Below are 144,179 nucleotides of genomic sequence, written 5' to 3' on the forward strand. Positions count from 1 at the left end.
GATCATATTGGCCGATGCAATCATGAATTATAGAAATTTTTCGCGCTTCGCGCGTTTAGGGACGCTACTACCAAATGGGCACCCAATTTACATGATAAGTACCAGAAGAAGCCTAGAGCCGTAGGGGGATCTGGGGGGCGAAGCCAGTAGTTAGTTTTATCACCCTATTGGAGGGTGGTTGCGCACTGTTGTCCGAGGGCCTGCGCAGTGAGTTGGCGTGTTTGCGCAGACTCTTGAAAAATTAGAGGGAACATTGCCTACGGGTTATATATCGAAAATTGCAACAAAAGAAACAAGACAATAAAAACACACAGGTTTGTATTGAACACAGGTTTGTATATTAGCGGCTTTTAGCGTGTGATTGGTAGTTACAACCAGAGGTGGTCAGTAACGAAGTACTTCTACTTTTTCGAAGTACTCAAGTAGTTTTCCTCTACTTCTGGTACTTACTCAAGTAGATCTGATTTTCGCTACTTCCACTTCTACTTCGTAATATTTTGTGATCTACTTACTTACTTTTCGCTATTTTCAGTTTGTCAAGTAGAAGTAGTTTAATCCTCCAGTCCGGAAGATAGCTTGAGGAATTTCGGGGCTGTTTCCACGGAGTGTCATCATTTAATTTTCATGAAAGTTGAGTAAATTCCAGAATTTTCGTCGCACTTCGCGCTCAGTGGATACGGAGTAACCAGTATAATTTCACGAAAGTATCGGTGAATATAATGTACGTAGCGGGTTGCGTGGTTCCGTTCACACCGCTACGTCGCCCTTCGCCCATATGAAATATTTTATCACAATGGCTCATGATAACGTTTGAAACTGATGTTTCGCCATCTAGCGGTTACTTATCAGATCGTAATCTAGCAGTTCATTGCGTGTCCTAAATAACCTGAAAAAGTGGACTTTGAATATTTTAGTTTTACAGATGTTTTAGCATACCGCCTTTGAAACTTTCTGGACAAAAGATATGAACTACATTTTCCGCTTTTAGAAGTAGTATTTATATTTCACTTTTCAATTCCCAGTATCATATACTTTGAGAGTTCTAATTAATATCAGTTCTTTTGTCTGGATAACATACATATTGAAGTATAAAAACAAGTGTAGTAATGCCTTTAATTTCCCGAAATAAAGCTACACAATATGGCATTTTTACGATCCACCATATTTTTTATTAACCTTTACTAATCGCGCAAACTGTTTACACCGTATCCTATACAACCTATCCGTATTGCTCTTCGACTAATATGGAGGAGTGCGATATACCATGATATTTTCTAAAACGTGCTGTTCGAGTATACAGAGGATAAGTATCGCATTTCGATATCAATACTATTATTTTCATCCCATGATGCGGACGAATGCTTATGCTGTCGAAAATTGAATACCTCCTGGTATGCATCAATATGACCTTTCGCATAGCTCAATTTGCACCTTTTGACAATTTATGCGAACAAATTACGATCGTTTTCACAACTACTTACTTACTTGAGTAGATTTAAAGTCAGTCAATTTTACTTCTACTTCAAGTAGTTTTAGGTTGCTCATGGAACAAGTACTTCTACTCGTACTTGAGTAGATTTTTTCTTCACTACTTCTACTTCTACTTGAGTACCTTTCTTGACTACTTTGACAACCTCTTGTTACAACTGCCATGCTAAATTGCTCATCAATAGCGATTATGACCGTATCAAATCCGGCTCCGATCCGACTCTTGCCATGTCAGAAAAAATATGACGAAGAGTTGTTTTAGTCCTATGTGCTCCTACAATAACTCACCATCAGATCAGAAGGCAGATGTGCAGTACCACCGTAACGGTAGCGTGCATCCGAGCCTCGGAGAGTGGTGATGAAATGAACGTGTATATATGTTGCAAGTTGCAATGAGAGTCCATGCTGTTGCATCATGTGGAAGCAAAGTGAGTGAATCGTCATGGTTTCCATTACACGTAATACCCGAAGACAGGACCGATGAGCACTTGATCAGACATTTCGAAACACTGGTTTTGGCCCCCATAGGGTTTTCCAGCAGGCCTCTGAGGCAGGCTAGGGAAACTAGATTATTTTAATAATAGAAAAAATTTAAAAAATAGTAAAATGCGCCTCTGCAAAAATTAGTGTAGAAAGTGTGATTGCAGGAAATTTAGGGCTCGATAAGAAAATACAATCAAGGGCCAAAAATCTTAAATGGCAATTACAGGATAGTCCGGATTCGGTGGTGTATGGGCAATTGGGCATGGTCAAAGTAGCCAAGAAGGCTACTCAGGCAGAAGTAAAAGTTCTACTCAAGTACAAAAAGTTCTCTTCGAACCAGCCCGAAACTATTGCTACAAGAAGTAGAATTTGATGTATTGAAGACTATACTCAGCAGGGTAAGCAGTCATAAACACGTTCTCATTGACAGTTGAAACTGGGTAATTGACATGTGCGCGAACAGTGCAGATGGCCGCGGGTTTGTGTTGCAATACATCCTATGAATGATATATATATTTTCAGCAGCATAAAGAATCGAAATCATCATGTGATACACATGATACCGTTGCTATGAAAGAGTGGTTCTAATCCACCTTTTCACCCAAGTACCCATTTCAGAAAAGGTGTCAGTATGGCGCTCATACTGCACGTTTTTCGGAAGTATTTGAACAATTTACGGTATAATTAGACACTTGAAAAAACGCAATAAAAAGGCATTTGTTTAAAACATTGATTAAAACATATATTTTAATATATTTTATTTTAAACAAAGTGTTTTAAAACACCGTTTGTTTTAAATGCAACCTTATAGTCGCAAGACAAAAATAAACATCCAATTCGGCACATTTCGCACTGAGGAATCGACGATGGCACACATATTTGGGGCAACCGCGGTAAAATATTTATTAGCTAGTGATGGGAGTGATGTGCTCCGTTTTAGATTATACAGTGTGTCGATACATTTCGCAAAGTCCCACATCATTAAAACAGTGATCAATAACGTACCATCAGTGATCAGTGAACCTAAATATCTTATTCATGGGATGACATTCTGTTCCGATTCCCAACCGAGCTCAACAGAGTTGCGGCTCATTTGTTCAAGATGGGTTGCGGTGATTTCCAACGCTATGGCTATACGTTTCACTAGAAATAATGTCGTAACTTTTTTCTCAATTACAATTAGTTACCAGAAGTTGCGAAAAGTAATCAAATAAGTAGCCTGTAAAATAGGACAAGGCATCGCGGATTTTCAAAGTTAATCGTGGGTGACAATCTTCAACATTGTTATATGTATGTCTCCCCGGACTAACACAGAATGTTTCCGTAGACGCGAATCCAAAACTTTATTCTGTTACAGTGATATAGCTTCCTTTTTCTTTGACGATTTTATTGATGAAAAATTACTGCCCATTTGAAAAAATGTTTGATTGAAAACAGGATGCAGCTTTACTCCAACAACTTTTTATATGTAAATATAGTGAAAGTGGAAAAACATATTTGAGTAGCAAAATAAAATCAGTTATGGTCTGATTTTGTTCACTCCACACGGCGGTGGGTGCCGTTTCCCGAAATAGGTGAACGTATATTATGATTTCCAATGGTATTTCCATAACGGACGTATATAAATCTATCGTAATGTTCTACAGACACCGATTTTATCCCCTGCAGCAGCCATATATGCAGGTTGAAAACATGGTTTTCCAAATATTTCTTGTAACCAAAATCTATATTCAAGAACCTGAATATTGGATACGCTATATTATATTGATCCTTAATAAATAGCATCATCTCCGTGGGGCACAATGCAGAAACCGGCGACAGTCACAACTCCCGATTTGTCATTGTAGTAACGACGTAGATACATGCCGATGCAGAGTTTTCCTGTAGCATGTCACGGCGAGCATGGAATATTTTACGAAACTTTTACTGAGATGCACTATGAGCTCGAATAACAAACAATTAATATGCCACCGCTTGAATCTTGCGCTTCACTGTAGTGTGTAGTGTAGTTCCCCGTGTCTGCGCAGGTTTGGGTGTATTGATTCGCCGATTTATCGCTGGATACGGAAATCTAGATCATAAAATACTTCCGGAACATGCGAAGCAATAATGTCTCACTTGAGATCAGCGTTATAAATCATAGTTTAGAATTTTGCAAATAAGTCGAACGAATATCATTGCTAGCTATGCTATGGAGATTTCTTCGTAGTATACGGCCACACTGTCGATGAATAGGATAGCAGATTATAACCACTGGTTAGTTTTACAAACACTGGTAAAGGCTCAGTTACGAGGAATATAGGCATACTTCCAGGTTCGTATATTTAGAGTTTAAACTTTCGAGACTTTTAGAATGCTGGCAGACTGGAAGATATATGGGAATCAGGCATGCTAATAGTATGTAATTACGATTGCTCTTTCTGATCAACAAATAAGCGCATACGCCAATCCGTTGAAATATATTTATTGATAACCACAACCTGTGATAACTAGTGTCCCACTTGAAGCCGCGAATGACATGAAACCTGTGAAAAGTACCAATTTTTATATTGAACGTTCATTCACCTCCATGGCACCAGATCGTAATTATTTTCTGGAAGGTCCATCGCCAGTCAGCTATGGGAGATCAAAGCTACAGCGAAAATGGATTGCAACGGTCATACACTGACAAAACAATTCTGGTAACTTATCTCGTTATTTTATCATTTCTAGTTCACCGTCTTTTGTATATTTATCACATTTATCTACGGGAGAAGAATGGGAGTCGTGCATATATATTGCCTTGCAGTGTTATTCTGCGTCAGCTCAACGTTGGCTGCTCAAGGTATGTTGGAAACCGGCGTAACCAGTGCGATATTCCTGTCCGTTACATCAACGTCTATACCGAAATTATACAATAGGTATTTGCAGTATTTTGTTGTCACAGATGGAAGGCACCTATGTGATCGGGAGTGTGAGTGGCCTGCCCAACCTCGCACGTGCGAATACGATTTCTACATTGAATGGTACGGACTGTGAATGACCTATGCCGTAACTGAGACGCGCAGTTGTCTGCAATTCAGGTATTACACAATGTCGAAAGCTTGTTACGACTGTCCCTACAATCGCTCCGATTGCTTTCTTCCGGACTGCGTGCCAGCAGATGGAGTCCAAAGACCTTTAATCACAGTCAACAGGAAATTCCCGATGGACACGATGCGGGTACGATTATCGTTACGCTGCTGATTACTGTGATTTCTGTATAGAGCATCAGTGGATCTAACCTGTTTGATCTCGCGGACCGGTAAAACTTCAAAACAAATGTTGCGATCCGGTGAACCTTCAAAATTTAAAATTGACCCCAAATTTCATTGCGACAAATGTATGCAGCTCAAATGTACCATTGGACACTTCATTTAATGATGATATTTTATACTATATATCTATACGGGGCTCTATTGCAGTTTATGCAAAGCGAAGCTCGCGAAGACCTGTAAAAGACTACTAAATCGATTGTGATTGTCCCGTATCTTTTGAAAGAAATTCGATTTTGCTTTTTGCTATAGCCTCTGTTGTACTGCCTGCCCTATAGTGTTACTTAATTGCAATGTCTGCTACTTTAAAGTTAAACAGTTTCGTGCGCCATTGTGACGTATGCCTAAAGCAGACCATGAACTCTCTATTACGACACGGAGATGGAAAATGATAATGCATTTGGCGGACCTGCAGGAAACTTGCCACGGACCGGCGGTTGAGAACGACTAGTACAGAGAGCATAATAAAATATGCTGATTGATGCATACAAGAAAGAACTTTCAAATCAACTGTTGTTGTTTTTGTTTGCGGTATTCATGGTGTTTTTCGACTGCGATGGTCATTTACACCGTACTGATATTTTTTATGTTGATTCCGTAGCTGCCGACTTGTAGCACTGCCCACTTCTAGGCCTTTTTAAGACACCGCTTCTATAGGCCTTTTAAATTTTAACATTAAACGCGTATTTATCCAAGGATTAAATAAGTTTAAAGTATAAGATACCAAAAACAGTATTTAATGAATCTAGTAACCTGAAGTTCTTTGAACTCTGGTTGCATGTCGGATAGAAAACCTCAGAAAAGGCAGCGCGTGAACATCAGTTAGATTGGAAACGCAGTCTTGTCTTGGTAATGTTCATGGTCGAAAATATTTGCTCGCTAATGTAGCCTATATGTAAGAACCGAACACAACAAGTACTATCATGATCATTTCTCTCATGTTGGCAAAGTTGAATTCATTCTGTGACGCATAAAATTTGTCAATACTTCACATTAGAATTTCACTTTCAGGGTAGAAACTTTGTGCGGGTGGGATCCGGCCAGTGTGCGGGTGGGATCCGGCCCGTGAGCCGTATGTTGCCCGCCCCTGGCCTAGATGAACAAGCGACACTTGGGAAGGAATTCTGGAGTCGACATCGGTCGGACTCGAATCCGCAACCTATTGGTGTTGCAGCTGTGCATCATACCACTATACGCGATCTCACCACAAATCCACTGTTCTAAGAATATCTGAATGCTTGCTTCAACAAACATACTCGTGACATAACGATGTTTAAGTGGGTCATTGTCTAGGCTTGGACTCTTGAACGATTACTATGGCAGTAGATTGTTCAAATATGCATCATTAGAATTATCGTGACATTGGCCAATTCAAATATTTGCGATCTTATTGAAGTCTTTTGGCACAGGGGTGTATTACATCGTGTTGATGCATCAGGCATTGTACGCCAATTTCAACAAGAGACATAAATGTGCCATAAATGCCAAAACTGCCGAAAATAAAAAAATTAAAATGTCAAAAAGAAGGCCTTTTGAAAATATAGATTTTTATGAAAGCTTTTAATAGAAATGTCAGCAAGTATTGAAATGGGTTTGCATAAAGCGACAAAAAAAGTGTGTAACGCTAAATTCCTAAATTGAGCTCCGTGAACCCTCGGAAGGCCGCGGTCTACCGTCCAAGGGGATCTATGTCAGAGGTCTCAAACACGCGGCCCGCGGGCCGCATGCGGCCCGCCAGAGCATTTTGTGCGGCCCGCGACGACATTTTAGATTTTTAATAATTTGACAACAAATAAGTGTCACATATCTTTTGAGGTTATAAAGTGAAAATTCCCTCTTAAATTGCTCCGAAAGTCTGAAGGTATTCACTATTCCGCAAACTTCACTATTGCATCAATTGCAAACGCTACCATATGCAGTGAAAGATTCACTATTTCGCCATATTTCCCATTCATGATGACAAACTGACCCTTAGACGATTCGTGACTGAAAATTGTGAGTTGGACTTGGACGCGACCTTTCTTAGAATTACTCAGACTCGGAGTGACTCGGAATGCCGTGAATTTGTTAGAACCATGGGCGCAACAAACTAATCGCGTATCAGGGGAGTAATAATAGGTCACAAGGTGGCAGATTGGTATTTCGCTAACTAAACAAGTGGTTATGGCAACCATTGGCATTCTGTTAGTTACATTTTTGGTCGCTAAACCATGTTTTTAAGGTCACTTAAAGGTACCGAGTACCGTATGTGGTACGCTCCAACGATGTAACAACAATGGGTCGTTCGGCGTTCCGACATCTCAATAAATAGGACACATTCATTATTATATTTATATTTTTTCTGTTCCTATATTTGAAGATATTTGACCATGAGATTAATAGCCCACTTATCAGAAGTATGCCCGAATCTTGGATTGGAATCACAGCTCAACCGAAAAATGTTTTGATATCAGATCAGTCTCTATTATCAATCTGTTAGTCAAAATATTCAATAGTAGCTGCAAAATTATGACCCGATAGCTTTTATGATGGCATCATACATTTGTCCGCCCATATGGTGTCTATATATCTTATAATTAATACATATCAAGTGCAACAACGATTCTATTGAAATAGTTATAAATGTGATGATTCTTTTCATGCCAGGCCTGAATTAATACAATAGTAAATCACATTTTGACGATGTGTGTTTACTGTCAGTCTGCTGGATCGGCTCACTTTCAATAGGACTATTCATTCCCGCCAAATAAGGCCTACTTGGAAAGACATAGAATACCCTATAAATGCTGCGGCCCGCGGCGTCGTCAAAACTGGAAAACTGGCCCGCGAGCACATTTGAGTTTGAGACCTCTGATCTATGTAATGCGAATGAAAATCTTAGGATCGAGATCAAAAAGTTGAGTTCTGAAATTTGGATTTACGATTTACTGTCGATTGATCAACGCACTGGTAGGATATATGATATCCAGCAATTTGGGAATGTAGTTCAATGACTAGGAATTGTCCTGTTGTCACCGCTCGTGCATTTCGTTACCTCTCGTTGCAGACACGCGCGAACCATGCTGCATTTAGGCCAACGCGTATATATAATCCCATTTACTTTCAACTTGTTAATGAAAATGTCTTTGGTGAGATGCGCACGATCCCAATTTGCATTTATTCATGGGGCGCAATATTTATTGCCTCTGCTCTCTGCATTCGTACCGCGGGACTCAAATTGCAAGGACTTGGCCATCCCGCGCGATCTTCGGCCAAGGTTCTAACGCCGGCGATATTTCCGGGGTCGCACTTAGTGTTGGCTAAAATATATCTGCCTTGGTGTGTCTTTTTGGCGCCGAAAAGCTGATGTCTAATAGTTCCGCAGCCGCTGGCAGCACACACGAATCCAGTTCGATTCGACTCTTTACATCATGCGTATTTTTATTTAGGCCTAATTTTTGATTTTCATTTATCAAGAGGCGGGCACTCAACAACTAAAATACGACTGAAGCTGTATATCGCGCGAAGTACGAACAAAACCTTCAAGTTGAATACATATTCTCAAAAATACTAAATCTTATATTAATTAACGAAAAATTTCTAAAAAAATGATTTCTGGGTGGCCATGGCCCAGTTCGTCCCATCATGGCTACGTCAGTGAGTGTCTGTAGCCTATTATCGTTTATAAACTTAATGACGGTATTCGGCGGATTGGCGATGTTTTCCGTAAAATTATTGACTAGAAATCTCGAGAACTATTTACATCACCAACAAATATCAATTGTATCGACCGAAATGATGTTGTTTACATCAGTTTCGATTAATAATTTTGATATCGACCATGTCGATGGAGGCCATCTTCATAAAATCTTTCCAAAACTTTCCAGGTTTGCCAGAACGATAATATCAAAGTTAACGTTCATAACAACTTGGACAATGCAGAAGGACTGGCTATCCACTGGCATGGATTGTATATGAAGGAAACTCCTTATATGGACGGTGTGCCGATGATGACGCAATGTCCAATTCCTGTATTTACCACATTTACATACAATTTCACAGCAGACCCACCAGGTGAAACCTGACATTGAATAGGACTACGTTGGTATTTTACCAATCATGTTAACATCTACTTCAATTCAATCATGTTAACATCTACTTCACAATCTTGTCATTTTCTAGAGGACCTCTGCGCGTTATTATATGTGTCGTGAGTCGTGACAATGGATGGGCAACACTCAATCACAGCTATTTCAAATCAGATACTAAAATTCCACGAAAAAAAATTCAAGTAAAGGCAATCTGCCGTGAAATACGGATAACGGATTTACGAAATTGTGGGGGATTGCCCCTTTTGTCACCCCTGGCTACGCGAATGCGTCGAAACTGTCATTTCTTTTTTACTCATTCATGATAAGAATATAACTAATTTCAATAATTACTGCGCCGGCCACTCGAGACCTTCTCTCGGACCGCGGGCTGGCCACCTCGGCTATGAACATAGGCCCTACAGAGTCTAGCACGATATATCATGCCAATGGAATGTTTCGGTGATACTACGGTAGGATGAAAGTGTATAGAAACGACAATTCCTGTCACTAGGGGCGTATAGTTTTGGTAATCGATTCATGAGACTCTTATCACCAGACTCGAATAGTTGCAATCAATAAACGACTCGGATTGGAATACTCGAATCGTTGTTCCCAGTCCTAAATTGATACAGCATAACAAATGATTCGATTCGAATCAGTGAATCGGTTTGCTCATCCCTATAGTCATGACTGCGTGTATATTGATAAAAATGTCAAATAGTAACAAAATTTCAAAATTGCACCTATCTCTTTGTATAGCACCATCAACACAATTATATGAATTACGTGTGTATTTCATCTATTCAATTCCTGATTTTCGAAATCTACCGCGTATTGTAGACAAATTAAAAATCGAGATTACGAGTTATTAATTACCAGTCCGTAAGGATAGCATTGTTAAAGATTCGGTGTCCTAAACATAAAAGATATGCGGAAACTAGAAATTGCCAAGTTTATATATCACTTCCACTGCGGCCACTGCCACGATAACTTCAATAACTTCTTTACCTCGGTATCAAAGTGCATAAGTACGACACGCGCGCGTCCACGTCGTTCAACTATCATATGGTAGACAAAAAAGATAATAATCGCTCTATCAAATATGCCGAACCTGATTTGTGGAACAGCATCTCGCCGGCTACCCGACAGTCATCGAGCATGTCCACATTCAAGTCGAAATACAAACAATTTCTACTGAAAAAATACCAGTTAGCCCTCTAGTTTACCGGACCACAACCCGACATATCGATTTCGCCTTCCGGCACATGCCACCTTTTTTGTTAGCTGTTCTTTTCTATTATCTTATTTTAGTTTTCATTCAATGTGCATGCCTCCTTTTTTACATCACCTAGGCCAGGTGGGTGTCTGGTTTCAAAGACTACTCCAAGTCGTTTCGACACCTTCCTTTCATTGTATCGTAGTCTTGTGGTGTATTGAAATAATGAAATGTTTAGCAATAAATTGAATTGAATTATCATCAGTAGCAATAACATTTTTGTACAGGAACTCATTGGTGGCACGGGCATTCGGGTCTGCAAAGATCGGACGGTTTAGCGGGGCCACTCATTATTAAACGCGCTGCATCGAGAGAGCCTCACTTCGATCTGTACGACGAAGGCAAGTGATATGAACTATATAAAACGCACTTGAATTTCATGATTATTCAAATTTGCGGCACAGATGAGTTGGAGCATACAATATTTATATTTGACTGGCTTCATCAACCCACCCTCACCAAATTTCTCGCTCATCACCATTCCTCTGGAAACAACAAAGGGGAGAACATACTGATCAACGGAAAAGGAGTATTCAAAGTAACCTACATCCTTGTTTCGATATTTAATTAAGGGTCAAAATTGCGATAAGTACAACAACACGAGTGGAAGTAACCCTGTAAATTTCTACTCAATTACAATTAGAAGTAACGATTTTAAAGTCATGTCAAAACTACTTCAATTGGAAGTAAAAAATGAAAATGGATTCGAAAAGTAGACAACTAAATAATTTCAAAAAGTATAGATCGAGTCGAGACTTTATACCTTTCGTAGCCAATCGAAGGTTATACTTTCGAAACCACAGGGTATATCTGCGCAAAAATACCAGTGACACACAAGGTCGGTGCAATTTCCGAAACTGTGCTGAGTTACCATGATACAGGGTCTATATCATCCAGTCGTCATGACAATTTCACTATGAAGCGTGATGTAAATATGTTCCGAAATTATTTTCTACTTTACAAAATCGAAAGATTAAAAATAAGCAGCTTGCCAAAAACTGCAGTACCTAGTAATGGAAGTAGTAAAAAAACATAAGCACCTGAGTAAGCAGTGCAAGAAGACAAAACCTACTGGAATACTTTGAAAAAGTAGAAGTAATTCGTTACTGACCATATCTACACATATCTGTAATTTCCTCAATCCCAATAAACGGTGTACACAAAAGACGTAGAACGAAAGTGGGTCGTGCAGGTCGGGAATAATAAAATAGTTATCCACCTGATGTCAAATAACCGTTGATTATGAAACACTATTACCAAAACAACACCCCTATGCGATCTTGCGATTATACATACGTTCAACGCAGTGTCACTACAAAATATTCGCAGCGCTCCTAGACGTGAATGACGAGCGATCTTTGCTGTACCTTTGCTGCAGCTTTATACGCTCTGAATTCGTCGAGAATATGTATTGACTCTGAAACACGGACATGCATGTGTATTTGTTGCTGTTCGTTCCTGCTATGTAGCTAATCCACACAGTTTACATTCTCAACACCATTTCATTTTCCGTACGCATTGTTTTTAAAACCAAGATGAATTTGTTTTCAGGAGTTTTTCGACCCGCAAAACAATACAAGTTACAGCACCCCACGCGAAGTCTTCACTGTCGTAAAGGACAAGCGATATCGATTTAGAACTATTAGCAACGCAGCTTTGTTGTGTCCAATGGAGGTTGATTTTGTTGTTGTTCTTGTTTATTCATCAAAAAGATTTGGCGCTTATCGCCTGACGGCCTTTTGCTGCATGGTCATGTTCATTGTACCTTGTATGCAGGGCCGTAACAGCACTTCGTCAGGCCCCCCCAAAACGTTGGTCTCGGGCCCCCCCATATGGTGGTAAAGCGAACTTCTGGGGGGCTTCGCCCCCCAGACCCCCCTCCGACTATACGCGGTTTATTTGTTTACATTGGCTATACGTTGTTTCTTCATTGGGTGTCCGTTTAGTGAATCTGCTTTGCTTGCCTAATCGCGCGAAGCGCGAGAAATTTCTATAATTCATGAATGAATCGGTCAATATGATCGGTATTGCTTATATATTGCTATCAATTTTTATCGTCTCTCTGCTCCCGTAATCTGATTTACCGGTAAAGCTGAGTAAGGTGTGCTTGAAAAGGTATATGACCCCTCAATAGTAATTGAACATCTCTGGGTGTATACCCGTTGGCAGGACCGAAAGAGCACTTCGTCAGGCTCCTCGAAAAACTTGAGTCTTGGGCTTCCATAGGGTGATCAACCGACTCCCCCCCCCCCCAATCACGTTGTTCGCTTTTGCCACGAACTTACAGTTGTATTGTTCAGTTAGTCAGCGCCAAGCGCGAAAATTTTTGATAATTCATGATAAAATCGGCCAAAAAGATCTGGATTTGCATATATATTGCAATCAATTTCTTGTCCTCTCTACTCACGTAATCGGATTTACCGGTAGAGCTGAGTGAGGTGTCTTTGAAACTGTAGAGCCCACAAATAATAATTAAACATCTTCTGACGGGCGGACTCGTTGGTATGACTTCGTTACATTATGTTATTTCGTGATCTCCTGTCTGCTATATCAAAAAAATATAGAATCGCCAAACGTACTAAACTAAAAGATCACACGATTTCAAATTGGTATTTCTTCACTGGCATCTAATTTTTTCCTGTGGGATGGTATTTGTCTTGTAAGGTTCAGATTACCAAGACAGGTACATTCAGCGCCAATCATTTAGGCGCCTATGGACAAATAAACCCATATGTATTTCGTATATCTAACGAAGTGTTCGGTCACCATAAGGGCAGTCCTTTCCGGCCAAGGGTTCTCGCTGCCGATCGTTCTGGCACACTTCTTGGAGTCACGTGTTACATGGCCTAAAACTGTATATGTCTTGGTGCGTCGTGGCGTGGTAATGGCTAGTGCCGATATGCCTATATCTATAAATCTTGCGTATTTTTCCTTGGAGGAAGAGTAGCCTGCCCAATAATCATAACACTTGGCAAGTTAAAATCGCGCGCAGCGCGAAAAATTTTTGAAAAAGTTGCATGAAGTTTAAAAAAATACTCTATAATTTATGCTAATTCACGAAAACATTTGGGGCCCCCTTCGAGCTCGGGCCCCCCCCAATTGGGGGGTTTGGGGTGCGGCAGTTACGGCCCTGCTTGTATGCAATGCAAAGAAAGGAGGTAGTACGATGTTGTTGATTTCATTGCTAAGTGCGCTGACTGCTGCTTCATGCAGACGTGATCACAATCAAAGTTCAAAAATTTTTAGTTGACGATACAAGACCACACGATGACGATTATAGCGTCCGACGGCGCAGATATTGAACCGATAATAGCGACTTCGCTGGTTGTGAATGGAGGTGAAAGATTCGATTTCGTTCTGGAAGCAAATAAAAACGTTTCCAATTACTGGATGCACGTTCAAGGGATAGCCGACTGCAGGAACCAGTCGCAGCGTGCAATTTTGAAGTGAGTTTAAATTGAAATTGCGTGAAGACTGAAGTCATTTCACCACGAAATGTAGGTATCATGGCGCACCAGAAGACGAACCAAGAGTCTCCAAGATTGTGCAGGAAGAAAACTTTCTTCAGTTAAATCCGTGGAATGTTCCGAGTAATGACAGTTACGTATCCGTCAGCGCGTTGTCAGCAGTCCATTCCGATGAATATTCGGCGGATGAAAGATACGCAGGTGAAAATAGGGCGACAGGGGATAACGTATGGTTGTGATATCGTCTTCACGGATAGTATTCATCCTAATAGCATTGCCATCAGAGTCTTCAAACGAATATTCGGCGGATGTATTAAGGGCCAGGACTAACTAAATAACCACAAGTATCAGAATGTCAATTTGCTAATTGAAGTATTACTCGTATTAGACTTTCTATTCACAAAAGTATCAAAGCACTCTTTATGCTCGTCTACAGTACAAACAGTTCCATATCCGTAAACGCAACAAATACTAAAACAGAAACAGCTATCGAAATTGAAACTGCATAAAGTCAGAGAAGCGAATTAAATCCCATACGAACACAATTCGAATACCACAAATGTGCTCTAAGCCTAACGCTGTAATACGACGCACGCATAATATGAAGCAAGCCTTCAACTTGCCAGTCAACCGTCGCAGTCATTGCTCTTTGCTCATTGCTCAACTATCCAATACAAGTGGCACGATGGTAGGCTGGCCTACTATACTCAGTACCAGTGCTCCTGTACCAGGCCATCTTTAGCCAAAGCCCATGCAGCTTGGTCACAGAGTGCCTTACCTGAAATCGAATTGCAGCAGAAAGTTCAATCAACAATAACGAACATTCTCGTGAATTGAAAGCTCAGATTTCGCTTATGCAACAGACAATATCAATGAAATTAGTATCATGATATGGTATTTAAAATCAATAATAGGCCTATATCTAAAATCATTTTCTCGCTTCAGCGGTACCGGACTCCACGCACTTCATCGGGTTTGACTTCATGGTGAGAGATAATCCCTTGTTCAACCACCCGGACTATTACTCAATCGAATCAGTAACAAGGAATAATCATCTGTATTCACCGCAATTGAACAACATCTCTTTCTCATTCCCTCCATCTCCCATCTTAACACAAGCCGATGACGTGCCAGAAGAGAATCTATGCGATCCCGAAGCTTCCACGTGGAACAGGACGAAATTCTGCGAGTATGATTTTTGCCACTGTCCCTACGTCATCGATATAGAACCCGGAAGCCTGGTGGAACTGGTCGTCTATGACGAGGGTCGTACGTTCGAGTCTGGGCATCCGATGCATCTACATGGACAACATTTTATGGTGGTGGCCATGGATAAGTGAGTTTTATTACGACCATAACATTGGAAAATAAAAAGAGCAGAAAAATACACAATGAATCGATTTGTTCAGGTTTCTTCCAAATCCGGAATGGATTAAGATATTGAAAGCATAAGATGGATCGTAAGATGAAATATTAAAACATATTAAAGGCATCCATGGTCCATCCATAAGATGCAACCGCTAGCACTATGATTGTATATTTGGTGGCAGGATATCGGTGAAGTGGCATTCAGTATAGAAGACCTAGTTTAGCTTACTTGGAATTCGTAGCATAGCAAACATGGAAATGATGCCAACTTTAACGGCCTGTATACTTGATAAGTTTTGCCCAAATGGTAACGATACCAAAATGCTATCCTTTTCCACCCGAATGACCCATCAAATGACGTATAGTTAGCAGAGATCAGCCCTACATATCCTGAATATATTTGTAAGCAAAGCAATCTTAGTGTAGATCCGTAAGCGTGAGAGTATAGTAGGCTATTTGGCTAATGTGTAACACAATCTTCACCTTTGCAGGCTTGGAAGTGAAATTTCAACCGAAGAAATGAAAGAAATGCACTCGAACGGAAGTATCCGCCGGAGTTTCAATGGTATTCTCAAAGATACAGTCTTCGTGCCAGATGGTGGTTATACAGTTGTCAGATTTTTAGCAGACAATTCGGGTGTCTGGTTTTTTCACTGTCATCTGATCTTTCATTCGCAAATTGGTAAGTTCAAAAAGCACAATCGTATTGGAAGGTGGGTCTACACTCAGTGGCTCCCAAAATTTTAAAAAATAATCGCGCGACAGTCTCCTACCAGTTTTTAATGGCTTTGTCCCCTTAAAAATCAAGACAAAGCAGCACGTTGGTTTTAAAGGTATCGATGTGGTGAATGCACCTATACTTCTTTGCAACCACATCTCGGCTGTGCTCAGTGCCGTAACTGTCGCATCCCAAACCCCCTAATTGGGGGCGGGGCGATCTCGAATGGGGGCCGAAAATTATTTCGTAAGTAAAAATGGATTTTAGAGTAATTTTGATGGAACTATTAAACTTGCAAATTTTCTTCACGCTACGCGTGATTTTATTCCGCTACATCTCTTGGCTTTAATATAAATACCTCCAAAGAATTTTAATTTAATTTATATAAATAGGCATTTCGGGCTGGCAATAACCGCGTCACGTTACTCCAAGACATATAAAGTTTCGACCAGCATGAGAATCCGCAAAGTGTGCTGCCAAAACATCGGCGGCGAGAAATTCTTGACCGAAATGACCGCCGCTGTTGGTCGAGTTATAGATATGGCCAATTGTCAATTGTTCATATAAGCACCTGTAAATGGCAATCTGAGAAAATGATGACCCAAGAAATGTCAACCTGTGCGTCTCGAGAAAGAGGTTTCTCTGACTTTACCATATTTTCTGACTATAGCAGGTGGGAGGTCACAAAATAACAAAATTCAACAGAGTAATTACTAACAACGTTCCCAGCTTAATGATCGTATATCATGAACGTGTCCTAAGTTGTCGAAGACACCACCTCCTTCAATTCTACCGGTTAATTTGATCACGTGTGCTGACAAAGGATCCAAAATTTGTGCAACTTGTGTGTGACAAAATTCAATCCTGAATTTCCAATTTCTTCGTGCTGCAGCGCCAACGTTTTGGATGGCTGATGAAGTGGAGTTTTCCACCTGGCTGTGTTTAGTACTGTTTTGGACAACGCAACCCTAACATTACGAATCTCATACAACCGGTTCAAATTCAAATTCAACCCCCGAAAACCCTGGTGTTGTAACCCAATAGGGTGATCAACCTAAGATATGGAGACTTCCCCCATTCCCTCTTTCCCATACGGGTAATTTAGATGCCAATATTTATGAATCTGATTAACAAACACGAACACCCTTACCATTGCAAATTCGATTCGCCAATGAGCCGGAGTAGCTAACGGCGAACGCAAGAATCATCTCTTGTTTCTAATGGATTACTGCGCACCGAAATCACGAGTGCTAATGTTTTGAAAAGTCAGGTGTGGCTCTCTTCTTGTCGTGCGAAGCGGCATTGTTCTAAGGTTAATGAATCAATTTCGTCAATAATATTGGTACTTGAAGACATGACTATAAATTTTTGATACTCTCTCAGACTACGTAATCAGATTTACCGGTTGGGCTGAAACATGCCATGCCCATTGTCCAAGCCACGAGGATAGACTTTTCATGAAGTTTTTATTTCACAGGAATGGAATTAGTATTTAGAGTTGGAAAGCCGCACGAGTGGGTCAACGCGCCTACCAATTTTCCCAAGTGCGGGTCTTGGCATTCAGAGAGATCGGGCAGCACTGCTGGGACACATTTACCATTCATCCAAGCGAATCTGTTGCTATATCTGGCGCTCTCGTGGAGTTTATTCGCTATCACCTTCAATGCTTACCTGTCCTAATCGGTCAATGCCGTATGGTTGTCGCGACGAGAGGTGGTCAGCCACGAAGTACTTCTGCTTTCTATTCTAAGTAGATTTTGCCTGTTTGCACTTCTGACTCAAGTGGTTGAGATTTTAGACTACTGCTTCTAGTTACGAGTTTACAGTTTTTAGGCAAAGCTAGGCCTAGAATATTTACTTTTTACACACTAGTAAATCGTACATTCTACCTTTACTTGAGTAGAAATTTACTACTATACTTCTACCTCTAGTTGAGTACCGAAAATGATTACTTTGAGCACCTATGATCGTTACGCATCGCGACACCTTATTGTTGGTGTTGTTGTTGTTTTGTGATTCACGGTGTTCTTCAACGACAATGTTCATTTATACCTCAGGGTCGTACTTTGACGTCTATATTTGCAATGCATGGTTTCCATCGAATTAAAACACGGACAATGTAGAACGCGGGCTCGTGCAATCGCGAGGTCATCCGTATGGCTATTGCGTGTGGCAGTAGTTTTAGAGGTAGTAATATTGAAGCCGACTACAATGATGTAATTTAGCAATTGTATTTTTAGATGTGTTTACAATACGCGTGGCATTTGACGTATTGTGTCATTGAATCGCAATTACATTTGCAAATTGCATATCGATTTAATACAAACAAGTTTCGAATCACTTCCCGTATTTGATGTGAAATTAAGTGATTCGCAATATTACTTATTCAAATATACCGGGATTATACTCGCTGTACTGTAACTGTGATAGGTTTTGTACGGGATATACATATATTGCTGCTGCTAAAGTTCGAAAATAGAGGTGTATGCGGGATATACTAGTTTCTAACTTAAGTTATATACATGAATGTAAATGGAGGGTCGGAATTATACTGTGAGAGTCATGAGGAGGTTTGGTACATATAGTTGTGTCAACGAACCAGTGCACGCAAAATGACCGCAAAGCGCCGTTATATGAAGACTATACAATGCATAAAGGCGTAGAACTCACCATACGGACATGGATGTGTCCAGTACTCCGACTTGCACTTTTAATAATAGAGTGTGAGTAAAATATGTTCTTCCCAGCAGGATATGATGTACCTATAGGATGTGATGTAGACTAGTACTTGTAAGGTTCGTGGTCTCAATGGAAACTTTATTGCCAGTTTCCTATTTTAAACCTAATTAAAACCACAAAACAATCAAACATATCTAGGACAACACTCCTTGCATTTTGTCTCCGCCTTGGTCAACTATACGGAAAGATATCCACTTTAACGCACTCAAACCTAACTTGTCAAATGAAAACATAACACATATTTATTTCAGAAGTATCGATAGGAATTGCTATCACGGCGTACAAACTTCTATAAGTTATCGCTATCGCCGAGCTGGATATTTCCCAGAAGATATTCATTACTCGCTTATCCCACAACCGATCGGATGTATTTGTATGGATTGTATTATACTCGGTAATGTAAGTCATATAGACCAGGGGTGGTCAAGCTACGGCCCGTGGCCCGATACGCCGTTTTGTGTGGCCCGGGAATTTGTGTGGCTCAAGAAATGTATTAAAATATTGATAAAATGCGTACTAAAAATCTAATTATTGCAGAGACTCGATTAAACTTTTTTTTATTATATTTCATCAAGATATGTTATATTCTCACTATAGTAGGCTATATTTTTATTTCATTGCTGCTGGCGCGATAGACCGACCTCAAGGCCCACGCATTTTAAAAGGTTTCAACTGCTAAACATCCCAGAAAGCCAAAACGGGAATGACTTTCGGTCGCGAGTGAAATTTTACATTGGCCACTCCAGCAAGTTTATTACTTTTAGTGATGTAATTGGAAAAACCGATTCGCGCGTGTGTTGGCTATGTGTAGAAATATTTATATTTATAAAAAAATCTATATATTTTAGTGGAAGCATATTTGAAGCTATCATGGTTATGTAGGCTTACCATATTTTGGAAATCTAAAAAGAGGACACTTTTCCAGAAATTTGAGACTTGCAAAACCGGAGAAGAATTCTCAAAAATAGTTGAATTTTTCCCACTTTGTGATCGGTTGACTAAAAAAAAGGTAAACTTTCCGCTCAGAGCTCAAATCACCGTTTTTCACTCCGAAATACCCGCGTCACTTCTGTGCTAAAAAAGAGGACAAAATCCCAAAAAAGAGGACAAAAGGGCGTCCTCCGAGGACACTTTCAAAAAAGTCAAAAAAGAGGACAAATCCTCTTAAAAGAGGACGTATGGTAACCCTATGGTTATGACGCTGTCAGCATTGTGTGCCCCGGAGTTGAACCAAAAGTAGAATAAACAAATCTACAAACAGATCACTGCTCACAGTTTCAAATCTCCATCCTGATCTAAGAATCGGGACAACCGACTTTCATCCCTAGTTTTAAAATTGGTTACTGAGGTTGATCAGCTCATGATGTTTCTTACGCGTGTACCATATCATCAAATCCACGGTTGGTTGGTTTTAATTAAACATATATTATTTTCATATCGTCACTACATTATCACATAACAATATTGCGTTTTGGTTTATAATCCCAATTTTAGTGCGAACCGCGAGCTAAAAAGTTTGCTCAACTCTGATATGGACAGACTACTTCGCGAAAGTCCGCGATTAGACCATAGACAACCATTTAGTTATACAGTGAAAATTTATTGCTTTAGAAGTTTTTTGTTACTGTTTACTGTAGCTCATGGTGTATACAGGTTTAAACAAACCCATTCACCGTAGTGCGGCGCGGATTGACAAATTCTCTTGTCCTGCTCCTGTTTTTTAAAGCTATAGTCCGACTCCGGTCCGACTCCTAGGCCGGATTCTAGAACTGACCGTGATCCTGTCCGATAAACTCCGATAATAATTATCTACTCACAGGATGGCATTGCATATTGATTGAAACAATGCAAACAGGAATTTAAAAAGTCAAAGATCAAACCCAACCCTTATCTGAAGTAATTATGCCAACTTGGACTTTGCATGTGGTTTATTTCCATGAACTTTACACTTTAACTATTGATTCGCGGGTGGAAGAGGGTAAGGCTGTTATATTCTTAGTGAAAAGTACTGATCCGGCTCCGATCCGACTCCGGCAGTATCAGAAAAGGTACTCATCCGGCTCCGAACTGGCTCCGGCCAAAATGAGAAAATCCGGCTGAATATCCAATTCGGAACCGGTTCATGCTCCGCCCTAATTCACCGACATCAGAGAGCTCTGTTATTTCGCAATCATGGCGCTTTTCAGAATCGTTGGCATCCGTTACGCGTAGGGCTAAACTTGCGTTTGTTTGATCTGCACTCTGCTAACATGATCAGTAGCGACACTGCGAGGACCACGTACAACACACATTCGGAACTATATGCTATTTCGCGTTGGGCAAAATCGACTACCAGTGATTCCCAATCGAGTATTATAGGTTGCGAGTCGAGTTGGGTATTCGAGTGCCTCTCATTTTGACGTCATGTCAATATGAATGACAACTTTCATGCGACCGCAAGTAAATAGCGCCAGTTGCGGTATACATTAAAGATAATTTGGTATTTTAACCTTGCCAATTGCATGGCGCTTTGTGACACATGGCGTCATCGGATTTAACCCACACCCCAACAATACATGATGGTATCTGGAATCGAATATGTCATACTGGTGATTGAGTACTGTTCGTGCTGGCGATAAAAGTTATAAAACCTCGAGTTCTACTATATTGTAATATTTCATTGGTCCGCATAATATCATCTCTTACCCACGAGCCAGTAGTTGTTGCGTGTGTCATGACAAAGGTGTAACCTGGTAAGTTATGCTAACGTATTCGATAATATGTCAGATAATTCAAATATATAGATACGTTATTGTAGACAATATCCTGCTAAAGGACCAATTGTCAATTCTATGCGCCAAGCACACCCAAACGAAGTAAATACCGAGCATGATTCAGCATTAATTACATGCATTCGCCTTAAAATCACGACCAAGCCGGGCGAGATTGGAAATATATATGTTGACAAAATGACGCAAATTGTTAGCAAACACAATGGCAAGGGCATATACGTCACCGTATGGTTGCAATGCCAAACCATTCAGAAAATTGCATCATGGAATATCAAGGTAGAGTGGTAATCTACTTCTGAAGAATAATGTAATAGGGGACATGTTATTAATTTTGGCATAATAGAGAAGAATTATTGACTTCTAAGTTAGTGAGCCTGTATAGGAATGTTATATTGTGGTGAGAGTGCACTGGCAACCACTTAGTTGATAATATAGTCGATTTAATGCGTTTGTATACATCTGAGGTCTTGTTGAAGCCATTTTAGTCCACTTCTGCGACTTGTAGTCTATACCGTGCTGAGAACAACACACACGAGGGCTGCATAAAAATAAACCATAGGAACATTTTTTAATGTATGATATTCAATGTTAATGTATGATATTCAATGTCACGCGAAGCAACCTGCTGATCAATGCGGTACAGTCAACACGTTGTCATTAACTTTCACTTACTTCTTTCGCAAATCTCGAATGTGGTTTTAACAGTAACGCCCCTAATACCTGTGTGCCTACAGTAGTAGTCGTAACATTTTATTATAGAACGATGTAGTTTTCAGTATAAACTACCGAATCAGTTCAATTCAACATCCATTAATCCAAAGCTGCCTCACTGTTGTCACGGTCATCCTGAACATTTCCATGCTTACTTTAACACTTCTCCCACAAAGGTGTCAACAGTCTCTTATGACAATTGCGGTTACGTTTAACGATCGTAATATACCGCTTGTATGCCTGGCGCGACACATAAATCCATAGTGACTCCCTTTCTTATTTATAGCACAGCCTTGTTTAAGAGTTGACTGATTAGTCAATGAACGAGGCTAATTGATCTGGGTAGCGCAAAATGTCCATTCGCGCTAAAGCACTAATGTAATGACACTATAATGCAGTGATTCCCAACCGCGGCCCTGAGGGCCGCATGCGGCCCCCAGCTAGCCTTCTTGCGGCCCCCACAAAAATATTGAGAAATCGACTTTTGCTTGGCTTAGAGTCTGGAGTTTTCAATTAGGATTGCAGGAAAGTTGTGAGTAGACTGCTAAGATTACGTCACTGCTGTTTCAATGTAATGTGCGCTAACTTTCCTGTTGAACGAGCAGTACCTATAGGTATAGATATAGGTATTGACAGGACCGTAACTGCCGCACCCCAAGCCCCCAATTGGGGGGAGCGAGCTCGAAGGGAGCACAAAATTATTTAGTGAATTAGCATAAATTATAGAGTATTTTATGAAATTTTATGCAACTTTTTCAAAAAAATTTCGCGCTTTGCGCGATTTCATAGCTTAAAATACCTTAATTATTGGGTACTCTTCTAGCAAGATAAAATACGCAAGATCTATAGAAGTGGGCATATCTGCGTTGGCCATTACCGCGCCACGACGCACGAAGACATATGAAGTTTTAGGCCATGTAACATGCGACTCCAAGAAGTGTGCCAGAACGATCGGCAGCGAGAAAACCTTGGCCGAAAAGGACTGCCCTCACACTGACCGAAAACTTCGTTATGTATATACAAAATACATATAGGTAGCCTATAATTGACCATAGGCGCCTAAATGACTGGCGCCGAATGTTATCCTGTCCTGGCAATCTGAACCTCACGAGACAAATAGGCTACCATCCCGCAGGGAAGAATTATATGCCAGCGAAGAACTACCAATATGAAATCGTGTGCATCAGTTTAGTACGTTTGGGCGATTCTATATTTTTTGATATATCAGGCTGGAGGTTACGAGATAACATCATGTAACGAAGTCGTACCGTCCGAATATGTTTAATTAATATTTACGGGCCCTACAGTTTCCAAGAAACCTCACTCAGCTCTACCGGTAAATCTGATTACGTAAGCAGAGAGGACAATAAGTAATTGATAGCAATATATATGCAATTCCCGATCTTATTGACCTATTTTATTTAGAATTATCGAAAATTTTCGCACTCCACGCTGGCTCACTAAACGGTGATCCTGATTTCGTGGCAGAAGCGAACAACGGAACGCGGGGTCGGTTTGTCACCCTATGAGAGCTCAAGACCTAAGTGTTTTGGGGGGCCTGACGAAGTACTGTTTCGTTCCTGCCAACGGGTATACGCCTGAAGATGTTTAATTATTATTGAGTGGTCTTACCTTTTCAAACACAACTCACTCGGCTCAACCGGTCAATCTGATTACGTGAGCAGAGAGAGGATAAAAATTGATACCAATATATATGCCATTGCCGAATATATTGACCGATTCAAACATGAATTATAAAAATTTTTCGCGCTTCGCGCGATCAGTCGGGAGTAGCTGCCTAAATCGGACACCCGATTTAGATGATAAATAGCGGTAAACACCCATCTAGCCTGAGGAGGTCTGGGGGGCTTCGAAGTTCGGTTTATCGCCCTATGGGGGGGACCAAGAGCAACGTTGGGGGGGCTGACGAAGTGCTGTTACGGCCCTGGGTATTGATAACTAATTTACGGATAGATGTGCAACAAGTGACTCACGATTGAATACGCCGAGATGCGTACTGCTTTTCCGGCAAAAAGCAGCATAATTGGTAGTCCTATAGCTCGCGACCCAGGCGTCCGAATAATGTGATATGTCGGTGTTTGTCGAAAGCAAGTGTCGCACTGATTCCAAAAATACGAATTGAAATCTCGCCAGGGCATTAAAACTACTCGGAAATAGCCAGCAAAGGTTGATTGTTCTGAACAACGGGAGCGCGGCAACACAATGGCCAATGGCGTCAAGCGAATGATCGGAACAATGCCAATTTTCATATTTTGGTGACTATTTTGGTTTCCTTTCATTGCCCTGGTATTCGTGTGGCCCCGACCGCACTCTGAAATTCTTAATTTGGCCCTGCCACCGAAAAAGGTTGGGAACCACTGCTATAATGAAAGGGATGGTGTGAACGTGAGGTTCGCTTTCGCGTTCTGTGTGAATCTCCGAAATTTAGAGGTTCACGCTCACAAACGAACCTTGGCAGGCTCTGCACTGTGAACTGTTTTCATATATTACAATTTTCCAGGTCATTATAAAATCTTTGTATTTCAGCTTCGAACCACTTTTTGCATGGCGCTGGCAGCATAAAAAAATCAACACTATTAATGACATTGCTGCCAATCTCAAAATTTCACTTGCTTTGCTACAAAAGTTTGCTCGTAATATTCAGCTTTCAGTTTGTGAATATTTAGTGACTCTCTGCTTTAAGCTTGACCAGCAATCACATAACATCAAAAACGAAATACACTACATGCAGGTAGTCAGCGATTGATGCTTATTCAACCGATCAATGAATTTGATATAACGAATACATCGTTGTCTAATTAAAAAATATAGCAGGCATACGTGATCCATCTTGGTTTAATATGTTTATTGTATCATAAAAACCAAATTGCCTATAGACCGTTAAGGCATAAGCTTAGATTCTCTTGCAAGTCCTCGTCGAAATGGTTGGCAAAGTGACGAAAAATATTGATTTTATGGGATTATTATAGCATTTGATTTTTTCAGTTAATACATTTGGTGACGTTTAAAGAGTCAGCATGTGCTTCAGCATTGTAACATAATGTGGCTAGCTACCGTCGCTAGCTACCGTGGACATCACTTCACTGAAATGTAGGATGGAAATTGGGAAAATGACATCACGTGACGTCATGAGGTTCACGTTCGCGTTCACACAGAACATTTCAAAAAGGTTCGCGTTCACACGAACCTGAAGCTTTCAGGGGTTCACACCATCCCTAGAACTGTCAAATTAAGCCCACTCGTTCAACGTGTCCGCTTTTGGGAGAGAGCTGGCAAGGAGTCGCTATTTTTCGAATACGAAGTTTACGCTCATTTTATGCCATCATAGACGATTGATTTGAGAATGTATTCTGACAGAGAAACGGTTGGTCGCCTATAGATCGATGATAGTTACAAGGTGTTTCACAAAATGTTCATGGGGTTTTGAGGCATACATATTTCAATTATGATGGTATGATGTTTTTAATTAAGGTGGCGGTGAAGATGATGTTAAGCTGTCTGTAATGTCGACTCCTAGTTCCGTTACGTCATTGCCAGCTGTCCAGGAAGAGGCCGAGGACGGAAAGCGAAAAAAGTTAATCATAGGTAAGTCGAAAATTTGTACACGTAGTAGGCTATACATTTGAACCGTACGGTAACCGTAGACTCAAGATATCCGCATCTACCTACATTTTCATAATCAATATGTTTTCAGGCTTTTTCACTGTCGCATTACTGGCAATATCATGGGTAGGAACGCAACAGTATGCACAGAATGCAGTGCAACTAGCCAGTTTCGATGCACCGTACTTCACCGTGTGGCTGGGAACTTGCTGGATGACGCTATGCTTTCCACTATATGGAATATTTGTAGTGTTGAAGTATCGAAATCGAATTGAAATCAGTGAAAGTTTAAGGTATGAGTTCGTTATGCTAATCGTATATCATTATTCACTGGTACGCCGCCAACAGCCAAGTAAATCGTTCAAATCTAGATTAGAATATCATAAATGAGCATTTCAAACATCTTCAATCTTAATTGTCTGTTTATGGTCAAGAAATTCATTGCTTCGACTTTTACTGGAACATATAATTCTATAAGGCCTTAACTACAATGGCTCATTTTTAGAAAGGCTATCCCTAAACCCGTTCCAGTGACGCAGCTAAATGGTATAGCAATCTATACATTAGTAGGAATGCGCCAAGGGAATGTCGTAACCGGTTCCTTGCGTTGACAATTGAAGTGTCTTGTTTGTTCAGAGATTCCGCAAGAATGTTCCAGACACCAAGACTGACCACGAGACAATTCTTTCTTAAAATTGTCCCCATGAATATTATATGGGTAGTAACAAACTACTTGTATATATTTGGGTTGAAATTCATCGCCGCCACCGACGCGTCAGCGATATTTGCTTCTAACGTGGCGTTCGTGTACATGTTAGCCATATGTATCATACACGAACCCTTATACTTCATCAGAGTAAGTACCCGGTACTTACTTGAAATCACTTTCGCGAAAGATAATTTCATCGGCGTTGAATACATCATTTACCTCAAATGCATTGGAAGTAGGCCTATATATACAGTGTCTTTCGTCGTACTTGTGTCGTAGTCGCTCTATGGAATCACATGTACTCGTACCGAGTTGACACCCTCGGCACTGCAATAAATGAAATTAATCGCACTGTTAGCAACTTGAGTGCTTATATTACCCCCCAAAAGTGGTACGCACCTAAACTAATTCTTCGCCTCTATTACTGGAGTATATCCCCATGTATTGGTGATTTGACTCTTTTCTGCCAATTGGAACGGATGGGAAAGCGGAATGTTGTACTAGAACCCGTCGTTTACCTGAGTTGCGAGTTGCCCCCTATACGTTGTGATGGAAATGGGTGAAATACACGGCATTAGTTATAATTTACAGGCTATATATTCTGACTTTTGACCGATATAGATAGTCGATTGTTTGTCAGACTTGAATTGTGTGGTCCTGGTATGCTTGGCGAAGGTTTGTCGAGAACACGCGTGTCTGTTTTGTCGTTTCCAAGTCGCAGGAAGGTCGACAAACACAAAACATTTAGTATACCCATATCCTACTTTAGTATTGTTATGCAAATGACAATTGAAGATTTGAAGATTCATATGAAACGAACAAATTTCAGATTCTTGCTTGTATCCTCTGTATATCTGGCGTCGTTCTCTTCGCATACGTTGAGGGTTTTGGTGGAGGCACAGGCCTGATAGCCGGAATTATGATGGCCGTGGCGTCAGCATTCGGTGCGGCTTTTTACAAGGTGAGCATTGCGAGCAACATACAGGAGTGTACCTGCACAGTTAAAATGTACAGTGTACACATTATAGGTAGTTTTCAAATTAATGATGGGCAATGCTAATCTCGGCCAAGTGTCCTTGTTCCTGTCCCTTCTCGGCGTCAGCAACGTCGTGTTCATGTGGATAATATTTGTGATTCTGTACGCAACCGGCGTGGAATATTTCCTTGCGGAGGATATACCATGGAGGGATCTAAATGCTTCCAATCTCTTAGGATTGGGTAAGTATCGTAACGGAGCAGTTTACATTACTAACGTATATGCGTCAAGAATGTCACAGACGCTGAAATGTTTTCAGTGTTCAACTTCACTATCAATTTCGGCGTCGCATACACATATCCACTCTTCATATCCGTTGCAATGTTGCTCGGGATCCCATTGAATGCAGGTAGATAGTAAATTTGTGTTCGGCATTTTGTTACGATAACGAATTTGAAGGCCAATTCTGGCAACTATAAACGACTGACTGCCAAGCACTATTTTTCAGTTGTCGACATTTTCATCAAGGATGTGACTTTCAGCCCGGTACGGCTAGCAGCGGCATTTTTAGTTATTTTCGGATTCGGAGTCATGCTTCTTCCGGATCGCTGGAACGAGCCTATTCACAAAGCGTTTGTCTGTAAGAATCTGGAAGAGAAATACGAAGAAGACCCAGAAGCAGTGGATGCCAAAGGGGCTGTTACTGAAAATCCTAATGCCACCGGATTTTAATCAATAATAATGTGTGTGAATATAAAATATACATTTAGGCTACCTGAATTCGCTATTCTTTTTGTTGAATTCAAAACATGAATGCAGGAAAAAAATTCGCTTTGCATCAATCGACCTACCAGGTTCTGTTTCAAAAACAAATTCATTAATGCATGGCTACCACCTGTCATGACGTACGACTTTAAATTAATTTGGTATTTTTGGACCACAACTTTTTCGTGGCGCATTGAGACTATATATTGTGAGTAGAGTTGCATTTAAAACAAATGGTTGTTTAAAACACTACAAAAGCCTATAAAAAAATTGTGTTTTTTCCAAGTTGTATCATTATGCCATCATGATTGTGTGAATACTTCCCAAAAACATGTTGTATGAGCCTACGGACGACGATTACCATACGATATGGGATGGTTGGAACCTTCGAAGCATCACGTTTAACAGCTATGGAACGTAGATATAGATCATTGGGACGGAAATAATGTTCTGATGATGACGAACGCCGACCGTAAAAATGCTGCATATGACGATGCAGTCTTGGTTAAAGATATTTTACGTCCGTATATGACTAGGGTTGGTAGCCTATATTTCGTCAAAGGAGCAATAATTACCCTATTATTTTCAATTGTGGATGTCAATCAACTATGACGTCACAGTGGAATATGCATGACGTCATGACCTGAAAAAAAACATGTTTTAAAGAAGGGCCTTGTTTCAAACATGCTTTTTTTTTTTTTAGAACTATGGTTACCATATTTTGGAAATCTGAAATGAGGACACTTTTTCAAAATTTTCAGACTTGCAAAACCGGAGGAAAATCCTGAAAAAATGGTAAATTTTCACCATTTTGTGATCTGTTGACTAAAAAAGGTCAACTTTCCGGCTCAGCTCTAAAAATACAGTTTTTTTCACATTATCAGGTGGTTGACTAAAAAAAGAGGTCATTTTGCCGGTCCAGCTTCCAAAATACCCGCCGGAGCGTTACTTCAGTGCTGATTTATCTAAGTCTATTTTGCCATACATTTAACCGAAATTCTCGAAAAAGAGGACTAAATTTTAAAAAAGAGGACATTTGGGCGTCCTCCGAGGACACTTTCAAAAAAGTCAAAAATGAGGACAAAATTCTCTTAAAAGAGGACGTATGGTAACCCTATTTTTAACACGACCCTAATTGTGAGGTAGGCCTACCATGCATATTTGCATCCTTGCGCAACATGTTTTCGATGCTGATATACGACTATCCGAGGTTTTGAGGCACCAAAACGCGATGGAAAGAAAGTTGAAATTGGGAACTTGTTATTGCAACTTCTTATCACCACCTACATAGCGGTTAAAGCAAGAAGTTAATTTGACTACAATCTTATAAGACAATGGTTCTCAACCAGGGGAGAATTCCCCACTGGTGGGGAATTCAATGGTTTCTGGTGGCGAATAGACGCATTTGTTTAAAATTATATACAGGACAGCAGAGTTGGATCAATTGTAATTTGTAATTGAGCTGAATGTAATTAATTACATTTTTTCATGTAATTGTAATTGTAATTGAAGCATTTCTATTTTGTCTAATTATAATTTTAATTGTAATTGGATGAAAATTTTGCTCAATTACAATTTCAGTTGCTGTGTTATGGAAACCTGACAATCACAACATAAAATAATCAATCAATCAATCAATCATTTATTCGTCTCACCAGTGAAAATCCGGTACGGACCAGGATGACGACGAGGGGCGGCAAGGCCTTAAGGCCTTAGTACACAGTCGCCACCTGTGATAATTAGCCTATTTACATCGGTGTTCTATGCGTGCCGCGTTATAAGTACACAATTCAGCCATGCTAAACTGTTTCCCATACTTCAGTAGCAACAGAAAACTTTGTGAATTATATTAAAGGCTAAGCCAGTGGTTCTCAAACTTAGGGGCGTGCCCCCCTTGGGCGGCGTGAAAGCATCTGAAGGGGCGCGAAGCTCCAGTAAACTGAAATTTTTTCCGCTCTTGGCGCGATTCACCTATAGCAATTGCTCTGTGTGTAGTTCGAATTTCATATTGGAGAATTCTCTCATCAACAGTCATAACCTTCCATACCATCAAACTATCTGTCAGGATTGCTAACATTCTGGTTTCATTGTGTGATATGACGATAAGTAGGGCAGGAAATATTGCACTGTCATAAAGAGGGGTGTGTCTAAAAAAGTTAAAGAATCAGTGGGCTAAACTAAATCTAAATATTTAAAAAATTTATGAACAAAGAATAAACTCTTCTGAAACATGTCCTGAACCATTTCCTACACCACGGTCAGAGTTTTATATTTAAATCTCTGACCAGTACCGACACTTGCTGCAAGAATTCAGTGTTGGGATGACTCGAGTCACCTTTTTCGTATGACTTGACTTGACTCGAGTCACTCTGCTAAAATGACTTGACTTGACTTGACTCGGCGCATCAGAAATGTGGATTGACTCGTGACTCGGAGCAAAATTCACGAGTCAATTTCGAGTCATCAAGTATAATCGGTTTCGATAAAAATCACTGTATCTTGCATTTGTTCGGATTGTTCGCGAAACGCTGATGAGCGACCAATCATTCAATGATCGTGCGTTTTACTGAGCCTCCATTGTTCTCTCACAAATATATTTACCGCAAGCGAAGTGATCGAAGCTTACAGCTTACGTTGTCGTAGACTAGTATAGTAAGAATTTTATAGCAAAATGTTTATTTCTGTTCTCCGTTCTTACCTTAACCAAACTTCTTGTTTTATTGAAATTGAATTCGAATATTATATCGTCCTCAACCATTGGCGCAGATTCGAATTGTATCATATCAATTTGTAAATGGGTACTGTATTGCATCTAATCAATTCGTTTCTCTCACTCTATTTTGGCCGTTGAGTATAAACTGAGGCTATGCAATTATATACATACGTAGTTGAGCAGTTCTACTCATATGTGAACGATACAGCGCTTTCTTGTGTTTATATTTAAATCTATATTCTTCCATCGGTTCAAAATCAATGACCACTCAGTCTGTATTTCAGACAGCTAGCAAAATGCCATAACGTAGCATACCTCATACTTCGAAAAGGCAACTTGACTTGAAATGTGACTTGACTCGTGACTTGACTTGACTTGACTCGACTTGACTCGAGTCACCTCCAAAAATCGAGTGACTTGACTTGACTCGAGTCACCTTCGAAAATCGATTGACTTGACTTGACTCGAGTCAAAATGTGCAATGACTCGAAATGACTCGTGACTCGAAGGTAATGACTTGATCCCAACACTGCAAGAATTGCAAAAAGAAATTCAAGTTTCCAACCAAGGCTTCATCAAACTTGATCACGCATTTGTTGCGATGTTATTCCAATCCTCTTTGCGTAGGTTAGTTATCTATAGGTAGCCAGCTGTTGATTGCTGACCAGCAAATTTGTCCGGGTCAAGCAAACGTGGCGACGGGAGCTGCGTATCTATCCGTAGATTAGTTATCTATAATAGTACAGTACCATATGAAGCGGTAGAATCAAAGTAGCTTACGTCCATTTTTTCACATTTGAGATCCATTTTTCCATCAGGTCAGTTTAGTTTAGTTTATTATTAAAATTTCATCATTTCGAAGCACCACAAGACTGCAATACGATGAAAAATTAGGAAGGTGATAGAAAATCAAGTTTTTGTTAATTTCATCTTTATTCTTTGCCATATTTCAAAGTTGACCATGGCCAAGATATGGTCCAAGGAAAATGAAAACTTTATATTAATAATGTGTGACCAGGACATAAGTTACTTTGATTCCACAGCGGCGAAATATACGAAGTATTCACTGAAGATCAAGCGAAGCAATAAATCCAGAGAATATTGCATTCATTAAACGATCGTTCTGGTGCGGCTGTGACCCAAATTTATACTCTTCCCGACCCATGTTTTACCATAGTGTTCGAAGGTTTTACCCAGATGGTTTACCAATATGGATATGCGATAGTCGCGATCGTTGCTATACTTGGCAATGTTTATGCGCCTGAACGATCTACTGAATGCTGAAGCAGGCATGAGAATTTTTCGATGCGAAGGGCAAGACCATCTTCTGAATACCCTCGGGATTTCGGTTGGTGAGTGGTGACACTCTTTGATTAGGCCTATGTCAGTGGCAGTGTTGCCAACCTCGCGGTTTTCCCGCGAATTTGGGCTTGTCGTTTTCGCGATTCGCGTTTTATTTTCAGGAGTCGCGGGTTGCTTGTTTTTGGGCTTGTTTGATTTTTTAATTTGCTTGTTTTGGGCTTGTTTTTTTTAAATAATTATTAAAATTATTACGATATTTTCAAATGTTTTTCCACTTTCCAGTCGTAGTGTGTGTGTGTGACATGCAGCTCTACCCTTGAGCCATGACCATGGCCTGTTAACAAGTTGTATTTGCAGTTTTTGACACCAATCTTGCAACAATTCAACAAAATCAACAAGTTTTTTCAGTCCGAATCTCGAGATCATCTAAAAATACAGGATGATCTGTTACTATTCTTTCGCTCGTTGGCGTCAAGGTTTGTGATACCCTCGTAACATACCGCCATCTGATGAGGGCATTGTTTCCTTGAATCTAAATGATACATCACTTTTCCTACCATTGGCAGCAGTTGATTTTGGTGCATTGTTCACCTCCTCTATTCAAGACTTAATGCTGAATGACACAGTAATTCACGAGGTAAAAAATCGTTGCTTGGGATTTTTGGTTGAGGGTGCGAAACAAAGAGGCTACTTCTCAGGCTGCCTGAAAATATACGACTTTGGAGATCACTGTCATCTTTCAGCCCTGTTGCTGTGTTGTCCCAAGTAAAGCAACCCGTTTCTAGCTCGGCACTTGTTAAGCTCTACAAGGGTGATCTAGGGCTGCTAGGCACCCAATACAGAATGATGAATTTGATACAGTGGAATATTGATGGCCATACTACAGCAGAACAGCTATGGCAAAAAGCTTATCAGTACAAAGATGCAAGTGGTGAGCGTGCTTTTGAAGAGCTGTCATTATTTGCTTTGGCAATCTTATCATTGCCTTTGAGCAATACAGATGTTGAGCGAGCTTTCTCCCAAGTCAACATCATCAAATCAAAGCTCCAAAATCGCATGACCAACAAAACACTTGCTGGAATATTGCATGTGCGATATGGCATGAGAAGGCAAAATGTTTGCTGTACCGATTTCAAACCTACGGAATGCATGCTGGGCGGTTTAATGAAAGCATCATCATCATCATCATCATTGGTTTATTAGCAATTTTATCAGTTCAATACACCACAAAAATGCGATACAATGAAAAGACAGGAAGATGTCGAAGCGACAAGGAGTAGTCTATGGAATCTGACACCCACCTTGGCCTAGGCGATGTAAAGAGGAGGCATGCACACTGAATGAAAGTAAAGAAGATAGTATAGAAGAAGAATGCGACAAGAAATAGGGCGGCATGTCATGGGAAGCGAGATCGATAGGTCAGTCGTGGTCCGGTAATCTTGAGGATGGACTGTATTTATTTAGTAGTAATTGCTTGTATTTCGACTTGAATGTGGACATGCTCGTCGACTGTCGGATGGCCGGCGGGATACTGTTCCACACATCAGGTCCGGCATATTTGATGGAGCGATGATCTTTTCGGTCGATCATATGATATTTGGACGACGTGGACGCGCGTGTGTTGTACTTGTGCGTTTTTGATTTAGAGGTAAAGAAGTCATTGAAATATTCGGGGCAACGACCGCAGTGAAACTGATACATGAACTTGGCGATTTCTAGTTTCCGCATATCTTCTATGTTTAGGACGCCGAATCTCTTCAGCAGCGACTTATTGGATGGGCAGCCAGGCCCCTTTGGGGCCCTAGCTATGATTCGGAGCACTTTATGCTGTAGTTTCTGCAGTGGCTTGAGTGCAGTTTTACTGGCAGCCCCCCAACAGAGGATGCCATAATGTAACTTCGATTGGATTAAGGATTTGAAGAGTATCAGAAGAACCCATGCTGGCATGAAGCGCCCAAGGACACTGTGGAAGATGGACAGGAAAATGACATCGTCTCACATGTTAGGCCTGTATCTGAGTGAATTGTATTGTAAATAGCCTACAATGTTTTGCATTATGAAAATTGTTGCTTGTTTTTGGGCTTGTCTCGGCCAAAAATTCGCTTGTTTTGGGCTTGTTTTTCAGATATTTTTGCTTGTTGTTGTAAAATAACCTGGCAACACTGGTCAGTGGATATGTGACAATTTTCGCATCCAAATTCAGTTAAATCCTCGGTAATATTTTTCCGATTGTTTAATTTGCAAATTATCACGCTACAAGATTAGTTGGCACTTGGCATTGGCAGTAGTGGAGGACTTATGACCTATATTCTGGGCTGATCATTTGGAGTTATATGAGATGAGTGAGTATAGCAATCTGCAGATTAATTAACGAAGACAGGTATACCACCTTGATTAGAAATTACGGGAAAGATTTATGCACTCGTCAATCGATACTGGTGCTGGTGGTCCAGACTGGAAACAGTTGCTGTTTTCGGCAATGAGTTGCGCGTGACAGAAGGGTTTCCCACATAGAATAACTAAGTAATTAAAGAAAAAGTTGCGTGTTACGTTGCCACCAATTCCATTCTGGCTGGTGGTATGGACACTGGTAAATGCCATAGGGTTAGTGAGATTTTTCATGAGGTCACACTAAAGTAAGTCGAGTTAGTGAGAGATGACAAATCCAAATCGTCCTCCTCATGGATTCAAATAGTATTTGACAAAAATCCTTCGGTTCTCAAATCTGCCTGTATTGTCATTTTGGTGTGATGTTGGAAGTTAATTCTATAAATAGAATCTCACAGGGACTTCATCTAAACACAAGTAACTAATGATTTACGCTGTGAAAATTTAACAGTGTAGTTTCCCAATCGCTTTTTAATAATACTTTTCAATTCGTCAAGTGGTACGCTAAGTTGATGACCAATCAAAATCACCAAGAAACATGACATGAACTAGTACAGTGGCCTACCATACCTAACTGTCTTATTTGCACAGGTTTAGGCAATACTATCCTGTTCCTAGTGTTCTGTTTATTATCTTACCGGATACAATGCTGCGTATTCTCGCTGGTCGACTGGTCAATGCCAGGCCTAATATTTGTCTCCCTAAATACCAATTTTCCTCGACTGCTTTACAAGAAGATTCTACGCAAGAAAGCCAACCCGTTGAAGCAGACAATGAGCCACGCTTACGATTGAATCCAATTAACTACATTACTATAGATGGATATATTCATACACAATTGATGTGTAAAAAAGAAGAGAACGGTGGCATAAGTTCCGCTATGTTTCAACTACGGCACCGTGCGATAGAAGACGGGCTTCAACAGGACACTTTTCTCGTCAAAATACACCGCCCTCAGTTATTGTTGTATGCATTGCGTAACATTCGCCTCGGTTCCAAGATTAGAGTTAACGGACATTTGGGACGTAAGAGCAAAGCCGGTGATATCGCAATCGTATGCACTCGTATCAAAGATCTTGATGTTAACAAAAATGATGCAGCTTCGGATTCATAACAAACAATCAGATATATGGAATATTGCTTCCATGCTATGAAGTTTTGTAAATGACATTTCGATAAGTTAAGAGTCTGTGCTTGGTTTAGTTACCTGGAGTTACCATTGAATTGCTATTTATATGAACTTGACATGGTGAAAACCTGTAATACAAATTACCAATAGTTGAATGTTGTTGTTTATCCCTCGACCGTCCCTGGTCATTGTACCTGATGCTCATGTTCTAGTCCGGGGTTTGTTTCCCAACACATTGTTAAGGCGACCTATTTCAGAAAAAATCTGATCGGTAAAATCCTGCAACTCAAACAAATAGTAGTGTTTTTACTGATCATATTGTTACGGAATTTTGACACTAAATGGGTTTGAACACTAGATAACGTTTTGTTGAATACAGGCCATGGTGCGCATATATATCCTCAAGCTGTGTAGGCTATAATACACAAATATACTTGGTACCAAGTATACTCACTTGGAGTTGATTTATGCCTAATCAAAATCAATGGACTCTATCATAAGTTGCGAAGATATTTTTCATTTGAATGATAATAGTTAGCCTATACAAAAATCTATTAGTATCTTGCAGATGGCTCAATAGTGTTATTATCCAACAATTCATATCCGATATAGTGTAGGATTTTGGAGCTTGTCACTTGTAGCCTACTCGGGTGGATGTTTTGATTTAGTATTTTGATGTACATTACACTAGTGATGAACACAACAATTGAAGTGAAGACTGTTGTTTCAGTCCTTATTTCAGTTCTCATATAATTTTTGATCCATCTATACTACAATATGCATTTCTCACAAGTATCATCGGGATAATGTTCGCTCTACTGGATAGAATATGCTGTGATTAACGAGATCGCATGTTGCAAATATTGGTTTAATTGTCACAGTGGCTTCTACTTCTTGCTTCCGTCTGCATGTTTTGAAAAGCTACTATTTGATGGCAAATGTTTTCCAGATGAATAAGTTCATAGGAAGCGGGCGATCAATTTTGGCTATCAGCAAGCGGTTTGCTGCTAGGCCATTCTCACAAACGGTCGAAGACGAACATTCTTCATCTTCTGTACAGATAAAAGAAGAATTCATTCCCAAGTCCGACCACGAGTTGAAGGCATTGAACCGTGAAGGATTTTTTGATAATTCTATTGCCTTAACTGGTATTACTGGACAATGCCACTACAGCGTGGACAGCGAAGATGTTGTTCATGCCATTCGTATGCCCGTTTATTATAAAGTCTCGGGTCGGAAGAGAATGATAATGGCAACTGCTGTGCGAAGTGATCTCATTAATTTTCTGTTGCACAATATGGGCGAAGGCGTGAAGATATGTGTCAGAGGGACGCTTGGCAGGCCGAATTCTATAACTAATCTGACACTGAATGCTAAACATGTGGAAATACTTTCCTCCGGAACATCTGATGATTATGAGTAGACACGGTCGTTCCGTTTTGCTACAAATACATTTTTGTCCTATTGGTTCATGGTTGGTGTCGTGTTTTTTTCAGAGCCCAGTGGTTCTAAATCAGTGATGAGCGGATAGTGCTTTTCGAGACTCCGAATCGCTCCGATAACTTCAGTGTCTGAGGAAAACTCCCTCCGACTCCGAAGAGTTCAATCCCAGACTCCGAGATTCTCCAATGAATCTCGTCAAGTATCCGAAACAGTGGCAAGCATGGTACACTTGGTAATGTGTTTTACTAAATTAATGTGATGATAGAGTTGGCCTCATAGTATTGTCTACTTTCCAGTCCCCAATTGCAGTGCAGCTGGCTAATTTTTATGCACTTGGCAATCATTTTTGCATGTTATCCGTCATTTTACGACTTTACAAGGTGTCAAGTGTCTGTGTTTTGGTTTGTAATCATAATCAAGAGTGTATTCTGGTCAGAGCTATCCAAAGATATCGGAGACAAAAGTTACAATACTCCGAAATTCTCCAAAAAAATATCTGTAGTAAACTCCGACTCCGCTCCGATGCTCATCACTAATCTAAATCTGGACTGCAGCGCCCCCTAGCGGACGATTTTGATTTCGCAGGAGGTGGTATCACGCATAGGGCGCTAGGACGCTGAGAAAATGGCGTAACAGTAAATGGTGTGGTATTTCTCATAGGTTTATATTGTCCAGTGGCAGAAATTCCATGTATATCCTTTCCGAGTTCTTGTTGCAAAATTACTCGTTACAAAATAACTCAAATCTCCAAAATTTTCGTCACGCACCTACCACATGTACCGACCGACGATGTATAGGTATAGGACGTTGTATATTGTTGTACTTAAAGTCTTTGCGGCATATATGCCGCTTCTCCCGTATACACTGACAATGAAAGCAATGGTTTCCATTAATGCAATAATTACTGGTTATTTTAACTAACGTGAAACATGGTGGTTACCTGCTTAATGCGTGTACTTTTAAACCGCAGTCTCCCCACAGGTGCAACCAGTTCCATGTACGTTAAAGTTGAGAACTGAGTGCAGTTCCCCTTGTTTTACCGAACTAAATTCGTTGTGAACAGAGCGAGTATAAATCCGTACTAGTCACACTTGTAGCACAAAGCAAAAAACAATACAACTTCTTACAATCCTGATTTGAGCCCGATGATAGTGCAGTGCATACAATTATTGGACTAAAGGTCTGCATCGCTCAGTTGGCAGTTGGCACTTGACAGTCATGACAACATCAGTCATCGAGAGCGCGATTTTTTTGACCTAAAAACGTAAAATTTTCCCCAAAAGAATGAAAATTTTGACCTTGTGTAGGCGTTTTCGCACATAATGTTAGAATTGTACTCCTTTTCTTCATTTCCGGCTGGAACATAGTTGAGTGACTTTGGTGCGGACTTGCTCCACAGCTGCGCCGTATTATTCCAGACGGCATTGTTACGTCACAATGCAGAACTCCATTACAATGCAACATTCGAGGCTGATTTTGGGGGTTCCAGGACCACGAGCAGAATAACATTTATATTTTCGCAACAGTACCAAGGTAGCTTTCGATTGACACCAATTTTAATTTTCGCGCTCGGCAAGTCGGTCATAAATTACCCTAAATTTGCCCTTAGCCAGATGGAAAGTGTGACGTGGAGTCGTAAACCAATCGCACTGAGCCGTGAGATTTGCTTGTGTCCATACCACAGATGAGCATGGATTAGGATTTGAGAAAACAGGATTTGTGAAATTTTGTCGGATTTGGATTGGATTAGGATTAAAGATTTTTTTCTGAACGGATTTGGATTGGATTTACCTATTTTCTGGGAGTTCGATATGTCGTATGGCGAATGGCGACAAACTTTATTCAGATCAGTTATGAATGTACTTATGGTTACTAAGTTATCTTGAATCAAGGGAATCTTTGGTTGTGAAAGAAAATTTTCCAATTCCTCCCTTGCATAAATTAGCATTTTTTCTGAATTTCCAGTTAAGAATCGGATTAGGATTGGACATGGACTTGAATAAGAAAAAGTTATGGATTTGGATTTGAAGGTTCGGGATTGGATTAGGACATAGAAATTCCAAATCCGCTCATCTCTGGTCCATACCAAAGAATATAGAAGGTCCTTCTACATTCTTTGGTCCATACCATATAGGACACTATGATGACACCATGTCAACCTATTTGTTTCAACTGACCGATTATGATTCACAACGAGCAAACAATGGGCTGTCTACAACGGTATGGGTAGGCTATACAGGCTACATGCTGCAAAAGGCGAGTTCGCCTACAGTGCAAACGTCTACGATATACATCAGTGATGAGCGGATAGTGCTTTTCGAGACTCCGAATCCCTCCGACATCTTTAGTGTCGGAGGAAAACTTACTCCGACTCCAAAGAGCTCAATCCCAAACTCGGAGATACTCCGATGAATCTAGTCAAGTATCCAAAACAGTGACAAGCATGGTACATATGGTACACATTGCACAACATGGTACATGTGATAATATGGTTCGCCTCATGGTATTGTTTACTCTCCAGTCCCCAATTGCAGTGCGGATGACTGATTTTTATGCACTTGGCAATCATTTTTGCATGTTACTCGTCATATTACAACCTTACACGGTGTCAACTGTATGTGTTTTGGTTTGTAATCATAATCAATAGTGTATTCTGGTGAGAGCTATCCAAAGATATCGGAGACAAAAGTTACAATACTCCGAAATTCTCCGAAAAAATATCTGTAGTTAACTCCGACTCCGCTCCGACTATCACAAATTCGACAAAACTCCGCTCCGAATCCACTCCGACTCCGCTCCGATGCACATCACTGATATACATACGAAATGCAGGTTGGAAAATTTTGACTTTGTGAACAATTTTGACAATTTTTTGACCTAACGCTACAATTTTGACTTTTTCTGACACGTCAAAAAATCGCTCTACTGATCAGCTGTTTGTCGATGTCGCAAACGAGATAACGCACTTGACAATGGGGACTGTACGCAAATAGCCACAACGCAAACGGCTTGAAGTCTGTGATATCAGGATGAAATCGTCGCTGGAAACATAAAATTAACAAATAAATATTGGTATGCAAACAGAGAAACTTGGTAAACTGTTAGATGATATCATCACCTATCTCGTTACGGAACACTGTCAAAATTGGCACCTACCAACACCGGCTTTGGCGTAAAATCTGCAACGCGGTACGTAGATGTCAGATCAGCACACGCTTGCACAATATTCGACCTCGCTAACGAAATTACTGCTCTAATCTTTGAGTGTCAACCTTGAAACTTGGCACAGCCGTGCCACATACCGAGCCAAATCTCATGACCGATCTCGGTATGGAACATCGTTAAAATCGATAGAGAGCAATCCGGGCTTTTGCGTAACAGCTAGGGAACGTTCGTTAGCGATATATAACGGATCAGGACAGTCTCGACTTCGGAAAAGAAATTACTACCCTACTCCCTGATTTCAAACCTGAACCTGAAGCAGTGTCAGATACCACCATACGACGTGCCATACCAAGTTTCAAGACTCATCATGGTACGAAACACCGTCAAACTCGACATAGACCAGCAATGGTCGACTCGAAGCATGGGATAGAAACAGATTACATTGTTACATGATATTTATAAGGCGAGTCAAAAGTTGCCTCAACTTCTCATTAATTTAGCCGACTAATATATATAGAGTAAATCACCGTTTCTTCGAGCGGCTTTGGCAGAGCAGATACATAAAGCTTGTTATGAGCACTAGGCCTACGGGGGCACGAGTAATGTATGCCCTGGCTGTAGGCATTTACAAGCGAACAGAAGATAATGCTATTTTCGCCGTAATTTCGCTATATATTGATTGCTGTACGTCTATAAATGATAATCATCGTTATAACACAGAATTTCAGTTGGAGCAATATGTCCCGGTTTCCCCATAGGACGAGTCGCGTCTGTCAGTACCCGTCTGAGTATCCACTTTTGCGTCCATCAGCCATCGCCCCAATAAGACCATTAGGCTGCATCTGGATGGCTTGAACGACTGATGATGATGGGTTGTAATATGACGTTTCGTGTTGTTTATCTTTCAGTCCTTCAATTACATTCTAAAAAATATTAGGAATGCTTTCATTTACCACCATGATAATGATCGCACACGCATGATCTATTAATATACACCAGAGGTTCACGAATATCGTAGGCCCTGGCTGGACGTTATATGGTCATTAGACATCCGATCCTCAATTTTGGTGCTATAGATATGGAGCGGTTATACCCAAAGATGTCATTTGAAGCGTTACGCGTTATAATTACGTTCGCCACCCACCACCATATCTTTGTGAAAATGGATTTTCGGCACTCAATCATATCAAATCGACGACGCGAGTTTTCAGCACACGACCACGTAATTCAAGAAATGCATCTACAGAATTCGCTTCGAAATATTAAAAGTCTTCCCGTGTTCTTCATAAATAGTATGATGTTATTTCGAAGAAAAAGTCAATTTGTTGCTGTTTATCACTAGCTTGCAATTAACATTTGCTCGAGACAGGTGATGGTTGACGGCGATTGAGCTCTATTTGAAGTATAAATTTGAGTGCGTTTGTGTGTGTGTGTGTGTGTGTGTGTGTGGGGGGGGGGGGTCCGCGAAGACAAAAAGGTTGAGAAACATTCTCCTAGTGCTTATGTAAGAGCTAGTCAGCACCCATATCAAAAAAACGTATTTTCTGCGAGGGATCAATGCTTGTTGGCAGAAATCGCCTTTAAAAGTATGACAAAACGTACTGGAGGTTCCAGTTCATCGACGAGGTACAGGAAAATGGATTTTTGCATGTATTTGAAGTCACGCTGATTGACCTTACTGTTCCTACTTTTTTATCTATTTTTCCACAAACCCCAACAGAACATTTCTAAACAGCAATATGTTTGTATCAGTAGGCTATTGGAAATTTGGCAATTATAATGAGTTTGCACGGTCGGATATTTCATCTCAGACGGTCATTCTGTTGATGTGAGTCATGAAGTTGTAACAGTAATGAAGCGAAACTGCCTCGTAGTTTCTCTGCTTCGAAAATAAAATAAAAATACGGTTATCAATCATATTGTAAATTTACAGGCTTCGCGGACCCGCGGCTGGGAACCACTGGGTCATGTAGTGATGCCAAGTAACACATCCTGCTATGCTGACACGGCCGCCTATATGTAAGATTTTCATTTTTTTTCGTTATCTTGACACTCGCTGCGTTGCGTGCGAGGTTGTGTTCAATCAAATCTAAACTTGACATTATAATATCCAATATCCAAGCCTTCGTTCAAGTAGTAAATTGTATGTGTATACATTGTTTATTTTCTCATTAATTCGCTTTTCATTCGTTTGGTCATATCTCGTTGTAGGTTGCGAACCGAAAAAGGTTGAGAAACAATGCAGTAAAGGTAAATTGCCGAGATATAAGGAATAGATAACGTTTCTGCACAGTGACGTGCGGTCTAATGAGGCAGGTGAGGCAGTGCCTCACCTGTCGTCAGGGAGAATAAGTGAAAATTGTGAAGACCCTCCATCATGAGTCGATGATTATTGATATTTTACATCGATGTTCATAATTAACTAAATTTGAACATTTTTTACATGACATCATCAATTTGCATAATTATTATTCAAAAATACAGCGCGAGGGGAGAGTTGCGGCACAAGTGAGGCACGGGTGGGTCGTGCCTCACCTGCGACAATGCAATTCGTCATACATAGCTTGGAATTCATAACAGCTAGTATCAATCAAATGCTATCGTCTCACTGATTCCGAAAATCCAAATATTAACAGTGTCAGACCACCAGAACCCCCTCAAAATCTCCAAGGAATGTGACATTGGGCTTTAAATTACAAACAATGCCATCGCAGAGAAGCAATGGCCAGGTGAGGCACAAACGAATTTGCCTCATGTACTATTCGTTAACAATTGGACAATCGCAGCACAGTGAAACGCGCTATCGATTTCGGAATACAACAGTCTTGACTGTCTTGTAGGAATAATATAGTAGCGACGGCCAATACGTAATGCGGAGCAAATACATTCCCTTACCTATGTAGCTATTATTTATTTTCCGTTAAATTGTGGTATGTGATAGCTACTTGCATAGGCTGCATTATTGTCGTTGCTTTATGCTTCGAATATGTTATACCGGTCCTTTAAGAGATAGCAATTAATATCCGTCTAAACTTCCTCATTTAGCACAATAGCGACCAGTCCTACAATCTACATGTATTGTATAATGTGGAATTGCAACGGCTACTACCAGTGTGCAAAGAAAATGCTCTCTATACCCGCTGCTGTTGTTATTCACATTTTGGATCTCTTTATCAGGTAGGCTACTTTACGTGCGTGTGTGTTTGTTTGTGTGTGTGTGTGTGTGGGGGGGGGGGGTCCGTGCCTCACCAGCCATGAACCTCACCGCACGTCACTGTTTCTGCATCAATTCAGTATTATCAGTCTATCTATCTATTATCTGTATCAATTCAGTCTTTAAATTTACATTTGTACATACGACTTTATTGGCTATTTCACGTTCACAATTTTACAAATATAAATCATTGCGACTTACCTCATCAAAGCCAACCTCGAATTGCGCATTTTCTGGCATAAGCTGGTGATGGAAACGCCTCAAGCCAACCGCTTCGTCCACGCGTTTTCCAAACCAAAGCATGTTCATGATGGTCTGAAAGGTAAGCAGGCCGGCGTACGTCGCAAATCAGTACAACACACTTGAAGAATTTATTTACCCATGCTGTGCTTGTAGTTATCCTTGTTCCTCCGGATGCCCCAGAAATAATTTGAACAGCATCTTTTCCCGTTTTGGTACTGTCGACAACGATGACTGGAGACATCGATGACAGAGGCCTTTTCCCTGGTCGTATGAAATTTGCAGGAGATGGTACAACTCCTAAAAATACGATTAAAACGAAATTCTGCGCTTTACCAACAGTACGGTCGATCCTAATATGCGAATCCAGCATTTAGGCGGTATCTCATTTCAACTATACATGAGAGTTACTGAATTATTTCTGCAAACATCTTACCGTAAGCATTTGTGATATTGGGTGAGGAAAAATCATCCATTTCATTATTGAAAATGATTCCGGTTCGAAGTCCTCGCACTGATGAACCAAAGCTGAAAGAATATATCATTCATTCCAATAGATCGCATATAAAATCAGAGGTGGTAAAAGTAGTCACGAAAGCTACTCAAGTAGAAGAAGTATCGACGAAAAAAATCTACTCATGTATGAGTAGAAGTAGTTACTTTCAAAAGTCGTCCAAAACTACTTCAAATATGCGTAGAATAGACTGGCTTTAAATCTACTTAAGTAAATAGTTGTAAAAACAGTTATAAATACTCTCTCATGGACTGTCAAAAGCCGGAAACTATAAGCAATGTGGATTGTGGAAGGCACAGAGAGCTGGGTTCGTCCTGCTATGACCCATGAGTTATCAATTTCTCGCGGAATAAGAATTCGACCGCATTGCAAATAATAATTTTGATACGGAACAGCGTTTCTTAACAGTTGTTTGTCGCACACTGCATTATCGCTCTACGTGATGAGTATGCGTTAACTAAAATACGGTATATAGTCAAAATGCCATTTAAGTTCAATTTTAAGTCCTCAAAATAAAGGCAATAAGATAGTTTTAAACTTTATTATACTTGTGCTCCAGACATAAGAACTACAATTAATGCCACGTGATGCTAAGATAGTTCTAAAAGTTTGCTGAGCCATATTTATCGTGAATATAATCACATATCATTGATGTAATTGAAGAATATAATACTTGACAAACTGTAATTAGGGACAGTTTGATCTCGAATATAGTAGGCCTACACACAATTATTAAATCGATAATTATTCGAGTGGTCATTGGGCGCTATTCAAGCGTAAAATATATCCTTTCGTAAAGTCCAAACCCGAAAAGAACTACCAGACTTCGACCTCAGCATACTTGAAAGATGAGGAGGGGCAGACCATTGAAATTCGTGGAAAGGGGTACTGGAGGAAAAAAGGTTAAGAACCACTGGCATAGACTACAGTCTTATGTCTCCGGGTAGTAGCCGGAAGAAGATGCGTAACCTATTTCTGGAAATTCCCTTCAGCTGTATCTATAGCTACATATATAAAATGAAAGCTTACTGGGTGTTGATCGTGCTGGTCATGGAGATAGCGCTTCCATCAGGGCCCAAAATACTGAGATGAGCAGTACCACTATCGTCGGGTGTAGGGGAGAAGTCAGCTCCGTAATAATCCACAGGTTGGGTAGTTTCATCAGTGATTCTGGATCTGGTTTCCTCCGCGAATGTATCGTTGATAAGCTCATTGTCGATAATCTGTGAAGTTATAGAAATCATTTGTAGGTTAAACATACAATTATACATCGTTCAAATAGCGAAAATGATCGGTAATGTCCCATATACAGATCTCCGCGATACGAAAGAATCATGACTCGCCTAAACACGCGCCAGGCATTGATCCTATTTAGACATCGCGGTGATAGACCATGGCTTCCTCGCTAAAATAATCTGCCCTCTAACCATTACTATGATGATTTATCGCATTATGGTTTGTTTAGTCATGCGCAACATCATTTTCTGCAATAATGGATAAATACCTTTGTAATATTCTCATCAAAGTTTTCATCCCCCAGTTCGGTTCGTTTGGCATATGCAAATTTGAATGATTCTAATATGCGGTGATATGTCAGAATCTGTGACTCGGTATCTGCCACGTCCTTTGGGGTGAACCCGTATCCTATAGGTGTTTAATAGTAAGTGTCATTTACGTATAGTTTAAAAGTAACTAGAATGGATCTTTACCTTTCAGTATATTCATAATATACGTTAGAACCGGTCCACCGCTGGGTGATCCGGTAGTAAAAAGTAAATAATCCCCAACAGTAATGTTGATGGTCGACTTTACTTCAACTCTAAAACGATTCATTTATTGAATAACAATATTCGGATTCCAGGTATAAAACTGACGTAGGGTAAACTCAGTTTCCAGCAAGTCACCTCATCTGCCGGACTGAAGGCAAGAGGGGGGGTAGTTTTCAAGAGATAGTGGGATACCTCAATTTCAATGTATGGAGCAATCATTTGTGATCAATTATCCTTGAAATATTGATGTTGAACAGATACGATGTGTAGCCTATACGTACACACGATACATAGGGTTGTTTGGGCGAAACATACTTTCAAAAATTCTTGTTTGTAGTCAGTTTTGTAGTATAGATTTCTAGTATAGACCGACGAACTTTTCTGTTGTATTTCCCAAAGTTTAATCAAATAATAGGTATTGTCGAAAACCGTGATGATTTCTGGTTATAAGACAGCATAGCATCACCGTAACATTTAGAATGCTATATCATGCCGAAGACTATTGCCAAATGTGAACAGATTCAAGAATTTCAGTATATGGCATCTTGATAGAAGAATTTCATAGTTATATCTCAAGTGCGGGATGTTGATATTAGAGTAATAGCCATACTGACTTGTATTGATTCAAATCCTCCTGTTTTATAAGCGATTTGGTCCCGGGAGCATCGCGCAGATCAGCCAGAATGCTTGATGTCAGAGAGCCATTATAAAATGCGTCAGCTCCTTCTTCCGCTATGATTCGTAAGGTGTTGGCCAATGTCGGCGATGTCACGAATTCGCCTTCGCGTTTTCTGCTCCCGTTAACGGCATGAACGAAAATAGGGCTGCAAAATAAAAGTGCTCGCGAAATTATCCTCTTTGGCATTTCAACTTCACCCATGAGCTTATTGACTGTCATGACGAGTACAATTCTTAACCGTTGAAAAAATAGGCTACCTATCGAAAAAGAGTATACTGAACATTACAAACTTGCAGAGTGTTAGCTACGTTACGGTCACGATTTGTTCATTAAAAACGACGAAGAAAAATTCCTTACACCAAGTTATATTGCGGCTCCTCCAATGTGGATTTAGAAGCGATAGCGGAACCTAGTGCCGAGTTGATCCGAAAACCGTACGCTGCCAGATTGATTGTTGGCTGGAATAATTCTTTCCAAGGTAACTTTCCAAAACGCCTATGAGCCTCCCAGTATCCCGCTATTTCGCCTGGTACAGCAACCGCGGAAGCCCCTAAAATGTTGAGAGCGACATCATAATGGTGGCTGCTGATTTTGATTTCGTATTCACTGTGTCTCCTCTCCACATCTATGGTCAACGGCGGTCATGCGCCAGACCTGCAGGACGATGTTCAATGTTCCATATGCTAATTCCTGAGCTGCCGTCTACAGGAGAGGATAAACTTCCACTGCTTACCAAGGAATTCTGAAGTCGACTGTGATCGGACTGGAGCGTGAAATCCAATAACGATACGTATTGGTTTCGATTCTCGCTAGTCGCGAACCTTAGTAATACAGTCGATGAAATTCGAAATGTATAGGAAATGATTAGTATTTGTGACTGGCCTTAAAATGGACCGGATTATGAATATGTCCATTTAAAATACCATTTGCGTGCGGTGGTGAAAATTTCTCCTGGGCCACGACTACTTTCAAAAGCTTTGCACAAAACGTTATGACTTCCTGTGAGCTTCTTGCAGGTTCAGTGATGTATTTTATACATAATCTACGGAATAACCCTTTACAACGCAGTATTTTTAAAAGGATGTTGTTTTAAAAAGTAAATTATTAATTCTCCGTCACGAAGACTGATATATGGATTCATTGTATCGCAGTCTTGTGATGTTTTGAAACCATGAAAATATTAATAAACCTGATTGATTGATTGAGCAGGCTTTCTAGGTGAATATCATATATTTTAATTCATTTATTGCCTATAGCCCAGTACATGCATATGTTGTGGTTGTATGGATACGATGGCGGTAGACTAATTTGGTTGCATAGAGTCTTGTCATTTGTTGTTTGAGGTATTAGTGTCTTACCACGTAGCGATTGTTCGGAGTCACTTTGGTACATATTCTCGGTGGCATCAATAGGAGCCACTTCTCGAGAGTTGATGAATATTGTCTCTCCTGATGACGCATCATATATGTTCATGAAGCTCCCGCCACCGATTCCAGTACTGGAAAATGTTTGAATAATTAAATTTATACAATCTCGCTACAGCTTAATCAGTCAGACAGATAGTAGAATGTGAGAGTCACTGATCTTGCATGTCGGCATTTTCAATCATACTGCTCCAATTACAAGCGATTATATTATCATCCGCTCAAAACGCACATGTAGGCAATAGGGTTATAAACAATTCGTTATATTGAACAGATAGAGGAGAATGTCGAAACGACCAAGTACGGTCTCTTAATCCTCACCCCGACTTAGTGCCCGATATAACTGTCAACATCGTTCGATCCAGGAGCGAAACTTCCGCACCCCAACCCCTCCTCCCCCCATTATGAGGGGGGCGAGCTGGAAGGGGGCCCAAAATTACTTCGCAAATGAACATAAATTATGGAGTATTTTTTAGCAGAATGATTGAATTTTAAAATTTTCTTCGCGCTTCGCACGATTTGCTGACGCTATGATTTGATTTAGTATTTAAACCCCTAAAAAGTTATCGTAATGTAATTAAAGAAATAGGCATTTCGTCGCCGGCTATTACCGCGCCACAGCAAGATTTCTGAAATTTCGATCGATATAAGATTTCTCGAAGTATACTGCCAATAACATCTTCGGAGAAAAAAAACCTTGGCTGAAAATTACCACCCTATGTTGATGGAGACCTTTGATAAGTGCATATATATTTCAATTGTCCAATTGGCCATTATACATATAAGCGCTGAAATGGCTGACGCCGAATAGTCTCGGTATCTTGGAAATCTGAGAAAATGATGCACCCCGGTTTCGGTTTTAGTTTAGTCTGGTACGTTTGGGCAATTCCATTCCAATATCTTGAATGCAACAAAGTATATAATAACTATAGGCTCCCCGTAGATGTATATAATTAATTATATAACATTACCGTAGACTACTGGAGCTAATAGTTCGCAACCTCTGGCGGCACACACGAATACAGTTAGATTCAATTCTGCACATCATGCGTATTTTTATTTAGGTTCATTTTTTTTATCGAGAGACGGGTACCAACAATCACACAACCACTAAAATTGTATATCGCGCGAAGCGCGAAGATAAATTTCATGTTGAATACATCTGCTCAAAAATACTCCAACGAATAAATGAAAATCATTGAAGGTGACATGGCCCCTTTCGCCCCCTCTGGCTACGCCAGTAGACAGTGCTCATCGGTAGAGAATTAATTGAATGCTATAGCTTGTGAGCCATGAAGCGGGGTATCGGAACGGTTCGTTACGCCGTCTTGCGTATTTTTCCATAAACTTATACTACAAGTGAGATATCATTATATCTTCAGAAAGGTAAGTGCTGTATTTGAAATTCCCCGGACTGAACGACTATAACTGGATTACATAGGTGGATATGCATTTTTCTATACATATATTCTACGCATTACCTGTGGCTGTTGTGGAGACCCACGCACAGCATTGCGCCAATAGCTGCATCAACAACACTACCGCCGCTTTCGAGCAAATCTTTTCCAATGACGGAGCATGGTCCGGCGTCAGTGGAAACAGCACCCGCTTGAAATTCTCCGTAAAGAGGCGGTGTTATTTCGATGATAACATCGCCATCAGAAGTACTGCTATCAGTTGTGCGAGGCAGTCCGAAGAAGAGACCAAAAAACAATGATCCTATAGTTAAGCCACCAAGAAAGATGCCTATTTTCAGTAATGTATCCTTCCCCATAACAATAAACGTCAATTTCTGAAAAGGGGAAACTATTTATTTCGATCCAATTATTACTACGTCAGTCTTATTGTAGTAATTAGTGATCGATTTGAGGGATCAGAGAGAAACTTGCATCTAATCGTCACAGGGACATTTTGCCGTAACTGTAATGACTTGTATACTTTTAGATATATGTTCATTGTTCATTGTTCAGGGTCTTCCGCATGTTCGTCGGATATCAATGATACGCAAGTCCGTCTATGTTTCTGCTGATAGTGAGTTCAGGAAGTTAAATCTATAAATTTGAATGCCCCAGCAATTGCGCCAACTCTTCAATCCGGACAAATCTAAGCCGTATCTAACCTTCAATCTGAGATTCGTCATGTGCGCTATGTTTTCTGTGTTAGAAACTGGTGTGTTATTCTTATTATAACTCTCTCAAGTCTCAACCTCACTTATCAGGTCAAATAGTCGGACTTCCTGGACACAAGCAGTTGATAAATTCGGAAAGTAATTTTACAGGTACTATACCCACCGACCAGATTGCTAGGGATGCGACGAATAGGAAGATACAAAGTACACAATGCCATTGTGTGAATACGTCCTATGAATTTACTGTGCAAGTGCAGCATAAATATTGACTAAGGGGTCAATCAGAACAACCAAACCAAGTTCGAAAAACCTGATGAGTCATATCTAACTTGTAAATATGAGTTGCCACGCCTAGAACGAGTTAACTTTGGCTCGTCTATTTAGTACAGAACTCGAATTCTGCAGGTTTTCTGTACTTTTCGGCCGACAGGATTAAATCATTATTTCTATTTCACCCAATATGCCTTATCAATATATGGTTTTATTTTCCCTACAAATTTCAGCCATATGAGACTTTGGAAATTATCAGGCCATGCTAGACGATCAGCTTCAGCGTGTCTACTGCCTTTATACATCATCAATTCTTTCTTCTACTAAGCATTCATGCAACGCTTGGAACGGTGAGTAAATAGATGAGATATTCTTCCGTAGTGATGCATTAGCTATATGCTACTATAGTGAATTGTATTGCGGTCCTTACTTTCAAAACTTTAGGCTTGTATCGAGAGGAGAGATATCATAATAGGGTTACCAAATTTTGAGATTCGAATAAGAGGACACTTTTTAAAAACTCTGAAAGCTGTATTACCGGAAAAGAAGATGGTTAATTTTAAAAGTTTTCGACCAATGGTACCCGTGTTGACTAAAACAAGAGGAAAAGGTCATCACTTCGACTCGACCTCCGTTTCCCCCGATTTTTTACGAAACTCTGACGTTCGCTGCGTCGAGGTCGAGTTTTTAATGACATGTTGATACTTTTTGCAGAAAAAGCGAACAAATTCCTGAAAAAGAGGACATTTAGGCGTCCTCCGAGGACAATTTCAATTTATTGATAACAGAGGACAACGCCCCTTAAAAGAGAACGGATGGTATAACCCTATATCATAGTCCATACCGAGTACAATTCTATACTAGTTCTGCCTATCCGCGAGGGCAGAACTTTTTTGGATGCGGATTTTACGTAAATGTTCAAAAACGGGATTTCAGGTTCAGGATTTCCATATATACTGCAGCAGGATTGAATTAGCAGCAAAAACGACCACAATCCGCTCACCTCTAGTACTTAGATTAGCTGTTATCTGAAATAACCTTGGGGGTTGCTTGGTAGCTTCATTTTGGTCCCATGGCATCATTCGGCCAGTTCCAGACTCAGACAATTAAAAAAATTTCAGCACTCCCGAATTAGATTAGAATTATAATGATAAGCCACGCAGTTATCTTTCAACTTGGCCTAGAAGTATAATCATAACTACACCGCATTTTCGAAATTCGATTCAAATTATAGCTGCAGTTATTTCCAAATTAGACTAGAATTAGAAGTAAATCTACACTGTATTTCCGAAATTAGATTTGAATTATAGCTACACATTTTTTTTCCAAATTATACTATAATTAGAATTCGCGAAAAGTCTGACATGGAATGAAGTTCAGTTCATATCAAATCAGATTTCCTTCCCATAAGCACGAGAATGACAAATGTCTGTAAAGCAAGTTTGTCTCGTTTCGCTCTGTACAGCTCTCCTGCAGCATCTGCAGGAAAACCAAACAATTGGATTGGAATTAGAGCATAGAAGATTTCATAAATTAGGTTAGAATTAGAATTAGAGCAAAGAAACATTTCACAACTTAGATTCGAATATGATTACTGGCATTTCGCTCTAACTAGACAACAAGAATTATCTAATTGTCCAAGTCTGCACTCATCGATTGTCTTTCATGAATAAGCACTAAGCAGTAAGCACTGAGTAGTAGTGACTACATGCGTTCCAATTAGGAATTTCAATTGCCGAAGAATAGAATTCCATCACATGGTTAGTGCTTGGAATTTTAGCCACCGGATACCACTCCTATGCCATAGATAAATTTGCACTGTTTTTCTGAACTACAAATATAGCTTGTTAACAGCTTTGTCGAGGTGGCTCCGACTTCGTCCATGAGTTCATTATCGCAAGTCACAGCTACTGCATAGGGATGTAAATGATGTAACAGGCACGAAAAATCGACGATGTAACATCGTAGATCTCAGACATTGGTCCTAAATAGCGACGAAGTCAATCCATGTATGATAAGTTTGAGCGTGGATAGGAAATTGATGACGCTCCCACTAATTGGACATAAATACAGAAATCTCGAAAACTATGACGCTGACTTCAAGCTAAGTCTTTAGCAAAAGGCCTGCAGCCACACTCGTATACCAATAAAATATTCGAGAACACCTCATATTACCTGCTTCTTAAAAATTTCAAGCGTTGGGTACATGGATGTATGGATAAAGAAATTATTGTCCCCGTGTAGAATGCTAATAAATTCTGCCACGAGAGTAGTCAATATTTGCGCAGCGATGGATTGCACAGCACGCGGTAGCCTACAGCTACAATACTGGACAATGGGGATGTAGCAAGTAGGTCCGCCAATGCTACAGCGGAATCATCAAAACAGCAGTGTTGCCGAACTACTTTTGTGGTTTGCGGGGGGCATAGCGTAGTGGTGACGATAAGTGCCTACAAATCTGACGGATGCGGTTCGATTCCCGTCGGAGGTTTGTCTGGGCTCCTCTTCCCCGGTGTTGCCGTTCTGAAGAAGATGTTTAGTTGGGAAGAATTTTAAATGTAAAAATCTTAAACGTTTTTAAGAAATTTTTCCCCCGAACTTATGAAATTCTTCTAAGTGAGGAATTATTCTCCGGTTAGGGACGACTGGCAACCTGTTCGCCTCGTTATTCACATTTTCATGTCTGTGACGTCATAACTGATGATACGGTTGTTTTTTATAGGCTTTTCGAAGTACAGAACTTCAACATTGCAGCAAACAATACGTTCATATTGTTAAATTTATTCCACTGGAAGCTTTTCGACTGGCTCTCTTCAGCAGTGAACGCCAGTAAATGAGGTTAACCAAGTTCGAAATATAGAAAGAATTTTGTCGTTGTGACGTAATAATGACAAGTACACAAGTCGCGAACGGCAGTAAACAGCGCACGGTTACGGTACGTACAGCAGACATGGGGTGATTACTTCATGAATGTAATCGATTGCGATTACGATTACTTCTGAATGACGCGATTACGATTACGATTACGATTACAGCAAAATCGGGAAGTAGTCGATTACGATTACATTGGAAATGTAATCACGATTACTCACGATTACATTTATTTTGCATCTTAGAAGTTATGTTGGCAGACAATATATGGATTGCGCTGAAAAGGCCTAATGAGATAACAAACTCCCGTTAAAATAGATGCGTCATTTGTTTGTTACGTCATAATATATACATTGCCCATTTTCATAGAGGTCAATTTATCGCGCCCAACGATTTGCATTCTTGCCAGGGCCATAACTGCCGCACCCCAAATTTCCCAATAGGGTGGAGAGCGAGCTCGAAGGGGACTCAAAAAGTATTTCGTAAACCAACATAGGTTATAGAGTCTTTTCGAGAGATCTAATTAACTCGAAAATCCTCTCTAGATCAATGATTGCCAACCGCGGATCCGAGAGCCGCATGTGGCTCTCAGCTAGCCAACTTGCGGCTCCCCTTGACGTTGGAAAATCCAACAAAAATAATAAAAAATCAATCTATAACAATAAAAAATGATATTCAAAAATTTCACTTGCTTTGCTTGGAGTCTGGAGTTTATAATTTAGGGTGAAGACCAATTCCTTTGGTGTCGAGTAGCGATTCTCTACTCAGCAACGATTTCGTTACTCATGTCAAAAAGTATGCTCACACTCAAATGCGTCTGGATCGGCACGAATTCTTTGTTGCAAGCGTTGAGATGTGCGACCCACATACCGACTGTCATATCGGCACGTATATTGGTAAATTATGTTACTCTGATCAATCGCAGGAAGCACATCCTTACGCGTTGCTGGTAGTAAAGATTTCGTAGTAAATATGACACGGGGTTCCACTTGTGGAAAACAATGACTCACGGAGGACTTTAATCTGTTTTTCAAACCTGTTTTTCAAACCTGTTGTTGTTTTTTAATTCTCTAGTTCAGTGTTAACGCTCGTATAGAGAGAGACTCTGTATTCGTCTGCATTACATATCAACATCACACAACAAAAACGAAGCACATGGAAATGCGACATGCAAGTTAGACGGGAGGCTCGATATGACAGAGTCTACAGAGCCGAGCCACCCAGTACAGGACCAATTATCACAGTTGATAACTAATAAATAAAAACTAAAAACTAAGGAACCTTGAGTTCTCATGGAATATTCTCGTATCCCCTGTCTACAATGAGCGGCGGAAGTAAATAAAATTTGAACAGGGAATCGAATACAATATATCTAGGCTATATATAACTTACGTGTTGAGTGCATGCATTAAAACAGTGTCGTAAGTTCAGAAATATTGACAGAGCACCAACAAACAGCCACTCAATTTACTAATGACGTTTATAGTTGCGACTTTTCGTCAGTGATCTTGTTGGAATGAGGTGTGACGTCCGCTAGCTCAGGGGTCGGCAACTTTTATCGCTCTGCGGGCCGGCCTGAAATTAAATATAATTAGCGGACTGGTCTTCAGAAAACAGAAACGTACAACATTGAAATTTGCAACTCATTCATTACAAGGTCACAAAAGAGTGCCAAACAAGGCAGTAATCACATATTTTATTACAAAGAGGATAGGCTACTTCCGTACGTTATGTAGCAATATGATACGCGGACGCGCAAGCCAAGAAAATCGCGTATATGCTTCGACTGTGATGTAATGCCGAAACGGGTTAAACCAGCTCAGACGCCAACCCGTCACACGCCAAACGTAATAGCCCTGTGATGGCGTCTGGCGCGTGAACGGGTTGAAACGCAGAGTGGCGGCTGAATTGCTACATGGCGTGTGGCGTCCAACATATCCAACGCAGACATGGCATTTGGGATTTTGAGACTCATGAAGGGCTCATGAAGTGAGCTTGATTTTTGTATTTCTTTCCCATTCAATTTCCAGGTTTTTGCGAAATCAGTGATTCTAATACAATTTCGAAAAACATGACTTTTGGGGACTACTGGGCGAAAGGGCTGTTCGCCCCTGACTACACCGGTAGCCTATATTTTACGGTTTCAGTCCAAACATCGCTGACGTGTTTTTGAAACTGTTCCAGCTCCTACATTTGCATATCTATGACCGCCTACATACGTGGAAACGAGTGATAATTGAAGTAACTATATTCAAATTAATCTACAGTGCAACGCGTACAATAATAATAACGAGGTGGTACCTCTTGCCCTGGGTAACAACAATCCTTGTATGTCCGCCGGTCACAGTCGATACATGCAACTTAAAGGCTTGGGGGAAGCGGGTGGCGCAGTTGGTTAAGCACCAGCGAAACGACACCATACGGCAGTGGTTCGAATCCCTGACGTGTGGAACAGTATCCCGCCGGCCATCCGACGACGAGTATATCCACTTGTCCAGTCCGCATTCAAGTCAAAACACAAGTAATCACTACTACTTTTCCATCCTCAAGATTACCGGACCACGACCTGACCTATCGATCTCGCCTTCCATGACATGCCACCCCATTTTTGTCGCTTGCCTTTTTCTATTCTATCTTCTTTTACTTTTCATTCAGTGTGCATGCCTCCTCTTTACATCGCCTAAGGCCCTAGGCCAGTGGTTCCCAACCTGTGGTACGCGTACCACTTGTGGTACGCGAAGGTCTTCCAGGTGGTACGCGAGTAGATTCTTTTTTTTTTCTGCCGAAGGGAGTCATTAGTTCAGGTGGGGTTGATTTTGAATTTTTTGAAGTTTATTGACTAGTGGGGAATAAACGATCCCTTGCATCCCATCGGCCGTGGCTGATAATGCCTAGTTCAATGGAATTTGTTATTACTAGGGCGATATTTTTTGACATGTCGAAATGAGTCAAAATTTTGTCGAAATTGAAGCGTTAGGTAAAAAAATTGTCAAAATTGCTTACAAAATCAAAATTTTTTCGACCCCTCCATTTCGTTTGTAGAGTTTGCACTGTCGGTGAACTTATCATTTGATATTTTACAGCTCATAGCCTACTTTATAGGCCTACCGTTGTAGACGGCCCATTGTCTGCTCATGGTGAATCATAAGCGGTCAATCGAAACAAAAAGGTTGACAATTGACATGGTGTTATGGTCAACGTCCCACATTATCCCAACGGGAGCAAGACTGTTTGCGCATTGCATGGTTCTTATATCAAGAAGCGCATGATGAGAAATTGTGATGATGACAACATGGTCATAACAAAGCAACATGGTGTGTCACCAGCAGTGCAGGCCTACACACAACTTCAGTGTTGTCAGCCAACAAATGCTGCTGTTGAACGCTCTTTCTCCATTCTTGACAAGCTACTTAGTAAGGACAGACACTTTCTATCCGAGAATGTAGGAAAGAATCTTTCGTTGTACTACAACATATTTTAATCAACTCTACCATAATACGTGGTGTAGCTACTGGAATTCTTCATAGGGCTAGATATCGTTGAAATAATGTTTTTTTCATGTAAAAATTTGTCTGTTTTTAAGTCAAAAACGCTTTTTCAGGCCAAACTACTTCGTAAGGACAGACAGTCCCAACCAAAAATGAATATAAGTAGTACAGTTTTACCATTATGAGCGAAAACACCTAATTTGCATACGTGAGGTCAACATTTGGTCAAAATTAAGTTTTTTTAGGTCAAAATCCTCCGTTTTTAGGTAACAATTCGCTCTAGTTTTTACACCTCTCATAGGCCAATTACGTGATTATGACGTCATAAGTAGTGAAAACATTTTTGACCGCTTACGGCACGCGTAACTTATGTAGGTGGTACGCGAGCACTGCATAAAACCTCGAAGTGGTACGTGGATGGAAAAAGGTTGGGAACCACTGCCCTAGGCCAAGGTGGGTGTCTGATTCCATAGACTAGGATACTCCAAGTCGCTTCGACACCTTCCTATCTTTTCATTGCGGTGTATTGAACTGATAAAGATTGATAATGAACCAATGATTATGAGAATGTATCAGAGGTTATACGGGCTCCACTCGGCTTACCATATTTTGGAAATCTGAAAAGAGGACTTTTTTTCAAAATTCTCAGACTTACAATTCCAAGACTCCCACCTCGTGGTCGGTTGACGCAACTCCCGAAATGCAGTTTTTCTTTCACTTTATCCGTTGGTTGACTAAAACAAAGTCAGCTTTCCGGCTCAGCTCCCGAAATAGCCGCCGGAGCGTTGCTTCAGTGCTGATTTACTGTATCTCAGTCGAATTTTGCCCTATATGTAAACAAAATTCTCAAAAAAGAGGACATTTGGGAAAAAGAGGGCATTGGACACTTTCAAAAAAGAGGACGTATGGACTGGACATCCTAGACTCCACTGTTGTGTGTAATAATATGAATCGACAGGCGTTTTCCGCGTGGATAAAGTGGATACCAAGACGTCACGGGGTGCATCTAATTTGTACATGTCGACGTTTGGCGTCGTATATATCAACTATCAAGACGCCACGAGCTGCATGTAGTTTGCACATGTCGATTATCGACATTTAAAGTCTGGATGGATATATGAACTATCAAGACACCCCAGAATGCATCGAATTTGTACATGTCGACGGGGTGCATATAATTTGTACATGTCGACGTTTGGCGTCTGGATATATGTCGGCAATGCCATAACTAGGGCGGCCGTAGCTGTTAGACAGCAAGCGCTAGCGCTAGCTAGCTACGTCATACGAGGATGAATGAATAGGCTAGTTGTAAAATGCCCAAAAGACGGTTAATAAAATCAAGACACTATCATATAGAAGGGCGTGTCTAAAAAGTTTGAGTACCGCTGAAATAAATGATCTTCTTGCTGATATAAACTTACCTACCTTTGTGGTAATCTCGGAAATAAATTTTTCAAATGAACCAACTCAGAACGTTAATATTTCGGGCTACAACTCTGAATATACCCTGTCGCGGAGATCCCCTGGAGGTGTTTCCTTAAGTGCAATATTCACGCAGTTATATTTAATACGGATCGTTCAACGATGGATGAAAGGAAAAACGTAGAAAAAAAATACATTCTTTATGGTCCTAATCTACGTTTTATAGCCAGACTGTAAAAAGTCAGGGTGAGAATAATGATTGGGGATGCAGATTCCATTACTTAAGACTTGAAAATACATATAACCTAGAAGGATAGCTGATTGGGTTGGCGACTTGTTTCTTATCGCATTAGTAATCTTCACACGCAGGATATCTATAGGCTACTCCTCGCCATCTGTTCCGTGTAAGCGGCGTACCACGTCTTGCAAACGCCTAGAAGTGGGCCGTGCTACATGTCGAAAGATATGGACTCATAACACAGAATATCGACCCGGTGTAAATTACCATTGCAGTCAAAAACAGCATAAAGCCCACAAACAACGACAACGCAGGCTATGAAAGTAGCTATCCCTTGTAACAGTGGGCTCGTCGTGCAATGTGTAGCTGACGGCGACTTGCTATCCTGTGGTTGCGAGTATTCGTAGCCGGGAAGATGCACTCGTTACAGATCTATTTCGAAGAAGCGTACGTTGATGAATCTCAAATCTCGAGGGGATATATATGAGAGAAAACGTGGGTTTTTGTACTCAAAAATGCGTAACATTAATGCATGTAATTGTAAAGTTTGAACCAATACGAAAACGAGTTTGTTAGGTTCTAGTGATACGAAAAAGGTAGAAATATCTAGCTAGAACAGACCTGGGCAAAGTGCGCCCCGCGACGCGATTTTCAGTGGCTCGCTCAAAGTTAACCGGAACTCAGTACATAAAACCTACTTTAGAATGTTAATCCGTGGACTAGAATCGTAAGTTGTGCAAACTGAACCGGACATTCGTTCACTATTTGACATTCGTTCACTATTTAGCCTGTTTAGCTTATTTATTTGCCGCGATTACGTAGCCTACGTAGGGGAGACCGGGGACAAATGTAACTAGGGGCAAATGTAACAATCGACCTCACCGATAGTAGGGTGGAGAAATTGCCCTGATATTTTAAGTGCGCATGCGGTAGTCATCTCTCCTATTATGCCTGAAGTTACGAGGAGAAACCCCGGAATAATTTGAAAAAAAACTAATTTTTGAACCCTTGAATAAATATTTTCTAGTCTGGAATAATTTGGTTAGACGAATAGTACCTCACGTGATTACAACGTAATATATGTAGCTGGAAAAATGTTACCATTGTCTACCATGATGATAGAAAAACTAGGACTTTCATTGCCGGGAAGGTACCACACTGAGACACGAATCATGATTGAGCGAGTCAGGGGCAATTGTAACACTCTGTTACACCCGTTACAATACATGTCTTCAATTCTAGATATCTTTGTTCATATATTGGTATAGCAATTTATCTACTGCAAAATAATCTTGTAACAGCCAGAATTTCAATACCAGAACAGATACTTCCTTGCCATACCAATTCTAGCATGATCATGATCATCTGTCGGAACGGGCATAAAAAAGTGGTAATGTGAATCTCACGGTTCGGTTATTTCCGTGATTCAACCACCCTTTCTCCTGCTGATCGACTTTTGGTGTGTCGACCTTCAATGGTCAGTGGTCACTTGAACGTGCCCATGACAGAAGAATATCATTTTGCTTTGACGCCACATAATGCTGTGTCCTCGTTTTGCTACACTATCATCGGTCCATTCAACCAAGATATGTTAGGCAGGACGGTTTCGCACCTTCGCATATGACCGAATGACCAACCCATTATGCACCCTGAACAACAGAACCTTGATAGAAAAGGCCGAATATATGTAGGGAGATGATGGAATGAATGTGTTTCTTGTATACTTTAAACTCATGAAGAAGGCACGGAGGATGATACTGTATTCAGATGCCAAAATTGCGATGGGACGTTGACGGGAAGCGTTCAAACTTCTCTGTCATTAGAGTAATACAATAATACAATTTGTGCTCCCGTTTTCACTGTTCATTTCGTTTGTTTTTAGTTATAAATAACACTGTCATAATTGCCCCGCAAGGGTATTACAATTGTCCCTGGGTACGAGGCGATTGTAATATTTGAGCAGCGATTTTCGCGACCCAAAACTTTTATGATTGATTGTTGATTGAACTCCATTTTAGTTTTATATCAACTATCGAGTTATTGGCTTCTCTTCATATAAAACTTTGGAAATTAAATTTCCATGAGAAATACGCGTCTTGTCGGAAAATACAAAAAGTTTTACAATTGTCCCCGGTCTCCGCCTACGTCAAACGAGTAATGGAGAGCAGAGGTGGTCAAAGTAGTCAAGAAAGCTACTCAAGTAGAAGTAGAAGTAGCGACCAAAAAATCTACTCAAGTACGAGTAGAATAACTTCTATCATAAGCAACGTAAAACTACTTGAAGTAGAAGTAGGATTGACTGACTTCAAATCTACCCAAGTAAGTAAGTAGTTGTAAAAACGATCGCAATTCGTTCGCATGGACTGTCAAAAGCTGCAAATGGAGCTATGTGGAAGTGTAGATTCATATTGATGCATCGCAGGAGGTATCAATTTTTGACAGAATAAGCAGTCGTCCACATTATGGGATGTAAATGATAGTGTTGATATGGAAATGCGACTAAGCCTTTGTTTACTCGAACATCCCGTTTTAGAGAAAATCATGGCATAGCGCCCTCCCCCATATTATAAGGCCCCTAGTTCAGTCGGAGAGCAATACGATGAAGTTGTGTCGGATACGGCTTTAACACTTTGCATGATTAGTATACGTTAATTAAAAATATGGTAGATCGTCAAAATGCCATATATATATAGCTTTATTTTCGGAAAATATAAGGCATCACTGCACTTGCTTTTATACTCCCACATCTATGTTCTCCAGACTACAGAACTGAAACTATTATTAGAACTCAACGGATAATACTTGTAATTGAAAGAAAAATACAAATATAATTCATATCTTTTGTCCAGAAAGTTGCAACGGTGGTTTGCTAAAACAGGTCCAACGTTAAAAAAGTAAAAGTCCGCTTTCCGAGATTAGAACACGTCATGGGCTGCTAGGTATAACAGGTAATTGCTAGATTGCGAAACGGTAGTTTCAACCGTTATGGCGGGCCATACTCACTGTGATGAAATATTTGATATAATTAAGCGACAATGCGGTGTGGACGGAACCACGCAACCCGGTATCTAAATTATATTCAGCGATACTTTCGTTAAAAAGATATTTGTGACTTCATATCTACTGTGCGCGAAGCGCAACGGAAATTCTTGGTATTACTATGCAAAATAAATGTTGGTTGTACCTAAAAACTGCCCCGAAATTCCTTAGGCTATCTTTGTTATTGGGGGATTAAACTACTTCTACTTGTCAAACTGAAAAGAGCGAAAAGTAAGTAGGTAGTTCACAAAATATTACGAAGTAGAAGTAGCGAAAAAAAATCTACTTGAGTAAGCACCAGAAGTAGACGGAAAGTCCTTGAGTACTTCGAAAAAGTAGAAGTACTTCGCTACTGACCACCTCTGATAGAGAGCCAAAATAAAGCCAATGTAGCAAAGTGCGCTGCAACAATTGAGGGCGCAAAAAGTCACTGTTTCCATAGTGTCGTTCAAACCTTCTTTGTTGCCAGTGTCACATTTAGGGTTGGACTATCCGGATAACGGTTAACCGGTTCACCGCAGGCTTTTTTATTATCCGATATCCGGATATAAATCTACCAGTCAACCGGATAAAAAAATATCGTTAATAATGTGTTTTAAACTTTTAGGAAGCTTCAATAAGTCGTATTATCATTGTTTCGCGCGGTCAATTAGCGAGAAGCGTGTCGCCAATTAGCTGGATACGTCAATGCACTGTGTAACGCGACGCAATCTCCCGCTGAGAAGACCGCCAAATTAGGTCATTGATTGCCGCGAATTCGGCTATCGTTGCTGGCCTGATTTTTCGAGTCTTCAACAAGCCTATAGTTCCGCTGGCAGAATCACATCTGCAATAGGCTCTGTGGATATTATACCATCACTGGCCTACATAATCGCATCTGCATTGGCTTGGTGCTCACGATATTTATCGCCGGCCTGCACAATCACATCTGCAATAGGCATGGTACGAACGATATCATCGCTGGCGTAACCATAGTCTCTAGGGATGGTGTGAACGTGAGGTTCACGTTCGCGTTCTGTGTGTGAACCTCGGAAATTTTGAGGTTCGCGTTCACAACAGAACCTTGGTAGGTTCTGCACTGTGAACCTTTTCCTTACATTACAATTTTAACTTCATTATAATATCTTTGGTTCACATTTATTGCATTTCAACTGCGAACCACTCTATACATGGCGCTGGCAGCAAAAACAAACAACACTACGAGCAATTCGAGCATGCACCTTGACAATCTCAAAAATTTTACTTGCCTTGTTACAAAATTTTGCTCGAAATATCCAGCTTTCCGTTTGTGAATACACTACATGTAGTCAGCGAATGATCCTTATTCAACCAATCAGTGAGATTCATATCGTTTTATGATGTAAAAATCTAGAAGGCGTACGGCTCAATCTGGACTTCATATGTTTACTGCATCATAATAAGCAAATCCGTGCAATTAGGGTGTTGGCTACTGCTGTTATCGGTAGCAAGTATAGAAACCTGTTTTGTGCTCTGCTTAATATCCGTGTATATTGTCCGATCTGGCCAAGACCGTCAAGGCGTAAGCTTGTATTCCCTGGCAAGTTCTCATCGAGATTGTTGGCAAAGCGACAGAAGTTATTGAATTTATGGCAATATTATATCATTTGATTGCCTCAGTTGATACATTTAGGGACGTTTAAAACGTCAATATATACTTAGGCATTGTGGCATTATGTGACAGGAGTCGTCCCTAGGTATTGTGTACATTACTACAGGCTATCACTTCATTGAAATTAGCAATATGACGTCACATGACGTCACGAGGTTCACGTTCGCGTTCACACAGAACCTTTCAAAAAGGTTCGCGTTCACACGAACCTGAACCTTTCAGAGGTTCACACCATCCCTAATAGTCTCGGGACTGGCATGCGTTGGCTCCTATCTCTTGGTGGCTTGGAGACAATATGCCGCTGAGATTATTATGATCAGCGACTGTGATTAATGAGTGACATTGCGAAACTGAATGACATCGAATGTTCGCATTCTGGAAACATGTTCGTGCGTGCAAGCGTAATTGATTTCCGCTGCTACTAAATTCGAAATAAAATCGAAACCACCTCGTTTTATTTAAAACACCCCCCTTATTTTTCGGCTGCTACGGGCCTGATCATGTAAATTTCTCATGGAGGAATTAGAGCGAGCTATCATGTCGGCCTCAATTCCGGTATCAGCTACTCGTCCTTCCAGTACTGGACACCTAAACAGAAGAATGGGCAAAAAGGAAGCGCTGCTTACAATATTCAGCCTTGCGTACTATAATTCAGCCCATTTTGTGGAAGCATAAAGAGCATTTAATACGTGCGGACTCTTTGGTACAAAACTCCGGTCCCGGCTACAGGATGCCACTATTGATGCGGTGTGCTCTATAAGGAGGGAGCTGCAATTACACTGTGTAATGATTTTGCGATCCATTTTTCATGCAGACCTCGTGAAATCGATTATCTCACTTAGGATTCACTATCCGGTGAACCGGTTAGCTAAATTCCAAATATACGGATATATCCGTTATCCGGATAGTGAAAATTATTGATATCCGAACTAACCCTAGTCACATTTACGCAATCCGTGCTTCGAATTGCTACGTGATACGTTTCCAAATCCCTAATTCCTAAAACAAGTCAATCAGTGCTCGTGAGGAAACGATTAGCGGGCAGGCAAGGCACGTCAAAAAAAAAAGAAAGGTGACCAAGAAAAGCTTTGTAGTATCCTAAAAACGCGTCTGCAGGTTACAAAAATAGAATTTAAAATGTATCATGCCTACCATTGTTTTGAATTATGACGGCGAATAAATATTATATTTGTTAATTAACCGTCATTTTCTCATTGCCTAATTCCAATACAACCACTGAGCGTCATGTATCAACAATGTTGACTCGGCCCGCCAATGTATTTTAATAATTGCCCACCCCGAGCTGGAACCTATGCTAATCTACCTTTCTGGCCCGCAGAAAATCCAGAAACGTGACAAATCCGCAGATCAACTACTTGATCTATATTTTTGGCCTCCACCATAAGAGACAGCGAGGTTCGAATAGATGTCATGATATGGTCAAATTTTATGTCAGTCACGTGGTGAGCTTATTCATAGTAAAAGATTACATTTCCTTCATGCAGAAACATGATAGCTAGGGACCTTGCGGTAAAAGGACTAGCAGTCCGCCACACTTTTACTACAATATAAGGTAGCTGTATAGATGGAAAATACACAACAGCTACATTAGCAAGGGAATGTATTTGCTCTGCATTACATATTGGCCGTCGCTACTATACAATTCTCACAACACTGTCGGTTTCCGAAATGGTAGCGCGTTTCACTGTGCTGCGATTGTCTCTCATTTGACTATTAATTGTTTCTCTGCACTGCCACTGTACGTAATAAAGCCAAATTCCACATTCCTTGGCGATTTTGAGGAGGTTCCGGTGTTCTAGGATTGTAAATATGCGAAGTTGGTGCGAAAATAGCATTTGATTGATACCAGTTATTATAGGCTACGAATTATGAGCTAATTATGATCATTTGCATTGCAGCAGGTTGAGTACGACCCGCCCTTGCTCAGTTCTCCAATTCTCCATCCTCGTAGTATTCTTGAACAATAAATCTGAGAACCGGTGATGTTAGATGAACAAATTAATAATCATTTCGGTGTCGCAATATAGATAGCTTCACCCTAATCCCGGCGACAGGTAAGGCACTGCCTCCCCTGACTGCCACTCTGCGTTTCAACGCGTTCACACGCCAAACTCCGCGTGGGCGTCTGGCGGGTTTAACCCCGTTTCACATTTGCATACCAGTTCAAGACTGACGTATAATGGAATTATTCAAATACTTCGTTGAGATCCACCAAAATTTTACGCGGCCTAATTACGTAACCCTACATCTATTGTGAAAAAGACTCTGTTTACGCCTTCTTCGTGGGTATTTCGTACGCCCAACTTGCCCTTTGACAATGCTGCCAAGCAGAGTCACACTGGTCTAACCCTAGCAACAGCGGTAAGCTCTTCAACAGATGTTTACAACAACAAGCAAGAGGTACGCAGCTATTAAAACAAAACATTTGATATCAACCAACTGGCACCTGCAGCTCTCCCATATCCCTAAATCGTAGTTACCTTCACTGATTCGCGAGGTTGTGCTCTGAACATGTGCAGCTGACTACCGAAATAATTAACCCACGAAGCTGATGTAATACTGAAAGGGTTCTCAACGCACCCAATCTATTTCCATAAGAAAACCTGATCAATGTCCCTGTAAAAAATTGACGCACACTTCCACATTAAACGCCGAGTCTAACGTCCGCAAATCTACCAAAATAAGCGACGACTTCCCTGTACAAACAATGGCTCCACAACACGCAAAACTCATAGTTACCGGTCCCTGTTTCAATTCGCGCCGAACACACGACGCGGGCAAAGGCTGTGCAAGAAAATCAGACCCGGGGAACAACTTATCCCCGGGACCATACAAAGAAACGCGACTCGCGAGTCGACAAGGCGCATTTAAAAAGAACGCACATCGAAAGAAAAGCTGCCAGGAAGAAACGTACGCAATGAAAAGTGATTGTAAAAGCGACGAAAAATCTCAGTGCGCCACACCCGGCCGACAGACGGATGAGAAAAGGAAGCAAATAAATCGTAAAGCCTGATAGCGGAACATGGAAATAAACGAAACTGTCACGAGTCTTGCCACACTAAGGCCACTTAAAGAAACAGTGGTGGCTGAGCGACGCGCGACACAGTTGACGAGCCCCGAAATGCGACTAGAGAGCGAATCACAAGAGACCCACGCCGTGTCGATCCATAATAGGTTGCAACGCGCACAGCCACAAAGCAAACGGCCCCCACCCCAGTTAAATAGTCCCACATGAAAATTTAGAACAGTCGCTGCTAATGATTAGCGTTACTTTTTCGGTTAGAAGTCAAACGCTAAAGTGTCGCATGATCAAGTCAAGTTCAGTGTGTGGACACACAGGCATGCAACACTTGAGCATGTGCCTTAAGCTTAGGGTTGGGTTAGATTTACCTCTATCCGCTAGTTTTGGAATAATAAGTCCAGTTCGGGCGTAGTCATATATATGGGCATGCGACACTTGAGCATGTGGGTTAAAGTTAGGGTTCGATTTAGAGTTGGGCTTGAGTTGGAACTACGGCTACTTTTGGGGTTACGAAGGCACATGCTCAAGTATCGCATGTTCAAGTCCAGTTGGGTCTGTGGATATATCGTCGCGGCGGAATCAAATTAGCTTATGTCTATTTTTTCAAATTTTGAGATCCATTTTCAAATTGATAGAAAATCAAGTTTTTGTAAAATTTCCACATTTCTTCGGCGATATATTGGCTATGTTTATGTTTGTGACATGGTTTCAAAGTTAATCATGAACAAGATATGGCCGAAAGAAAGTGAAAACTTTACATAAAGTTCTTGAAAATGTGTACTTTGATTCCTCAGAAACGATATGGGCAAGTGTGGGTTACAGTTAGGGACGGTATTGTGGTTATACATGCTCAAGTGCCGCATACTTAAATCCATTTCGATTCGAGGACATATGAGCATGTGACACTTGAGCAAGAGAGGGTTGGGTTAGATTTAGGGCTAGTTTTGGGGCTATAAAGTCGCATGCTCTGATGTTGTCTTCATACAGTCAAATCCTCAAATGTCAAGAAAGCGGAAGAATACCATCACATTTTACCACCACGGTCAATCAGAAATTATCCCGTTACGACCAGCATTAAGAGCGTCGCCGAGTACAGCCAAACAACAGCCGCAGTACGACACAGCTCACAAGCCGAAACGGCTACCAACAAAATCTCGCACCGAACACAGTCCCGAAGATAAAGTCACCGTCACCCGATTCGTAAAAAAGCCAGAGCAAGCGGACAGCGTTGATTAAAAAGAAGAGATCGGTAACGCCGGAGTAACACGGTTAGGATGATACGATAGCAGGTACTTGATCTAGTTACACGAAATATAAGTTGCCGGTTACACAATAGCGTGTGGTTTTCGGATTAACGGGAATCGTTCCAGCGTCGGTGGTGTCGCGGGTCGGTCCAAATGTTTCTCACCCCGAGCGGATCGGGCTGTGAACAAAAAAAATAGACATTTAACCAGGGTGGTTCACTTTAACGCCGACTACAGACATTTTTAATATAGCAACAGGGTTTTTAAATTAGGCTAAATGTTAAACTAAAACTATAAAACTACTTTGTCCTTCGTTGATAAGACCTGTCCTTATTTCGGACTTAATTGACCCTGAGTTGGACAAGAGTGCTGATCACATTTTAGTCATCACGTAGCTAAAATTGATAACTTCCCAAATTTGTACTGAGAATTTCGGGGTCCACGCAACGACGCAATAAATGCAAGGATCAGATATAAAAAAAAGGTTTAAAAATACTCTAGAAACGCACAGACTATAGCTGTTACTCCGACATTCTGTAAATCTACTCGACTATAACACTTTCAGTCATTATTGCTACCAAGTGCATCGACCTGTATTTTTAATTTGAAAAACTATGGGCTTGCAGAGAGATATTTACTTGGTTAAGTTCTGCCTACATGAAAAACCTTTGTAGCTGCAACATCACTTTCTAGCAACAATTGGTTTGATGTCAAAGTAGTTGGAGACCGAGCTTTTTAACGAACTCCGATGAGCGTTGAAATTATTTCTGACACTTGGAATTTTTCAAGCGAAAATTTAACGAAACGCGACTCCGGAAACTTCAAAACACTCCAAAATATGTTCTTTACAGAACTTCGACTCCAACAATTACATGCACGGTACTTTTTAGTCACATTTGGTACGATTTTAAAGTGACCAGAGTCGATGCATTCAACAAACTCGACAAGCAGCCAACACACAAACCTCTTCCACGTTCCTGTCCTCGTCCATAGTGACCGCGTTAGACACGGACCAGATCGAATGGGTGGTCATGTTGCTGTTGGCCACAGGGGACGGCGCCTCCCCCCACACGGCGGCTTGCGAGAATACACCTGGTGTGGTGGGGGTGCCGGGCGGGGCGTCGTACTGCGGCGGGTAGCCGCCGTGCTGCGGAATCGGGGGCCGGGCACTGTTCCAGTGCTGCGGGTGGGACACCGGGGGCGCGGGCGGTGACGGGACGGTGTAGAAGCTGGAGTTGTCCGAGAAGGCCGATTCCCAGGTGGTCGACAAGCTGGAGTTGTGGCGACGGCTGCCAATCAATTCTAAATGAGTATAGATGTCGTTAATCTCAAAAAGGATCGGACAAAATTGAGTGCATGAGCGACTCGCAGCTTTGAGTCGTAGAGTATCACTCATGTGACATCGTAACAATACGGAACATCCAAATTTGCACCGACTCGTAAGATCATCGTCAGTCCTGATCGTTCAAAAACAGTGGCGTTTACAAATCGAGGTAAATTCAGAACTCCGGAGAAAGAAATAGAAAACAATGAAACTACCTCCGAGGTTGAAAGGAGAATCGCCAAACGCCGAATAGCTGGACTCCACAATCTGGCTCGGGCGCGTCCATTGCTCGTCAGAACCGGAGAATCCTTAAAAAAACACGGAGGGCTGTCGGACGCTATTTTCAAGCCAGGTTTTCCCTTCCACAATCGAAGAAGGCATGCTTCCGCACATAGAAACCGCAACAGAAAAAGTAGGCGCTGTTTTCAAGTCAGGTTTACACTTCGACAATCATAGAAGCGATGCTTCCGAATGACTTCAAGCATTCGATAACCGGCCGCTTACTCAGAAGAGGTGGTCAGTAACAAAGTACTTGTATTTTTACAAAGTACTCGAGTAGGTTTCACCTAAGTGCACCAGTTACTCAGCTGGCTATGATTTCATAGTGCTTAGACTTCTACTTACCCGTGTAAAACTATACTTGAGTCATGTCTTCAAATGCATAAAATGACTCGACTCGAGTCTATATTTGTATTGACTCGACTTGTACTCGAGTCACTGCGCATGACTCAAACCAAGTCAAATGACTCGAGACTAGGACGGCCACGACAGACATGTCATTATAACTTCGACTAATAGTAAAGTCACCACATTATTGGTATGTCGTCCATCAGTCCTGATACTTCGGAAATAGGGTCAGAAACTGTTGGGACTGAGGAAAATTATTATATCATGAATGCGAGCCACTCTATATCACTCGAGCAGAGTCGAAAAGAGTGGGTCGAGCCGGATTGAACTGAAAACCGAACAGTGAACAAAATGACTTGGACTCGTACTTGACTCGGTGGTGAATTGAAAATGACTCGACTTGACTCGAGTCAAAACCATAAAAGCGAGATTGACTTGTGACTCGGAAATTTGTGACTTGGTTACAACTCTGACCTGTACTACATACCGTAAACCGGGGTAACTTTGAACTGAAGGGTAACTTTGGACACTAAGCAGTAAAAGATTTAAATGGTTATTGATAGAAAAGGGTTGCCGCTGGATGTCCAATTCTTTTTCATGAGGCAACAGTAGCACAAGTAGTCTCAATAAAAGGTGGATTCATTTCACTACCCGATAAACTTGAACCAACATTGATTAATTGATGGCGGGGGTCAATTTCATCAAAATTGATGGCCATTAATATTCTTACAACCAAACATAGACAGCATGTGAGTCATAGATTAAAAACTTGGCAGCAGATACCTCTAAGTAGTGTTAATCCATGGCAAAAATCTCAGTGGGCTTACCCTTGGATCCTTATAAGGAAATTTGCTGTCCAAAGCTACCCCGTCAAATTTTATCAGAACGGGGTAACTTTGGACAGTGGAAAATGTGATATTTAGAGCTCTGGACAGTGGCTACTTCATCTGTGTCAAAGTGTATCGTCAACTATATTCGTTATGACATGTCTGATGGCTTTTTGAAATGGAATGAGAAGGTTAATAAATTAAGAGTTAGCCAAAATTTGAAAAAATGGGTAGGCAATAAGCCGAGAGATTGTAATCGGGTGTAAGCTACTTCAAGAACTCATCACATACTCTTGAAGATGCGCCTGCTGAATATGGCATACCCTACCGTAAATTATGACAAAATATATCCATCAGAGGACATAGGAAAGGGAAAGTGTATCTTTTAAAGAACAGTAAAATATTTGAAATCAGCAATGAATCATAGTAACATGCTTAATGTTTGCTGCCGATTGCTGACACCGCTAGTGGGATAACCCCTTGTCACCATATGATATTTATAAGTCCCAATTGGGGAAGACACGAGGAAAAATTGAGGTAAGAGATGAATAAGGGGGCATTAGTCTTCATAAACTACTTGGTTTCTTTTTTTTTTTGGGGGGGGGGGATTAGGTAAAAATAATGCAATGGGCCAGATGTATACGATTTTGATTCAGTTTTAGCCACTGCTCTTGTCAACTCTTACCAAATAAGCCTCATTTAAGAGGTTTCATAAACAGTAGATAGAGTGTAAAGACATACAAATAACTACATTACCCGGCACGGGGGGTAACTTTGGACACGGCAAATTTACAAAAATAATGTACTTATTTATGAACATGAAGATTTTCAATTCGTTTTTTCTAATCTCTGCTCCATAACCTTTGTAAAACACAAAACATGCCTCCCCTACAACCTAGCATTTCCAAGATGCAAAGCGAAATTGTTGAAAATTGCCCAAAGTCACCCCGGTTTACGGTACTCAAGGTGTTAAGACAATAATCCACTAGTATTTCTACTCAACCGTTTTTGTATTTTTAGGAGAAACTAGGCCTAGAATGCTTGTGCTTTGCTTACTTGGAAAACACTAGTTGTACATGTGTTTGTGCACCAACGATGAATACTTTGACTCACTGGCACAGTGACACGACAACCTCATCACAATTTTCAGGATCAATCCCGAATTTTACATCGACCGAACCCAAACTCAAACCTACCCGTCCCTGAAGCCCCAGCCGAAACAGCAGGCATGGAAGAAGGCGACGACATCGCCCGTGTCGGACGGCCAAACTGATTTTGCTGCGGTGGCGACGAAGCGTTGCGCATTTCGAATCTAGGCGGTTGGGTCGGCAAAGTGTTGGAGTCGTGCTTGCGGCGTGCGGCTCGTTTTTTGTAGAGAGGCGCGCCGCCGCTTGTGTCGCTCATGCTGCGGGTGAACTTCGAACTCGCGTTTCCCGATACACCTATTCAGAGAGAGAGAGAGAATGCGTGTGATTAAAAGAGTTTCATCAACATTCAAACTCAGATTCAAAAACAAGATATGGCGCGCCAAAATCGGCGCCACACAACAAAACCAGTGGAGCAGAGATGTTTTGAATGGTTTTGGCTCACCGCAGTGGCAGCTGAACACCAATACATATGCATTACACTCGTCGACACTTTTCTGCATCTTATACCACGCTACTATTCTATCAGTACACGACGTCAGCGCGATTCAAGGCATTCCAGAAGATTAGGATTACAAGAGCACTTTCACATAATCTGGATTCGTATCTGTCATGAATGGCTACTCTCTCATAAAAGCATAGTGGTAATTAAGAGAGTAAGTTACGCAAGTCGACAAAACCTCTGACCGTTTGCATTAATTGAACACCAGGGTTTAAAATGATGCCGTTCTGAACTTCGAACGATGGTTATTGATGACTGCAGGCCGTTTAAATTCTACATGAGACCATGCATAGTCCTGGTCAAAAATATTTTTGTCGCTGCAAGACAGTGGTCGGGAAACATTTTCATTAAAGGTGTGAACGACGGCGTTGATTGTTGCCGAGAGTGTGACTACGGAAAAATCTGTGACATTGCCATTTATCAAAACTTCGTACAATGGATTAAATGCGGAAATCAAAATCGTACTTAGACTGCCCGGTCTAGACGAATTGCTATCGTTGGAAGCGCTCGACATGAGGCTCGAGTAAGACGAACTGCGGCTTCCGCTGGACAGTATCACCGGGGACGTCGCTCCCTGTCAAAAATTCACGAGTAAACCCGAAGGCGTCGGAAAGCTACGTCTCTTCTCCAATCACCTTTCCGCGTTTCACTCCCTTTCGCCGGCCGGCCGCGATCGCCATTTCCGCCTGCCGAGACTGCTTCGCGATCTGCCGCATGTCTTCGTCGGCATCTGAATCGCGCGAGAATCGGATAAGGCGACAGAAACGAGGCCGAAAAAGCGGAATAAATCGGGAAAACCGCCCCCGACTTGAGAGGGGAGGACAAAAAATCGTATCTCGATATAAACTTTGTGATGACGTTTTTCGGTAGGTGGTCAGTAACGGAGTACTTCAACTTTTCAAAGTACTCAACTAGGTTTTTGAGCATTTGCTCGAGTGTTATTCCATCTTCACAAATTTCACTTTTATTCGGGCAAAACAACACCTAAAATACTTACTTCTACTTTTTTAGTGGAAATTTACGACGTCGCTTCTACTTCTACTTCAGCCTGACGATTACTACTTTGACCGCTCCCGCTCAGAATCAGGATTGCAGTCTACCAAAAAACATGGATTTGTACTCCTTTTTCGGAGTACTTGAGCAGGTTTTGTACTCCTTACTCAAAGTGGTCGAGATTGAAGAGTGCTTCACGGACGTGATCGGCAACAAAGGACTGCTACTTTTCGGAATACCAGAGTAGGATTACCCCACTTGCACCACTTACTCAAGTAATGATTTTAAACTACTGCTACTCACAATCAATAGCTCGAGCACGAACGATGACTAGTTTGAGCACCTCTTCGCCAACTTTGTGTGTGCAGTATGCACTTTGTACATTATAGCTGTTCGCGTATGATGTGCAAACAACCAAAATTTATTGATATTTGAGGTCACTATTTACCAGAACATGTAACAAACACTCACAGAGAAAACACAATGCGCAAATAACAACGTTTAGGCAGGCATGTATGTGGACATGTTTGTAGCCGTGCTGTTTTTCACGGTCCAGTCCGCTTCCGAGTAGATTTTACATACAAATTCAACTCTTGGACCGGCACGTCAGCAAGAATCACTAGATCCACAAACGTATTCCAATGCGACAGGTTGGACTCACCTCTCGTGCGGCACGGGGTGTCCCACTGGGCAGAGCCCTCGCTGCCGCTGCTCTCTGAGATATCGTGCGACGAAGATGACAGAGGTGACGACCGTTTGCAAATCGTGATCTAAAGCAAACGAGGCACAAGATGTTAATCTTTTTATCGCAGATCAAACAAAATCGGGCAGCGCGGCATATCATAGAGTGTTTAATGTGGGAATTTGCTTTCATGGTGGTGGTCAGTGGTTACATATTGCTTCGGCGGAAGGGTTCTCGTGTATTTAGCGATTCACGAGTCATGGAAAATTCTTTTTGTGCACACAGTAAATATGCTTGGTGCATGCGAGCAGAGGGCGTTGCCAGTAAACAAGTAGAAGCATTGTTGTTCCCGCCAAATTTGCCCGCATCACAAATAACGATGACGAGACAATTCTAAAGACGGATCGCTTGTGAGAGCATACGTTCAACTTGCACGTTTCCAACGCTCCAGCTATTGCAAAACCAATCTAATCCCGCTGTTTCGAGGTTTCTTTGTACCGGGCAGTACTCTGGTCTGTTTGACCTCTCGCAAATTTCAGGGGCCGTTCACACTCTCATTTGCGTGCATTGGAGTCGACACCAGCCAAGGCTGTGCCAACAAAAAGAGTTTGTGTACCATCTAAAAATAGTACATTGAACGCTCTCGTATTCGAAATTTCGTGCTGGTGACATATTATTTTGTGATACGATTGTTGAGATGGAATGTTCTTTTGAATTCTCCACTAGTTGCTGACGATTACCCCTGACGAGTGGGTTCATTTCAATATAAATATACTATTCAAATTTCAGTAAGCAAACGATGGTTTGGCGCTAAAATAGACTTGGCTACACGAAGGCATGGCATCAGCGAAAGCACGTGAACGGGGAACGCTGAATAGGCCCGGATCTGTAATGTCTGTCACTCTACAATCACAGCCAGGGCCCGAATACTACCGTTATTCAATAAAAACCGAATGCAATTTCGGTATATTACCTTTCCAGGTTTATCCTTGGGCCTGCTGTTTCCATCGGCGCTGTAACTGTAAGAACGACGCTTCTGGATGGATTTACTTTCCCTGAAAAAAATCACGCCGGTCAGACAGGAGCCAAAACGAAACGTGGCATGCCGTTAGAAATCGGGAACCAACCATTTCGAGCAGTCGAACAGCTAAAGTTGATTAGCGGCTAGAAGCAGGTTAAGCAGAAATTTTGAAAGAGTCATCGTTGGCGAGCTGACATATTTATCAAGTACAATGCTCCCGCAAGAACAGAAGGCCATGATCGCAAATCATACACTCCACTATTTTTTAAAGACGGGTCGCACTAAACTCATGCACATCCACATTATAATATTAAATTAATACTAAATGTAACTTTACGATCATAACAAACCTAATTGTATAGTCGTACACATCGCAGATGTTTCAATAACATATTCATCTTAAAAATACATCAAAACCAAAAGCTTTTCCAGTCGCCTCTACAGGGGTCAAGTATATCTAAATTAAATACAACCAAGTGTGACGCCATAGAAACCGACACAATATATACAACTGCATACTGTATTTCAGTGCATTTCAACCTGTGGGACGTCACTCACTGGCGGATGAAAATCATGCATATTTGTTACTTTTTCTGAGCTGGAATAATTCAAACAAACTTGACAAGATATTCAAGTACAGTGGCTTCCTGAGTTTTGTCGTTGCGGTAGGTGCTCAAAAAGGTTAAAAAGCACTGCTGCAATTGTAGATCGAAGTTCTGTACCTCCGAGAGTGTCTTCCGACACAATGTAGAACAACATCTGACATTGTCAAAACACAAAGTCAACTGACCTGGTTCTGGACGAGAGAGTGCGATGCGTCTGATAATCGTTGGAGGCCGGTTTCTTCGTAGGCGCCGGCGCGGCCAGCGTGCCGTTCGATACCGTCGGTTCAGATCTCCGCTTCGGCTGACGGCTTTTCTTTTCGACTGTTTGCTTCTCTTTCGAGATTTCTTCCACCGCAGTAGACGTCGAAACGGCCTGAAACGCATTGGCATAATTTCGGCGACAGGATTTAAACCAAGACGGGCGTGCGATCGAATCCAAAGCACAGAACAGCAACGGGAAGATCCAACTTTTCGAAATAGCGTACCTTCGCGGGTTGGAGGTTCGTAAAACTGTCTTTGCGCACGGTTTCTTTCTCTTTCGCCAAAGCTTTCAACTGTTTGCGTGTCAATTTCTTCGGCTTCCGAGATCGGGCTGCAAATATTAACGGCTAGTAAACCGCAAAGCGTGTGGAATACGACATCATAAAAACGTAACTATTCTAGGTCTCCAGTTTTTGCCTAAAAATCTGAAAGCGGTCAAGTAGCAGTAGAAGTGATCTAAAATCATAACTAATCAAGTAGTGGAAGCCGGCAAATCTACTCCAGTACTGTGAAGGAGTACTTTGTTACTGACCAAATCTAGCATCATGGACAGGCCTGATTCGCTTTCGAGTCTAGTATTACGCTTCGAGTCACACTCGTTATGACGTCATTACAGTACAAATGACTAGAAAACTTCAAACATGTACCTACTTATGGGGCACAAGGAAAATAAGTACAGTTACACATTACCGAGATATTTTTTCATTTCCTGACAGCGGTCATTTCATCTCGCTCTGTGATTTTGCCGTGGGCCGATCACAGAAACATCGTTGCCATGAATATTTGTAGCACTGTGCTAAAGTTTCTGGGTCTAGACCAGTGGTTCCCAAACGGTGGGGAATTCAATGGTTTCTTGTGGGGAATAGACGCATTTGTTCAAAATTATATAAGAACAGTCTACATTTTCACGAAGACACAAGCGCAATTACCGTTACCAGTTAACTTCTCTGAAATGTTTTGAAAATTATATTGCGTGTTGTTCACAAAACCTCATTTTTAACTCTGGATGGCCAATCATGACGTCACAAACGCATTCATCATGACTAGTTCGACGTGAAATAACGCTTTCGCGAAATTTTGAGCGTTGCTGGTATCGGTAAATATTCGTTTTATGTTGCAGTTATAGGCAATTGTTTTGCGTACTGGTGTGGTTGTGTGTCTTGTGTAGTCAAACCATCAAATAGCTGCTCTATGATGACAAAAGTACTGGGTAGTGGGGAAGAGGACCGTAACTGCCGAACCTCAAACCCCTCAATTGGGGGGAGGCGAGCTCGAAGGGGCCCAAAATTATTTCGTGAATTAACATAATTCGAAGTATTTCATTTTAATTTTTGCCACTTTTTCAAAAAATTTTCGCACTGGGCGCGCGATGTAATATTGCGGAATATTAGGTTATTGGGTACCCTTCCCCCACGAAAATACGTAGTATTTATAGAAATGGAGACTTCGGCGTCGGCCATTACTGCGCCACGACGCACCAAGGCATATGAAGCTATAGGCCAGTGGTTCCCAACGTGGGCGATATCGCCCCCCAGGGGGCGATTTGGCGGTCTAGGGGGGCGAAAATGACGAAGGGGGCGACAGGGGGGCGAAAATAGCAAAGGGGGCGATGACGCGTCAAAACGGTTGACCTTTTTTTTTTTCTTTTTTTTTTTAGTCAACCCACGGAAATTTGGTTATAAAAGTGTGTCAAATTAGACATCGAGCCGAAAATTTGACCTTTTATTTTAGTCAACCCGCCGATGATTACAGTTTGTATGCCCAATTTTTGGTACACAAAATTTGGGGGGCGATGATTGGTGTTGACCTTGAAAAGGGGGCGATGGGTCGAAAAAGGTTGGGAACCACTGCTATAGGCCATGTAACATGCAACTCTGAGAAGTGTGCCAGAACGATCAGCAGCGAGCAGGCCTTGGCCGAGAAGGAATGCTCTTGTGGAGACCCAAAACTTCAATATATACAATATACATATATTTTTAATTGGCTAAATAGCTGGCGCTGAATGTTCCTGTCCTGGCGATCTGAACCCCACGGGACAAATGCCATACCGCAGGGAAAATTATTCGCCAGTAAAGCAATACCAATTTGAAATCGCGTGTGCCCTTAAGTTGTGGCGATTTCCATATCTTTTGACAGATTTTAGCAGATATATAGGAGGTCACGAAATAGCATAATGTAACGAAGTCAATATACCAACGGGCCCACCCGAAGATGTTCAATTCTTATTTAGGGGTCCTACCTTTTCCAACACCTCTCACTCGGCTCTACCGGTAAATCTGCTTACGTAAGCAGAGAGGGGATAAAAATTGATAGCAAAATATATGCAATTCTCGATCATATTGGCCAATTCAAACATGAATTATATAAATTTTTCGCGCTTGGCACGTTTAGTCGAAATAAGGCGACGCACTAAACAGTAGAACCAATGTAGCTGATAAGTTGCAGGGAAAAACGTACAAGCTCAGCGGGGCTGAGGGAGTTCTGGGGGCCCAAGACCAACATTTTTGGCGGGGCAGACAAAGTGCTCTTACGGTCCTGGTGGGGAATGAAGACTCTGAATAAATCTGAAGTGGGGAAAGAAGACAAAAAGGTTGGGAACCACTGGTCTAGACCAAGGGGCGGCCCGCGGGCCAGATCTGGCCGACGAGAAGGTTGTTAGCGGCCCGCGAGGTAATCCTCGAAATTAGTTACATATTAAAAAACTAATTACCCAGGTAAATTGTTGTGAAATTGCAAGGCCAACCAAAAATATGATTAGCCTGACCGTGAAGTTTGGTATGTTGATGGCTAAAATATCAGTTTCGACGCATTAGCGTAGCCAGGGGTCAGTCACATTTTCGTAGATCTTTGTATCTAACCATAAGTAGAACCCATCGCGGCAGATTTATTTGACTTGAAATGTTTCTGAGAATTTCACACGATTTATTGTCACTCGATTTCTTGTTTTTAGTATTGGCACCCTCTCTAAAGTTGAGTCTAACTACATTCGCAATTATGAAAGAACGTGTCGCCCATTATGCGACTTCGCGTGTGCACTCGCAGAAAGGCCGTCGGCTAACAAACCTTGGCACAAAATGATAGACGAATGTTTGCCGAAATCAAGCGCCTAATAATCTTGTCCTTACCACATCAGCGTAGCGGTATACGGAGGTAACCTGGAATCTATGCAAGCAACAATATTTTTGACCGAATTCATTTATTAACTTTGCAAAAATTCCGCTCCTCGCACGGCTAGGTCGTTTATGCACGCTGAATTTTCATGACATAATGGTCCTCAATTTTGATGCAGAGTAATGTAAGTCTTATTATCACCGTCACCTATTCCGATTCGCTCCTATTGGGTAACTAATAAAATGTTACCAACATTCAAGTGGCCCGCGCAATGGTTCGTAAATATCATAAGGCCCTTTAGCCGAAAAGGTTGGCCACCCCTGGTCTAGACGGTCTACAGGTGCTCAACGTATCGAAATTCTATTTCTGGTTGACATGATTATGGATTGTGGGTGGTTTTAAGGTTACAAAGTCACGAGCTTGAGTGTCCCATGATAAACTGTCGCTTATCATTGCGCTGTGTGCTGAAATCAGGACCAATTGAGGTTTCAAGATTCTGACGATGGGCAGACAGTACCAAAACTGCATTTCTGGTTGACAAGATCATGGATGGATGGTAGTTTTAGGGGTTATAAAGTCACACGCCAATTATCCCATGATCAACTGTAGTTTATCATTGTGTTGCATGCTGAAATGCCAGGCATCTAGGTGAAACACTGTAAATTTCAACATATTCACGGAGGACATGTGTCAGTAATGCAGATAAAAAGTACACCAGGCCCAAAAATTACCCGGTTTCTCCGCTTCCTCAGCGTCCGGGTACTCCGTTTCTTGATTCCGACAAACACACTGGCCCGGGCCGGTCGCCGGTTCAGGCGAATAAAGCCCTTCCGAGCTGCTCGTGCTTTCGCGAGACGCCTGCCTCGATTTCGAGTCCGTACGTCGCTTGCCCGTCGGCCTCTCGACATCGACCGATACGTCGCTCTCGCTAGACCTCTCTCGAGATTCGTCTTTACGTTTCGGCGACAAGTCTTCAACAACAGGCTTGGCAAGTTTCTCGGACTGCCGCGCGGACTGGTTTTTACCTTTCGGGGATTCAGAGTTTTGCGCGACGGGACGTATTTCCGCGGTGGGCTTCAAATAACGGTCGTTACAGTTCAAAGAGGCCACGTCTAAAGATCGGAACTTCTTGTCGTTTTTACGTTTTTCTGTATTCACAGCGACATGACGAAGTCGCAAACGAGTCTCGTTAGAGCCGTTTTGAGGCGACCCGTTAGCCGCGGTGGCCTTCGCAATCTCATCGGTTTGCAAACATTCGTTAAAAGATGGTTTACGAGTTCGAGTCTTTTCCGCGGGGCGAAAATAGGATAGGATTTTTGAAAAAAGTCCAGGGGATTCGGGGCCGGCAGTACGCCTCTCTGACTTGTCAGGAAGTCGGGCTGGCGGTCGCATAAACGACGTGGTGACATCCGTTGAATTGTGTCCGCAGGACGAATCCGAAAAATCACCGTCGCTGAAAATATATGTGTAATGAAAATTTGAGCCGGGAAAATATTGTACCCGAGTGATTTGATTCCAAATTCAGTATTAAGCACTGAGCCGCCCATTTGTGCATCACTCATTGTGGTGTCATAAGGATGATGTGGAAAACACTCAGTTCTACACCGTATTAACAATAATCTGATATATTTTTCATCCATACCTACGGCATTCCATTTTGTGATGCGCTGTTGGCTGATCACAAATTTGCGGAATAGTCATTTATTTGTACTACCGGTACACGTTACGGAGGCTGTGATAATACCAATCGAGGGGAAAAGCATTCAAACTATAATACTCAGTCTTGTGATTCGATTACATGTTGGTATGTTAGTAATTGTAATTGAGGATATCAGATTTAGTGTTTATATATGTATGTATTGTCATTTGTAAGTAACAATGTTAGTATGATTAAAAACAAGAATAGCTAAATCAATATAAATAAATGAGAGCTCACTGGTAACTGCATCCATTCGATCTATTTTTAGAACAGGCTTGCGGGCTACTCATATGGTCCTCGCGGGCTACCTGGGGCCCGCAGGCACCGCGTTGGTGAGCCCTGCGATAGGATCTGTTGTCAGCAACAAAGAACAGCTACTTTCGGATCTGCCTAGTTACAGAACTTAATAAAGTGGTTTTGTTTTTAGGCAACTTAACACTTCCGCTCGACGGTTTGTGAAACAAAACAACAGACTTTTTGCAGTTGGGATTTTACCGTCAAAAGTAGTTTTTATAAAGTTTGCATAGCTTTTACAAGTGCAATTGCCTTGAAAACCAACCGAAACAAACCCTGCACCAGGGTTGTAACCAAGTCACAAGGTCACGAGTCACAGGTCAATCTCACTTCTATAGTTTTGACGCAAGTCATTTTCATCTCACCACCGAGTCACGTCACAGTTCTTTGACTCGAGTCCGAGTCATCATGTTCACTGTTCAGTTCAATCCTCTTCAATCTACTTTTTTCAACTCTGCTCAAGTGAAATAGAATGGCCCGCATTCATAATATAGCAATTTTCCTCAGCCATAACAGTTTCTGGTCATCTTCAAAGTATCAGGACTGATAGACGATATACCGATGATGTGGTAACTTTACTATTCTTCAAAGTCACAATGAAATGTCTGCCTTTGCCGTCCCGTCTCGAGTCGAGTCTGTTTACGTATCATTTGAAAATATGACCGGGTCAAGTCGAGTCACCGAAAATTCACGACTCAAGTCGAGTCATGTGTGAGTGAGAGTGTGTGTGTGAGTGAGCCTGTTTACTATGATAGAGAAACCTTATTGCATCAAGTTGAATTGTAGTCTATCCTGTTCTGAAACAAATTAGATTGGCATTTTCCAACAACCTGTCCGTGTTAAGGCATTACAATCATTCTACCCACTGGGTTACCATATTATCGAATTGGGGAAGGAAGACACTTTTACCGAATCAGAAAAGTTAGCTGATCAAGACTGATGTCAGCGGATTTTGCTATTTTTGATGGAAAATTTGTGGAGTAGACTAAAATAAAACCAGGTCATTAAGTTTGTTCGACTATTGCTATTTAGCGTCATCTATGCCCATTTTTAGTCGATTCTGTCCATCATCCTAACTGTAAAATCTGTAAAGGAGGATGAATTGCCAAAAAGGAGGGCATTCGGGCGTCCTCGAAGGACATTTTCAAAAACCCGAGAAAGGAGGACGTATGGTAACCCTAGTTGACGCCCACGGCCACATCAAAATAAATTTACAAAGCGAATCATCCATTTGTTTCATACAAATTACCCGTAAGGTCACTTCGTACCGAACAAGTATAGCAAATGACAAGAATATACTCACTCGGCGATGCCGTTCGCCGGCGTGTAGCTGTTACCGATTTTCTTCAAATCGAACGGCTTCCCAAAGTGGAGAAGCACGCTTTCCCTCTCGGCTCTGACGCTGCGTTTATACTGAATTTCGGCCTGGTGCGTACGCAGGAATAGATCCCAAATAGCTACGGACTGCAATTTGAGAACGTCGCAATGTGAGAAAATCGTAAGACAATGCGGACGAGATTTTGTGCTTGTTTGTGTTTTCAGTAACTGAGAAACATGCATTGACGTGCTCTAACTCAAACAATCTAATAACAGAATGTGAATTTTTGCCCATGTTGCCACGCCAATACCAACTTATGTTTCATGAGGGATCAACAAATACGTTTGCCAGGCATTTCGCGGGAATGTGATTTGATGAAAAATACCACGTGATTAAATTACCACTTGCAAGTTATTCGCGGTAAATGCCGCGAAACTCGGCACTAAGTGGCTGGAAGAATTCAACACGGCACAACCACGATCAGAGATCCCAGCTCCTTATCGGAAATATTCATATTTTGGGAATCTGCACGATCACACGGTCGGAAGTAACAACGCAAGTGTCAATCGAGAACTTGCAAGAAACTGAATTTCACTATCATACTATATGGCGCTTCTGAAATACAAATATTCAACTTTGCGAAAGCTCGGCTATAGTTTCACACAAACGACACTTATAGAATAAATTTACGCACAGTTGCAGTGATATTATTTTGCAAGTCAAGGCCCTTGTGGTAGCAGCTAAGGAATGTCAAAGCTGCCCGTCGCTGCTACTGGAATTAACCACATCGAGAACATAAAAAGATTATAGAATCCAGTAAATATATGTCAAGTATTGATGACGTGAACACTCTCCGAGTGTTTGAGTTGCGTATTCGATGACTTGAAAATGAACAAATTGGATTCTAGTCGTTGGTCCTTCCATATTTCCCACACGTAGAGTAAAGTCAAGTCGTTAAAAACATGACTCGAGTATATTCCTGAATAGAGACGAGATCATAGCTCTGTACCTTGGTTTGGTGTCAGAATCTCAGAAAAATACATACAGCTACTCGGGGCACGCCAAATAGATATCTTTTAAACCAAGAAAATGTTACCAACCTCGACCCATCCCATCAGTAACACTCCGACCGAAAGAATAACGATGATGGATACAACGAAATAGTAAAGTGTCGGTTCCCACGACGGGCGCGGCACCGTCTCTTGGCACAGTGGTAGCATGTACGGGGGTAGGGTGACGTTGAGCGTGAACACCATCTCGTTGGCTTGCGACGTCACCAGGCGCAGCTTGTGCAGTACCATGTGACTCGTGAAGTCGGGAGTATACCTGTTCGAATCGCCAAGGAGCATTGTCACTAGGAAATCAAATAAGCCACAAGGGCTGCTGCTGCGTTCTTTTTGTCAAATATTCGAGTGTTTCGATCCCATACTTTAACTTACAACACATAGTGGGCGTACATGTTTCAACTTGTAAAATCACAAACGAAACAAATTGGTGAGTCTGCTGCGTTTTTGTATGTGAATTTCCAATTGCAATGCGTCTCCTTCACAACGGTGATTGGCAACGAAGTACAAAACAATGCACATGGGAAAATAAGTGACATTACATTTGACATCATTGGGTTATACCCTGTGGGTGCAGCGATTTTGTCGGCCTAATATCAGTAATCAGTATCTATAACGAACCAATATTTCGCTGTCGGACAAAAGTGACGATCTTTTTTCTTTACTTTTTTATTCGGTAGACATATATCAAGCAGCATGAACACCGATATCTTACAATATGACAGACAAATGAAACTATGAACCATTTTCAGTCGACACATGCAATTTATGTAGCTTGACCTGACATGGGTGCATCAGTCAGAGCTGCACCTTTAAAGGGTGTCCCATTCCAAAAAAGGTTGAAGTGCGCCTCGTTTCGAACACTTACGCGATTTCGATTTTTTTGCTGGAATTCGGCAGCAAAATGAATTGATCGCAATCCAACACCCGAAAGCCGTATCCTTCGCAAGGCGACCCGCTGACCGTCATGCTCGTGATGTGAATGGGCAGGACCCCGGTGTTGTTGGCATAGAACCATTTCCGCACAGTAAAGCTCGGACTGAGCTTTTTCCCTGAAATTCGAAAGATGGCAGATACCGTTCGAACACGCCCAATACGCGATTGTTTACAGGGAGTTTTCAAAGACTATCTTCAACTGCCTGGGAAACGAATGAGTTTGAACATGCTCCCCAGTTTTATAACATGGTCCAGAAAGATTGAGTCAACATTCCATTCTATAGACCAGGGGTGGCCAACCTTTTTGCCATTCACGGCCACATTTCGACTACTCATGTAGCCTACGGCCGCATTCCAGGGCCTAGTCGTAATGAACTAGCTGGACGCCAAATGCCCATGTTAGACTGTCTCTTTAATCATATAGGCTTGCTATACGCACCAAAATTCACTGGTCATTAATGGGACATTAATATAAGTAGTTTTACATATTACTATCAAACATCCATCCCTTCTCAGCCCACAGATGTGATCAGATTCACCGGTAGAGTTGATGTAGGGGGTGTTTTCGAAAATTCAAGGCAGGTTATAAATGATGATACATCTTCGGGTTGGGCAATTGTTATTGGTCACTTTGCTCCATGCTGTTATTTCTTGACCTCCCATCAGGATTGTCAGTATAGCAAGGAGTACACGGGTCCGAGCTGGTACTTCTATGTAGGGCGTATCATTTTACTTTGCTGTTGAAATCTGTAATGTGGGGCTCTAATTTCAAAGGGCCCTACGCCCTACTATATTACAATCGAAAAATGAAGTCGCATTGAATCGCGCGCAGCGTGTAGAAAATTACAAGAATAATTAAAATCTCTCATGAAATCAGGAGTCAATTCGTAACCTCAAATTGCATGTCGACGGCCGCCAACACATACTAATTGAATTACGTGTTCACGGCCGCACAAATTTCCTTCTACGGCCGCAGGTTGCCCCCCCTCCCCCCCCCCCCATGCTATAGACCAACGGACTTGGCATGCAATAGTATGGCTAGTTCAGAGATCAGTTTAATCAGTTTTTATCACAAACGGCATTCAGATCCAGAAGTCCGCCCTCAACTACGCAAAAAAATGACATGTCAGCTACAGAGACCAGGAATACTGATCAAATATAAGAGTAACAGTCTGCGTCTACGTTTAGTGACAATGTATTCCATTCGGAAAAGACAAAATTGGAATGCGAGAGAAGATATACATCGCCAGAATCACGATACACACACTCAGCACCGTCCTGTCACAATGCCACAATCTACGAAACAGGAACAATTTATTCACATGAAATACAGATGGACTACTAACAACGCAGATACAAAGGAAAAATCCATTTGTACATACTCGTGGTGATGCAATCCTTCAAAAGTTCCCTTGTCAACTTGAATCGCAGGACGCTGTTTTTACCGTTAGGCGCTTTTCCGCCAAGTGTTATGTGTTCGTAGGCACCTCGTCCGTACAATGGAATCGCGTCGATTATTGTCAGGTTATTTCTGCAATGATATAAAAATGAGGTATATTTTATATATATCGGTGCAAATACAACGTCGCTGTTACAACGACACAAAAATAAAAAAATAAACTATTATGATTGGGATCTTAACTCCTAATCAGAGATTTCTTCCAATTTCCAAACATGAGACACCACTTTTACCAGGGCTTACTAAGACGGATCGGATAGTATTAGTTATACAATTGTCATATTTTGGATTACAAATCAAACAACGGTCAACACTCACCTTAATAATACTACAGTGGACTTTGGTCTGTCGTCGTATGGTGTAAATTCGACTTGCAGGTCGATTTTATCGCCGGGCTCCATGAACAAGTTAATGGCCGAATGGTTTAGCTTCCCGTTGAGGCTGTAGGTCAGCCAGACCATGTGGGCGGATGCTGAATTTTTTGCCTGAAACAAGATGCGTTTTTCAGAACAAACCTGTCTCGCTAATTTACCATCTAGTGATCTCGACATGAAGTCATTTTGGCAAATCTCACATAGGTTTTCATGAGGCAAGACCAATTCAGCCTTAATCAGGTGATGAAACAGGAGGGTGAGGGGGCTGAGGATTGCAAAATGTTTTATCGATGAGAATTCACAATAGTTTTGGCACACAGGATGACCCTGAAACTAGGAGTGCGCCTAATAGTATTTCTAGTCGACAATGTTCCCTCACCAGCTTACAATGAATGCACGTAAACAATTCAAGAAGACAGTATCTGGTACGGACACAGTTAAAAAAAATGGACACAATTATACGATCTCGAGCATTCATTCGCTGGCAAACCGGTCAAAAAAGGAGAATGCGTAATGTATTGATTCCGTTATAGCGGTATGATAGTGACCTGCCTTTCAGTAAATCCCTCGGACATGATTTTAAAATAAGGCTTACACGAGATCAATCGCATATCGATACCTCTTTTATCAGCAGCGTGACGATTAGCAGGCCTATGAATTTATTTTGCGGGCACAGCCAACTCACCGAATCCTGTCTTGGATCCTGCAGCTGAAAAACGCTGCTGTTATCCAAAACGAACGACTCGTTGCGCAGTCTCTCTTCCCAGCCTAGCGTGTCCATCATGGCCTCTGGCTGTGGATATAAGGAGAGCGGCAGGACCTGCACGATGACGGGGCAGTCCGCCGGGTTGACAAGCTTCAACGTCACCGCCTGAAAAGCGAATTCGGTCGAGTTTGAAGCTGCGATACAGTTACGTTACAAGTAACACATTCCCAAAACACAGGGCAGTCCCCATATGGTTTAATGATAATATTTGAAGCAGAAGAAATCGCATGAACAGTGCAAAATAACGTTTTAGATAAATCAAACTGACATAATTCAGCATCACATACACAAGTATTGTAGGCCTAGATTTGCATAAATAACTGAAAACCGTTAAGTACAATTGGAAGTAGTATAAAAACATAAGCAATTGAGTAAGTAGGGCAAGTAACTAGAAAAAACTACTTGGGTACTTTGAAGAAGTAAAAGCACTTCATTACTGACCCCCTCTTGCCAATGACATGGTCCAACTATCACCCTCCCACTTCTGCAACTTCACATAGGCTAATTTCAATCTTACCTGCCATGTCCTACTTCTACTTGAGTGAAACTGCTTGCGGGCGGCCTTAGCTATCGCACGTTCGTAGACAAGGCAAAAAGTGGGAAAGTGCTTCGAAAATCTTCACATATCCGCAAAACGATGGTAAACGAACAAAAAATCAGGGTTGCAATGACTCAAGGCACAAGTCACTTGATTCAAGTCCTTTTATCAAATGGCGTAACATGACTCGACTCGATTTGAATTTTGAATTGACTCGAGACTAGGATGGCCAATACAGACATTTCATCAGAGATATCTCTGCATTTCATTGTAACTTCGAAGAATAGTAAAGTCACCATGTTATTGATATTTCGTCTATCAGTCCTGATACTTGGAAAATAGGGCCAGAAACTGTTAGGACTGAGGAAAATTACGATATTATGAATGCGAGCCATTCTATATCACTTGAGCAGAGTTGAAAAAAGTGGGTTGAACCGGATTGAACTCAAAGCTAGATATTGAACACAATGACTTGGACTCGGACTCGATTCATAACACTATGACTCGAACTCGACCCTCTACTTACTGACTTGAACTTGACTCAGTGGTGAATTGAAAATGACTCGACTTGACTCGAGTCAAAACTATAAAAGTGGGCTTTACTTGTGACTTGGGTTAGAACCCTGCAAAAAATCACGACTAATCGTGACCAGGCAGTCCATGCCAACTGTCCTTCGTCAGCAACAACAGACAGTGTATACTAATTATGAACTCATTTCTGAACAACGCGGTCCACTCACAGATTTACGGCCGATGTGCGTCAAAGGAAAATGCAGCTCCTCGTCACGGAGCAGAGTAGGCCAGTAGAGCGTAGCTTGCACGGGTACTCGTACGTTCGTGAGTACATCGGCACTCAGCACGAGCGTCGTATTCGCTCTGAAAAAGATGGAAGCACACATAAGCCTCAAAATCGAGACGGAACGAAATAGCAATTTTCGGTGCAAGTGCTCCAGCAATATTCATGAATCTATATAATCCTGCATGTCACCAATCCGAACACGGGATGATATTTACTAAGGAAAATCTCACAAAAATAATACCATTGTCAAGGCATGTAACGCAGGCCTGTAAGGTTGGGCACAACAGTTTGCATACTCGAATGCAAGTTGAGCATTAATTGTTATGATTCAAGTCGAGGAAAAATAAGTCGATATTTTGGACTGCAAAATTTAGAGTATCAGAATTACAGGCCCATTTGGAAAAGAACTATTTTATAGGTGGCAGTTATTGTTTCGACATTTTTCCCGCCATCAAAGCCTCGAAACTTCAATTGGCTTCGTCATATAGCATCCGAAATATGTAGCAGTGCTACGTGGTTCACGGAGATAATATTTTGTGTAGAGACCAACCCCTCGTAAAATCACGGAGCGCTATGTCATGGCCACAACTTGGTTTGCCTAACCCTGTTGACCTTGACGTATGGGACAGACAGTTATTCATCCAGAATAGGAGTTACGTCCGTAAGTAAAAAAAAGACTTGTATTGTGCAAGGTAGATTCTGTTTACCCTGTGAGTCCTTGACTTTGCACGTTGTGCCACATGTCCCTGTGACTCTTGTACCGGTCCGCATCCACTTTAACCGATTCCGGACTCAACGCCAAAGACGTCAACCACTGATTGCCGTCTGAAGTCATGAAATAACGATTAGAGGTGTCACAGGCTTTGCTAGTGACACTTTTCAAAATTGCAAAACGGATCTTCGCAAGTAAAGCAGATTACATTCCTGTGATAAGACGGGCTATGTCCAGTAGATATGCTGGTTCCACCCGGTAGACGATATTTAGTCCAAAACTACTATTATGAAATGTTAAAAGTAAACTGCTTGTCCTCAAAAAGAGCTAAAGACAAAATGGAAGCGGTCTAAAAACAGTGGTACAAGCAGACAGATGCTAATTGAGCACACAGAAGGTTAATTTAAACTACTGTCTGATACCAGTAGTATGTATTTCGTGCTATAAAATCTAAATTGCTTGCATTTAAATGTTCACCGTTCAGCAAAAACAACATAGAGAACACCATTCCTACCTTTGGTTGAAGTGGGCAAGCCAGTATAGCATCGGTCCGGTTTGCAGCCTTGCCTGGCGTCAAAATACACCTTCCCGATTTTGGCCGGTTTGTTGGGCTCCAGCTTCATGCCGTGATTTTTCAATTTCCTACCCGAAAAAAAAGGCGGTAAATCGAACATGTTCGAGAAACAAAAGTCGCGTGTCGTACTTGTAATGAAACCTGGAATCGACTTGTTCGGCATGTACATAGTCGATCTTGGTAGATTGTGCAAATGTGTTTACTACGGTTAACGTTTGATGAACGATACGTCCCTGAAAGAAAGATTGAAATTTCAATACTAGATATAAATAACCAAGGCCAGAACGCTAAGTTATTCAAGATCTCGTAGCATCATAAATTGAAATTTTCGACCGAAAAATTATATCTCTACCAAGAGCAGTAAGGATAATAGCAGAATAACGCTGCTATCGACAGCTGCTATAGCAAAATTGCCCAAGACATGTTGCTTCTACAAAAATTACAGAAAACAAGTCAATACGCAATTGTACCCCTGCTTAAACCTCATTTATAAACAACGACAGATTGCCGCTTCAAAAAGAAAAGATAGTGAGGATTTACAAGCCCGTCCGCTAATGTAGCTCAATGGGTGCATATCAGGTCTTACAAACCACAGACGTCTCGTGTTCTATTCCTGATGGCTGTTGCCGCGGTTTTGGTTCACCGACTGTTATCTATTATTGCTTCACAGAACAGACATAAAACACGCAAAAATACCGGAAAAGACTTTGAAAATTTGATCTTTTCCGGCTTCACAGTGAGACTCCCGATGACGATTTTAGAAAACACGGGAATAGTAATTTCCTGAAAAATAAAAAATTCAGAATCATCCATGAAAACGATCTAGTCCAAAATAGAAAAGCGTGCTTACTTGATACTTTGTGACAATTTTTATGGAATCCGTAATTTCCTCTTCCGCATCGGTGGCGGTGATGGTGACTTCAAAAACGGAACAAGAATTCGTCGGCAACCAAAACTGTAATATCAATACACGGTCATGCCACAAATTACTAAAGTCAAATGGCGTTGAATGACAGATCCCGAAAACCAGGCTAGCACCCTCAAATTATCAATTGGCTGGTGACAATGCCATTCATAAATGAAACTCACCAAGTCATACATACAGCAATTCAAGAACCGGTGTTGTACACATAGCGGTTTAGTGTCAGACTTAACCGCACAGATGCCAGAAACCATGACATCTAAATTCCCTACCATTAGGCCATGCATAATTTCATTCCATTTGGGAACTGTTACTGTATTTGCTAATATTTTAAATTAATATTGACAGCGAATTAAACTGACTGGAGAGAGCCGACACCAAGAATAATTTTCTTATCATCAATACCAGACTCCAACAACAGATTTTTAGCATGGAATTAGTAAAATATCCAAAGGGAACTCACATATGCGTAACTACACTTGAATTATATTCATTGCATAGCAGGATTTGGGATAAATTTACACCTTGACAGGTGGTTGTACTTCATAACTAACGGTCGTAGGCAAATCAAATAACGCGATACATATTTGAAAGCAAACATACAGGTATTATTCAATGAGAAGAAAATCCCAGACACACACCAATCATTAACAATAGCGCACGCCCGCAATAAATCAAGCCGGCATCATAACGGGCGTGAGCTAATACAACATGATAGTTAGGACGTATTTTGCGGGAGATCAATACAATTACGCATGAATCGTTAATGTGGTAACGGAGCAATTTTTTACAAATGAAACACATCTCAAGCCGGGACGGGTATATTTACGTTTTGCAATCGAAAATCTTCTGCGTAAGTTCGATTCTTGCCGGATTCTTCCTCGGTAAGCGAAACGATACGTATTTCGAGATTTTTCAACGTGCTGTTGATTTTTTCAAGCAATATCTGAAGCAAAATAAATATAGTTTACATACAAGCATACCGACCACAGAAGACAGTGGGAATCTCAAACATGTGGTGATAATTACATGTACCATTACATATATAATTAGGTGCTGATACAAAGACTGGTTTGTTTCTGCTTCAAACAGAAACTCGTGAACGTCTAAATGAGTTATTTTGACTACAACTAGTAACTAAAAATATCCATACCCATTCTGGCCCGAGCGTACAAGTTTGCAAAAAAGTTCAAAACTTGAAGCTTGGATGTGCCAAAATCGGAAGCCATGTCAATCGGTGGATATTCAACTAACATGCTCAGTTGAGTAATGTTAGCAGTAGTAGAGTCTGCTGCAGAAGCAATCCGTCACTAACAGCCATCCATTACCTCATTGTGAAATTCAACAACCACAGCAAATGAATTTGATACCCCAAAACACAAAGCGCAAATGGTATAATTATGAGCATCGCAACAGAGGTGCACTCTTATGGAAAACAGATCGAATTACTCACTTTCGTAGGATTATGATTGTACAATGCAAATAGGACTTTCCGCCTGTCGTTGGTACCCATAATTCCAAAGTCAATCTTCCGTTTATCTTCCCGTAAAACCTTATACTGCAAAGTAATCGAGGCGTTTAATGGAACGCATGACAGCGACATCGCTGCGCTATGGAAACCGCAGGAGCGTGAAAAGACGAACAACTCTACTCTTTTATGTGTGGATAAAATATATGAAATTGAAAAGTTGCTTAGGTACCGTAGCTACTTTTCAGGAAAAATACCGGCGTACATATTACCTGGTCAAAAAGTGTGCTTTATAGACCGATCTAATCTAAGATTGAAAGATAAAACATACTCAATTGTGTACGGTATTACTAACATGCTAGAGAGCTGAAATTTCCACACTGTAACATCTTATAAAGAAAATGAAGTGTTCTCGTGATTAAAGATGAAGTCATGATGCTGCAGTTACCGGGATTGAATGGTGATTTACTCGGTAAATACTAACAACCAAATCGTTAGGGTTGTGTGCATTGTTTTCGAAGACACATTGTCACGCTTATCACCAGTATACATGTATCTCATTCGATACTGCTCGGAAGCTATAAGCTCGTACTGAGAGTGCTATATCCAAAACCAAAAACGAGCAAGTCGAAAGCACAATGACAATGCTGCGTACGGGAAGTGCCGCGTTCGAGACGCTTCCTTTAGCCGGCAGTTTCAGCGTTTGCAACCGTCGTATACCAACAGATATTCACGGAGAGTCGCATCGGTGCTGTGTGTCACGCGATCTCAACGTGTTTCGATCCCATACGCGATAACGTCGATGACCTTGTTGTATTATACTCGGAAACTCGTAGAAACGGCAAAATTGCCTGTTAGCAACCATCCATCTATTTAAAGCCGATCGAGACCAAACGCAGTGCTGCGCAGTTACTAAATCGGCGGAAGGTGAGTCAAACACGCACAGCCACGGTCAAGACAAATTTCCTGAATCGGGAACAGTCCGTCGATTACTTCAATCGGTTTTCCGCGACAACACCAGAGCATTTCAAAGTTGGAAATCTAGCACAGGCACGCAACTACCAGCAATTTTTGCTCAGTAGCAAAACGTTAGGGGAGTTCTATAACGTCCCGGTATTGAGCTGAATCCACAAATTTCCTCAACGCGTACCGCTTCGTGGATGTCTGCAGTATTCCGGTGCTTTAAACAATGTGACGCACTTCGCATAAATTCTCCCGGTTTCACACACTGTGATATCAGGCATTCCGTTTCATTTGCACCGCCGATAGAATCAGAGAACACATTTCCCTCAGACAAGGTGCGGGCGAATAGAATCAGATTTGTAAATTAAATATTACATCGGGAAGATGAATAATTAAACTGGCGACAATCGAGATCATTCTCAGTTTGTTTCTACATTTTACAATTGAATAATATATTCATACTGAAATAAGCCCGAATATTTTCGGCCGACACTGGTGAGGTTCAAACAACTAGCGGAGAATTGAAAAAAATCATTGTATATCAACAATAGTTTGTTCCTATACAGTTCTATTCAATTCTATACCAGTTGCTGACGAGTGACGATCACCCCTGACGAATGTCGGCTGAAAATATTCGGGTTTATTTCAATATGATCATACTACTCAGTTATTATATTGAAGTTCTGAACCCCCAAAGCTTCTACGTTTCTATCCAAGACCACTCACCGAAATTCTTCCTGAAAATATGTACAAAGGCAACTGGAATCTTGAAGCATTGGTGTGCAAGGATAGATGGTACACAGATCCCGGCTCTTCGTCGGTAATATCCTCGGCTATCTTCGACAATAGCTTCCCGGGGTTATACTCGATGGAAAAAGGCGCCGTTTGCATCGACAGGGGTAATGTTACAGGCGGTGAAAAATCAAGAACCTGCGCACAGCGAGGTAACAATTAAGCGTGCTATAGAAGAAATCGGTATCGCAACGGCGGAAGGAAAAATACCAATCCGCAGACAGCGTCAGACTAAATAAGTATGGACGTCATTCTGGGAAGATATCTGCAGCACACTTAGATTCTGCTGACGCCTGAGGTACCAGCCGGCAATTCCAGATGTCTCATAGTCACTTTTTATTCCGGGAATGATCTTAATCCCTCCCATTTGTATCAATAAGGGACCGATAGAAAGGGAAACTGATACTTGCAGACGACAGATGGATTGCAACAGCGTAGCACCAGTAGCGCCCGACTGAAACAAACCACAAGCGAAACTAAATAGGTTCCAGTTTGAACAAATGGAGCTGCACATAGGGAAATTGCATATCAAACTAAACATATAATTTAAGAGACATTTGATGAATGGAATGGCATAAAATAAAATAAAATCCTAATTCACAAGATTCCATACGAAATATTCGCTACAACAGAAACCGGGGCGACGTTGGACAATCGCTGACCTTGAAAATTTTGCTAGCCTCCGGAGGTAATGTTAAGCTTTGAAGCACTACGGGAAATTTGAAAAAATTTGAAAGGTTGACTTCTTTCTTCGTCTTTGTAGTTTCGAAATGGAAAAGAACACCTTGTTGATCGTAACCCAACGTCCTGGCAAAGAAAAAAAAGAGTCTGAATAAGGGTGCGGAGCAATAAAATTGTTGTTGACATTAAAGATAAAACATCTCGCAGCATGTGATCGAAGAGGTCTTAAATGTATATGTGTGGTTATGTGGAATAGAAAGTTCCAATTGGTCGACATGGGTGGACGTATATACAAGTTCAATAATCAGGAAATGATTACTACAACTCCGATCCGATAACACCATTAATCTCGTTAGATCATGTCGGCAAATCCTCACCTACGGCAATCGTAAAACACTCACCCCTCTAATAAATTAACGAAATATGGAATTTCCAGACTCTTATAGCCTTTATCTTTCGATTTCACAATAATTAAACCTTTTTGATCCTCTTCAGAATTCGCCAAGTACGCTGAAGCACAGAAAAGAATTGTACTTAATTTTCAAATCGCACACAAAACGCGAAACCAAAAAGGGAACACTGTGAATTGATGTAAAAGTAATTCACATAGAGACCAGAAAATGACTGTAAAATTTGTAGAAAAACTAATAAATACAAAAATATGCAAAGAACAGTACAGGAACGAACAATGTGTGACGTCCAATTGAATTCATATGAATTGAGAGAGCATGCAGTATGCACAATGGAAGCATTTACTGCAGATATAGTAGGCTATATTATAATGAATCGTATCTTCCAGTATGCAAATAATCTCAGCCACCAATGCCACAGGAGATGCAAAAAACAGGCAGCAGCTGATGAAATGATCAATAAAAAATACGTTCTATCCAAAAGAATTTATTCTGTAACGCAACGGAAAAGATACATCTGAATCAATCATAAACCGATTCCATGTCGGTATTTTGAAGCCGTCAATCCTACACAGTAGCCTACCTACAAGCGTATCGTTCAGATTTGAAATTACAACAATTTATGGTCAACAATCAAGATAGGTCGCTCAAATAAGAGTAATGGCACTTGTTTTTACTACTCAAATACACATATCATCCAATTGCAATGTAAAACCCGTAATGACAGTCATTCATTCTAAATGGAGCATTTAAATAGATGCTTCCTAATTGACAGACTTCAAAATAAAATGACTGATCTCGAAAATGTCATTTGCAATAACACAAAATTCAGATACGTTAGATATAAAGCTGCGAGTGCTTTGAGAACAGGTCATAACATTTGGAAAAATGCAGTTCACATAAATTTGCATTGCATATTCACAATTAACACTAATTTATAGTAAAAAATCGAACTAGTTTGTCTACTGTCCTTGAATACAGAACGACAGAAAACGGCAGAAATATTAAATCAGGATGAAGGGTGAAGTTCGACTCCAATAATGAAGTCAAAATGGATTAATATTGCACAGCCGGTGACACAGGTAGCCGTCCATACATACAGCGACAACTGTAGCCTAGATACACATCGTCTAGTAACAAAATATATCCCACCGGAAAACGTCACATTCGCGACAAGCGTGAACATGGTTTGCGAATGCTTCAATTTGACTCGGTTGAATGAAATCTTAACAGCCGGATTTGGAGACGCTAAGCTGACGCTGCTTATCTGGACCTCGCGGTCCCCGGAATTCAGTAGAAAAAGTGGTAACGATTTTGGTTCGTCTGTGATGAGATGGCAATCAATCATTGTTGCGCGTGGCTAGCGTGTCTACAAGAGGAACTTACCGTAGCGAGTACGCAACAACCCAAAGTCTAAAAGTTCAAGTGCGGAATATAAACCGGGATCTGTAAAAATACAGTGAAGAGTTACTCAAACTACTACAGGTCAAGTACCAAAAATACCACAGCCAGAAAACAAAGGCTTGATAAACCGTGAGGTGTGCGAGCCACAGCCGGCGTAAGATTGGTATTTCAGTCGATTTGTTAATATAACTGCGGTAGACGCAATACATTGACTCCAATGCAATGACCAAATGAATGGCCGTAAATCATTCTTTTCAAAGCGCAAATATAATCATCACAGGTAGAGTTGGGACATTAATTACAAACTGTGAAAAGAAATTTCCTGATCCACTTGTTGTTTTTGTGCAACCAAATTCAAATAGAAGATGGCCTTCAAGGCAGTAAAGTTTACCGTTAGATGCTACAGAAGTTTTGACGCTTGCAATAAAAACATTACATTATATGGCCACCGATATATCGATATCACAACATGATTCATTCCGTTTGGAGAAGCATTCATTTGTGGGCTATCTACAATATGTTCCGTGGACACCATTCACATTTACCGGTATACGTTTATTCAACAACACTGAAATCAGGCACTAATTTCACCACAAGCATCCCCCAAGCCATAAAAGACCGTGATTCCATTAACCATTTATGGATAATTGCTGTTTCACATTCAGTAGATTGCGATATTGCAATTACATCTCCGAAAACCAGTTCGGTAACGAATCCAGGACTAACCATGATATGAAATGCTACATAAAACTACCTCTTCCAACTTTGTCGATGATATATTTTCAATCAATCATCAACGTACCTGAAGACACCTCCACCTCCACAGGCAGAATATGAAAATCAGGCCCAGACTCCTCATTCTGCTCTGTTTTTATCCTGATGAAAGCTGTGTGGTTTGCCTCCACCTGACCCATAAATCTCGCGCGTATTACTTCTCTTGTTTCATACGGAGGTATGGCCTGCGGACAGAACGATGCAATGACGTTAAGGAAACTCGTGTACCCCAAATCTCACATACTATATCATTCTTATTCCTTAATGCATCACCCCAATTGCGACTATACACCTCCCTCTGTCTCTCAATGTTTTAGCTGTTTTGATAGTAGTGACTGGTAATTAACGGAAACAGGATTTGCCTGGCATGGTTCAGTATGGAATGCAGATTTGTAACAGCCCTTATGATATCGTCACAGGGAGAGACAATTACCGCTATGGCGGTAACCTAATGTGATTTAACGACATATTTGATAAAAGTTGTTCAATTGGCACACATAATTTAGCCTGGCTACATTTTTTTGAGGACTTTGTCCACCATATTCCAATGAAAAGAGTCACACATGCCAGAGCAAAACCTTGATCATGGCCGTTGCTCAATAAAAATTGCAAGGAAGCCAAAAATGCATTCCTACAGTCAAACTACAAAGTGATTCCCTGTGAATAATATACTATGCTACGAATAGGCCAACAGGTTTCTTATATCCATGACTGTGGATGATCATGATAACATTGTATGGTTGTATACAGATAGATACATTATTTATAAAACATGTCAGCAGGATGAAATGTATTTTCGGTTGCTGAGAGAGTCAATGCTAAATCCAGGAAAGTTTGTAATGTGTGTGAATAATGTAACACGTTAACTGAATCGAATTGCAATGTACTAGGAATGGTTTAAATCCTTTCATGAGTTAATCTCCGATTGACAGGCAGGAGTAATGACAAATAGCAGCAGGCATATCAAATACCTATCAGTCATTGCACTATCGACAATTGATAGCACAAAAAAGGTTTGTAACTTAATCTCACGAGAAGACATAGCAGACCTCCTGGGGAGCACTGGAAACTGTGGTAGTCGGCAATAGAATGACAGATATGAAGGTGTAAGGGCAGCATTGTAAAATATATGGTTTCCACGGACATCCCGATGTTCTGATACAGTGACACAACTTTGAATATCCGGATTGTCGAATAGGATGATATTGAATTTACAGAACTACTTCAATTAGGAAATAATAAGCATGCTGCAATCACTTCTACACAAGGTACCATTTATCGATATCGTATAGGCCTAGGTCCTAAGGAATGAAGAGACTCTTGGAGGTACATAACTTCAATATACAGTTGAATAATAAGAAATGATATAAAGGTATATTTAATAATCCCAGTAAATCTCTCCATATAATGACATCATCTCACAATTACACAATGGGGATCATGAATACCGGCTCAATATTATATGGTTAAATAGTCATGACTGCTTTTGTCAGCCTGTATAAACACATGGCCCGGTTCTGTATCGAACCAGCTGTAGTTATAAGGAAACACGAGACTGCGCACAAAAAGAGCACCTAGGCAATAGAAGATGGTTAACGGTTGATCGGGTGCACGAGTAAATTACAGTGTGGTTTTCACAAAACCAAACTTCCTTCTCAGAAAGTAATTTCAGACACAATGGACTGACTCAACAATCAGATTTTTGGGAAAGCCGTTGGGAACGTCAGTTCGGTCGCTTAGGTCTAATAAGACTTGGGCGAACGTAGTTTCAGCACAGAACATTGGCATTAGCACGGAAACTCCATACTGTCATTTCCAATATATTGAACGTTCCTCAAAGACATTCAACGGTAAGCAGCATCGCCATAATTCAAGGTTAACATTTTCTCTGTGACAGACATTTATTTAATTGTAAACTTCCAGCTTCAAGAACTTGTCGCAGATAAACCAATTCATAGGTTAAAAAGTCATAGCTTGCCTTGGGCAGATTGAATAATACAAGCACTGTGTAAGACACCTCTTCAAGAGTGTCCATTCAACACGGCATTGAAAATCACAAAATCAATTATCCACAGGGAGGGAGAGTAATCTTTTTCAAATCTAGTACAAATCTTGTCATGTGTTTCAGTATAATAGGCATATTGGTACAATGAAATTTTCACGAATATTAGTGATGTGACATATGAACAATCAATAGTGTTGTACTTGCTTGCTTCGTTACGAGCGTTTTTATAAAACGTTTTGAAGAATTTTAAACTCAAAGATGCATATTACTTGATCAAATCAGATTGTGATGCTGACAATATATAACAATTTTCACGAATAGTAGTGATGTGACATATGAACAATCAATAGTGTTGTACTTGCTTGCTGCGTTATGCGCATTTTTATAACACGTTTCGAAGAATTTTCAACACAATGATCAAATCAAATAGCCTAGAACTATTTGATGCTGACAATATATATTACCACGGTCTGCATGTATACGAACCATTTATTACTGATAGTTTCCTTGCGCTGTACCCTTACAGCAGTGGTTCTCAACCGGCAGTCCGCGAAGCATTTTTAGGGGGTCCGCAACGCCTCAAAATAGTTGATAGCCTAATTTGTATTTTTCATTTCGCTTCATTAATAGTAAAACGCCACAGCTCACATCAACAGAATGACCGTCTGAGAATAAATATCTCACTGTGCAGACTCATTTTAATTGCTAAATTGCCAATAGCCAACTGATACAAACGTTTTGCTGTTTAGAGATGTTTTGTTGGGGATTGTTGGGGAAAAAATTGGATGAGTAAGGTCAATCACGGTGACTTTGAAATGTTTACAAAAAGCCATTTTCCATAATAACTTCAAGATAAGCTGCTAGATAGAAATGACCGGGCTTGAAGTTATAGATTTTTTTTTTAAATTGTTTGTCAATTTTGGTGCCATATTTGTTGTGATGATACTCAAATGTGTCGTCGGAAGCGTTACATTCGCCAACCACCTACATTTGAGGAAATAGATTTTCGGCACTAGTTCATATCAAATCGAAGGCGCAGATTTTCCAGACACGACCACGTATTTCAAGAAATGCAGTTGCAGAATTCGCTTTGAAATAAAGCCAAACCAATTTCTGCATGAATACTATGATCTTATTTTCGTGAAATGTCATTTTGTTGCTGTGCATCACTAAGCCTACAGTTATCATTTGCACGAGACACATTGACTATTGCACAATAATTAAGCTACATTTTAACTAAAACTTCGTGGGGGTCCACGGGGGTCCGCGAAGACAAAGAGGTTGAGAACCACTGCCTTACAGGATATACTGCCAAAAATGGAAGTTTGATTGTTTACATCCATTGACAATATTAATACTAACCCACTGCTCTTTATCAAGCTCGTGTTGGCCCTGCGGGAGTTGCAGTTGTAAGTATCCACTGGAACTATACATCTCAGTTACCTAAAAAACAAGAGGATGCCAAAAGGTTACGTACATTGCTTTTATGTGAAATTCATGAAATGAAATATTTTTTGTTGAAATTTTTCACGACATTATCACGACATTTTTGGAAATTCAAAATTAGATTGATAAAAATAGACAGCATGTCCAATACAGTAGGTAATTTCCTTTGGTAATTGTTAAATGGTAGCCAGAGCACTGACTGACATTGTCACAATTACAGGAATTGTAAACAAGAATGATTCGTCTCTGGGCGTGTGGAGTAAATTATCAAAAAGTATTAAAAGAAGAGAGTTTTGGGGGTTGTTATCCCTAAAAATAAACATGGAAGGGACAGTCGGAATTTATCTAATTCCATGGCATGTATACAATACAATCAAGAGTAGCCTCCCTAGCTTCGCTTGAACAGCTTCTTTTTGTAGTCCACAATCATATGATAGCTAAAACTCTCGAAATCACCATTTTTGGACAGCAAATGTCAGCATTGCCTAGAAGGCCTAAGGATTTTTATCACGGTACACAACAAAAGCAGACCTAAAAAGCATTTTGGCGAATATTGCGAAAACAATTCGGCAGATTATGGGTTTTAGAAGATGCTTAACCCCAGGGATAACATGATTACAGAACACATCTGTAGTAAAGTGTTTGCTTATGCTCCTCAATAGCCACCCGTATGCTATTCCTACTTACAGGGTACAAAAGGAGTGAAATTTTCCACTCTAATTAATTCCATCCAGGTAGAGAGATAAAATGTTGAGTCATTAGAAACTCATTCGAACTTACTGACCTGTAGCGTCTCGCTAGTTGGATTATGCATACTGATTAATGGTGAAAAGGTGCTGTTGATAGGAACTTTAGCACCCAAGTATGGTCGCAAGCGGTAAGGATTCGGCACGCCGATTCCAAAAACCTGATTGAAACAAAAAAGAAATTATTATTATCGTTAACCATCATCTCCCTAATCCAAGAGACTAAATATACAAAGTCATTCAGTTATTTCAATGCAAATATTTGATATAGCCTACGACCGTTGCGTGCAGACTTCAAAAGATACCAGCAGAATCATGGTCAAAAACGTTAGTTGCTAAGGTGATTGTGATTTAACACATCCTACACCAATGTGCTTATGCCTAACCTCAGAGACTATTTCATCAACTAGAAGAATTATGAGGCAATAAGTGCTTCCTTGCCGATGCAATGTTATTACAAGTCCTGATCGCGGAATAAGTGTATCGAATTACATCTTACATCGCGATATAAGGCGTCAAGGACAATCGTCAGTAAATTATTTGCTATTGTGTGTTGGTCGGCATCGAATTACAAGTTCACGAGATGATATTTATAGCAAACGCAAGGTATATTTGACGACGCTTTCTACATTTCCCGCCGTTTTCTGGAGCGGTCTACTGTCGGCGTCACAATCGTCATGTAAGGAAGGCTGGAGTTTCGTCGATCCATCAGCCAACAGCGAACGATCGTTGCGACGCCGCCTCTGACACACCCATCGCAAAGGACGTTCACGCCCATGGACTACCGTAAAGTCTCGGCTAATATAATAATAATATCAACGCCACGCAGTAAGGTATTGTATTGTGTCAATTTCGCGATTCCTAGTTACGCAGCGCGCGGAACATCATAAGATCATTGCGCGTATGTGTTGAAATCATAACACTGGACGCGCAACACGGTCACTACGAGTCGTTGCGACGCGAGGAGTTTTGGAACGCTCGCCAGATATGACACATTTACAAGCCGGCGGCAAGAACTATAATCGCCCGCCCAGGACATGTAATCCGATTTGAGCAACAACAGACCGAATATTAACAGGAAGGCATGCGGGCGAAAACAATAGTGCGTGGCGTGCAGAAGTAATTCGACACGCCACGGCTCCTGGCAAAGATTGGGTTGGAAGAAATCACACAACTAGACCAATATATCGTATCAATGTTAATTTCAAAATGAGAACTGACCAACTGGGTATTTTAAAACCCCTGGGATTTGACAGTCATTTGATGATATCTTACAGGGACAAAATAATATCATTGTTTGAAGTTGCCGGTTGAATTATTTGGTAAGTATTATGCCAAACCATGAACACTTCCGATCTCCAGAATCATTGACAAGCTGACATACTAACTTAAAGGGGCACTGCTTAATCGCGTCGAGCAACTGCGACGGTGAAGATATCGTGCCATGTAACGGGTTAAGCAGCCGCGGCAGCTGGTCTTGCAGAAATTTCAATAAATTGCAGCTCCATTACGGTGGAGTTCTGAAGGAAATGGCCGCGGCCAAAAATTTTTGTTCATTTTTACCTTCAATTTGAGACCATATCATTTTTAGAGCGCAGTGCCCCTTTAACACATGTTGATAAAAATAATTTCATTCTTCATTTTTTATTAGTTATCAACTGTGATAATTGCTCCTGTCCTGGGTGGCTCGACTCAGAAGACTTTGTCATATCGAGCCTCCTGTCCATCTTGCATGTCGCATTTCACTGTGTTACATTTTTGTTGTGTGTTGTTGATATGTAATGTGGACGAACAAAGATTCTCCCTCTCTCTCTCTACATTAGTTTCAAGCTCAGAGAAACCTGCATTATCTTGACCTATTGATCATCTTCGTAGGCTACTAGCGAAAGTCATGGGGCTCCCCATATCCACTCTAATCAACCATGACACAAGTCATAACTAGAAACATGCTTCACGCTTTACCATACTAAAGGTTCAATCCATTGTAAAGCAGCTAAAAATTCAATTTTGTAGTTAACGTTTTGGTTTTTCACAAAACCATATACAAGATGCCCTATCCCTTGGGCCCCCGCAAGTACCTTTGTCCCACTGTATAAATGCTGTAAAATGAATGGCTCACAGTAGTTCGAATAAGGTTATGCAGAAGTATAGCAGTATCCTCTCTCTTAGCAAACTGTGTCTTTATATGCAACTTACCATTTAATGAAGCCAAAAATTGGCTTAAGGTCTGAAATTTACATATCAACATACATTTGTGTGTATGATGAATGTTTATGATCTAGCTCAGTAAAACTTCTGACACTGCATTCAATGGCATCAATTTCAGGGCAGAGTCAAATTATCATAACCACTTACCTGATATGCATGTGTACCATACATTGTGTTGATAAACAATGTATTTTCCACATTCCCGACAACGCGAGCAAGGAAAACCACTTCGAAAGAGGTGTTACCTCCAGGTGGAACAGTCTGAACGAACAGAAGCATTGCCGGTAACAAATGCAACCCGTTCAGTTCGAAAATTTCATGCTGCCAGTAGCAGTGTGATCACTTGTAGGGATTGGCACACTCAAGTTGTCTGTTTTGAAAATTTGTCTGGCTACGAGCCAGGTATGCTTGACTGGCACACCTTACTTTGCAACACTGCAAAGAATTTGCTTGAACCATTGGTGGAAAAGGTGAAAGACAACGGGATCACAGGCGAACAAAGTCTCACTGATGAAAAAGTTGTCAAGTGTGGACCATACTGGCAGCATAAAATCATCCGCACATGACTGACTAACCTTTTTATCGAAAAAAGATGCGTGAAAATGAGATGTTCGCGCTGATATTGAACTTAGGTGTAAATCATATTCCTTGTGTGGATTACGAATATATACCGTCCGTAGTTTTGGCATTCCGACACACCTGACAGTACAGAATTCGTTAGACAAAAATCATGTTTTTTCCTTGGTACCATCCTGTTCCTATTGGAAGCAGGCCGTACCTACCCAATGCTGACTTGGGTAAAGCATTGACAGCACTACACTAGACAATGGACGTATTGTGGCTCGTTTTTTCCAGTTTCTTGGTGAAGTGCGGAAATAAGCAGGTGACAGACCGGCCAACTCAAACTGAGTCCCAATTGACTTGTAATCCACAAAACAATAACTTCATGATCTATATCAGTCGTTTCCAGATTTTATCGACTCATCGCCCCCCTCCCCACCCATTATCTTGCTTGTCATTATTTTATCCAAAACAAAAATTAGAGATAATCAGTAATGAAGTAGCCTACTTCTACTTTTTCATAGTACTAGAGTAGGTTTATCAACTTGTATAACTTAGTATTGTTCGTATTCTATTTCAACAAATTTTTGATGATGAATTACAACTTTTTGCCAACTATATTGTCAAGTGAAAAGTAGCTTTTGGATGTAGTTCTGCAACACACTGCTACAAAGTTGAGAGTATTCATCAGCAAGCATTGAGCCGCTTTACTATCGACATCCATCGATTAAAAATTGAACATGGCAAGAAGTATAGGCTAATTGACGGAACGTTCAAACATTTTCGCCACCTTCGTATGTCCATCCCAATTGTCAGTTCGTTTTTTCATACCATGTCTCTCAAAAACACCCTTAGGGACAATATCGCCCACATTGGGAACCAAGGATGTATATAAAACTTGACCCAAGTCTGAAAATCGTCATTTTATTCAACAACGAAGTCGAAAAATCGGACATAAACTGATAAAAAATTACATCTAAATACTACATGCATGCAACAAATAGATACTGGCACCATACTTTACGAAGTATATGCATTTATAGCCTACATATTACGATGGATACGATATTTAAATCATCACACGAGTCCATACCAAAGAAATCCACATATAATTATGGATGATCAAACACCCTAAATGAGTTTTCTTTCAAGAAGTTGAGTTCAGAAAATTACACGTGGTCAATTAGCAGCAGTACGATGTGAACTCAATTGTTTTAAATGACTTGAAAACTGGAGAATCCGGATACCAGGGTTGAGGCGTTGCACGCTTCACCATAATACTTCCATCCAGCTTGGAACTAATGGTCAGCACTCGCCCGTTCCAATTTACCAACAACCAAACACAAGATTTCCTATACCAGAAATGCAAACTTACTCGGTGTCGAAGTCCAAAAACGGTGGTTCAAACCTTATACCTCCGATTTGGGTATTTGAATTTGAAATCAGATTATCTCTGAAATAGAACATTAATTCATATCACAAAACATGACACATATCAATATTAATACAGTATCCAGAAAATAAATCAAGAGAAGGAGCCTACAAAATGCCTGATAATAACCGGAAAAACTCATGTATGTCTGTAGGCTAGCTAATACTTAACGTAATTCTCGAAAATAATACGAGGTAAGTAGGCCTATATTATCCACCGAGATATCTTGTTAACACCAAATCTTGCCCAGCCTACTTGACCTATCTACTCAGGGGATCTATCTTCAGGTAGGTTTCAAGGAGACACCGAATTGAGTCTTTTTGGGATATGACCCTGCTATAGTGCTATTCATGCGACCAGTCGTGGTATACTGGTTTAAAGCTCTGGTCGAAGCATCATATTGGAATACTAGCTTGGATGTTCTATCGTAGCAGAGCCAATGGGCATGTGTTGAACACAAATTTGTTTCCCAGCATTTATCAAATGACCGTCATCAAATTTTGGTACATGGCCCGCCATTAAAAAGTGTATATCACCCCCCCGGTCTACACCAGTGGTTCGCAACCTTTTTCGACTCATCGCCCCCTTATCAAACTCGACATATATTTATCGCCCTCATATTTTCGTATCCGAGGAAGATGACATATAAACGGGAAATTTATACAGGTAACTCTGATCGCTGGTAAACTGACCAAAAAATCACGGCATCTGAGGACACTTTGTTGCAAGTTGTCTTTTTTTTTGGTCAACTTTCACGGCAGTTCCAGAATAACCCATTTTTCACTTTTCACGTCTACTCTGCGCTGGTATCCGATTGCTATGTAATTAAATATATCTGATTGAACGTTTTCGCCGTTCATACATTCCCACCCCCTGTTTCTCAAAATTGCCCATGATGGGAGCCAGTGCCACTATGCCATTGATATATTATAGACAAGTTGAAAACTAAAAAAAAGAGGCACCAACTTGAAATTCTGAGAACCGGATGTCCCTCCGTATGGTTGCTGCTTAGGAAATAACGAGACATCATTTAAAATCTTTCTTGGTTGGAAGTCTGGATCTGAATTTAAGTGAAATAAAAATCAAAACATGAAAAGTCTCTTTAAAAGTGTCAGAGGAGTACAAAAACACGGTGTCTGTGTTCTTTGCAGTACTCACTGATCACGATATAGTAAAAGACAACAACAACATTGCATAATAATTGGTTTTGGTGTCAGAAAACATGATATAGGCCTCCGCCTATTGTAGGACAAAATCAATATTTGCTCGGCTAATCCCATACATATTATATTACATTCAAATCAGTCAGATTACTATAGCACAGTTTTGGAGTACATGATGCCAAACTTCACATGCACAATTAGCGTATATCAGGAATAGAGCTAAATGTAAGAGATCTAAATGTAACTACAGGTTGACAAACTTGAGTGCACTTTTGACATTACACAACCAACAAATGAATAGTACCTACACTATTTCATTCCATTCTAGCTGGAAATGAAAAAAATCATACCAAACATGTCATAATGTGAGCAACCAATGAGTACGGCAGCAATCTTATTTCGCTTCAATTCAACATTTTCGGTGACCTCTGAGCATTTGAATCTTACAGTACATCAGCCGATACAGCATCATTATGATCATGCTATCCTGTGACAAATTGGTTTTCCAACATAGGCTAGAGAACGGTTGCAATAGTAACCAGTTGGTGTTATCTATGATTCATTACAAAGTTTGATACTATCCTGTTATTATTATTAATAACACTAGAGAAAATTCTCAGAAAAGAGTTGAATTTTGCACTTCAATAAAAATCAGAAATACAAAAATATGACCCAACACTTTTTTGTAAACTGAATTATTAAAAAGAAATACTTTCATTTTCATCACAATTACTTTACTCGCTTTCAATCTTTAAAAATTCAACAACAAAATGTGAAATAAGGAATGGAAAGATGCGTGTCGTATGTTGTATCGGGATAGAGATTGCGTCTCCGTTAAGTCATGAGTAAAGACATGGAATTCATGGCTATGAGCAAAAGCATCCGGGAAATCTATAATTTTCATTTACTTTATTGTAGAGAAAAAACTTTAATTATTTCTATTCAAGCTGTTATTAAATTTGTACATCAGGCAATTTTAACATCACTTAAAACTCCCAAAGAAAAGATATCAATAATGAATCATCCATTCATCCATGGCCTACACTAGGCCTACCATTCAAGTCGTTCAATCTGGATATTATAGGCAAGGAAACAACAAATATACATTGTTTAATTGATGAGAGCAAAACAACTCATTTGGAGTAATTTTTCCAGCAATTGTGAGTAAAAATCAAGCGGTATCATTTTCAATGCGAATGACAAAATTAGATTATAGAGCATTACATATAAGCTAGTTTGTAGGTATCTGATGACAAGTCAAACTTTATGCACGGATAGATGACATGCCATTTGGCTTCTGTTTCATTATTCCTTCTTGTTCTCGGATAATGCATAGTATCATTATTCAGTCATGGTAATAAACCTTTTCCTGACTGATATTATCTCGCTAAGTACCTGGCCATAACCTCATCGCAAAGAGTATCATATACCGTATTCACCATCACGTAGAAAAAAACATTGACTATCATTTCAACTTCACTCCACATTGTTCCATTGCTATTCGGCATGACATTTTTCCAGGGCCTAACAGTTTGAGCTAGTTGAACCAAACATTAGAACCAGCAACAGTAGCCGTCTCCAAAATACGTTACCTAGTACGAGAATAGCGGTCAGCAATTTATTAAATGCTTCAGATTAAGTTGTAAATGCGCAAACATAGTAGTACACATACATGTACTCCATGAATAGAACGTTTTTTAGCTTACGCATTTGATCGACAAACAAAATAATTGATATCAGTCAACAACAACGAACAAGGCTGAAAATGCCTCATTAGAGCCATCTATAGTGCAATTAGTCTTTTTGCAGCTAGCTTGACAACTGTGCATCTTGATAGCCTACTTGATTGCCCATATGTGAAAATGATATCTGCAGTGACTTAATCTCTTGCATTGCGAGTTCAACATTGAAACAGAAATTATCTTCCAATTACCAAAGATAGGCCAGTTAAAATAGAATTTACATTTTATCTCTTTGGTTCTTTATTTAACATAAAAATCTCTATAGATATCATACTACCACCTCCAAGAGATTATTACTCAGTAAGTCAGTATGATATGTAGGATAGCCTATGTAGGATTGGGCTATTACTGTGAAGTACTAACATGACATGCTCAATTCCACAAATCCAATCATACAATTGAAACTACATTACAATTGAAAATAAGTTGAAATGGATTCAAAAACCTTAAGAACAGGCCTTCCTTAAGATAAAAGGAATGCAATGAAATGAAATTATAAGTTATGATTTCATCTTCAGATACAAGTTACAACGACATTTCTTATTGCCAAAATTGATCAACATTGAAATTATACTAATGGCTTGTCCAATGTCCTACTCCCTGATCAGCACGCCTGGACATATACCAAATATACCAGTACACCTGCTGCTAAAACCAGTTGATTTTTCATAATTTGCCTATTGTCAGTATAAGGCTATCTTTCATCAGAATTTATTTTACCTGAAACTATTTTAGGGCCTTGCGCGATGGTCAGCTGGTTCAGTGTTGGTTTTCATGACGTTACACGATATGCTAATGTACAGCAGTAGCAGTATATACGACTCAGTTTGGCAAAATTCGAGGCTGCACCGCGGACTCCTATGCATTTTCTATGAATCCTATGCATTTTCTATGGATCTAGAGTGCTTCTCTCAGTGTGGTTAATATACATCCAAAAATTACTTATACTGGACAAAATCAAGAATGCCAGATTTAGTATTCTAGCAACAAAGCAGCTGCAGTAGAAGTAGTATACAAAACTACTTGAGTAAGTATTACAAGGGGTCTAAAGAGCTTCAGAACCACTGATCTACACTGTACAGTAACACACAGTGTACATTTTATTAAGAAATATTATCCATTCAATCCTAGACTGTAGTAAGGAAGGGGAGGGTCTCTATCAAACATAAGTCCTAATTGTCACCTATGATTACATGCAGTATTTTAAAATCAAATCAACCAATAAAATCATTATCAACTGGACGTAGCACATTTCCGAAGTCATGATTACCCCACAACATTGTCACCAAGTGTAATGAATTCGGTATGGTTGAAAAAATGCCAAAGTATCATTTATGAGATGGATAACAGGCATTATATTCTTTGTGGTGAAATAAACGGTACATATTTGAACTTTGACATCTTGTATTCTGTTATGACGTCATATTGAGTGATACTCCATTACTCGACTCGAAGCATGTTACGTAATTCAGAATCGAATCACTCAGGTACTCGATTTTGCGCAGCCCTAGTTTTGCATAGCGTTGATAATAAAGCATCCAAGTGGAAAACAAAGGTGTGGATTTGTATGTAACATATTGGAATAATTTGACTGGTCCGGCCCGGGAGCGATCAAAACTTTTGAATCTGGCCCGCGACCCAAGTGGAGTTTGACACCCCTGATTTAAAGTAAGTCAATGCCGACCCTAGTATATTCATACTCCCTGTATAGGTTCGATCGTAGTATCTGTGGGTCAGCTAGGATGAAATAAATCCCTGTGTCGGATTTTACCTGGCATAGCCTACTGCAGTAACTGCACGAGTACACGTATAGGATTTGTTACCCGGATATGTGAATTGGTAGTCCTTGATCATAACCTATTCAAGCATTATGAAAGTGCTTCCAGAATCGAAGAATTGATAGAACTATCAATGATGTGGTCTATGACTCTGTGCTAAGGCACATGATCAGCTGCAGAACTCGCTTCACTCAAGCTTTCAACTCAAATGAGATCAGTTGGAAACATGTCAATCGGGACGAATGGTATTCCGGTATATATTATTCCTCATTTCTATTCATCGAAATCTCTAGAACTGGCTTAATAAAAATAGAGATAGCACTGATCTTAAGATTGAATTTTTACACTGCAACTGCTGTTTTATATCTACTGAAAAGACTTGCATCTTTGGTTTCAGATGAAGGTTGTTATTTCACTTGCTAGATTTCAAGCATCAACCAGATTTGCAACAGCATTTGCCCACACAGTTAGTAAAGAGAATAAGATGGAATATTACCAATATAAAAAATGTAATAGCCTAACTACCTTATTTAGATTGTAGATTAATGGCTAACAGAACAGGACATGATATAAAAACATATAATTGTTTACAATACTAATCAATAAACGTAAATAAGAATTACCACCGAGAGCCTATAATCTGATAGGTAAGAATGCTTTTAAAATGAAACTAGTGCTGATGTACCACATGGCAAATGTTAAATGTAAATAGAGAGCATATGGGTTAGAAAGCACTTCCAAAAATACACTGCATTGCAGCAATTGCAGCATTCCCGAATAAAGTAAGGTTGATCACTGATCAGCCTCCAACTATAGCTCACACTGTCTGTAAATTTACTGCATCAAAGCAGACACTTTACGTATTTGAAGCAAAATATTGCATCTCAAGTAATATTTTGACAGAGCCTAGGATTATTTATATAATTAATGAGGGATAACCTATTGATCAATCAAGCTGGCATTGCCTGGCAATACAAATGAAATGAATAGTCCTTTGGACCTTTAGCCTCATGTAATAAACAGAACACAGCAGATCAGTGCAATTAATGGAATTATTTAAACAAATCCGATCTAATGCTGCAGCACTAGCGATAACATCAACACAACATCTGCCAGAGAAATAATCATTTCCTTTAACTGAGCTACAGAAGCACTGTGCCAGGGATAAACCCTATAACATTATACCAAAACTAGTAAGCATAAGTGTATATATCTATATACTTGTTTCTAAACTGCAAGGTTCCGGCTTGACATGAAGATCGTGAGGATCATATCGCCGGCACCCGTCTATACCGTTATAGAGCCAGTTACATACTATTATTATTGTGTATGTGTTTTTTGTTTTGAGTATTATTTTTTTGCATACTCATTCAGTCATTCTGTTTATTCCGGTTGACGGAGAAATAAATCTCTCTCCCTCTCTATTGTTATTATTCTGGATGCAATTACTGTGAATACGAGCATATTTGCACTAAATAACAGATACCCCCAACACAGATGAAACTTGACAATTTAATATTGTCTTAAAAAGTTTAATCAGTCTTAATTTTAAGACAGAATAATCTTGACAATTTGATATAGTCTTATAAAGCTGAATCAGTCTTAATTTTTCAGACCGAATAATCTTGACAATTCAATATGGTCTTAAAAATTTTGATCAGTCTTAATTTTAAGACTGAATAATCTTGACAATTTAATATGGTCTTGAAAAGCTGAATCAGTCTAGATTTTAAGACCTTATTTTATCAGTAAAACTAAATTTGTTGAAAATGAGACCAAATCTTCTCAATGTCTTAAATTTGAGACCAACATTACAAATTATTTTTTGTAGTGCATAATGCTAAGTGGGTCAAGTCCTGAAAATGCTGGTATGGATTCGGTCCGGCGACTAGTTATAGGCATGCTGTGCTAGTGCGATTTCTTATTCTGAATTTTTGACGAGTGTACGAGCCACTATAATATTCTTCAACTATAAAGTGGTCATCGAATTATTCATATCATATCAACATATCTTCGATATATATAACACTGAACTAAGCTGCTTTTATCATGCGCAAGACGGTATGTGGAATAATGTCATTTCAAGTGATTAATCAGGTCATCTACATCGCACATACATTCCTATCAGACAAGTACGAAGTATGTAACGGTAGTTAGTATATTCCGCGTTTGAACGCTAAAAACAACAATATCAACTCACCTTGTCCTGAAATGAAGGACATACTCTGAAAAGCTACCAGTACTTGAAATACAGCAGCAACGCAGTTACATAATCCCATTCCGATATCTCGTTTATCGCGTTTTCCTCGCGTCGCCATATTCCTCCCTTGCTAAAACTTTTACCAACTGGCGCGAGACGCTGACCCGAGGAGGGTTGGTTCGATTATGTTCACAATAAGAGCAATTCTGTTCACAATAAGAGCAGTCTCATGTTCACAATAAGAGCAGTCATGTTCACAATAAGAGCAGTCTCATGTTCACAATAAGAGCAGTCGTTGTATTCACAATAACATCAGTCGCAGCGCCACCATATCCCCCGGACACGATGTCCGAGTGGCAACATAGTCCGAACACAACCCAGACATGATGTCCGAACACCCCCAGACACGATGTCCGAGTGTCAACGCAGTCCGAACACACTCCTGACATGATGTACAAACACCCCCAGACACGATGTCCGAGTGTCAACGCAGTCCGAACGCACCCCAGACACGATGTCCGAACCCCCCCAGACACGATGTCCGAGTGTACACGCAGTCCGAACACACCCCAGACACGATGTCCGAACGCCCCTTCTCCCAGACACACCCCAGACATGATGTCCGAATACCCCCCAGACATCCTCCAGACACGATGTCCGAACTCGCCACGCCCCAGACATGATGTCCGAGTGTCAACGCAGTCCGAAGACACCCCAAACATGATTTTATGAACACACCCTAGACAATTGATATTTGAACACAGGCCGGGGCATGATGTCCGAACACGATTTTCGATTGGCGACGCAGTGCGGACACACCTCAGTCATGATATCCAAACACCCCCAGACATGATGTCCAGAGTGTCAATGCAGTCCGAAGATACCCCAGACATGATAATACAATAAGAACAGCCATGTTCACAATAAGAGCAGTCTCATGTTCACAATAAGAGCAGTCATGTTCACAATAAGAACAGTCTCATGTTCACAATAAGAGCAGTCATGTTCACAATAAGAACAGTCTCATGTTCACAATAAGAGCAGTCTCATGTTCACAATAAGAGCAGTCATGTTCACAATAAGAGCAGTCTCATGTTCACAATAAGAGCAGTCGTTGTATTAACAATAACATCAGTCGCAGCACCACCATATCCCCCGGACACGATGTCCGAGTGGGAACATAGTCCGAACACACTCCTGACACGATGCCCGAACACCCCCAGACACGATGTTCGAGTGTCAACGCAGTCCGAACACATTCCTGACATGATGTCCGAACATCCCCAGACACGATCTCCGAGTGTCAACGCAGTCCGAACACACCCCAGACACGGTGTCCGAGTGTCAACGCAGTCCGAACACATTCCTGACATGATGTCCGAACATCCCCAGACACGATGTCCGAGTGTCAACGCAGTCCGAACATACCCCAGACACGATCTCCGAGTGTCAACGCAGTCCGAACACACCCCAGACACGATGTCCGAGTGTCAACGCAGTCCGAACACACTCCTGACATGATGTGTGTTCGGACTGCGTTGACACTCGGACATCATGTCTGGGGCGTGGTGAGTTCGGACATGGTGTATGGAGGATGTCTGGGGGTGTTCGGACATCATGTCTGGGGGGGGGGGGCGTTCGGACATCGTGTCTGGGGAGTGTTCGGACTGCGTTGACACTCGGACATCATGTCTGGGGGTGTTCGGGCATCATGTCAGGAGTGTGTTCGAACTGCGTTGACACTCGGACATCGTGTCTGGGGGTGTTCGGACATCATGTCTGGGTTGTGTTCGGACTATGTTGCCACTCGGACATCGTGTCCGGGGGATATGGTGGTGCTGCGACTGATTTTATAGTGAATACAACGACTGCTCTTATTGTGAACATGAGACTGCTCTTATTGTGAACATGAGACTGCTCTTATTGTGAACAGAATTGCTCTTATTGTGAACATAATCGAACCAACCCTGTAGGCTGACCCGGTGCTAAGCGAAACGTCGATTCCAGTAGACGAGCATTGACTGGTGTAAGATAATAGAGGAAATAAACAACCCCATTTCTTCGGTGTATTTTGGAAAAACCAATGGTGCGTATCGCAATGGTAAACTGATATAAAAATATTGCCACCCATTCCTTGAAGCCAGAACCGCACGTTCGGTCTTCGGTGTCCGGATTTTCTCACGGACCCACTCGTTGGTGTGGTCGACGATCAGGTCTACATTCGAGTACATACAAGCAGATTGTACGGAATATATACTTCTCTGCGCTTCAGATTACCAAACCACGATCTGATATACCTATTTTGCCTATTGGTCCATCGCTCATTAAAATATTTATCAAATTAATACACCACAAGATTGCAATATTATGAAAAGATAGGAGGGTTACGACACAACTTGGAGTAGTCTTTTATTCAGACACCCACCGTGACCTCCTACGGCATTCATCGCTTCATCCTTTGTATGTGTATCTTACCATAACTGTTACTTTTAAGATAAGATAGGAATAATCGTCAGATTACATTTTTATCTGAACAAGACGCACACAATGTACAATGCGACAGGACACAATGCAATGTAATGAACAGATAGGAGGATGCCGATCGACCAGTTTCGGTTGCAGTTGCGGTTTGGCATCCACCGCGACCAAGCGCCCGATGTCGCAGGGTTCTTTCTTCGATGTTTGCCTCTATTCCGCTGCTCTTTGTTGCTCTTTCCATTCCTTGTAAGTGCGCACTTTCATGGGGTCTTTTTTCCGGTTTTTTTTTCGCCGTAAGAACAGCGACGCGTGGGAAGAGGAGTCCAGAATAACCTCCGTCGCGGAATCGAACCCGCGCCGCCCGGGCCACAGGATATGCTGACGAATTCTTAGCCTCGAGATGTGCGACTTACATACAAACTATCACGTAGGCACGTGTGTTGATAAATTGCTTTTATTTAACGCAGGAAGCTCATCCTTTTGCCTTGCAGGCATCGGAGATCTTGTCACAATGACTTCACTGGATTGTACTCGTGTAAAACGATGGCCCCCTGATAATTTGTTTTGCTTTTCCAGGCCTATGGGACAATTTGGCAATGCAAGGATGACGCAAATAGGCAGGACATTTTCTGGGTCCGAACGGTTTCTCTTTTCTAAAATCATTGAGTTTAACGATATGATCATGATAACCATTAGGCAGAAATATTGATAGAATGCAGTGCTTTTCAACCTGTGTGATGGTAGGTAGGCTACTAGTGCGTGTAAAAAATATTGCAGTACAGTTGACAAATGTGGCGTGGATGAAAATTGTGCATCTATATTTTTCTTATCCTGCAATAACACCATGTCACAAAATTTTGTAAAAGTTTTATGTATTGTGTTTTAGTATTCCAAACTGATAATTAAAATAACAAAAATTTTCCCGGATGGTCCCAAATTTTGAAGAAATGTCAATTTCTCTAATTTTTGTAGGCATAATTGCTCTGTATTAATCCCAATAATTCTTTCTTGGGTGTATGAAAACGCTAATGAAAAGGATAATATGAACAAATATAGCTTACTCGTGCATCAAGTAGGGGAGATGTGGTACCGATGGATCAAAAATTGCAAAATGATCTCTGGCCCTCAAATCTTCAGCCGATAATAGCAGATCTTTTGCTGTCTCAACACTTCGATACGAGCTCTACCTATCGCGGACATTTACATGAATATCCGCCTTTTCAAAAAATATTTATAAACGTTTAAAATATGTTGCTCGAATGTGTCATCGGTCCCCACCCGGTGGGTCCAAAGGCTCACGACCATGGGACCTATGAGACATACGTTCAAAAACTCAAATTTGTTAACTTGTTTTGTTGTGTACTATAAGCTAAGCTACAGCAAGCCAATGAAGAATGTTTCGTCGTGACCTTCAAGAATAAAATGGATTATATCAACTGAAATGTTGGCATAAAATCATGTTTTGATTTACGCCTAAACTTACAAAATTAATGCCAGATACATATTACCCGCAAATCGACATTTTGACTTCCAAATACCTCGTCATGGCGATAAAACACCACAGGTAGCCTAACTATGATTTACAGCCTATATATATATGTAGGCGGGTTTCTGTTGCTAAGTGATTAGTTGGTCCATCTATTTTGCTTGATTTGGCTATGGTACCATAGGTCCCCCACCCCATAAATATTGTAATTGACTTGAAAATAGTCCACTCGAGGATGGTATTGATTCAAAAAATATGTGCCATTATATACCCTGATACAAGCCCTATACTTCACATCAAAAATTATGGCAGGTTTGTTAGTCTGAAAGGTGATATAGAAAAATGCAAATGTCGATCCAAATTTACTTTACACCCCCTAAAACGTAAATCATTTGTCACAGACCCCATAACTCACGCAGGTCAAATTTTTTTGCATGTGAGGAAAGATTCTGCCAGCATGTAATTGTAGACAAATTCACGGAGAGTAATCATGGAATTATCATAGAGAATTTTTCATGTATTTTGGGTCCCAGTGATCCATCGGTACCACATCTCCCCTATAACAATGCTTTAAAACTTTTAAACACTTTAAAATCGTCAGAAGTGGTTTTGTTGTGTGACTTGCGTCTTTGAAATGAGAAATCTTCTCTTACTACGGACCACAAATAACACCATGTAACAAAATTTTGCAAGATTTTATTTGAGTAAGAATTTTTATGTGTTGTGTTTTGCTATTAGAAACCAATCACTAAAATACAAAAATTTCTCCTGAAGTGTCCCTAGTCTTTGAAAAATGTCATATTTTCTGATTTTTCGTTTTACTGAATATATTAATAATTCGCATGATTCCTTATTGGAAGTACAAACACACTAACAAAAGGAAGGAATATATGCACAAATGTTGGCTAACAGGACCGTAACTGCCGCACTCCCAAACTCCCAATTGTGAGGGGGGGCGAGCTCGAAGGAGGGGCCAAAATTATTTCGTGAATTAGCATAAATTTTGAAGTATTTTTTGAAAATTTATTTAGCTTTTTCAAAAAATTTTCGCGCTAGGCATGATTTCAAGTCGGCATTTTTCTTGATTATTGGGTCCTCTTCCCCCAAGAAAAAATACGCAAGATTTATAAAAATGGGCATAGCGGCGTTGGTCATTACTGCGCCACGACGCACCAAGACACACAAAGTTTTAGGCGTTGTAATATGCGACTTTAAGAAGTGTGCCGGAACGATCGGCAGCCAGAAAACCTTGGCCGAAAAGGACTGCCCCTATGCTGACCGAAAGCTTCGTTACAAAATACATATAGGTTTAATTGTCCATAAGCGCCAAAATGATTGGCGCCGAATGTTCCTGTCTTGGCAATCTGAACCTCACAAGACAAATACCATCCCGCTGGAAAAAATTTTATGCCAGTGAAGAAATACAAATTTGAAATCGTGTGCGTCTTTTATTTTAGTACGTTTATGTGATTCTATATTTTTGATGCAGCAGACTGGAGGTAACGAAATAACAGTGGCGGCTCGTCCTATAGGGCAACTGGGGCATTGCCCCACCTAAAATTCTGTTCAATAACAATTTAACCATTTATAGACGCACAGCAATCAATATATACCGAGATCACAGCAAAACCCGCGTTCTTCTTGTGCTTTCGCTTGCAAACGCCCATACATAGCGAAGTCTCTGCGAAAATCGAATTCTCTTCTGTGTTTTCGCTTTGTGAATGCCTAGCCGGGGCTTGCCCCGGTAGCGCTCATAACAAGCTTTCACTATCTATTCTCTCAAAGCCGCGCACAATAAAGAAACGGTGATTTACTCTCTCCTATTCGTAAAATGGCCGAGCAACCGGGTCAAATATGCTTGCTCGCCCCTAAGGTGTGATGTAACAATCGTATCTATATCTGAACTCGGTTACCGTAATATGCGTTGAGTCGACCTTTGCTGGAATAGGTCGATTTTGACGGTGTTTCGCACCATGATATTTCTTGAAACTTGGTATGATATGTCGTGAAGGTAGTATTTAACACTGCTCCAAGTTTCAGGCTTGCTACTTAAAGATAATGGTAGTAATTCCGTTTCCGAAGTTCAGTGTATGCTGATCTATCATGTACATAGTAAAGCAAACAGATTTTACTCAAAAGCCGGTATTGGTCTCCATTGATTTTGACGATGTTCTATACCGAGATCGGTCATGACATTTGGCACGATAAGTGTTAGTATAGAAATTAAACATGGAACGGCAACGACCGATTTTGCAGCTTCGTTCCGCTTCGCAGAGGCTGGAGAGGAGAATTGTTTTGCGTAAGCGACTGTAGGATTTCTGGCAATCCAAAAGCTAACTTCCCGAGCGCAGAAATTATTGAATCTGGTCTTGATCGAAAGCTACTGTTGCACCGATTCCGAAAATATAAATTTAAATAATGATTAGGCACTGATCCACCTAGAATCTGTCCTCCAAGTCTGAAATATCGGCATTGTTCAGAGCAATCGGGTAACCGCAACACAATGACCATAACAATGACCCGTTGCGACTCTCCGATTGTTCGAACAATACCGATATTTCGACTTGGAGGACGGATTCTAGGTGGATCAGTGCCTGATCATTATTTTAATTTATATTTTCGGAATCGGTGCAACAGTGGCTTTCGATCAAGACCATATTCAGTAATTTCTGTGCTCGGGAAGATAGCTTTTGGATTGCCAGAAATCCTACAGTCGCTTACGCAAAACCACTCTCCACTCCAGCCTCGGCGGAGCGGAACGAAGCTGCAAAATCGGTCGTTGCCGTTCCATGTTTAATTTCTATAGTGTTAGTATCGACCGCTGTAACAAGTTTTAAGTTTGTCACTGAACTATGTGGGTGGTAATTTCGTTTCCAAAGTCGAGTAAGAGCTGACTCTTCATTTATCGCCAACAAATTTACGCAAAAGCCGTTATTGGTCTCTATTGATTTCAACGATGTTCCATACCTAGATCTGTCATGAGCTTTCGCACGGTATGTCTGGATTTTAGTATCGAACACGGTGCCAAGTCTTAAAGTTGACACTCAATGATTGAGGCAGTTATTTCGTTTTCGAGGTCGAGTATGGTAGAGATGCGCGCTGATCTGATACTTAGCCTACCTACGTCATTGCGGATCTCACGCAATAGCCGGTGTCGGTCTGTGCTAATCTATAGTCTGCGTTCCATAACGAGATCGGTGATGATATTTCCAATGGTATATCTCGATGATCGCATGAAACAGCTGACCAAGATTCTCGGTTTGCATTCAAATATTCACATAATTTTATGTTCGCCAATGTCCATTTCACTGTGAAATTGTGGCCTTCAAACCATTTGCTTACAATCCCCTGTCAAATGCGATAGCTATTTCATTTTCGATGTCGGCTAACAGCTGATCATTCGATCAGCCTATTCCTCGATCTATTTTACTCAAAGTTCGGTGTTCGTCTGTTTGTATTGATTTTGACAGTGTACCATACCGGAATGGGTTATGAGATTGCGTATGCTACTTCTCGATGATTTCTTGTAACAGTATACTAAGTTACGGCTTTTATTCATGCATTTATTGATTAGTATATTTTCCAATGGCGATTTCGCAGCAGACTTATAGACTGTAAGCCGTATGTGTTGTGTCACAGTCTCCAGTTTCAAGGCCAAAATGTCCTATGATGTTCCGAGACCGAAGTTCCGAGGCTGCTGTCCTTAGTTCTTCAAAGACCATTCAAATTGATGTTCTGGATTCAATATGACAGGCCCAATCTATGAGATAACAATTGCGTATGTGTCCGAACTCGTTGACCTTTCCAGTTAGGCTTACGCAATCTCTCGAGTTCTAGTCATTGGAATGAGTCAGGTCAAGTCAAGTGCGAACATGAATCGTATTGAATCTTTGCTCCGTACGTAGTTTACGCAGTTGTCTTTAGAGCGAAAATGAGAGGTCTAGAAGTTGTCCAGTCTATTGATCCAATCGTACGCCGAGTGCCTACGTTTTGGTTGCCTATTATCACCTGGTCGTAACCAGAGATGGCCACAGTCCGGTTCAGGAGCCGGAGCAGGATTTCAATGTTTTTTTACCTGGCCGGACTGGATCCGGATTTTGAATTTGGGGTGACGGTCGGATTTTAGCCGGATTTTTTTTGCTGTGATATGATTAATTAGCATTGTTCTGGCAGGATTTTTTCGGATTCCGAACTGGACATTCACCAGCCGGATTTCTTTGGACTATGAATTTCCAATTGCCAGCCGGATCCGGATAGATTCGGATCCCAAAATTTTGGAATCCGCCCATCTCTGGTCGTAACCACCAGCTCAGTGGTCGTAACACACCAGGATCGTGTACGAAACACTTTCGGACGGGCTTAGAAAAATTAGGGTCTATCGATTTGCGTAATCTATAACTATACCATGAAATCATAACGCATGCTACTAAGGATGACCTGATACTTGATTCGTGGCATAGGGACGATTCTTAGTTCACGTACATTTTGTAAAATAATCCTTTGTTAAAAAATAAATGAATAAAACATTTGTTACCACACTTCAAGTCACGGCTCACCGGCAAACCTCTCGCGGCACCTACGTTAAAATCACTGTTGTCGGGAAATTCATGTGAGCATCATAAAGTTACTTTTTTACGTTGGAAAACGCCATTGTGACGTCATGTTGATAAAAGTCGCTCGCAGCCCTTGCCCCACCACCCGATATTGTCACGAGCCGCCACTGCGAAATAACATCATGCAACGAAGTCATACCAACGGGTCCACCCGCCCTGCAGTTTCCAAGACACCTCACTCAGCTCTACCGGTAAATCTGATTACGTGAGGACAAGAAATTGATAGCAATATATATGCTATTCCCGATCTTATTGGCCGATTTTATCATAAATTATCGAAAATTTTCGCGTTTAGCGCTGGCTCACAACTAATTTCGTGGCAAAAGCGAACAGCCTGATGGGGATCGGTTTATCACCATATGGGAGCCCAAGACCCAAGTTTTCTTGGGGGCCTGACGAGGTGCTGTTTCGTTCCTGCTAACGGGTTTACGCCTGAAGATGTTAAATTATTATTGAGTGGTTCCTACCTTTTCAAACACAACTACCGGTAAATCTGATTACGAGAGCAGAGAGACGATAATAATTGAAGGCAATATATATGCAATTCCCGATAATATTGACCGATTCAATCATGAAGTATAGAACGTTTTCGCGCTTCGCGCGTTCAGGCGAGAAAAACTGACTCACTAAAAGGACACCCAATGTAGCCCTTAAGTAGCCGATAAGTAGCGGTAAACAGCGTATAGGCATAGTGGGGTGGGGGGGCTTCGCCCCCCCAGAATTTCGGTTTATCACCATATGGGGGACGCAAGACCAACGTTTTTGTTTTGGGGGGGGGCTGACGAAGTGCTGTTACGGCCCGGTTGGCTACCACAGGTTATAGAAGGTTGGAAACACTTCAAAAAATTTCACAAGTGGTTTTGTTTGCATGATTTGGGTCTATAAACTAAGAAATCTGCTGGTATTATGACCCGCAAATAATCATCCATATCATGCAACTTCACCACCCTTACTTTCTCGCTTACATCACCCATATTTGAACTAATAGAATCAAGGTGAAAGTGCAGATAATGCCCCCGGCTTTATTTTTCATATGTCTCGATCGTATTGTTTACCAGAGGTTTATGTTCATTGCTTCGTTTATTTGCAAAAAAAATATCAACTACATCTCGAAATGCCTTGAATGCTTCTGCTTCTCTCGCAGCAGTCATTTTATTGTCAAGTGCTTTAAAACGATTGCCAACATTCTCGCTTAAGCAAGGAGAACCCGCAACAGGTATTCTGAACCTTGGAATGTCACCCATACAGAAATAACAGTTATCTATTAAGTTTCGAGTAGCAAATGACATTGAATGTCGATCTCCCCTTAGCCATCCATCCATATTTCATCGGCATATTTCGCAGATTACATGAAATGTCGAGTTTTTATCTTTGTCGCCAATTTTCATGCCAAAGTAAAGTTAATAAGTATAAAAAAAAACCTTACATCTATCTATATTTTGTACTTAACTTGTTTCAAACTGATATACAGACCACAGATATAGCACAAACAGTAGGCTTACCATATTTTGGAAATCTAAAAAGAGGACACTTTTTCAGAAATTTGAGACTTGCAAAACCGGAGAAGAATTCTCAAAAACCGGTGAATTTTTCCGACTTTGTGATCGGTTGACTAAAAAAAAACGTTTTTCTTTCCGCATTGCTAGGTGGATGACTAAAAAAAAGGTCATTTTTATGCGCAGAGCTAAAATCACCGTTTTTCACTCTGAAATATCCACCGGAGTATCAGTTCTGTTCTAATTTACGGCATATCACTCGCAATTTGCTCTAAATCTGACCTAAATTTTCAAAAAAGAGGACAAAATCTCAAAAAAGAGGACAAAAGGGCGTCCTCCGAGGACACTTTCAAAAAAGTCAAAAAAGAGGACAAATCCACTTGAAAGAGGACGTATGGTAACCCTAACAAACAGCCAGCAGGCAGATTACATTTGTGGTGTTAACATTATTGATGAGATTATACTCTCTAGATCCACAACAGCGCATTTACAGAACAAAACGAAAAGGAATTTAAGATTGCTTGCTCCAGCTAGTCAATACTGACTAACTGAGACTGATAAGATGATTGTTACTAACAACCAACTATTATTAATTGAATGAGGGATCAATGTGACGTCACAGTTGATAGGAAATTCAATAAAGGAGCTTGAAAAACATGTTGCGGGAAGTTTAGAAAGCTTCAAATGACATTTTTAAACGATACTTGTGGCAAAATATTGCCGGAAACATGTTTTATCAATGTATATGGTAAAGGAAATATCAAAAAATCGGCTCAATTAAATTTTTGTTACATGTTGTAATTCATATTATAAATCTTTTCATTATTAAGTGCAGTGGCTCCCTAATTTTTTTCGTTTCGCCACATTTGTAAAAACTTGTTGAAATTGCGACGCTCCGCTAACCCAAGCTTCTACATTAATTTTGTCTCGCTCGCACCAGCCAGGATGAATTAATATTGTCGCACTACTAATATCATTAGCCCAAGTGATCAAATGTCTTCTTCGAAAGGGGTGAAGTGGCAGATGTAGCCTACACTGAATCAGCACGTCTCAGCCTGCGATACACGGGATAAATTACGTGAAATTGATTTTTTCTGACTTTCTTACAACAATCGTCGAAATTTCATAATAATGGATTCAAATACCCCCACCCAAATAAAAAACGCTTGTCTTGGGCCCCCATAAAGTGATAAACCAAACTTCCCTAGACTCCTAGTACGTTATCACAGGGATAGTGCTCTTCGAAGATCTTCTCGGTGGTTAGCGAACTGTTGTTTCCTAGTCGCGCGCAGCGCGAAAAGAATCAAATTCATTGTTGAATTCGATCAGTAAAATTGGAATTGCGCATATTGCTGGTGAATTTTTCCACGTTCTTAGACTTACCATTCGTATACTGACGAAATTGGTATCTTTGAAAATTTAGGGCGCCTAATCAATACTATTACATCTACGGGCGGGCCCGTTGTTATCAAATAGTTTTTTGTGTGTTGTTATTTAGTGACCTCCCTTGTATACTATAATCAGGGTTGCCATACCGTCCTTATTTCTAAGATTTGTCTTTATTTTTAAAGGCCACGTCTTAGAAAACTCGAATGTCCTTATTTCTAAGAAATGTCCTTCTTTTCGACTTGCGTCCTTATTTTGTCTTATTTTCAACAGCTACAGAACTTCGATCGTTTACCTCTGGTAGGCTATCTGTGTTGCATAATATTTTAAAATTATGCCTTCGCGTCGAGCTGTTATGACATCATGAATGAAAGGAACTCCCGTTGCGTATACACCACAAGATTTGGCTTCCTAGTGGTGAAATAGCTGGGGCAGTGAGTTGTATAGAAGTTTCGGCTGTACCATAAGCTATCGCAGCGGACGTCATTTTAGCCGTAAACAGCAACACCGGGCTTCTGCTGTTTAGCCTACAACAGAATATAAGCTGCGGGGAAGGCAGCATTTATAGGTACTGAAAAAGGGATCATTGCAGCCGACACTTGGGTTAAAAAGTAGTAAAGCTATAAATCATTGATAAATTTATCTAAATTATATCGCACATATAATTTTAGCTACTAATAAGGATAAATCTGATTAGTTAAAATAATCGGGCGTAAAAACTTTTTCGTGACGATTATGAGAGAGAATTCAAAGGTATCAAAGGAACTTAAAGGGCGAGTGTTTCGCACATTGCAATATCTGCAATTGTGAATTAACCTGGGGGCCGTAGGAAAGACCGCTATTTCAACCCACATTGATACCCCAAAACACAAGAAGAGTGTCATAATGATAGATTCGAACCAGTCAATGAATAATTTTCTCACAAGACGATCAGCACCAACGACCACAGACCACAAGGGGCAGCTGCTGCTGAGGGTACCTGGGCATTTCACACCGTTAAACACCAGCAATCATTCCTCTACTACGATTGCAAAAGGAATGTTCCCCGATTCCAACATGGACCAAGACTACAATCTTTGTTACTGGAATTCATGCTCCACATGCTCAAAATTGATTTGTTCAAACTTGGTGCACAGCCTTTTTCCATCTTGGTTGACGCGTCTATAATCAGAACGAAGTGACAAAGTTTGGTTTATCACCCTATGAGAGACCACTGACCAACGGTCTTTTTGGAGGGGATGGGGGCTGACGAAGTGCTGTTTCGGCTGGAGTAAAGGTAAACCAAGACCTCAGCTGTCGTGAGATCCATGAAGCACTTTGTAATAACAAGAAGTTGCTGGAGAAGGTTGTTTTTTGCTAAAAGTATGGAATGTGATATGCCATACGGCTCGTGTAAATACAAAGTATACTGGAAAATACATATATGCACAAAAACACTTTTTAATGCTAATCTAATTTTTCGACTGTCCATATTTTTGGGTCCATATCAATGGCAACCCTGACTATATAGTCAAAAGATTTCGGAATTTCTGAAACTCACCACATCTAAAGAACTTTTTAGTATAGTAATGTGGGGATCAGATTGCCAGGACAAGAATATTAGACACCATACATTTAGGCGCCTATTGACAAAGAAAAATTCGACATACATATAATACAAGAATGTTTCTTTCGAGTCAAGGTTCCTCACCACTGAACTTTTCGGCAGCACACTTCGCAAAGTCGCTTGTTAGCCGAAAAGTCATTGTCAACCTCTTGGTGTGTCGTGACGCGGTAATGGCCGACGCCTGAATGTTTATTTATATAACGTATGCGTTTTTTCTTGGAGAGGGGTACCCGTATCAATATCAGAACAGCTAGCATCTATAAAGTATGCCAAGCGCTACGAAAATCCGAAAAAAGTTCTATAAATAACCAAAAAATACTCTATAATTTATGATAATTTACGAAATATTATTGGGCCCCTTTCGAGTTCACCCTTCCGCAATTAGCAGTTTCGGCCACGAACTAAAGAGCCGAAACACGGTATCGAAATTCACTCGCGTTATTTATCGTTCATTTTGCTGTATTCACTTACTCGCGAGTTCATAGCTGTATAGTTGTCAAGTTCGCGAGTTCGCGGAAGAAGCATTGAAAACAAAGCTGTGAGTTTGGACCCCTTTGGTGACAAGTATACTCCAGGACCTTTGGGTGGGGTAAAGTTGGGTAAAACGCCCAGGTTAGGTCATTGGCGTAGCCAGGAGGGGGCTAAAAGAGCCATGCCCGCACCCCCAAACTTATCGAGATTTTTTGTAAACTATTATTAGGTGGAGTGCATTTGAGCAGATGCATTCAACTTGACATTTTTCTTCGCACTTTGCGCGATGTAATATTTCAGTAATTGATTGTTCTATACCCGCTTCTCCATAAATCAAAATAAAAAATAGGCATAAATAAAAATGCGCATGATGTACAGAATTGAATCTAACTGAATTCGCGTGTACTTCCTGCGGTAGCTGCGCTATTAGGCACCACTTTTTCGGCGCCAAAGAAGACACACCAGGACAGATAAGTTTTAGCCAACACGAAATGCGATCCCGGAAAGATCGCCGGCCATAGAACCTTGGCCGAAAATTGCTCTGGATAGCCCTGTCCTTGCAATCTTAGTCCGGCGCTACAAATGCGACGAGCAGAGTAAACAAATATTTCGCCCCGTGAGTAAATGCAAATTGGGATTCATGCGCATCTCACCAAATACATTTATCTTCTAAATCGTTGTGGTAGCCTATACTTGTGAGCTATCTTCTGAGTGGCGAGTGGCGACAAGTTTCTCCGGAGGTCAGCAAATAACAGCATGTTTAACCAAGTAAGGAATTAAAAGTGGCTCGCCCGACACTGACCCTCGAGAAACTCATGAATAATCTTATCCTGTGCTATGAACAATTGAACATATAGCTCACGATGAATATTTGCACGCCTTCGATATCTTTGAAGACCCCGCGTTTATCAGCTCTATCTTGAATCTTAAAATGAAAACGTATATGCGGTGTCTAAACAGAGTAGCACCCCCAACAACCCCCCAATCGGGGGCCCAAAATTATTTCGTAAATAGACATACATTTATGGTGTATTTTCTAGCAGTATCATGACACTTGAACCCCTCTTAGATCCACTGTTGCATCTGATCATGTGGGCAATTATACGATATCGAACTACTTATATTATTGACAAAATTCAGTCATGAATTACGAAATTTCTCCACGCCACTATATAAGTTATAAACGGCGTGCCGACATGATAATGAAGTCGGGCTTTCGAGTAGCCGTGACATGGACGTCTAGTGGACGAAGCCCCCCAGAAGTTCGGTTGATCGCCCTATACGGTGCCCAATACCAGTGCAAGTAACAATATTATTGATCAAATTCAACCATTAACTTGGCGCGGACGGGGGACACACTAATTTCCCGTAACAATATTTTTGTGGGTGAAAGATCACCCTACAAGTTGTATCAATTACCCGATAAAGGTCCAAGATCATACTTTTATTATATTTCCCATATCTTTAAAATGGGGCGTCTTTTATATGAATAAATTTTTGCCCCCGCAGACAATTTTTTCTCTGGCTGTATCCTTGGGTGGGGTAAGACGCCCACCATCAATATGACACAAAAAAGCGAGCGTTGAATGCTTCACATCACAGTATTGCAAAAATTGCTAAACAGTCAGACGAAACTGTCACTATGATTTCCACGACCGTTGTCGCGCATATGGCTCATCCAGACGTTTGGAAGTACCGTTACGCAATCTGGCATTTGCCTATCGTATCGTAAGCTAGAAACTCATGACATCTAGAAAAGTGATCTCCGGCTTTTTTTTGAGCGTTAGACCTGTTTTAGCAGACCACCGTTGAAGCTTTCCGGACAGAAGATATGGAGTATATTTTTAGCTATTTAGAAGTAGCATTTGTATTTCTCTTTTTATTTGGCAGTATCATTACTTCGATTTCTTCTAATATATTTCAGTTCTTTTGCCTGGAGAACAAACATGTTGAAGCTTAAAACCAAGTTTAGTATAGCCTCTATCTTCCGAAACTAAAAATTCAGTATATGGCATCTTTACGAACCGTCATATTTTACTCACGTATACTAATTGCGCAAAGTGTTAACATTGGGGTTGCATTTAAAATAGGGTTGCCATACGTCCGGAATTTCCCGTACATGTCCGGAATTTCACTGTTAAAATTGCGTCCGGGAGTAATTTCTAAAATTTGCCTAAATGTCCGGAATTTTGAAGTAAGCTCATAATTTTTTCCTAAAGCAACATAACCAATATTATTTCCGGCAGATTTATGCTACATGATATTTTTCTTCATGCGATTAAGTATCACATATCTTGGTTTTAATATGGGGACTACTACCCTCGCAAAAACTGCGATCCAAAAAAATAAAATAACATTCATTTACAGAAATAAGTCTAATTGTAATCGCAATTACAAGATAACGGTAACATAGAGTCGGTTTAGGCCGTTTGGATGCTTTATTCAAAGATAGTCGTTCAAAATCTAGGGGTAGTTAGCCATTATCCTGGAGTTCACGAACATGATGAATGTAATCAGCTTTCAAAATAGGCCGTGGGTAAGTCTGGGCAAATGTGCTGACCTTAAATTAGTAATCAGCTTATCAAATTTTAAGCTGCGTCGCGGATCATTTTCAAATTGGAAATGGAGTCGCGACCATAAAAGGCTGGAAACCACTGGATGTGCGGTGTTGATATAGCTCAGTGGTACAGTGCGCACAGGCATTAGGCTGATAAATAATCTTATCGGTGTGTCAAGTACATGACTTAACGGTGTTCAATTTTGCTCCTTGCATTTTCGAAGTCATCATGCTCCACCAGCTCTACCGCTAATTCTGATCAGGTGGGCGGAGAGATGATAAAATTGTACAGTAATATATGGAAGAACCATTATTATTGACATATTTCATCAAATCATTTAACGACCAGATGCATATATAGTAAGCCCCCAGAAGTTGCATCGATTACCCTACAGTGAGCCCAAGATCAGTGTTTCTTCTGGCGGGAGAGGCTGAAAAAATGTGACTTTGGCCGTAGTGACAACTTACAACACACAACCAAGTACTGCTGAACCGGATCGTGACCACCTCTAGTTGATAGACAAAGCTTTGCTAGTGTGACGTCATAATAATCAACAATGTGCTCATACCTCATTTTGAAATTCGCTAGTGGGCGCTAAAAAGCGTCCGGAATTTGTGTTACAAAAATATGGTAACCCTAATTTAAAACAAAAATCAATTCAAAACAAACATGTTTCAAACAAGGCCCTTCTTTAAAACATGTTTTATTGTTTTTATTGTGACGTAACAATGGGTTGACATCAGAGTTGGATCAATTGTAATTTGTAATTGAGCTGAATGCAATTAAATACATTTTTCCATGTAATTGTAATTGAAGAATTTCTATTTTGTGTAATTGTAATTGTAATTGTTATTTGATGAAAATTTTGCTCAATTACAATTTCAATTACATTGTTATGGTAACCTGACAATCACAACATAAAATAACAATCAATGAATTAATCATTTATTCGTCACACCAGTGAAAACCCGGTACGGACCAGGATGACGACGAGGGGCCGCAAGGCCGCAAGGCCTTGGATTACAGTCGCCACCTGTAATAATAAGCCTATTTACATCGGTGAGCTATGCGTGCCGCCTTATAAGTAGATAATTAAGCCATGCTTAACTGTTTCCCACACTTCAGTAGCAACAGAAGACTTAGTGAATTACATTGTAGGCTAAACCAGTGGTTCTCAAACAGGGGCGTGCCCCTTTTGGCGGCGTGAAAGCATCTGAAGGGAGCGCGAAGCTCCGGTAAACTGAAATTTTTTTCCGCGCTTGGCGCGATTTACCTCTATTTTATTGCTATTGCTATGTGTATAGTCCGAATTTCATATTGTAAAATTCTCTCATCAACAGTCATAACCTTCCATCAAACTATCTGTAAGAATTGCTAACATTCTGGTTTCATGGTGTGATATGAGGATAAGTGAGGCGCGAAATATTGCACTGTCATAAAGGGGGCGTGTCAAGAAAGTTAGAGAATCAGTGGGCTAAACTAAATCTTAATATTTATTAAAATGAATGAACAACAAATAAACTCTTCTGAAACCTGTGCTGAACCATTTCCTACACCACAGTCAGAGTTTTATTTTTAAATCTCTGACCAGTACCGAGGCTTGCTGCAGCAATTGCAAAAAGAAATTCAAGTTTCCAACCAAGGCTTCACCAAACTTGATCACGCATTATTTGAGATGTTATCCCAATCTTACCTCCAATCTTGGCCAAATTTACTAGGGCCAAATTGTAATTCGTAGTTATCAGGAGGTTCTTTCCTTTTGCATTTATTTTGATTTTACACATCTTATCGGTATCCATCTTATCGCTGACGCCTTACCAATTACATTTCATTATCCTCACTCAGCTCTGGGTTGCATAATCGTTTGATTACACATTTCATTGACTGTCCTGTAGCCTATTCGCTGTTAATCGCTCAAACTTTTGGTTGTTAACAGTCGCTTGAAACAGTTTTCTGTGTTTTTAGTGTTCAGTACTCATGATTAGGAAAAGTTCGAAAACGTTTGAGTTTTTTTTAATTAAAGGGTATTCTACGTATCTGGTTCACAGAGTAGACGGCGTACGGTATCTCCAATGCGACATTTGCTTGTGCAAGCGCAGCAAGGCCACGTTTATTCTTTGGCGTCGCTTCATTTAATTCATTGTTTCTCAAACTTTTTCCCATCGCGTACCACTATTTTTTTACCACACTTCGTATCACTAAATAGTTTTTCACTATACGTCGTACCACCCCATTCAACCAGAATTGAATGCATCGGTGTTTGTTGGTTCTTCCTGCCTGTACTATACCGCAACACCATCGGATAGCAGGAAAGCATAATTTAATGATGTAATTGCAACCTTTTCTTATGCAGAAGCTCGCCAATATTAGGCGCGACATTACTAACAGCACTCTTCGCGTGTACCACCAAAGAAGCTCTCGTGTACCAATGCGATATATGAGAAGCACTGGCTAATTACTCATTAATAGGTCAAGTTTTTGCAACTTGCAACTTTTTTTACAGCTTCCGGAGCTTCCTAAATTCTCGGAAGTTATGTAGAATGCGGTTTTAAGCTGTTTGAAGGAATCTTATAGTGCAACTTTTTGCAACTTTTGTCCATTTTTTTGATGCAACTTTTTGCAACTTTTACGATCTTTCATGAAACTTTTTGCAAGTTTTTTCGATTTTTCAAGCAATCAACTTTTAACTGGAAATATTTGGCAGTATATGTAAATAGATCGATTGGTTATGTTACTGTTTTTTGAGAATTTTGTTGAAATACAAACTGAAGTAACGCTCTAACAGGTAGTTCAGTCAACTAACGGACAATGTGGATGGAAAACTGTATTTTGGGAGTGGAACTGGGAAGTTGACCTTTTTTTAGTCAACCGACCAAAAATGTGGTCTTTTAGTGCAACTTTTGAGAAAAATAAATGCAATTTTTTACTGCAACTTTTGTGAAAAATAAATGCAACTTTCCACGGATTTGACTGTCACAAAAACTTGCTCTACACATTAGTTAATTTGCTCAGCTAACATAAGCACCAGCCCCATTTTGTAAAATACGTATAGTGATCAATATTTTTGGAACAGCTCTATTGGCCATCAGTGTTGTGCTGATGACGAAATTGCGGGTATGACGAATAACCGAGTCGCCAAATATAGTAGGACGGCATATCTCGCATGCCCAGAATTAGCGCGTTGTATATAAACAATTTGAAAATGCTTAGTTTAAAAAAGGTGGCGCTAAAGAGGAACCAATTCCTAAATTTTTGAACGATTACCGTAAAATTTTTTGAATTCAGCCAAAAGTACTAGAATAGCATCTTATAAAATACATCGGAGCCGGAGCTAATTTTCAAGCAACCGGATCCAGCTCCAGCTCCGGCTCCTGCTCCATCAGAATTTTATTTTGAGCTCCGGCTCCGCTGAAAATACACGGCTCCGGGGCTCCGGCTTTTTCTCCGGCTCCGGCTCAAAAGCCCTGATTGTGAACCATTCCAAACTTGGTAGTTCGGTGATATCGCGGGCACGATTCGTCGCTTGTTCGATCCTTATCTCATTTTCTCGTAGCTTCCTCGCATTATCTTTCTTGAACATCCCGTCTTTCGGGCCTTCCCTGGGCCTTTTCGTAAACACACTGTTGAGTAGAGCGACGTACGGGAGAGGGGCCAAGACACACCCCAGGCGCGTCGGAACGTGCTACTGCCTAGAATCAAACCGAATCCTCCTGAATCGATGGCGATGCATTTATCACTACATATCGGACGAGAAAAAATGGTTAGCCTAACTTGCGTTGACTAAAAAAAATAAAGGTTATTTTCCAACTCGACTCCCGGAAGACCTATATTGTAATTTAGGTTGTGGTTGCCCGTCATCCATGCCGTCACTGCCATCGAAATCCATATTTCGCGTCATTTATGGCGTTTTTTTAGTTGTGCATGTACAATCGCCTGGCTGTCAAAGCTATAAATGAGGACGAATTGCCAAAAAGGAGGGCATTTTCGAATTTTTGGAAAAGGAGGACAAATCCTCCAAATGAAGGACATATGGTAGCCCCAGTAATATCTGCCAAAAACAATGATTACTGAATAGTGACCCGAAAGGGCTGAAGAACCACAGAAACAAAAAATCAAACGGTTTATATTCAAGCATGTTTCAACAGACGAATAAATAGCAAGACGCCGTCTAGATATCACGATCGAAACACTGTCGCTTCATAACTGCTAAAACTTTTTAGCAGGGTTGTAACCAAGTCACATGGTTCCGAGTCACGAGTCAATCTTACTTTTGTGGTTTTGACTCGAGTCAAGTCGAGTCATTTTCAATTCATCACCGACTCGAGTCCGAGTCCAAGTCACCGTTTAAAGGGTCAAGTCCGAGTCATGGTGTTATGACTCGAGTCGAGTCCAAGTCACAGTATTGAAGTCATGTTCAGCTCATGTTTTCAATCCTGCTTGGGTGATATCGAATTCCTAGCTTGCCAAACATGCTCATTTTGTCCCTATCAGAGTTTTGGCACGTGTTTATTTATGCAGTTAACGGACAGGTCCTGGCCTCAATTACCGATGCTACAGATAACTTCACTAAGTTAGAACGCAAAATCAAATATCTGTCTTGTCAGTCTGATACATCACCAATTCAAGCATTCAGTTTTTATGATAAGCACATCGACGATAGCTCATAAATTGCTGATAGAGAACCAACGAGTTCACGTCAAGATACCAGCTGATAGAGAATCAACAGATGCATGTTTATGTAAAGGTATTTACACCAAGCCAGCATGCTGTAAAAGCGTGCATGCAGCTATGTGCATTGTGCAGTGACAAAAAACAGATACCTTTTGATATTACTTAAGGTTTTCCCAATTGCATTACAGACTACATCGCAGTTACAGCATTGGAGAAATAATTGTACAATGGGGCTGTTCAAAAACATTTTTTCAAGTTTTCCGGCTATACTTCTTAAAATTGTTAGATTGCCTAAAAAAATCAAATTTGGCTCAATTCCAACCAGTAGAAAGCAATGCTATGATAGAAAATTTTAGATTAATTACAAATAGAGATTTTCGAATTTTACCGGCTATCTCATGATATTGTTACATTGTGCATACTTCATTTATTTTCAAATCCAAAATTTTCTCCTATCTAATTGATTCTACTTTTCAAAATTGAGCCAGATTCAATGTTCTTTTTATGCAACGTAACAATTTCATCAAGTAGCCACCGAGTAAAATAAAAAAGAAGTTACTTTTGAACAGTCCTATTCTACAAACATCACGCAGCATTAGCCATTCATTATTACTCACGTGCACAATGCACATACCTAACAAAACCTCAAATAGACAGAGGGTAGTGTGTGTTTTCAAAGACAGCAGATCACATCAATGATGAGTTACACTTTAAAAATACCAAAGTGGAAAGGAGATCCTCAGATATATTAGAGCGGTATGGCCTTAGAATAAATCCACCTCTACTGAATACACGTTCCACTGGTGCACTAGATGAAGGAATTGATAAGCATTTTTGAACCACACTGAAGAGCATAGGATACTCATTCTTTCGAGTCGCCCAAAAATGCAAAGAATCATCGCTTTCAAATCTACACATGAGCTTATCAGTCTCTTCCAAGTACTTGACTATCTGAGTGATTGCGTTGGCTCTAATTGAACTTTGCTTCGACTGTTTGCTTGTATAATTGAAAAGTCTTAAATACTTTGATTGCGGAGGATCTATAGTACCTCTGCGTCAGATGATTTTGTACCTTGGCTGGTGATCCTGTATGAATGAGTGTCAGGCTCAGTCATCATCAACTCGATTATTTTCTGCCGCAGTGCAATTCCGGATTGTTCTGAGCAATTTAGATCCATAAGCTAATGGAAAGCAAATTTCGGATCGAACACGCATGATGTGAAGAAGATGGTTTCACCAAACGGTTTGGGATTACCGATAGGCCAATCCAAAGACTCATAAGTTGTGATCATGTTCACATTTACAAACACTCCTGCAAAACGCTTTAAAATAGAATTTTTCAATGCTTCCACTAATGCGCGCAAGTAATTGACAATGATAGTGTGCCTAATTGCATGGTTGTAGAGTGAGAGGGAGAGCAGGGTTGGTAGTTGGTACTACCCTGGTTGGCATTGGGACGCAACAATGCTGTCTGGCGAAACGAGAGAGTAGCTCAAGAGCAAAAGAGCCAGGCAGCATTATTGCGTCCCAATGCCGATCTCCATAACAATGAAAAATTCGAGGCTGATTGTGGGGGTTCCAGGGCCACGAGCGGAATATCATTTATATTTTCGTAATCAGTGCAGAGTCAGCTTTCGCTTGATACTCGTTTTACCAAATTTAATGCTCGCCAAGCCGGTCAAAAATGACCTTCAAATTGCCTGTAGTTGCCTATGGTACCATTGTCTGTTGTTTTTGCGGCGGCATATCTGATATCAGACGAGTGCAACGAAAGCAGTGGTGACAAATAGCGATGTCGGCGGAATTCGTCAGATGTGTTGAACTAGCCATTACGATTCGCAAATTTATTCATCTTCAAGTCATATAAAATAAGCCAAGTCATTGACTTGGGTCGAGTCATGCGTAATGACTCGAGTACAAGTCGAGTCAATCCAAATATTGACTCGAGTCATTTTCCCATTTCAACAAAATGACTCGAGTCAAGTCGAGTCAAAAAAAACGTGACTCGAGTCTGACTCGAGTCATTACAACCCTGCTTTTTAGGACTCACATAAACAGAATGGCCGTCTGAGAAGGCATATCCTACAATGCAAACTCATTTTAGTTTCTATATTGCCAGTAGTTTAGAAATGTTTTATTCGGGTTTGGGAAAATATTTGTCTGCAGAAATTCATTTTATCTTGTGATATACATAACCGCTATTCCGGAATAACATCAAGATGAGCTGCTAGATAAAAATGACTCATTTGGACGTTATATTGGTGCCATATATCTTGCGATCATAGCCAAACTTGCCGCCGGAAGCGTTAAACGTTATTATTGCGTTCGCCACCACCTATCTTTGTGGAAATTGATTTTCGGCACTCGTTCATATCAAATCGACGACGCGGATTTTCAAGACAGTGTCTTCTCAATTTCTACATAAATAGTATGGTGTTACTTTCAAGGAAGGTCATTTTGTTCTTGTTTATCACTAGCTTACAGTTAATAATTGCACAAGAGAGATGACTGTTGGACTTTAATAGAGGTAGATTTGAAGATATGGAGGTCCACAGGGATCCGTGACGGTCCAAAGGGATCTGAGAAGACAAAAGGGTTGAGAACCAATGGTCTAGGAAGTATATAGAAAAGTTACGATCTTGAGCATATAGTGACCAGTTCAGTATTCTGAATATGTGACAAAAATGGAAATTTGGGCGCCTTTTGATTACCTCGCCAATACGCCAGTGGATGGCAGCGTCACGAAGAATCTACTCGCCAGTAGAAAAACTCGAGTGACTGACCGATAGGTGGCGCGCGCACATTGTGTTCAACTTCGAGAGCAATCGATTTTGTACCACAGACCTCATAGACAAAATTTGTATTATTATTCGTAATCATTGATAGAAATCTCAGTAGGTCTATTACAAGATCCAGAGCGACTTTGGACGACTCGAGTCTGTGGCTGGTTTGTCAGCCATAGCCCAATACCACTATTATTTTGTAGTTGAACGACTTAACAACAATTCTAAATTGCAAGACACGAAGAAGTCATTTTCAATAAAATACTATTTATCGAGAATGTATCTGAAGCTCTCATATAGCGCCAATTTGTTTCATTGTATATGTATAACTTTAGGCTGCTTGTCTCCGTATTCCAAATATATCCGCCGTTCTTCATATTGATGAAATTCGATACAATGAAATACAGCAATATCCCCGTCGTGTGTAAACACATCATCAACGAATCGCCAGTTGGACCTTTGACTTCATTTATCGGCTGCTATCTTGTTCAGTGTCTCATCTTTGCCAATTTCGTCCGCGTGTATTTGTTCCTGCAGGGATAATCGCTTAATCCTCACTTTATTTAGAATCTGCTGCGTCATAGCTGGAATTATTGTAAGATTGTAAAAAACGTGACACCAAGCGCGGACAGGCAGATTGGCGGAAATCTGAACGAAACTATTAGTTATGGATTAATAATATATGACGGATACCTGTATTTTTTTCGCTTTCTTGTAATCTCTTTTCGACGTCTTCTCTCATTCGGCGCTGCAGCGTCATTTGCCTGATCCATTTCGCTGATAAGATACTCCGCAGTTATAGGTTCTCACTTATGTCGTTTCCAAATTAACAAACCGTACCGATCTCATACGAATTTTGCTTTTGTTGCAATCTGGAATTATCGGCGGCCACTTGTAGTAGACTCTGGGTATTTGTCAGAAGCTTCAACGTTGCCGACATATTTTGATTTGAGGTGTCCACCGCATCCGACCCTGTATAAGCAGGACATCGCGTTCGATACTGTCACATAACTCCTGCGTCTCATACACCATGGGGCTTTCGACAAATTTGACGGAATATTCGTGGCCAGTTAATGTGTTATCGTGGGATTCAGTGGTCCGTGGACATTTGAGCAATGAGCATACGACATAAGAGCATCCGACACATGAGCATGTTGGTAAATTCGAGGTTGCAGTCGGGTATGGGTTAGATAGAGAATTGGATTAGGGCTAGGTTTGGTGTTATTATATATATAAGTGTTGATTGTGGGGTTCGGGTGGGGGTTGGGGTAAGTTATCGGGTGGTGAAACCACTGACGCATGCCAAAGTGTCGCATGCTGATCTGTTGTTTTTCATTGTGTCGCATGCTCAATGCCCATATGTCAGCAACCGAATTCAGTAAATAGCCACCCCGTCTGAATTAAAATGCATTCGTGGTCAACACTTGAAATAATCTGGAAGGAGTCTTACGATAGAAGCTAGTCCAATTCGGCCAGTCGATAAATTGATTATACCAAGGGTTGATAATAGCTTAAGCTCCACAGACACGGTATAGAGGTGGTGACAATGCAAAATAAAAATAGACAATATTAGCGATACATACGATGCGATATATGCTACTTATGATAATGCCATTGTAATCACAATAAATGAAACACTTCGGAGGGCATACGGAGTTTATATGTGTTGAGGTCATCTTATCCGGTCCTAAATTACTGCAATATCGACAAATTGTCACGTCAAACTCTGGTGTATACAAATGCTTCCGTGCTTAATATGATAGGCTACATCTTTTATAGATGTGAGACACATTGTAATTCCAATGGTATTCAGTTCAATGGTAAAAGCGACACAATGTAAGGACAGCACCTTCAGAAAGACGCTGGGCACATCAAACTTGTCAAACGCTGCTCAGATCCTCCATCTCGTTCCTTACTTTGGTCATCCTTGCCGTCTGTTTCATATCTGCATTAGGCGAGTTGTTTTTGTCGAAACATATGTGATCATAATTTTACCTATAGTCAGAAATGTCTTACTTGGGTGCTGTAACTTTTTGGTGTGCCTTTACACATTGAACCATGTGGTCATGTTTCCACATCACTCTCAGCTATTGCTGCTGAATCGATCCTCTGATCAGAAACAAGAACATTCGATCGCATTTCAGATCGAATCCCAGCTGCTCCCTGTCATACATACATAGAGATAACGTGGTAATTTTGGGTCCATCTATTAGATTGTGTCTTGATAATAAGATTAAAGGCAATGGATGTCTTATTCTGTGTGATCCGCACTGGAGTTTGGTGCTTGTTGTGCTGTCTCGTGAGGTATATGACAAAGTTATTATTGCATAGAGTAATTGAATTACAAAGCTACATTGCGAATATAGCACCGGAAGAGTGTCGTAAGTAGGGGGAAAGTGACAGGTTACAAAGTGTCCACTGACTGTTTTCCGGATGCTGCAATTAAATTATATTTGTGCAATTTGCATCTCTTACGAGACGGCTCATAGCGTACAGTGATAGCCTATAATCTGACCAAGGCTTGCTCTCTATTAATAATATTCGAGTGGCTAACACGGGCTTCCGTACATATATATTATATACTGATCAAGACTGAATCAAAGAGAATTAAATTTGTTCGTAATATGTTCTTCAATGACAGAGAATATGCAATGCGTATTGGAATATCAAGTTCAACTAACACCATCGAAGGCCAAAAACTGCTCTAATAGCTGACATCGGGAAGACGTTTAGTTAGATTATGTGTATAGATATATTAGCAAATTACAACGATTGCGAAGTATTGCCGGAGATAACTGCGATAACGTAGCCATTAATTTCTGTGTTTTCCCGTCCGTAACAGTAGTAATTTTGGGGGTAAAAGTGATGATTCACGGCTAACAGGACCGGAACGCGGACCCCCGGTTGAGAACCACTGGTTTAAAATTTAGTAGGTGACGAGATAGCATAGTTGTTCAACTGTGTGGCCTATTTTATCTCGATATTAAATTCATGCGGCACGCGGCCTCTACGAAATCTGCAAGTGGCCCGCGACCCGTTTTGAGTTGGCGACCCCTGGCAACAGCGGTGTTTTATATTACCGCAAATTACATATGGGTTGAGTACATCGTAAATGCCGATAATGCAGGTCTTCTCGGTTCGACGCACTTACGACTAAGCTCTACCCTCGGTCGCTACGTAATGCGCATACACGTGTATAATAACATAGAGTCTCTAAAATTTGACGTATGTAAGCAAGTATTGGGAAATCTCGGAAGACTGGGGCCGCCGGCCACATTATCATGTAGGACGGAAAACTGTCCGCGGGCCGAACAAAATCCCTTCGCGGGCCGGATCCGGCCCGCGGGCCGTATGTTGCCCGTCTCTGCTCTATACTCTTTGTCTCGCTCTCATGCGTCCAATTCAGGATCTTTGCTGCTGAATTGTAGCTCGGTTTTTTCGGCTCGGCTCGGTATTTTCAATGCACTGCATCAGTTGTAGTGATGCAATCGATGAAGATCCCAGATAAACCTACGGCACTTAAAATAGTGGCGGAGTCTGAACTCTATCCCCTATGCTTACATTTGCGTCATGGACATTAGCCAATTACGTCATTCGAAAAGCTGATGCTTGAAGCAGACTCAAATAATTTGCGATTAGGGCTGGGCAAAATCGAGTACCTGAGTGATTCGATTCTAAATCACGTATTACGCTTCGAGTCGAGTATTCGAGTATCACTCATTATAACGTCATAACATAATTTAATATGTCACAGTTCAAATATGTACTTTTTATGTCACCACAAAGAACATACTGCCTGTCACATTAAAGATACTTTGGTATATTTTCGACCACATACCGATTGCACTTCTTGAAAATGTTGTGGGACGATCATGACTTCGGAAATGTGTTATTTCCAGTAACGTTCATAGCTTTGTACTATGTCTCGCATGCTGCGACACGGCCAATCAAGTTTTCAGGGGTTCCTCAGTGGAAAATAGTATCAAAACTATAATTCTGGTTGGTAAATTACCTTTCAGTTGGTAAAGAGTGTATAATTTCAGTACTCAAAAAAAAATCGTATTTTACTACTCGACTCGAATCATTAAAATTAATACTGGTTTCAGATTCTAGTACTCGAATCATTGTGCCCAGCCGTTTTGCGACTCGAACAGTCCTAGCGTGAAATAATACGGCGTTATTTACTTACGTCCATAAATTGTCCATGGTGCAAAACCACCCATTCACTAAATAGTTAATCATAAAATGTAATTTAGTTACCATCGCAAGAGCGATAATCTCAAAAAGATCCACATTTACAATGGAATCTTCTCACACCAACATTTCTCGAATGCATAAAACGCACCCGAATTGACTTTGAAATCATCAAACGTGTTGAAATTAACCAAGGTGTAAGTGCACTCTCAGTGGTTTATCGATGGGTCGTAGTATCAGCACAATAAAATATGGTACTCAAATCAGGATTAATATGGTATTACAGATGAAGGGTTCTCTCTTTGTAGCGTTGTTAACATTTTAAAGTGATGTCACAGTAAGGTTCAAATAATGCAACTATAGCAAGAACGGATATCAATCTTAGAATTCTGGCATTTGTTGGACAAGCTTACATACTAACTAGATCAGTGACAGTAAAATATCTCCCAGATGTTCTGTAAATCATGATGCTATAAATTTATGTAATACTTATACTGCAGTCCAAACACCGTATTAGTATCTCTCAATTATTGAAATTTACCGATTAAAATCATTATCACAGAGTGAGTAGTCGTGGACCTATATGCCATATGCTATGTCACTGTAGTTTAGTCTAATGGGATATGATTCTCGAAATTCTCTCTATACCCATTAACAGTAATAAATCGATCTCAAGTGCATACTCGCGTTATTGTATGAGAAATGTAAGTTATTTCGGTATCGGGATGAAATTGCCATTGATATATATTTTACAACAATTCGTCACATCACTCCGAAGAACCCGCGATTAAAATGTTTTCCGATCAATTGTCAGATTATGATATCGAAGTCCATCAGTACCGCCATCTTGTTTTTGATTCTTATGCCGCGGGGAATTAATTTGAAATTAGTTTGAAAGCGAATGACCATGGATTTCTCATGATTTAAAGCAAATATATAACGGGTATCAAGAACTACTTTGACATTTTAGTCAGAATAAATTCACAAACTGCAACTCCGCCATAGACTATTATTGGAATGGCGACGAGGAGAAGAATAGAACATGGGGAAAGAGAGAAGGAGAGAGTGAGAGAGAGGTAAAGAGAAATGCCATACTCGGAAATCAGTTCTTGCATTTTGCATCAACAGTACATTGTTTACTTTGAGACACAATTACGCTTCAACTATATGACCATTTAGCGCCATGTTCATTTCTTTGTTAGCATATATTTTATAGTACATATGCTATGTCTATCATAAGCAATAAAATTCTTATTTTCAAGTCGGGATCGCGAATGCCCAAGAGAAGAATTCCCAGCACTGTCACTCCGTCCTCAACGATTTTAGTGGACGGTAACTATATATAGGTGAAACAAGATTTAGTGGACTGGAAAAGCCTACATTTTCGGGTTCTTCTGTAACCAGAGTTTGGATCACTATTGTTGTAACTAGGGTTACATTTAAAACAAATAATTGTTTAAAACACTTTGTTTAAAACATGTTTTAAACAAAGGCCTTTTTAAAAAAATTATGTTTTACAAAGTTGTATAATTATGCCATAATTTTGTAAATACTTTCCAAAAACATGTTCTATGATGACCGCCGACCGTAAAAATGCTGCAAGACGATGTAGTCCTGGTTAAAGATATTTTGGTCCGTAATAGACAGGGGTTGGGAGAGTATTTCTTCAAAGGAGCTATATTTAGGGATGGTATGTGAACGTGAAGGTAGCGTTCGGGCTCTTTACGTGAACCATTGAAATTTAGAGGTTCACGTTTACTAGCGACCCTTGGTAGTTTCTGCACTGTGAACCTTTTTCATATATTACAATTTTCCACGTCATTATGACATCTTTGGTTGAAATTATTTGCATTTCAACTACGGACCAGTCTATGCATAAACAAAATCATCCAAAAAAAGAGTATTCCCCTTGCGAATCTCAAAAATTTTACTGGCTTTAACGCAAAAGTTTGATCGAAATATTCAGCTTTCCGTTTGTGAATATTCAGTGACTCTCTGCTATGAGCTTGACACGCCATCACACAGCATCAAGAAGGAAATACACTGCCTGTAGGTAGTCAGCGAATGTTTATTCAACCAATCAATGAAATTGATGTAAAGAATACATCGTTGGCTAATGCGAAAAATCTAGTAGACGTACGGAATCCGTGTTGATTTAATATGTATATTGTATCATAAAAAGCAAATCCGCGCTATTGGTCTGTTGGCTACATATAACTTGTTTATGGAGTAATATCGGTTGCAAACCCGTTTTAGACTCTGCTCAATATCAATGTAGCAATTGTCAGCCGCCAAATACATTATCCGGTTTGACCTAGACCGTTGCGGCGTAAGCTTATATTCCCTTGAAAGTCCTCGTCGAAATTGTTGATTTTATGGGATTATTATAGCATCTGTTTGCTCCTGTAGATACATTTGGTGACGTTTAAAAAGTCAGCATGTACTTCGACATAATGTTGCCTGAGTCGTCGCTAGGTATCGTGTATAGGCTACATTACCAGATCACTTCACTAAAATGTAGAGTTGGAATTTGCAATATGACGTTACGTGACGTCATACGTTCACGTTCGCGTTTACACAGAACCTTTCAAAAAGGTTCCCGTTCACGCGAGCCTGAACCTTTCAGGGGTTCACTTCACACCATCCCTAATAGTTAACCTATATTTTCAATTGAGAATATCAAGCCCATATGACGTCACAACAATACTAGAGCAATGAATCAGACATTACCGAAATTGTGAAAAACATCAACTTCGCAAAAATAATTTAACTCATAGGCCGGAAAAATTACAGAATTTATTGAAAAAATCCATTTCTCCAAGTCCAAAAATATTCTAACATTTCAGCGCAGAGCACATAGGTTGGAAGTCTACGAATGCCAATACAGTTATCGAGATTGACCTATATAGGTGCGTTTATGAAAATGGGCGATAAGATGGTCACTTCGTCACGATGGTTACATTTGGTCAGATATAATGCATCGTTGCGGTATAGAGCGAAAAGTTCTTTGAACCCTCTACTTTTTATGGTTTACATTTATGTTGACACAACGAATAAAGAGAGCATGAAATTCGTCCGTTTAGTTTAGTATTTTAGTCTATGCCAGTGGTTCCCAACCTTTTTGTAGTCATTCCCCACTTCAGATTTATTCCCAGTCTTCATTCCCCACTACCCAAAACTCCTATATACCCAATAATAATGCCCCTTCATAACATTTAGCCAGAGGTTTAGCAGGGACTTGCTACTGGAAAGCCACACCATGTAGTACGCAAGACAATAGCCTATAACTGCAACATAAAACGTATTGTGAACCGATACCGGTAACCCTCGAAACATAGCGTTATTTCACGTCACGACGTTTACTTGTCGGGGTCGTGCTGGATGCGTTTGTGACGCATTCATTTGTTATCCAGAGTTAAAAATTGAGTTTTTGTGAACAACACGCAATATACTTTTCGATGCATACATTCTAGATACCAGAGCAATTACCAGGTAACGGTAATCGCGCATGTGTCTCCGTAAATATGTAAGACTATATCCTGTATATATTGTTTGACAAATGCGTCCATTCCCCACCAGTGGGGAATTCCGCGCCGGTTGGGAACTTCTGGTCTATACTGTCTGCTGGATAAGTTGAATTCACCTGGGGGGGTATACTCCATACTGCACCTTAACAATCGAATCGGCCTTGGGTATAGAGAAGAAAAGGATTGTCATTTATTAAGCTGATTTGTGATGCTATTTTTGGAAAACATATATATTTTACTACAGATGTCGGAAACGAAAAGACAACGGTTGGACATGAAAATCCATTATCAAAATTATAAAATTATTAAATTCCGCTTCATCGATGTGTAATTTAATCATGTTTATCATTAAATTATTCTAACATGTCACGACTGATGTTGCCATGCGACAGGAGAGCTACTCGGTCTGCCTTCAATCCATTACACATGTCTGTTCACAGAAAAATAGCCGGGACGTGTTCTATTCCGTCGTTGTTAATATAAATTAAAACTTGACTTACGCCGCGCGTCATTATTTTGATGTTTTCTGGATACCGGTTGTACCTTGATTCTCTTGTGATGGAACTCCAAATCTGTCCTACTTAATACTTCCTGTCGAAATCACGAAGTTATGAGTACTAATTGAAATTATAATATAGTTTCCAATCTTTTGAGAGATTGCATATTTATTCATTGCCAATGTTGCCGCATAATGTTGCAAAATTGGACGTTGAACATATTCATAGTCCATCGTGTGTATATTACTTGCGAGTTGCGACCTTAGTAAGCCTATA

At 40.6% G+C, this 144,179-nt stretch overlaps 4 protein-coding genes and 1 long non-coding RNA gene across 6 annotated transcripts; 2 read left to right on the forward strand and 3 right to left on the reverse strand.

The window, feature by feature from the left end:
* Positions 1–4,650: 4,650 nt before the first annotated feature.
* On the forward strand, positions 4,651–28,473 carry LOC145456875 (multicopper oxidase 3-like). 2 transcript variants are annotated; one of them, XM_080335008.1, is made up of 18 exons: positions 4,651–4,795; positions 4,898–4,976; positions 5,034–5,172; positions 9,131–9,317; positions 10,838–10,951; positions 11,015–11,148; positions 12,162–12,284; positions 13,857–14,056; positions 14,112–14,278; positions 15,023–15,413; positions 15,937–16,127; positions 25,877–25,990; positions 26,100–26,301; positions 26,645–26,864; positions 27,547–27,678; positions 27,746–27,935; positions 28,013–28,102; positions 28,202–28,473. In XM_080335008.1, exons 1-18 carry the CDS (start codon positions 4,729–4,731, stop codon positions 28,423–28,425), a joined length of 2,964 nt encoding a protein of 987 aa, XP_080191134.1. In that variant the 5' UTR covers positions 4,651–4,728; the 3' UTR covers positions 28,426–28,473. The 2 variants fall into 2 exon arrangements, with proteins under 2 accessions (XP_080191134.1, XP_080191135.1); XM_080335009.1 differs by having other exon boundaries at positions 12,165–12,284.
* Positions 28,474–41,035: 12,562 nt separating this feature from the next.
* On the reverse strand, positions 41,036–50,357 carry LOC145458079 (glutathione hydrolase 1 proenzyme-like). Its single transcript, XM_080336393.1, has 11 exons — positions 49,920–50,357; positions 48,373–48,512; positions 47,372–47,564; positions 46,950–47,159; positions 46,276–46,385; positions 46,071–46,210; positions 45,596–45,789; positions 44,489–44,580; positions 44,192–44,352; positions 44,014–44,127; positions 41,036–41,521 (listed from the first exon to the last, which is right to left on the reverse strand). Exons 1-11 carry the CDS (start codon positions 50,210–50,212, stop codon positions 41,372–41,374), a joined length of 1,797 nt encoding a protein of 598 aa, XP_080192519.1. The 5' UTR covers positions 50,213–50,357; the 3' UTR covers positions 41,036–41,371.
* A 15,917-nt stretch (positions 50,358–66,274) lies between these two features.
* Positions 66,275–112,279, reverse strand: LOC145457748 (transmembrane protein 131-like). The gene is made up of 38 exons (XM_080336023.1): positions 112,138–112,279; positions 106,221–106,314; positions 105,198–105,275; positions 103,837–103,960; positions 103,409–103,522; positions 101,092–101,214; positions 100,224–100,304; positions 96,885–97,041; positions 96,065–96,124; positions 95,831–96,001; positions 94,670–94,778; positions 94,250–94,394; positions 93,522–93,725; positions 91,818–91,922; positions 91,194–91,310; positions 90,293–90,397; positions 90,139–90,225; positions 89,572–89,675; positions 89,383–89,510; positions 88,864–88,981; positions 88,098–88,233; positions 86,739–86,924; positions 85,998–86,164; positions 85,603–85,751; positions 84,153–84,336; positions 83,321–83,546; positions 82,206–82,366; positions 79,641–80,362; positions 76,023–76,129; positions 75,723–75,910; positions 74,885–74,966; positions 73,891–73,999; positions 72,872–72,966; positions 72,702–72,810; positions 71,786–72,031; positions 69,351–69,443; positions 68,776–69,113; positions 66,275–67,990 (listed from the first exon to the last, which is right to left on the reverse strand). Exons 1-38 carry the CDS (start codon positions 112,253–112,255, stop codon positions 67,919–67,921), a joined length of 5,712 nt encoding a protein of 1,903 aa, XP_080192149.1. The 5' UTR covers positions 112,256–112,279; the 3' UTR covers positions 66,275–67,918.
* Positions 112,280–117,610: 5,331 nt separating this feature from the next.
* Positions 117,611–119,547, forward strand: LOC145457549 (uncharacterized). Its single transcript, XR_013920929.1, has 2 exons — positions 117,611–118,309; positions 118,908–119,547. It is a non-coding gene; the product is annotated as an uncharacterized LOC145457549 (long non-coding RNA).
* A 15,821-nt stretch (positions 119,548–135,368) lies between these two features.
* Positions 135,369–139,250, reverse strand: LOC145456685 (uncharacterized). The gene is made up of 5 exons (XM_080334786.1): positions 137,702–139,250; positions 137,535–137,630; positions 136,526–136,657; positions 136,379–136,462; positions 135,369–136,269 (listed from the first exon to the last, which is right to left on the reverse strand). The coding sequence occupies exons 3-5, from the start codon at positions 136,623–136,625 to the stop codon at positions 136,151–136,153; spliced, it is 303 nt and encodes a 100-aa protein (XP_080190912.1). The 5' UTR covers positions 136,626–136,657; positions 137,535–137,630; positions 137,702–139,250; the 3' UTR covers positions 135,369–136,150.
* Between the last annotated feature and the right edge of the window lie 4,929 nt (positions 139,251–144,179).

This window comes from Botryllus schlosseri, chromosome 15 (genome assembly GCF_051294905.1).
Source record: "Botryllus schlosseri isolate E-star chromosome 15, Bs_hap1, whole genome shotgun sequence".
NCBI lineage: Eukaryota > Metazoa > Chordata > Ascidiacea > Stolidobranchia > Styelidae > Botryllus > Botryllus schlosseri.

Excerpts from the sequence above, each read along its gene's own strand:
- LOC145456875 (XM_080335008.1), top strand. The coding sequence starts at position 4,729 with ATGGGAGTCGTGCATATATATTGCCTTGCAGTGTTATTCTGCGTCAGC. Across the intron at positions 9,318-10,837 it reads TTTCACAGCAGACCCACCAG|GAACTCATTGGTGGCACGGG; the intron begins GTGAAACCTGAC and ends ATTTTTGTACAG. Across the intron at positions 16,128-25,876 it reads GATCTTTCATTCGCAAATTG|GTGGCGGTGAAGATGATGTT; the intron begins GTAAGTTCAAAA and ends TTTTTAATTAAG.
- LOC145458079 (XM_080336393.1), bottom strand. The coding sequence starts at position 50,212 with ATGGGGAAGGATACATTACTGAAAATAGGCATCTTTCTTGGTGGCTTA. Across the intron at positions 46,386-46,949 it reads GAGGATTTGAATCAATACAA|AGTTGAAGTAAAGTCGACCA; the intron begins GTCAGTATGGCT and ends GAATCGTTTTAG. Across the intron at positions 44,128-44,191 it reads TAACTACAAGCACAGCATGG|ACCATCATGAACATGCTTTG; the intron begins GTAAATAAATTC and ends CTTACCTTTCAG.
- LOC145457748 (XM_080336023.1), bottom strand. The coding sequence starts at position 112,255 with ATGGCGACGCGAGGAAAACGCGATAAACGAGATATCGGAATGGGATTA. Across the intron at positions 103,523-103,836 it reads CATCTTTTTTCGATAAAAAG|ACTGTTCCACCTGGAGGTAA; the intron begins GTTAGTCAGTCA and ends CTGTTCGTTCAG. Across the intron at positions 97,042-100,223 it reads AGCTTGATAAAGAGCAGTGG|GCCATACCTCCGTATGAAAC; the intron begins GTTAGTATTAAT and ends TTCTGTCCGCAG.
- LOC145456685 (XM_080334786.1), bottom strand. The coding sequence starts at position 136,625 with ATGTCGGCAACGTTGAAGCTTCTGACAAATACCCAGAGTCTACTACAA. Across the intron at positions 136,463-136,525 it reads GCAAAATTCGTATGAGATCG|CGAAATGGATCAGGCAAATG; the intron begins GTACGGTTTGTT and ends GTATCTTATCAG. Across the intron at positions 136,270-136,378 it reads AGAAAGCGAAAAAAATACAG|CTATGACGCAGCAGATTCTA; the intron begins GTATCCGTCATA and ends CAATAATTCCAG.